General features: G+C 42.2%; 3 protein-coding genes across 5 annotated transcripts; 1 reads left to right on the plus strand and 2 right to left on the minus strand.

Moving 5' to 3' along the window:
* Positions 1–53,857: 53,857 nt before the first annotated feature.
* CDO1 (cysteine dioxygenase type 1) lies at positions 53,858–80,937 on the minus strand. 2 transcript variants are annotated; one of them, XM_048504054.1, is made up of 5 exons: positions 80,109–80,937; positions 74,382–74,459; positions 64,798–64,952; positions 55,820–55,989; positions 53,858–54,564 (listed from the first exon to the last, which is right to left on the minus strand). In XM_048504054.1, the coding sequence occupies exons 1-5, from the start codon at positions 80,285–80,287 to the stop codon at positions 54,535–54,537; spliced, it is 612 nt and encodes a 203-aa protein (XP_048360011.1). In that variant the 5' UTR covers positions 80,288–80,937; the 3' UTR covers positions 53,858–54,534. The 2 variants fall into 2 exon arrangements, with proteins under 2 accessions (XP_048360011.1, XP_048360010.1); XM_048504053.1 differs by having other exon boundaries at positions 64,798–64,955; positions 80,109–80,918.
* Positions 80,938–82,276: 1,339 nt separating this feature from the next.
* Positions 82,277–88,944, minus strand: ATG12 (autophagy related 12). Of its 2 annotated transcripts, XM_048504056.1 has the most exons (4): positions 88,694–88,939; positions 86,392–86,528; positions 85,770–85,832; positions 82,277–85,096 (listed from the first exon to the last, which is right to left on the minus strand). In XM_048504056.1, the coding sequence occupies exons 1-4, from the start codon at positions 88,848–88,850 to the stop codon at positions 85,037–85,039; spliced, it is 417 nt and encodes a 138-aa protein (XP_048360013.1). In that variant the 5' UTR covers positions 88,851–88,939; the 3' UTR covers positions 82,277–85,036. The 2 variants fall into 2 exon arrangements, with proteins under 2 accessions (XP_048360013.1, XP_048360014.1); XM_048504057.1 differs by lacking the exon at positions 85,770–85,832 and having other exon boundaries at positions 88,694–88,944.
* A 52-nt stretch (positions 88,945–88,996) lies between these two features.
* On the plus strand, positions 88,997–117,262 carry AP3S1 (adaptor related protein complex 3 subunit sigma 1). The gene is made up of 7 exons (XM_048504055.1): positions 88,997–89,236; positions 92,913–93,004; positions 94,467–94,578; positions 101,930–102,001; positions 104,328–104,435; positions 108,078–108,119; positions 117,127–117,262. Exons 1-6 carry the CDS (start codon positions 89,168–89,170, stop codon positions 108,111–108,113), a joined length of 489 nt encoding a protein of 162 aa, XP_048360012.1. The 5' UTR covers positions 88,997–89,167; the 3' UTR covers positions 108,114–108,119; positions 117,127–117,262.
* The last annotated feature ends 21,843 nt before the right edge of the window (positions 117,263–139,105 follow it).

Here is a 139,105-nt window from a genome sequence, read left to right on the forward strand (position 1 = left end):
TGGTAAAAAAAATGGTGGAAGGAAATGCTGTGTGCACATTGTGCACGCCTCACAGTGCCCTGATTGGTCCACGTCACCATGTGCAGCGGGAAATTCAAACCCGCAGTGACCCCAGCTTCCCCACTGCCTCGCTCTCCAATGTTTCTCGACCATCCAGGGGGAGAAATGACGCGCGCTGAGGAGGACAGAGAGCGGCAGAGCCAGGGTTGCTGTGTTGCTGCCGCTTAGGTAGTGGGGAATGCAGCAGGCCCCCGATTTATTAGCCGCAACTACCGCGCAACAAAAGGTGAGTGAGGAAACGACCAAGTGAAACTAACCAAGGAGTTAAAGAGTCGGGAGGGGAAAAGCCTCTTTGATGCCTGTGCTGTTTGGAAAATGTCATATTTTGGGTGTGCAGAGTAAAATTAAGCTCTGCAGAATAGACCAAGGTTTTGCTATTGGGAAAAGCTGTGGAAAAGCTGTACATGTAGAAAATACCTATTAATAAATTTCCTAAATAAATAGATGAATAAAGTTTTCAAAAGGAAGAACAGTCATTGCTTGCTTCTGTGTTCCAGGAGTTATTTGCACTTTGGAATATCTGCTTTGCGTCATTTAGTCTGTAGAACATCTTTTTTCACAAAGGGCAGGAAATCTTTCATATCATGAACTGAAACAGCTTCCCCCCCTTTTTTTGTTGTTGTGGTTTTTATTCTTGTCTCCATTTTATGACTTCTACCAGCATAAGCTACATATTGGGCTTTGGATCATGTCCTGAAACATTCCACTTGTCTCTTTTTAATACTAAAATGCCAACCCGATGAAGCATTTTGGAAACCTGAAAAGCTTTTGATATTTGGTTTGGTCCTAATAATCTATTATTTTGAACTGTTTCTAGCGAACCAACATGACTATTTCAACTGCTGCTTAGGGAAATTCTAAAGTTAAACCATAATTAAAAATGGAGTTTACAGAATAATCCCAAACAGTCACACCCCTTTAAGTCCATTGTAGTCCACTGTGTTTAGAATTGCAATAGTAACTAGCCACTCAAGAGAACAATTTATTCATTTAGATATTTATATCTTGCTTTTCTTCCTTAGCAGCTTACAACCTTGTTATCCTCTCCTCCATTTTATTCTCATAACAACCCTATGAGGCTGAAGGGGAGTAACTCAAGATCAGATAGCAAGTTTCTGTGGAAGAATGGGTATGTGAACCTGAGTCTTGCAAATCCTAGTTCAATACTAACCATTATGAAATGAGCTAACTGTGTAGGGATGCACTGCTGACCCAGCAGCACCGTAAGTAGAGCGCTGGCACACCGGCGCTCCTACGGCCTTCTGGTCGCACCGCTCCCCCACCCCTCATCCCCCGATGAGTCACGGGTCATGAACTACCTGGCTCACAACCACCGGGTGTCCCGGACAAAGGGACAATGGTCTTGCCCCCAGGTGAGGATTAGGCCCAGATGCTGATGCTCCTCTCCTCACGTAGCAGCCAGGTGAGATCATGCATCACATGATGATCTCTCAGTCTCCCGCTCTCCCGGAATTCCCCCCGTTCCGCCCTTCTACACGCCCCCGCTAGAATCATAATAAAAGGTGCCAGGAACCAGCACGCGGGAGAGTCGCTAGGAACACGGACACCCGCGCTCCCGCTGCTGGCACTCTCCACCAGATGTTATCACCGCATCTCGTCTCGTTCTTGCGCTGACCTCGCGGTCACGACTACAAGCTGGTTCCGAAACCCGGGAATCCTCGAACCTCCACCCTGCTTACCGTCAGCCTGGGAAAGGGCAGCGGTAATCGACGTCCGCTGGATGCGGGCGCATCCAGGGACTCCACCTTCGGTATCGCCCGTCCGGCTGGATCGGGCGATCCAGGGACTCGAGTCCTAGGACACTCTCTCGTCCGGCGGAACACCGGTAAGTTTGGGGAGCTTGCAAAAGCAGGGCTTATGACAAGCACGTTAACGAACTAAAAGCGTTAGCGAAACGCGGCAGGGTCCCCATAAAGAGAGGGGAGCTGCGCAAATTGGTTGAGGAGATTGAAGCTCAATGTCCATGGTACCCGGAGGGGGGGACATTGAATCTTAAGGATTGGGAAAACATCGGGCGCACTCTTCGCACAGAGCCTCGGGCGCCGATGTCACTGCTACTGACGTGGAGACAATGTTATGTCGCCATCAGCCTGCAGGTCTATGGCTCCCTTGCTGTAGATCGCCCTCCTTTCAACCTTTCAACTTCAGTTTCACCCCCGGAATTTTCTCTATCCTCTAAATTGGACGCCTGTCCTCCTTCTGCCCCCCTTGCTTCCCTGCCTCCTTCAAATTCTCCCGCGGCTCGGCCGCCCCCTCCCCTTGCTCCGCCTTCATTTTCTGAAGCCATAGCACCTCCGTCAGCGCCACGTAATGGCGCGGGTTTCAAAACCCTCGCAGAACATATTAGCCACGACCTGCGAAAAAAGGAAACCCTGACGGAAGACGATGCCGATATCCTCGCTCTATGCCCCGTTCACTTCACGGATACCGAGGGGGAGGATGGCATTGTTCGGCGGGTTGTCGAGTACCGCCCTTTAAGTTATAATATCCTCACCGAGCTCCGCAAAGCGATGCGGGATGTAGGAGTCACCAGCCCCTATGTGAGAGGCATGCTGGAAGCAGTTGCAAGGAATCACCTAATGGTTCCGGATGACTGGAAGACCACCTTTCGCATGCTTTTGAGCCCTGCACAATATGTGATCTGGGAAAGCGAGTTCCGCCAGCAATGTCTCGCTAGGGGAGCCACCTCGGGTGGCGCCTACACCGCTGCGCAACTTTACGGCTTCGATGCCTTCGCCAACCCCAACGATCAGATTGTCCTGCCAGAGGCCACCCTTACGGTCGCCTCTGAATGCGCCTACAAGGCGTTTATCAAGGTTCCCAATGCCGGCCAGCCAACCCAAAGTTTCTCCGCCATCCGGCAAAAACCCCAAGAGCCCTATGCTGAATTTGTGAACAGGCTCCAGGAGGCTCTCAAGAGGCAGGTAGATAGCGAGGAGGCCCAAAACGAGCTCCTCATGCGCCTCGCCAAGGAGAACGCCTCCACTGAGTGCCGCAGAGCAATCACGGGCCTAGGCAAAGATCCTGAACTGGCCGACATGCTTAAGGCTTGCCAGGACATCGGATCCTCCGCCCACCAAGCTAGCCTCCTCGCCGCAGCACTCTCCACCGCCAGGGGACAGCCCCAGGATGATTGCTTTAATTGCGGCAGGTCAGGACACTTCCGGAGGGAGTGTAGGCAGCCCGGCGGAGGGGCCTACACTCCCGATGGAGGAGGGTCCTCCCCCAAAAGACGAAGGCCCCCGAGGCCGCCAAAAACCCGATGCCCCCGGTGCCAGAAAGGCTTCCACTGGAGAAGCGACTGCCCGTCGGGAAACTCGCGCCCGGGCATCTCCCCAGCCCAGGACCAAGGAGGAGAGTACTAGAACAGGCCCAAACGCCAAGACCCACACCCAAACCACCCCCTCTCGTGGCATCTCGCTCACGTGCACCCAGCCCATCTCCTTCAAGTTCCCCCACGAGGTCCTCGTCGCCCCAACCCAGTATGGCGACCCCATCCCTACCGGGACCATTGGGCTGGTGCTGCCAAAGGCCTCCGCCGCTGAACAGGGATTGTTCATCGTGCCCGGAGTAATCGACTCCACGCACCAGGGACCCATCCATCTCCAGGTCTGGACGAACATCCCGCAGGAGTTGCCCAGCGGAACCAGCTGCGCACAGCTGATCCTCCTGCCCCATGCGCTGCCCGCCATCGATGCAATAAAGGCCACGAGCCCCGGCAGCCATCAGGGCGCAGCCAGTACCACCATCGCAGCGGTGGAAACACCCATCGGAAGCTCCCGCCCGTATCTGGAGCTCACCATGGAGGGGTATCTGTTCAGGGGGCTGGTGGACACCGGCGCTGATGTGACCGTCATCAGAGCAGCCGAGTGGCCTGACCAGTGGCCAACCGAGACCTGTCCGCACATCTGGGGGGTGGGGGGAAGACAAACCGCGAGACGGAGCGTCCGCCCGCTCACAGTCCACAGCCCAGGGCTCGAGCGGCAGCTCACAGTCCGCCCCATCATTCTGGACATCCATGTCAATCTCTGGGGAAGGGACCTCATGAGCCAGGTCAAAACGACCCTAGTCTGGGATGGATAAACCCATCATACAGATTATTGATCCTAATTGTGCCTTCTGAACTCATTCTCGAACTTCCGCAAGGAAACTATTCCCCCTTTTCTTTTCCTTTTCTCTTTCCTCTATTTTTCAACCAGCAAAGGCGGGAGGGCCAATTGGCTGACTGGCCCTCCCTGGATTAAAATCTGGGCCCGTCCTGGTACCGCAGCACTGCCAGGACAGGCCCCAGGTTAAAAAGGGGCTGCCACCATTATGCCCCTAATACCCAAACCTGTTTGGGTTATGGCTGCCTAGCGCCTGGCAACTTTACCAATACCACGTCCAAAGCCAGGCGCTTAGCCGAAACCGCCCCTTAAGGAGCGGTTTCAGCGGGCGGCAATTCCCCAAGATAATTCGATTACAAATTCAGCACCATTTCCAGCCTCTCGGCATTAACCACCAAAGTCACGGTAAGTACATTTTCCCTGCAAAGAAAGGCCCCCTCCCCCTTTTTGTGTGTGGGGTTTACCCCTAACCGCCTGATTGCTTTGTCTCCTGGATGCATCCACCACCCAAAAGCGCATCCAAGCCCTCTTTTGTGTTGCAAATTAGCATGCATACCCACAATTCCCCCAGGGTCCGCTTGCCCCCTCCTCCCCCGAGGCTCGGACCCTCGCTCTGACGCACCCTGATGACGCTCTGAAGCCAGCTTCCATCAGGATCGCCTACCCTCTGCCCTTCCTGTCAAACAATTTAAAGAAAGAGGAGTGGGCGGCCCCCAGTAGACTGCATTAGAAGCAACCCTTACGCAGGCTGCAAGATAAGCCTTCGTATATAGTCGTCTTTATATCAAACACTAAATCCAACAAAACTTGATTTTGACCTCCCGCCATCGGCTCTCCAAGCCTGGCAGGACCCGGCCCCCTCCTATAACCTGGGGAAGGGGGTGTGTTTCAGTCCTTCTTCCTACAGATCTCCGGTGGATCCCGACTCGCCATGACAGGCCAGCCCATGGAATGGCGCCAGGAGGAAACCAACCCCATCCCGGAGATGGAACGAATCTCTTTGGAGGATCCCGCCCAGCGGCCTCAACGGGAACGCCGCCACCGACGCCCAGACGGTCCAAAGACCCGGATGACCTGGGGGAATGTCAAAGCAACCGCCAGCCAAGCTCAAGAGCTGCTGCGCCAGCAAGGCCACCCCGAGACGCCCGAGAACCTCTGTGCCGCCCTCTTTGCAATCATCACTGCCAACTCGGCGACCACCATCCTTTGCCTGCTCTGCTGCCTCCTGCCAGTGGCAGTCGGCCACCCCCTGACGAGCTTTGACCAAACCAACATCTGGAAGCAATTTGCTGCCGCTGCCAACGTTTCGTCCTTCTGCCTGGGCCAGTACCTAGGAGTCGGGAGCCTGCTAAGCTCCTGCCTGCTCCCCGCTTGCAAAGCCCCTGGAGACTTCCTAGCTGAGTCTGGTTTAAGCCCCTTTATGAATGCTTCATCCATCAAGTAACTCTATGAGCGCTGACTGGGGACCTCGTCGCCCAAACCCTCCTGGCCAGCGCTCTCCCCTTGTCACCAAGACTGTCGCCAATCACAAGTCCAATACTTGCGCCTCGCATTGCCGGGCGCTGCAAGACGAGAGACCAATCCCGGCCCATTCACCGGCTCGGCCAATTGAACTGCACGCGCACGGAGGACATTCCCCCCGATGTATGGAAATATCTTGCTCCCCAAGGGTTGGTTCTGGACTTCATGGAGAGAACTTTCAACTCCCTCCCTGCTCGGCTTTCTGCTGGGCCTCTCTGTTGCCTTAGCCGCCTCACCACCGCCCTGCCTCAGCCTCCCCCCCGGGAGCCCGGACGCCGCCGCCGCCGCTCCACTCTGCCCCTCGACCCTCTCTTGCCGGAGCGACGCTGTTGCCCTCTCCGAAGCGGAGTTCGCCTCCTCGCGACTTCCCTAGTGGGAGTCCCCGGACTCGCTTCTTACAACGCTAAGACCATTGGCCGGGCTGGCCTGTGCCCTCATGGGGAAGTCCATCAACTCCACCTCCATTGCTCTGGATGCTCTGGCCTCCGAGCAGCAGGAACTTCTTGCCACGCTGAATTTTAGATAATCGTAAAGTCCGCTATTGATTATTTGTTGTTATTGCATCACCAAGGTTGTGAGAATGTACATGATATGTGTTGTTTTAATCTTTCTGATAATTCCCATTTGATTCATATGAAAGTGCGTGAACTGCAAGGTGTTGTATCTAATCTGAAGTATGACGTTTTACCCCACTGGTGGTCAGCCCTCTGGAGCTGGCTACCGGGGATGGTTAAATAACTGTTATTGTACAGCTCTGCATTGGCTGATTATTGTCCCTCATCGTCGGATCTTGTTTCATTCAATGTATATCTAATATTGCTTGCCAACATGTGTGTAGAAACCCCTACGACTTTTCCCTTACATCGCGACTGTCAAGTTCTAATGTTGCCGCGAGCAGCTCGGCCAGCTTGGCTAAATGGCCGGAGGAGACGGCGAAGGCCCCTTTAAATTGCCCTAACATTTGACCTCCCTTCTTTAAATGTAAAAAAGAGGAGGAGATGTAGGGATGCACTGCTGACCTAGCAGCACCGTAAGTAGAGCTGGCAAGTAATAACCGGGCGGCTCCTCACCGGGCCTTCTGGTGCTTACCGGCTCCGCCACCCCTCATCCCCCAATGAGTCGCGGGTCATGAACTACCTTGCTCACAACCACCGTGGGTGTCTTCCGGACAAAGGGACAATGGTCTTTGCCCCCAGGTGAGGATTAGGCCCAGACGCTGATGCTCCTTCTCCTAAGACGCATTAGCAGCCAGGTGAGATCACATGCATCACGCGGTGATCTCTCAGTCTCCTGCTCCAGAATTCCCCGTTCCGCCCTTCTACTGCGCCCCTTTAGAATCATAATAAAAGGTGCCAGGAACCCAGCATGCGGGAGAGTAAGCTAGGAACCGCAGACGCCCGCGCTCCCGCTGCTGGCACTCTCCACCAGATGTTATCACCGCGTCTCGTCTCATTCTTGCGCTGACCTCGCGGTCACGACTACAAACTGGAATAGGATCACTTACCACTAAGGTGGCATTCAACATAGATCAACAGTAATAAATCAATAAAATATCTATATTCCAGCACCATTAATTTCTAGTAAGCAATAACAATTACAACTCAAACTATACCCCTTAAAATCAGCATTCATGCATATGTTAAAGAAGGGGGGAAAGGAAGAGGGAAAAAGGAAGGAAAGGAAGGGGACAGGAAAGGAAGGCCAGTTAGTACGGATACCGTTGGTATTCTCCACCATAAGCCTGGCAAAACAGCTCTGTCTTACAGACCCTGCAGAATTGTACGAAGTCTCGCAGGGCTTACATCTCACCTGACAGAGCATTCCACCAGGCTGGGGCCAGAGCCGAAAAGGGAGAAACTTCGTGTTAGAAATAACTCAGAAAGTAGTTTACTATATGCCTGGCAGATTGTTCATGGTTTATGTATGGTTTATGATATTTGTTGAATGCACCTAGTGATTTCATCTAATAAGAGAAAGGGCTAGTTTAAATCAATCCATACTAATGACAAATAGTGGATATAATCTGTCTGGGTCCAATGACCCAGAAGCAGTCTAGCAGGTAGGGTTAGTGTTCTGCTGCCAGCACAGCTACTTACGTTTTTAACCTCCTATATTTAAGGTAAAATAGTTGCCACCTTAAGCCAAGAGTAAATGTGGGATATAAATGTTTTATTAAATAAAATACCTCTATACCAGGGGTAGGGAACCTGCGGCTCTCCAGATGTTCAGGAACTACAATTCCCATCAGCCTCTGTCAGCATGGCCAATTGGCCATGCTGGTAGGGGCTGATGGGAATTGTAGTTCCTGAACATCTGGAGAGCCGCAGGTTCCCTACCCCTGCTCTATACCCACATAGACATATATACACAACTTTTTTAAGCATTTAACCCCAGAATAGTTGCCATCTCCAGCCATACCTTTGGTAGCCAAATGCATTAGTTATGTGTTCAGGAAACATGAGCATGCAAAGTTGCCTGAAACAAAGTCACATCATTATCTGTCCAGCCTTGTATTGTTGAGTTTGATTGACAGCAGATTTCCAACAAAAACCTTTCATGTCATTCAAGTTCTTTTGCAGGTGATGTCAGGCACTGAACCTTCACCATGTGAAATGTTGTCCTCCAGACAATCAAGGAATAAAGTATAACATGTGAACAATAAACATATTGCGTAACAATCCATTAAATATCTTCTAAGAAAAAGTCCCAACTGCATATGATCTCAAAACTTGATCAGGAACAGTTCCTTATAGTCAGCAGAAGGATGCACATTTTCTTTTAAAAGTGTACATTTTAGATGTCCACATGTTGTCTGAGCAAAAAAGAAAGATGAAAAGCAGTAAAATTATTAGGGCCAAAGCAAATTGGGCCCTGTTTCAGGGAAGGTACACATGAATGTAGTCAAAGGTCAGTGTTCCAAATGAATGCACAAATTTGACCCTGGCTGAGCCTCCACAGTTAAGTCACACAATAATAGGCAGCATTTAACCTCAAGTGACTTGTGAGCTTCATATTAAGGCTAGATAGTAAGTTGTAGACAACACATTATTATTAGTACTGTGGCACTTGAAAATGACTTCAAAAAACAAGCATGAGAATGATACAAGAACTTTTGTCAACCTTTATGGGGAGAGTCCTTGGCTCAGTGGTAGACCATTTCAAGATAAAATTATCCTAAGCTCCTTCCCTGCAATAACAATACCCAACTTACTGTCATCTGCCCCTCTGTCTTCAAATTTTGCCTCCCTCATCTGGCAGCTCTCTTACCTAGAGAAGCCTGTGGCCCAGTTATGTGGTTCTTGGTCCACTTTCACAGTAAAAGGAACCCTGAAGGACTTGTTGGGTGGCACTTCACCTTTCCCCTGTATCCCTCTCCCCCGCTTTATTTCCTCTTTTCCTTCCCTCTTCTCCATATATCCCCTTGCATTTTCCTGAGTACCTCTCTCACCTCAGCTATTTCACCTGTCACCACCGGACCTTTTCTCTTTTATATCTTATTATTTATTTTGTGGGGACAGGAGAATAGGCTCTAAAATTGTATGTTGATGTTGTTAAGAATAAAGAGATTTATATAACCAGAGAGATTCAAGAGGTTTTCTCTAGAGCCAACTAGTCATTTGCAGGCAAAAGAAAAGATCATATATCACTAAGAAAGATCATGTCACTAAAGGCTAAGAATTTGACAAAAGGCTTATCTTATACAATAACCCCTGTAGGGTGGATTAGGCTGAAAGTATCACGACTGTTTATCTATAGGCTTCCGCGCATTACGCGGACACGTAATTTCAATCCACTTTCACAACTGTTTAACCACTCTCACAACCGATTGCGAAAGTGGATTTTGCTATATCCTCAAGACAGTGAGTTTCAGCTGCAAAGTGCACTGAAAGAGGATTGAAAGTGCATTATTCTGCCGCGTCGCGGAAGGGCCTAATAAAATAGCCTTTTACAGCAAGATGGAAATTCAAGCCTGGGCCTCCAGATCCTACTCTGGAGTTCTGCTGCTTCACCACACTGGCTTTCATCGGGTGGCTGCTGTTGAAGCAAGGCCAAATTGAGATCATGCACAGAATCCGGTGGTATCAAGTCACTCAGAGGTAATGGGCCTAAGTTTGCCAACCTTCTGGTGGGATCTGGAGATCTCCAAAAATTAGAACTGAACTCCAAATGATACAAATCTGCCCTTTGGATAAAATTACTGCGCCGGAGGGTGCATTCTATGGTATTATATCTGGCTGAGGTCTCACTCTCTCCAATCCTGCCCTTCTCAATCCTGCCCTGCCTCAAAATCTCCAGGAATTTTCCAATCTGGAACTGGCAACCCCAGCCAGCCTTGTCCTTCAGAGATTGAAAATAGGCTTCCAAAGAACTCTTCAACCTCTGTCTGTATCTTTACTCCAGGCCCTTCTGTACATGCAGAATAATGCACTTTCAGTCTACTTTCACAATTGTTTTGAAAGTGGATCTTGTTATTCCACACAGTAAAATCCAGCTGCAAAGTACACTGAAAGTGGATTGAAGTGCATTATTCGCATGTGCAAAAGGGGCCTCACTGCAAACCAGTCTGGAATTCTGCAGTTGCCTAGTAAGAGTCACTGAGAGAATAATTAAATTAAGCTGACAAGTGACCCTTTTATTATATATTTTGGGGAGGGGTTAGACTTCTCAATGTATATTTTTAGATTTCACATTTTTTTCTGTAAACCTGGGAGACCTTTTCAGGTTTGTTGAAAGATCTATCTTGCCCATCCACAGCTCTAGTCAGAGGATTTAAGTAGCCAGTTTTTTGGCTGACTTGGCTAATATGGAAAACTGGAGACCCTAAAAAATGTGTGTGGGTGGCTATTCCATTTTCCCACCTTTGCTTCAAATGTGTCTTCCCCTTCACCCAGTCTCTCACTCTTTCCTCCTGCCACCCCTAACCACTATACCACACCAGCTTTCATGGCGTGGCTGCTGTTAAAGAGTAGCAGACACCCAGGTCTAGTTGAATCAGCATACAGTTTGGTGGTATCTAGTCACCCAGTGGTCATTGTTATGAGTGTAGTGGCGAATTTCCAAGTGGAGCCTGGAGATCTTCGGCAAATGGTGGCAGGGAGAATCTCTTCAGTTGCACAAATGTTGGGTGCAAGTGAAGTGAAACTGAGCCTAAACACTCAGGTGGGAAAAAATAAGATGGCTCCTGAGCTCTGCACTTCACACAACCAGGCAGGATGTCCTGCAGATGGCTTAGAGGGTAAAGGTGCATGTTCAAAATGTTGGGAAGTGAAGGACTGTACACTGTTTCCTACCTCAAACGCAGAGTGGGTTTTACCAATAAGTCCAGATAGCAAAAGAGGTCAAGACACTGTACCTTTTCTCTTTGATGCTGACACTATCCCTTTGATGTGAGATTGCTACTCTCGGGACCTCCTGTAGCTTCCTTCTTCCTCCTCCTCATACTATTTTCCCTTACCTCTCCATCTTGCACCAAATGTGCAGAGGGATGCAAACTGCATCCATCACCATTTTAATAGCCAGATATATTAGAATAGAGAACCTATATCTCCACTTTTCTATCCTGAATGAGAGTTCATGAATAAATACTCCTTACTAGTTTGGAAATCAGAAATGACTCTGACTCTTCTTTGTGTCAACAAATACCATTATGCCTGGGGATGCTCTGCTTTGTGCTTTGCCTCAGCGCATGCTGCATGTAATACTAAGGTATCTCTTGCCAGAGATTACCAACACAAAAAAAAGATGCCTTGAGCAGCAATAAGGTGTCCTAAAGGGACATCTTGGGGAAAGCTGTGCAGCAGAGGCATAGCTGGGCCAAACGCTGCACCCACAATTAATTTTATCCCCGCGGCTTCCCCTTCCCCTTCCCACATACCTTGGTTCTAACTCGCTTTCTTGGGAGACTTTTTTAGGGCCTGCAAAGGCCTGTTCTCAGTAAAAACGGCCTGATGGGAACAATACTTCCCAGGAGACCTTGTGAGCCCCAAGGTCTCCTGGGAACTGTAGTTCCTCAGGGCATTTTTACTGTGAACACAGCCTGAAAAGTTCTCAAGAAAGGAACTAGAAAGAGAGAAGGAAAGGAGGGCACTGTGGAGGTGGGATGTGAAGAGGGGCGGGGAAGCAATTTTGCTTTTGTGCAATCTGGCACACCTCCCCCCATGGCTTGCCACTGCTGTGCAGAGTTCCTCCTCAGGATATCTTTTTTTGTGTCCTCAAGAAGTTTGTGCTGTGCAAAATGCACTCTTGTGTCTTGGAAACATTTTCTGTGAAATAATTCTGCACCCCGTGCACCCCCCCACCATCATTTTGGTTTTTTTTCTCCCTTGTCTCTTCAGTTGAATTTATTCCACATGGTACTACTGAAAGCACAGTATTCCGGATGATGGTGAGATGTCATTCATGATGCAAAAGAATAACCCTCCCACTTTTTTCTTTTGTGCAAGCACTCTAGAGCTACTGCACAGTTTCATTTTGAAGTGGGAATTCAAAATGCTTCAGCCTCCATTTTTGCTATTGAGAACAACTAACCCAAAATGGAATTCCAAAACAAGTCTTGGAGCAGGTGCCATTACCTAAAGAAGCAGAAACACATAGCTCCCCCTCCCACACACAAAGAATCACATTCTTCAGCCAAATAGGATCTGCAGTAACACACAATGGTTACTGCAGCTGCCTTAAATTACATGCAGCTATTACTCCTAGTACTGTTTTCAGTAGCCCCAGGGTCACAGCATTCTATCACTGATACAATTGCTCACAGCTTCAAAATCACTCTGTATCGTAATGTTACATCACAACTTCTGTGTGAAATTAACAAAGCTGCTCTAATCAACTCTGCTTCTTTGTATTTCTGCCTGAACATTCTTTGTATTTCTGCCTGAACATCCAATGTTCCCTCTAATTTTTCCCCACCACTGAGCGACACTTCCTAACCACATAGTTAATAGATCAGCATTACTGAGATGCTATCTCTCTCTAGTGCACATTTTAGTCCTATTTTAGTTAAAGATAATTTAACTGCATCATCAGTGTACATGTGTATAGGGAGTTTTTTATCCCGTGTTCATTGAGGCACATTTCCATCTTTGCTTTGGAGACATATTATAAGGGGATTAATGTAAATATTAAAAAAGAAAAGGGCCTAAAATACATCCTTGTTGTACTCCTTTCTTTGTTGGTATAGGGTTAGACAACCAAACATCACCATTATATCTTATATGTAAGCTTGTATTTTAATGGAGTTTAAAAATTAAATAGAGGAGGTGTTTCTCCATTATAGAGTGCATCGTTTTGGGACAGTATCAAAAGCAGCTTTAAAGTCAACAAGTGCTGCATAGAAGGATATATTTAGCAGAGTGGATATACTTTTCAATAAGGTAGTCTAACACTAGACAATGATCCATTGTTGACCTGTCACGTTTAAAACCCGCCTGTGCCTCCTCTAAATAACATTCCTAGCCTAACCATTTACAAAATTTTAAGCAAAGGTGATATACACTTTGCAAATATATGAGGAAAAAGAGGGGATTATTGCAAATACCTATAGTTTGTTATTAAAATGGGATACTGAAAGAGAGGTAATAAGAGTCAGTGATACCATTCAACTACATACCATTCAACTACAAGACTGGGAAACAGTATGGAAAAAGAGTTGAACTTTACATTAGGAGCAAATTTAAGAGAAAATTATTATAAAATATTATATAGATATTACATAACTCCAGTAGTTCTATCATAAATGCAAGCAGGTCAACCTACTGTTGGAAATGTAAAATGGTACAAGGCACCTTCTACGGTATGTGGTGGACATGTATGGAAGCAAAGAAATATTGATTATAAATTCATGAAAATATAAGAAAAATTGTAAAGATTGACTTTTAATTAACACCAGAATTGTACTTACTGTATATTCAAGACCCTTGAATTGTGAATCAATAAAGTGCATTAATTGTTGTTATTATGACAGTGGGAAGGATCCTATCTGGCCAATATTGGTAATATCTGAATACATAATGTATGAAAGAATGGCTAAATAAGGCTAAGGAATATGCAGAACTAGATAAATTAATAGTATTTATGAAAGACAAAATGTTGGATAGATTTACAGCAAACTGGGAGCTCTTTGTAGAATTTCTTGAACAATAGTACAAACAATGGTTCTGTGCTCTTGGGGAGTTTTGATGTATGAAATAGTTGAGATAGTAATTCTATCATTAGAAGAGAGTCATATTAACTGTATTGTTCTTTTCATATATATAAAATTCAGCAGAGGCTGTTAAAGCAATTCCAAGCCTCACAAAAGAATTACTTCAACCTTCCCTATTTATCAAGCAGAACTGCTAGAGCCCAATGAGGTGTGAAGAGATAATTTACCAAAGACATACTACCAGGCACAGTCTCCAGAGTTCAGGTTCAATACCATTAAACATCAAGCTGATAAGGAGCTCTACCTGCTGCTCTTTTACAGCCCTTGGTAGTAACAGCAAGATAAATCTACCGGGAGATGGGACGCTGCAAGAAACGTGGAGTGGGACAGGGGAGAGATAAGTAGTCCCAATCCATGCTCCAAACAGGTAAAATTAGCAGCTATTTTTTTGCTCACAAGCGATCAGAAGAAGCAAACCCAGGTCTCCCCAGGAGGAGTTCACAATTCCCACCAGGAAAATGGGTTCCAGCCCTTAGGATGTGGGAGAGGCTCCCAAGCTTGTATGCTAAAGAGCTCCAATCCTCGAATAGCAGTTCTTTGACTACTGGAGAGAGTCCTCAAAGCAGCAAAGTCGTGCAGAGTACCGCCCATTTGGTAACAGCCCACCCAGAGACTATGTTAATGATACTATGCTTTCCATGTCCTCCCTCATACCCAAATGACTTGTCTGGGTGTAATTCTGCACACCCTTGGTAATGTCACTGCTGACCCAGCAGCACCGTAGTAGAAGGCGTTGGGGCCTTCAGCTTGGACCCTCGGCTATTGCTAGTGCTTACCGCACTCCACCCATCCTCATCCCTATGAGTCACGGGTCATGAACTGTCTGGCTCAGTCCTTTGCAGGCTGCGAGGGACAATGGTCTTGCCCCCCAGGTGAGGATTAGGCTCAGGCAGCTTAAGCTCCTCTCATGCGTAGGCCAGGTGAGATGGCATGCATCCGCATGATGATCTCCAGGTCTCCCACGATCTCCGCTCATCTCCCTGCCCAACCTCGCTTGCACGCCCACAATGAAACACGTAATAAAGGTGCCAGAGACCAGCAACAGGGCAGAGTTGTCAGGATCACGAATCCCGCTGGGCCTCCTGTTGCTACAGCGCTCTCCACCAGATGAAACCTCCTCCAGCGTCGCCCTATTCCTTAGCAGACGTGACCCTCTGCGGGGAGTGACGCTAAGCTGGTGCGAGAAACCGAGAAGTCACCGAAGACCTCCCACCCTGCTCACCGTAAAGCCTGGGGAAGGGCCGGTACCGAAGTCCGCTGGATCAGGCATCCAGGGACCCACCGTTTCAGTGCTCGCCTGTCCTCTGGATCGAGCGCGATCCAGAAGGCTAAAGTCCTGGTGGACACTCCTCCGTCCCGGTGGAACGCACGCACCCGGTGAGTATAGGAGCTTGCAAAAGCAGGGCTTATGACAACGCAGTTGTGAGCTGAAAGCCGTTAGTGTGAAATCACGGCAGGAGTCCCTCAGTAAAGAAGGGAGCTGCGCCAAATTGGTTGAGGAAAGGGATTGAAGCCTGCAAGTGTCCATGGTACCCAGAGGGGGGGACATTGGAATCTTAAGGAACTGGGGAAAACATCGGTAGCACTATTGCTTCAGAGTCACCAGTAGTTCGCCGATGTCGCTGCTACTGGCGATTAGGACAATGTTTTGTAAGCCATCAGCCTGCAGACCCTATGGCTCCCTTGCTGTAGAGCGCCCTCGCTTTCGATCTTTCACCTTCAATTTCAGCCAGAATTTTCTCTATCCACTAAATTGGGCGCCCTGTCCTCCTTCTGCCCAGCTTTGCTCCTTCACCCATCTCAAACTCTCCAGCTGCAACCTGGCCCCCCCTCCCACTGCTCCGCTTCTTCATTTTTTCGAAGCCACTGCACACTCCCGATCAAGCGCCACGATAATGCCGTAGCGGGTTTCAAAAAACTCTGCGCCAGAGCATTATTAGCCCACGATCTGGTAGAGAAGAAAGAAACCCTGACGGAGAGCTGATGCCGAGATTCTTGCATTATGCTTGCCGGTCCACTTCACAGATACTGGCAGGGGAGGGTGGCCGTCGTCATTAAGTGAGGTTGTCGAAAGTGCAGCCCTTTAAAGCTACTTAACATCCTCACTTTGAGCTCGCGCCAAAGCAATGCGCGGGACGGTAAGTCACCAGCCCCTATGGTGAGAGGCATGCTACTAGAGGCGGGTCACATGGAATCACTTTAATGGTTCCGGGCGACTGGAAGACCACACTTCCGCATGCTCCTGAGCCCTGCACAATTTGTGATCTGGAGAGCGAAGTTCCGTAATAATGCTTTAGGCAAGGGCAAGCCGCCTCGGCCGAGCGCCTCACACCGCCGCACAGCTTGTGCTTAATGGCCTCGATGCCTTCAGTAACCCCAACGAATCAGATTGTTCCGTGCGGGTGGCCCTACCCTTACGATTAAGCCTTCTGAATGCGCCTTCAGAGGCGTTTTAGAAAGAATCCCCAATACCGGACAGCCAACCCAAAGTTTTTTCTAGCACCCGGCAGAAGCCTCCAAGAACCCTATGCTGGAAGGTTTGTGAACCCAGGCTCCAGGGAGGCCCACTCAAAGAGGCAGGTTGACAACTAGCGAGGAGGCCCAGGGCGAACCTCCTTAGCCAAGCCTTGGCCAAGGAGGAACGCCTCCACTGGAAGATACCCGCCATAAGCGTCCCGCAGAGCCTAGGAAGGGGAACCCGAAGCTGGCCGGCATATGCTCAAAGCTTGCCCGGGATATCCAGATAGCTGCTTCGCCCCATCAAGCCCAGCCTTCTAGCCGCCGCCCTCTCCGCTGCCATGAGAACAGCCCCGAGGTGACGGAGATGTCTCCAATTGGCGGGCAAGCCAGGACATCTGGGAGGAATTCGTAGGCTGCCTGCCAGCGGCGGGGAGCCTACAACCCTGGACGGAGGGAGGTCTCTCCCTCAGAGGGCGAAGACCCCCAGGAAGAGAATCTAAGATTGGTGGCTCCCAATGCTCGGCTGGGGAGGTTCGCAGCCCGAACATCTCCCCAGCCCGGAACCAAGCATCCAGCGACCTCAAACCCTTCCCGGAGCTCCCCATGAGATCTTAGCTGCCCCAGCTCAGTATAGTGATCCCATCCCCACAGCGGAGACCATTGGGCTGAGTGCTTGCCAAGCTTGCTCCCCCCATCCTACTGCCCATACTTCCTGCTCTGATAGCCCCTTCTGCGCCCCGAAGTCACCTCATTGCCTCCGCCCAGTGCCCCAGAATGGCACGCATTTCAAAATCTCTGCAGAGTCCACAGTCCCGCTGAATTGCAGCGAGAAAGGGAATGTGCTTGTGGAAGAGGGACTACCCCGTTTGGAAGCCCCTCCTCAGAATGCCCCATAGCCAATCTACAGGACAATGAGGCATGGTAAAAGGGAAGATGCTTTCGCACAATGGCCTTAAGCCAAAAGTCCTTCGTGAAGGAAGAAGCCCCCTTGGCCCTCTCCAGCTGTAAGGTTCAAACCAGATCTCTCACTTAGCCTCTGGAGCCTGTGCAAAGCCCCCTATAGCTCAAAAGCTCCCAGTGGCAGTTGCAAAATCGTCAGCACCTCCAGAGAGAGCAAAATCTCAAATCAGAGTTGCAATCCTCCCTCGTTACTTTCTCATGTGCTCTGTATGCCTATGTATCTTCTGTATCCATGTCTCTGCCCCTTTCAAAGAGACCCTAAAGTTTTTTTTCCCCCCTCATAGGGATTTTTTCCATTGCTTCTAGAAAGCTATGCTCTTGTGCTCTTCAATTAAAGTTTTCTCCCTTTCTGATATTATGTGTGCCAATGCCTTGAAAGGCTTGCGCCCATTACAGCACATCCGCCTTTAAGCCGGGACACAGCTCGTCGCGTGCTCCCCCAGGATACCCGGATGCTGGACCTGCTTCAAGCCAGCCTCCATCTTAGTTTAAACCTCTTCAAAAGCTTTTTCCTTCAAACCTTCTCTCGCCAGGGAACCTTTTCCCTTCGTCCATCTGAGCCTATGCTGCCACATTGGCGTGGCGCCAAGGTTACATATGAATTGCCAAAAATCATTTTCCATGCTCCACATTCTCTGCTGAGCTGTCCTTGGCTAGTCACGAGGGTGCCAGGGGTCTCTCTCAGCCACACCTATCTTGGCTACACAGCCTCCACTGTGGCAGAGGTAGGAGGCGAAAGCTCAAACCGGTAGAGTCCCCTTACGCGGAGGGAAGGTAGAGCTGACTTCCGGCCAGCACTTCCCCCCCTGCCTTCCCCTTCTCCTGCACACCCTCCCACCTCTCTTTCCTAATGGGCTGACGCACTCCCACCCTCTAGATCTAGGGATCTGATAAAGGGGTTTTTGCAAACCCCTCTCAATTTGCTCCTGTGATCACACCTCAAGCCCAGGAACTGTTTTCTTTGCATCTTCTCTATATCTTTCCTATAGATGCTATATTACGATATGACTATAAAATTTGTGAATTGTTCCAAGTTGAGCTGCAAAAAAACCCACACCTTTAGGCGGTGATTGGGATTGTTTTACAAAACAAACATCCGACCCTGGATATGACCTCTCTCCCTTCTCCCTAAGCCTTCGGGCAATTCTCCATACCTTGTATCTCTTAGCGCTTTGAATGTTGCGAAGTGATCGTTGTAGCCGAGGAATGGAGCCCAACCATGCCTAACCTAGCAGCTTGGCCAAAACAAAGCGAAGCAGGGGAGTAGTCCCCCTATTGACCCAATCAAGGGTCTCATCCAGCAGACCATATCCAAGTACTGCTTCTCTGATTCTCTATCAAAAGAATTGCCCGCTCCCCCCCACCTCAGGGGCTCGGAAGCCTTCCATTGTCATCTATAAGGGATTCTGCTCAGCCAGCACGCCAAAACCCTAGGGGAAAGCGTTGCTTGTCTTTTTTTTCTTCCATACAGGAGGTCCAGCTTCGCCATGCCAGACCAGCCCCATCCCTCGGGAGAGATGGAGCCGGGGCCTCCCCTGGAGGATCCCCAGACCCTCGCCGCCCTGTGGGAGAGGGGCCCGGTGCCCTCAGCCTGGGCTTCTCAGAGATGGGAGGGATCTCTCTGGAGCCAGCACACCCGATTCTTCCACAAAGGATCACAGCCCCATGTTCACCCCTGAGAGCAGCAGCCTGGGCCAGCTGTGGCTCAGAGGTTGATGCAGCGTGCAGGTTTGCTGCTCCTCATCTACAATACAATCGCTTATTCTCTCTCCCTCTCTGTCGCCCTGGCTGAAACTTGGAGTTGCAGCCGAGGACATTCCTGATAGATTAACCCTTGGAACTCTCCGGCTGTTCTCAGTCCCGGCTTGAATATTGTTGGAATGCAGCCTTCTCTCTGGCAACCTTGCTCTCGTGAGAATCCTGGCAGAACCTGCAATGCTAAAGACTATCAGTAGCTCTCCCTAAGCTCTTGAGAAAATCCATGGACTCCTAGCGCCCAGCCAGCTCCTGCTTAGCTTTGGTAGTCAAACCTTCAGCAAGAGCCATGCATTGTGAATGAATTATGCAACCACGGGTTGCCTTCCTTCCATACATCATCCAGCCTATGTATGCAGGTTTAGCCATGTTTTATTGTTTAAATTTTATTGCATGCCTAATTTTTTGAAGTTAAGTGTTATTTGTTATTGCTTGCATTTCCGCCTTCTCTGTCTGTCTGTCGGGACTCTCCTGCTACCCCAGAGCTCCACCCCAGGAGCGGACGCCCGCCGCCTTCGCCCGTAGCTCTTGCGCTCTGCCTTCGATCCCTCACCAGCCGAGCTTGATGCAGTGCACGGTCGCCCTCTCCAAGAAGCGTGGAGCCTGTCTCCCTCATAACCTTCCTTGTAGGAGCCCGGGACTTGTTCCTCGTAACACCAAGACTATTGGCCCGGGCTGGCCTGTGCCCTATCTGAAGCCCATCGAATTCCTACCTCCACCATTGCTCTGGGCCGCTCCTGGCCTCCCGGAAACCCAGGCAGAAGGCCTTCGTCGCAAAGCTGACCCTAGACAATCGTGTGTCAGCTATTGATTAATACTTATTGTTATTACACATCACCAAAGGTTGCGTGAGAATGCTACATAATGTGTTGCTTTAAATCTTTCTGATGAATTCCCAAGACAGTTCATATGAAAGTCACGTAGAGCTGCAAGAAGTTGTATCTAATCTGAAGTATGATGTTTTGCCCCATTGGTGGTCAGCCCTCTCTGGAGCTGGCTGCGGGAGAGATGGTGGGGAGTGCCTATTGTACAGCTCTGCATTGGTTTAATTATGTATTGCCTCGTTATCGGATCTTTGTTTACGCTTCAATGTGTGTCTAATATTGCCTGTATGGCGATGTGCAAGAAGCCCCTCGAATTTCCCTTACCCAAGCAACCAAGTTCTAATATTGTTACACAAGCAGCTTGGTCTAGCTTGATAGGCAATGAGGAGGGAGACAAAGCGTCCTTTAAATCGCCCCTTAGCATTTTGGTCCCTTTTTCTAAAATGTAAAAAGGAGTGGAGATGTAGTAATGCACTGCTGATTAGCAGCACCGTGAGTAGAAACGTTAGGGGCATGCCAGCAGGGGATTCCTCACGGCATTGCTGAGGTCGCATCTCAAGCACGCCCCACTCCCCTCATCCCCTATGAGTCCACGGGTCATGAACTGTCTGGCTCAGTCACCCGGGTAGCAGGGGACAATGGTCTCTTGCCCCCAGGTGAGGATTAGGCTCAGGCGCTTACGCTCCCTCTCCGCCTGCGTAGCCAGGTGAGATCATGCATCACATGATGATCTCCAGGATCTCAGGCCCCTCCAAAACTTCCATCTCCCTACCCACCCTCCTTTGCACTCCACAATGGAAACCCTAATGTAAAGGTGCCAGAGAGACCAGCACAGGGCAGAGTTGTCCAGGATCCAATGCGAAATCCCGCTGGGCTTCCTGTTGCTGGCGCTCTCCACCAGATGAAACCTCCCTCAGCGTCTCACACCTATTCCTTAGCGGCTGACCCTCGCGGGGGAGTGAGCCTACACCAATTCCACCAATGGAATTGGGGATTCTCTCCTGATTTTGTACCTTTATGGCAGACACAGTGGCAGCTATATTCAAAGGAGTTAAAAGGGCAATTAAGGCTGGGCTGAGCTGTACCAAAACATCTGGCAATGTAGGGGAAACCCAACCCGTTCCAGCAGCTTCTAATTCAAAATTGGAAATGTCTCACCCACATGGGAATAATATAATAGCTGACCAACGAAAGTTGAGTGCTGGAGACAAAGAAGGTTTGTCTGAGAGTGTTCGCTTACCAGGGGTCCCTTCCTAATTGGCACTCTAAAGAACTTGCCAGGCATCATCTAAGCGTCTTACTGAGGAAGAACCCAAAGTTTATTGACTTAGTGTCTGTATTTTAGAACTACATAGAACCTTTGGGCTTTCTAATGAGCCATTAAGAATTATTTTAACCTTCAATTCCAACTGAAATACCTAACAGGCTGTTCGCGACTACATCAGGGAGCTTGGCGGCCATAGGGGGGGTAATGCCAACCCGGTATTTTACAAAACACAAATATAGCCCCCTTAGCCTGGAGAAAACCCGACCAATTCTGCGCACATAAAACACAAGGGAGCTAAAGAACTTCGGAATTGACACAGGGCATCACCCAGATCACCCCCCTACGAGCAGTGGTGGTGCGCCTCACTTGGAAAGTAAGAGCTGGCTAGAATGCTACCACAGTGCAGCAGTGTGGAAGGACATGACAACACCAGATATCCTGCAAGAGCCAAGCGGCATATCAATCCTCCTCCTGATCGACTGGTTACTCACTCAAAGAGGAGTTCTGGCTAAATGTAAAGTTACATCTCAAAGGGAAGGGACCCAATGGAAGAAAGCAGATCGAGACGCCTTTACCAAGTAAAGGGAAAAAGTGATTCCTGCAAGTGCATGCGATGGAGACTATACATCAAACCCAGATCTGGAGAAGCATGGGAAGCTGGACAATGCAACGGAGACCAAAGGGCAAGTAGTTCCAGGAGAGGACTCTGCAGATAAGATCGGAGCAGCCCCTGATGCTACAAAGCCCCTCAAAGACAACTCCTTAGCCAGTTAGAACCACGCAATCTAATTGATCTGGACCTCGAGGAGCTTCAATGCAAGAAGCATAGTTGCAAAAGGGGTCCCTGGAAAAACATACATTGACAATTATTCAAGTATCCAAGTGTATTGCTGCACCAAAAGCGCAACCATTCCAAATAGAAGATTATGAGATCAACAAACACTCCACAAGAGTAATTGGCCAAATAATGACTAGACCTTCAGGAAGGTGCATATCCTGGGCACAAGAACTCATGGAGTCGCAGCATTGGAAGACCGTCATATTTAGAACCAGATTTTTGAGCTGGTACAACCAGAATCCACGACCCTCAGACGGCAGCAAGAACAACCAAGACTGAGGGGAGAGGGATTTACTAAAGCGAATGTGGTGCTGTATTTCTTGATAGTAATGGGGTGTTGGACCAACTCCAATAAGCATGAGGCAGATTTGACTGAGGATTGGCAAGACATCTGACTCCAATACATCTTTTAGCCTCCTTTCTTGGAATATAGCGGGTTGGAAGAACAAGGCCAATAATCCCGATTTCTTAACATTTCTTAAAGTTTTTAATATACTTCTGCTTCAAGAAACTTGGACCCCTCTCCCTATTGCAGTCCAAAGGATATCAAAGCGTGCATGTCTTCCAGCTCATAAACCTAACAAGATGGGGAAGACATCAAGGCGAGTTTGGCAATCTTGAGTAAGCGCTTGAGAACTGAACCTCCGGATCAACTTGGAGTTACCAGTATGCAACCATTTAGCACAGGCTGATTCTATGTGAGGGCTTGGTGATTTCCCCCCTCCTAGTGGTAAATATCACTACCTTCCCCTAGGGTGGATACAGCTGAAACGAGTCCATTCACAGTGGTTTGTGCATCATAGACTACTTAAGATAGCCCTGAAACAACTAAGCCATCCCTATGGCTGAGAATAAGTGGTGTGCGGAGTGACCTCAATGCCTTGAATTGAGAGGTAAAAAAAATGAGTCTGCACTGGTTACATCAGTGGGGTTTGAACTTAGAAACCCTTCCCTGGTTTTTTTTCACTTCCCAGGGTCTCTAAAGATAGATAACTCTCAAATATAGCTGGTGTGAAGAGTTCAGGAACATTCTGAAAGTGTCAGTTTGGAGGATGTGGCTCAGAACACAGGAAGGGGCAGTTAGTGGAGTGAGGGTTTAACTTGGAAGCTGAAGCCCAGTTCGTTTTTTTCCTGAAGTTTCTCTTTGTTAAAATTCGTTAAGAGCAACTTGTAAGCTTGCCTTGTTATATGTAATAAACTACAAAAAAAAGAAGAAGTTTCTATGAGTGTATTTGAATCAATAAGCAATTCAAGTAGAAGGGGACTGTGGAGTCTTCCCCTTGACATGAGTGGCAGCAGGTGGGATTTTTTGAAATACACTCAATTTGAGCATTTTGTTAGCAAGAAGCAAAGAGTGTAAATTTGCTCTAGTACAAAACCACAGCTTTCAGTTGAATGTGCAGATGGGATCGAACCAGTAGTGAAACCCCTCGATCTAAAAAAGGTGAATGAAGTGCAGGTCATTAACTGGAAGAGCCCAGAATATGCACACCATTTTTTCTCAAGCTGAGCCAGAATCAAGCAGCAGAGTGGAAGTAGCTCAAAGAGTTTTAAGGAGCCACAGGGACAGCTGTTGAATGGCTTAAGGAGGTTGAGAGACATGGATGAGAGCTAATGACCAAGAAAAGGTCATAGCAAAGTACCCACCCCAGAGGACTACCCAGAGTTAAAATGCAACCAGGACTGGGATAAGTACTAGATATTGAGATGATGATTCCTCCAGTACCAACCAGCACTATGAGGGGATGGACTGAAAGGAATGCTGCAAACGCTTTTATGCACTTTAAGAAACCACCATGAACATTTAAGCTGGATGCAGGATAGACAGAGTGGAGTCAGACTGCAGCTTCACAGAAGAGACACAGTTCCCCAGGTATCAGCAGGGTGAGTCAGTGGAAAGTTTTTTTAGCTTTGTTTGAAGCTGCCTCTGAGAGAAAATGAAGTTCCCAGAAGAGAGCAAAGTGAGGGCGTTATGGCCTTCATGCGTTGCTGGAGATTTAAGCTCAGTTATTAGGTGAACTTCACACGCACTTGGGGAAGAAGCCACCTATGAGAATTTTAAAAGGCAGGCCTTAGCCAGATTTGGAAAATCCACGAGATCCAGTTGAGAGAAAGAACTGAGGCTTGAGAGCTTTCCCTAAGAGGAAGGGGAGAGCTATGTTGCTTTCCCTATGAAAATGCTCGATTGAAACTTCATAGTTCAGCAATGGTATAGAGCTGCAAAGGTTCAGTCCATAGAAGACTTTTGCAACTTGATAGCAAGAGAGCAATTTTTTTCACACACTCCCCGAAGAAATCTCAGCTCTTGTTCAAGCTAAAGAGAACTTAGATTTATCTAACTTGGCTGCTTTTACCTAGAGACCAGATGGCAGCCATATAAGAAAGCAAAGGGGAAAGAAAACCGTTAGACGTTTTGTATCAGAGAAGAGAGTAGGAATTCGTTTCTAAAACCAACCCCGAGAAATATTGAGTTTACGGGTAAAAGATGGAGAAAAAAAAGTTTTCGCTTCAGAGAAAGGACTTCTTTCCAAAGGCCCAGTAAAACCCGGCTGAGATCTATACACCAAGGAATATAATCTCGCTTTTTTATTGTGCAGAGAAAGGGGGGTCACTTCGGAAATCTAGCGTAATGTGCAAAAGAAATAAAGAGAGAAACAAAGAGTGCAAACATGTTGGAAATAATCAGGTTTTGGTGCAAAATGAAGATTGGGAGGAGATTAATATGATTCACCATGGGTAGTTCTGCTTGTTCCAGTGAAGGAGAAGAGCCGGGTCACCGTGGTGATGAAGAACTCTGCTAAGTCCTGGAGAAACTCTTGGCGCTTCGACAACTAAGAGATATGCTGGTGATGAGAGACCTTGTTAAATCCACTGAACAAAGAACCAAAGAGTACGAGAATGGGAGGAGTTACAGCTGGTTGATGTAAAATAGTGCTGATATCTGAGGAACAGAGACAGTGGGTTGGAGATCTCAAGGGCTATGAAGGAGGGCAGTTACTTGGGGGGGGAAGTTGTGGAGTGGGAAAGGTTCTGTTGACACAGGGGCAGAGATATAAGTTCTATCAACAGAAAGTTGTTAAAGCAAATAAGTCATCAGTTGGTGGGAAGGATGCAGGATTACCCCCATATGAAGGACCCCCTATGTAACTTAGATTTGAGTAAACTGATTCATATCCAGACTCCCAGGAATTGAAAAAGGACATATATGCCATTGTAGCCATGATAGTGTTTCTGATATGCCTTTTATAAATTGGAGCAGATGTGTTGTACCAATCTAGACAAATGAACGCCATGGTAGATTACTAGGTCAAAGGCTAAAACAAGCACTGAGAAAAGAGAGAAACAGAAGGCTCAAAGGGGGAATTAGAAGATGTTACATGAAAGAGTTTCCAACTAGGGATTCCTAAAGCTGGAAAAAAAAACTTAAGTCAAATATAGGTGAGCAAAAGAAGAAAAGTGGGGTGGAAGTGGAGTTGACAGCAAAGCTGAGTTAACTAGAAGTCACAATTGGAGGGAAAAGAAAGATGAGTCATTAAGCACTCCTAGTCCAGCTATGGAAGTTGCTGAAACTTTCCATTTTGAGGGATAAAAGAAAAGAAATGTATATGTCATGAAAGGAGTCTGGAGCAGTTTTAAAACCTGAACAAAGATCATAAAAAATTACTACTTTAAAAGAGTTATGTGAAAAGGCAGAGGTTGCTTCTGGAGAAGTATTCTAAAGAAAATCCTGAGAGAGAGATTTATATATGGTATGGCAATCTGGCTTATTGTATCGCCAAAAATGGAGGCAGGGGCTTTTCTGAGAAGGGAAAAGTAACACTTACAGTTAGTAATTCCAAGAAAGTACAGGAAGAGAATTTTAGAACTGGCTCATAGTGTCCCATTGGCTGGACGTACCCTAGGAATAAGAAGGACTATGGAAGAAAAGCAATTCAAGAGGCACGTTTTTTTGGCCAGGGTTGGAAGCTAAGAGCAGTTACAGGATTTTTTTTGCAAGACATGTGATGTATGTCAACGGGTTGGTGCACACGCTACTGATAGAATCCTTAGGGTGTGAGCTACATTTTGACCCTACCCAGTAATTGGATTGCAGAACCCTTTGCAAAGGGTCATCGTTTGGACATTTTAGGTAACCTATTTACTACTAAAAGTAGTTCGGGAAAAACAAGTATATTGTAGTTATAGTTGACCATGCAACCTATGAATTTCCTTGTGCCTTTTGTGTGAGAAACATTACATCTGTGTCAGTAGCTAAAGGCCTTAATGGAATTTCAGTGTCCACATATGGTGTGATAAGAAAGGTACTAATGACTGATCAAGCCCCTAATAATTTGATGTCACTGGTGATGAAAATTTTCACCTGTGAGTTGGCTGAGGTTCAGCATGCCCTGTAGTGGCGTATAAACCCCTCAGTCAAATGGTTTAGTGGAGAGGGCCATTCAGAACTTCTGGGACAATTGGTGTTATGCAGAGTCTTATGTACTAAAAGCATTCAAATTCATGGGATCAAGCGGTTTTCACTACATATTTGACAGCGTTTGCTCTCCCGATGATTCAGTCCAAAAGAGAAAAAGCCTAGGGATTTAGTCCAAAATCAGTTATTGTTTGGTGCAGAGATATCAGAGGAGTCCCTTTGGGAAGCTTAGCTAGGAAGCAGAATTGGGAAGGCTTTACTGGACAACTCTTGTCCCAAGGGGATGTAAAATGCATATTTCTGTGAGCTGGTAAAAGAACTCTGCAGGGAAGTAAGGACAGCTGCAGCAGGAGGAATTTTGGAAGCAGGCTCAGCAAAAGCAAAAGACCTACTTTGATGTTAAAGGCTAGGACCACGCAGCTTTGCAGTGGGTAATAAAGTTTTATTACTTCAGTCAGTGCTGATAAGCCTGTTAAGTTGGATGTGTGGCTTGGAAGGGACCTTTATGTGATAATACAGGTTTTACCCAATGAAGCAATTATGTAATTCAAGAAGATGATGGGCGAAGAGAACTGTGTGCATGCTTGAGATAGGTTGAAACCAGTATTGTGAGAGAGATCTGTAGCTATGACTTTTCCAAGGTACAAGTTGACACTAACGCTTAGATGAGTTTGTGGAATGCGAATTTTGAGGAGTGTTCTGATGTGAGTAAAAGTTCGAATTTCAGATGGTTTATCAGAAGGGCAATGTAAAGCAAGTTAGACATTTGTTAAAGGACTCTTGAATTGTTGTTTACTGAACAGCCCGGTTTGACTCACCTGATTTCCCCACCACATTGACACTGGAAGTGTCGCGACCTATTAAAAAAACCACAATTCATACCCTATTAACAATGCAGTATGAAAGAAGTTGTGGAAGAAGGAGGTTAAACAAATGTTGAAGTGGGATATTATTGTAGCCTAGTAACAGTGCATGGGGAGCACCCATAAGTACTAGTGAAGAAAAAGCAAGTGTACTGAGGGTGACCCTCCTGAATTCAGACTGTGTGTAGACTTTTAGAAAGGTTAATCTAATGACAACTCTTGATCCTTATCCCACACCTTGCGCTTTGGAGGAATTGGTGGAAAGATTAGCTAGTTATGCTAAGTTTATACTAGCACCTTGGACTGTTCAAAGGGGTATTAGCCGCAGAAGATTCCCCTATACTAAAGAAGCCTCTGAAGAAAACAGCCTTTGTATCGCGGGCTTGGGCATTTTCAATTTAAGAGAATGCCTTTTATGGGTTAAGCAGAGCCGTCCAAAACCTTCCAGAGGTTGATTGATAAGGTTACTTACCTGGGTTAGGAATTATGCCTTTGGTTTCATCAGGGATGATAATAGCCATCACATGTCTGATTCCTGGGGAGACCCATTTGAAACATATCAATGGAATCGGTTTTGCAGAAGGTTCAGGAGGCTGGGTTAACTTTTGAGACCTGGATAAGGTGTCAATTTACAGATGGAAGGAGGTGATATAACCTTGGTCACTGATGTCGGCAACGGGTCAAATTAAGCCTCTTGGAAGCTAAGGTTGCCAGTATTAAGAATTGGCCTATTCCAACCACAAAAAAGGATATTCAGTCCTTTTTTTAGGATTAGTTAAGGCTTTTATAGAAAGTTCATAACCTCAACTAAGTGAACTAGCTTCTACACCATTATCAGACTTATGTAAAAAGCGAGCTCCATTTAAAGAAGTTGTTTGGAGGCGATAGATGTCAAACTATAGCTTTTGACGGGGTAAAAGGGCTGTTGTAAATGCTCCAGTATTAGTTGCTCCCTGATTTTTCAACGAAACCATTTGAAGTGTATACTGATGCTTCGGAACGAGGTTTAGGTGCTACATTAGTTCGGTAGAAAGGCGAAGACCAATTGATGCATCCAATAAGTTTTCCCTGTAGTAGAAAGCTGATATTTACCTAGAGAATGTGCATACTCAGCGATCGAGAAGGAATGCCCTGCATGCCATTTTGTGGGCAATCAAAAAAATTACATCCCTTACCTAATAGGGTCTAAGTTTATTGTAAGATCTGACCATAATCCTTTGGCCTTTTTGAGCAAGATGAAAAACAGCAATGCTCGTATTTTGAGATGGTCCTTAGCCCTACAAGATTATGAATTTGAGGTTCGACATATAAAGGGTAAGGACAATATTATTGCTGATGCACTAAGTCGTCAGGGTAATGGTTAATTATATATAATTGCCTGTATGATATGATTGGATCTAACTGAAATTTTGAGACATTTAGCCCCTAAATTTCAGCTGAAAAGGGGCATGTGAAGAGTTCAGGAACATTCTGAAAGTGTCAGTTGGAGGATGTGGCTCAGAACACAGGAAGGGCAGTTGACAGCTGGGAAAGAATTAATCTTCTTAGCTATACAGACAAATTTGTGCATATTAAATGGACTTTCCCAATTTGGTAGCGCTGGAGAGACAACCTTTGTTAGTAGGAAGGGGAGCAGTGTGATTGATTATATTTTAATATCTCCCAACCTTTTTGAATATGTAGGTGACTTCCAGGTATTGTTCCACCATTTAAGCGATCATCTGCCTCTTTCAGTTATACTTCAATTTAAAACTCTTCTTCATCCTCAGCCGGCAGTTGAAGGGAGTTCTCGGCTAAATCACTTACTTCCCAGAGCTAGATGGTCTCGAGGGCATTTGGAGTATAAAATTACACAGCTTCTCAGCTCCCCATGAGCTGGAAACAATTGAGAGCTGGATATGTTAAGTGTTTCCCTCCCAGAAGAGGCGGTCTCTTAAAAGCTTGATAATATCACAAAAAAAAATCAAAGGGAATTAATCCAACAGCCTCAACACAAAGATTATATCCTCGGTCCAATGAAATCTCCATGCAGGTTGGAGATTCTGCTGTAGGAGTATGGCTATAAAACACTCACTGCGACAGAATTTATAAAAACTACAAAAGAATCCAAAATGGGATAGCTTGCACGCTAATTTACTTTGACATTAAAATCCCAATTAGCATCGCAGTGCTTGAGGACCTAACCAACAGAGAGGCAATTGATCAAAGTTGGAGAAGCCCTGGATTCAAATCAATACAGGACAATGACTCCAGAAGATTTTTTTGGAAAATAGTCACTGCTGGTGGGCTTAGGAGAGAATAGTAGCCTTCCTTCCAGTATCTCAAGAGCGCAATGGTATGAGTATTTTTTAGAAACAATGGGGAGGAGGGCCAGAATCTTCCATTTCCTCTCCTGTGCCCCAAGTGTTACCTTATGATAACCCCTGGCCCCCAGTATCCCCCCCTTGAGATTGGGAAACTTATAGAGTCCAACAACTCTAAATGTGGTAAAGCTGCCGGCCCTGATGCTCTTTTACCCAGAGCTGTTTATAGTATTCCAGGGAATGAGGTGGTCACCTATATTGGCACAATTGTTTAACACGGTTAACCTAACAGGTATAATCCCCACTGTGGTGGAACTATTCAATTATCATCCCTATCTATAAGAAGGGGGACCCTGCCAGTCCCTCTTAATTATAGACCGATCAGGTCTACTCTCAGTTCTAGGTGAGCAAAGCCTCTACTGCCAAATACACTCCTTTGGGAAATTAACACTGATTGGATTGTTGATAGAAATGTCATAGGGAGGGAACAGATTGGATTCCAAAGGGGCAAGTCAACCCCTTGACCACTGCCTGGTGTTAAGCTGCTTGATAACCAAATACAAGAGGAAAAAAAAGGCCCTTGTATGCAGCTTCTCCTTTATCGATCTCCGGAGTGCATTTTGATTCTATTAATAGAGAGATTCTCTGGAGGAAACTCAGTAGCCAAGGTATATAGAGAGTCAAAGGTTGCTTTCGAATTAATCAAGATTCTGCACACAAATACTCTACTGCCATGTGAGATGCAAACATAAAGGGATTGTTAACCCCACAGAATTCCAGTTACCTAAAGAGAGTGAAACAAGGCTCGTGTATTGGCCCCTAAGCACTCTTTAAGCTCTTTTATTAACGATCTAGCTTCCTCACTAAGTGAGGCTCAAATTACATAGATCCAACTCTGGAGGCTCAACTTCTATATAACCCCTGCTTCTGTTTGCCGATGATGCAGTTGTACTCCCTCACGCATTACAAGAGTTGGATTAAGAGAGAGCCCCTAGAAGCGTTGCATTGTGAATAACTGCAATTAACACTCAACCGATTTGCAACTCAACCTAGATAAATCTAAAATTGTGGTATTTACCCATAAATGGAAAGCCACCATCTGGCGGGTAGGCCACAGTAGGTTTGAGCAAGGTGCAGTCGCATAAAATACCCTAGGGGCTCACCTACCATCATAGGGCCTCCTGGGACATCTCTTCATAGGAATCGGGCCATTTCCATCGCTAGATTAAGTAGCTTCAGCCATCATCACAGCTTCCTTTATGGGAAAGGCAGAGGATACATCCCTGGCATTGAGAGTATTTAAATGCCAAAGTGAGCCAACAAAATCCTTTTATGGGATTCCCATCTGGATAGGGGCATGGAGCAGAGAGGTTGAAAAGAATTCAGTCGCATGCTCTTCTGTACAAAAATCCTTTGGCACTTTGCCCCATTCTGTCCCATATCTTGGTCCCTGTGCTTAGAAACAGGTCAAGCATCGTACTGGAAAACTCTGGCCTGGTAGTCGAACATTTCAAGTTTCTTTGGGCCCAGGATCTGTTTCAATCGAGGAGGAACGGGGACTACACATCCCAGGGACGCATGCCATCCTCCACACACAACCCAATGGTGGGCTAAAATCGAAGCCAAACTCAATGAGCTGGGTATTTTCCTTAAGAGGACCTGGCTGATGCTAACAGAGCAGGAGGTCTATGGGGCTATCTGAAGAGACTTTTTTGATAGAGAGTTCCAACTTAGATGCTAGAGGAAGCCAATAAAACCTGTTCCCCGATCTCTCTGGGAATACCGGGTGGATAGAGTTTATTGCAGTCTGTACCTCTACCTCCTGGTTGAGGCCCGGTGAAGCAAAGCATCACCTTAGCTAGGTGTAATGCTTTGCCCTCTTCCTTTAGCCAGGGACGTCATCTTGGTATTCCACACAAAGAAAGGAAATGCCCCTGTGGCATGGGTTCTGTGGAAACAGTATCTCATATGCTGTTGAATTGTTCCCCTTTATAGAGAAAAGATAGGAAAAAGAAGCATATAATCCCTCCCTGTAAATGGAAGTGAAGGCATAACAGATGATCAGAAGGTTATATATCTTTTAAATAGCCACAACCTTGATCTGTTGGAAGCGGTGGCTAAATTTTTAAACGGTGTTATTTCAATGCGCTTGAAATTGTAAAACTTGTTTTAAATTTGTGATGTATATGCGGTTTATATGCCATTAAAGGTATTCGAAATCGGAAAAAAAAAATAACCTTAAAATGAGACTTAGCATGTTTTAATAATATTGGAAGGCAATTAACCAGGTATGTGAATAGTCAGAAGTCTTTTTATTTGTTTATTATGTTTTATGCATGTATCTTGCCTTTGTTGTTGTTCTGTATTTCCTTTTTTAGTTCTCTCTGAAATTACATTTTTTTTTAAAAAGGAAAACAATGGAGGAAAAATGAAGCGAAAACATTTCTAAAACTAGTCGGAGGGAAAAAATCCTTATACTGAGTCAGATCACTGGTCTATCAAGGTCACTATTGTCACTCCTCACTGGCAACAGCTCTCCCAGGTATGGACATGTTTCACTTAGCAGCTGGTCTTATCTAAACAAAATTCAGAGGGTAGGATCTGTAAAGCAGATGTTCTATCACTAAATCATGGCCTCTCACATATAATGTTAGTATGGGTGCTAGAAAAAGATCAAGTAAAACCTATCTTCCATTTGAAGTATTACTTAGAAGGTACATCCATACTTTCAATAACACACTAGAGGGAGCCTTTGAATCAGTAGTTTCCCAAAGGTTCCCTGTTACTGTGGAATTGAAACTAATTCACCGAAACCTTTGGCCATATGCTAGCAACACTGAATTCAATTGCAGTGGAATCATACACTATTAAGAGTATCCACTGCATAGTGCCTATATTATAAAGCAGATCAAATTCATTAAAGTCAACAGGCATTTGGCAGCTAACCAATATAATATGAACTGTACAGTCACCTGAGTTCGATCCTGACAGAAGTTGGTTTCAGGCAGCCAGCTCGACTCACTCTTCTATCCTTCTAAGAGTGGTAAAACAAAAACCTAGTTTTCTTGGGGTAAAGTATAGATGATGGGGGAAGGTAATGGTAAACCACCCTGCAGACACAATCCTCCTACTAAATGTCATGATGTGATGTTATCTCATAGATCAGTAATGACCTGGTGCTTGCACAGGGCACTACCTTACCTTTAAAGAACCCTGTTGGAACTGTTTCAGCTCCAGAAAACTGCGTTGGAGGGAGAACAGGAGCCCTCCCCTTCCCCTCCCCAGAGCTCTAAGCTAACTTTGATTTTTAAAATGTCATTCTCTGCAGCTGCTGTGTGACTACAGGGAAAGAATATTTGGTTTATGGTTTATTAGATTTGTATACCACCCTCCCTCGAATATTGGCGTGGAGGATCAGACAGATCCTTGAAAATAGACACATAATTATTCTGGTCACTGTCTCATGACTTCACTAACACAATCACATATTAAGAATTATTAGGATTGTGATCCAGGAGGCAGTATCTTTAGGTTTTACAGATAATTCTACTGTGAGATTTCTTGTTAAGGAACATGCCAGGAGCTCAGTATTTTATATCCTTCTAAGGTTCAAAAATTCAGTTTTCCACCACCAGGATGTCCTATCCTTTCAGAATCGAATTCACTTTTGTCTCAATTTTAGGTTATTTTTTTTAAAAAAAAACCCTTTGCCATTATCACACCATCCTTCATTAATGATACCAGAGATTTTTTCCAGAAAATTTAAGGGAATCTCATCCTAGTACATGCAGTACTTGTTACTATGGATGTATTGTTAACTCATTATATACTAATATTCCTCATAAAGAGGTTAGGCAGATTTTGGAGGATATTTGGGATTTGTGTTCTACCCTTAAACCTTTTACATATTTTGGATGGAACTTATAGATATAATCTTTGAAAAAAATATTTTCAATTTGATTTTTAAAAATTCTAACAGATAAAGGGGGTGGCTGTGGATTCATCCCAATATTGCGAATATTTTAATGTCCTTAGAGAAAATTATAATTTGCAGTAAGGAGGTTAATCAATTTTTGGGCTTGTTTATTATGTATAAACAGTACATGGGTGATATTTTTTAAACTTTTTGCTGATGGTGATAAGGTCAGTAATTTTTTTAAATGGATGAACAGTATTCATGAACACATTAAATTTTCCTGTTCTTATAGCGACAAGTTCATTTCTTTCGTGAGGTGTTATGCTAAACCAACAGATAAAAACTAGTTATTACACTATGGTTCATTCCATCCTAAACTTCCCAGAGACAATTTGGCCTACAGCCCAATATTAAGGATAAAACAAAATTCTTCTAAGGATGTAGATTATATGAAGGTGCTGACAAGTCAGAAAATCAGTTTGCTTCAAGTGGATATCCAAATAGAATAATGATCCTACAACAGCTGTCTCAAGAGACTTCTTATTTATCATTAGAAATGAATAGATGTCTACCAATATATCCTGTACCTTTCATTTTACCACACTAGCTGGCTCTATTAAAAGGATTATCTGCAGACATTGGCACATTGTATCTGACATATCCAGATGCAATGACTTTTATATAGGTTGGAGAAGAACAGCTAATTTGAGGATTTTTTAATTAGATCAGATTTTTATCAGTTTAAAAATCATGATAAGATTATTGGACATTATAAATGTGGACATTGGTCTATGCATGTGTTGTCCATCAATACTCAATTTATTTCACTTGGGAGTCATGACATTTTTCTAACTTCCAGAGAGGACAGTTTATGTTATAATACGCCCATGTGTTTTTTTGGTTTTTTTGGTGGACATGTCTATGAGATCTACTAGAGTCAGAACAATAGAACATTAGTCTAAAATTAAAAATAGAGTATTGGAGGCACCATTGGTTCAACATCATTTGAAATGTGCACCTACAGAGAATGGTATACATAGACTACATAGTCTATGTATAGACTATGTATAACGGCGTTGATATTTTAAAAAGTTATATTGCAACAAGAAGTTAGATAGATACATAATTTAAAATCATATGCACCTTTTGGACTAAACATATCAGTAGATTATTCTTTTTGATGATGGACTTCTTGTAAAACTATGCCTCAATTATCATTTTATAATAGAATGGAATGGTTTATTTTCAGTTATATAGCAATGTGCAGAAACTGTCACTTTAAACACAGCTGCAGACAATGAGTTTACCAAACTAATACTTTAAACTGTTTAAACCTGAGTTACATAATATTACAGCCTAAGAGCTTCAGTAGATGGGAAATCACATTAACATAGTTTAAGAGTTGTAGCAGACTGTAGGAGACATTTTAGACTTAACATTCAATTATGCAAGAAATAGAGAGATACGTTTTATTGTAAGGTTAAAATAATTTGTTTGCACCTGTGTTAATATTAACATTTGTAAAACTTCATGAATGTTTCTTTTAAGATTGTGCATGGATTATTCAAGAAAATACAATTGGAACAAAGATACAGATCTTCATTAATAGATATTTAAAAAGTGTCAACATTTTCACACCAGGAACTCATTAAGTGTACTTGTTTTGAAATGTATCAGAAGCATAGCAGCAATTGTTAAGGAATAACCTTGCTTTAGACCTTGGCATTTTGTTTTTGAGAAGCCAATTTAATTGCCACTGTATAATTGCAGAATACATATTGCAGAACTACTGCTCCAACTTGAGCATCAAGCTTAAAGGGATACAACTTCGTATTTCCGTCAAGGTGTCAGGGTGTTTTATACACACAGTTGTAATGATTTTGTGCAATTGTATCTGCTATTATTGAATACATTGAACACACAATATTTTTAGCCTGTTATAGTTTTTCTTCTTCTTTGTTGCATAATTCTATACTATAGATATTTATGTATTCTAGACCCTAGAATACTATACTATAACTATTTATGGCTGAATTCCCACTGAAAATTTAATCTACATACAACCAAGTTTCAAAAGAATTGGCACCTTTCCATCCAGGTTCCAACATCCTCGCTGCAGCATGTTTTTAGTCAAGACATCTAGGCCTGCCCCTGCTGTCAGGGATGCAATTGTTAAGCTAGCAGCACCAAAATTTCAGAGTATCTTTAGGAGACCCTCCTGATGATACCACCCAGGTTTGGTGAAGTTTGGTTCATGGGGGCCAAAGTTATGGACTCTCAAATGTGTAGCCCCCATCTCCTATTAGCTCCCATTGGAAACAATGGGGGATGGGGGCACCCTCTTTGGGAGTCCATAGCTTGGACCCCCTGGACCAAACTTCACAAAGCCTGGGTGATATTAGTAGGAGACTCTCCTAATGATACCACCCAGGTTTGGTGAAGTTTGGTTCATGGGGGCAAAGTTATGGATCCTCAAATGTGTAGACCCCATCTCCTACTAGTTCCCATTGGAGTGTTTTTTCAAAAAGGTGTATGTACAAGCAGGTTCAGGAAAATCCTGTGATAAGGCGGGGGGAGCACCAGAAACAGGACTGATCTGTGTTCCACGGTTTGGCTGTGAGGAGATCTCGAGAGAACCTGGATGTTTCGGATGACTATCCCAGGATTAATTGCCAGTGAGGATATCACCTGTGTATTCTAGACCATAGTTCAACCAAACAACTGCTCCTATATTTTCAGGTCATGGTATCTGAGAAGTCACTATTTATTATGAATTCGAAGATTCATTTGAAGATTTGTACAATCATAACAATCATAAGGTTCCTGATATTATGGTATTATGGTGGGAGGGTATGGCATGGGATATAGTGTTTATAAAAATATATAGTAATATCTTATGAAATTACTGGACTATTTCCTTTTTATTGTTTACTCCCTTCAACCTAAGAAGAAAACCTATGTTATGCTTCATATCTAATATAATACTATCTATTTTGTTTTATGTATTTTCTAAATTCTCAATAAAAAAAATTAAAAACATTTGTAAAAAGAAGATTTGTATAGATTATCCAGAATGTGAGTGATGTAGTTGTTAGTTGGTCTAAGATTTGGGGAGACTAGATTTCAAATCCCAACTTGGTCATGAAGCACACTTGTGACTTTAGGTCAGCAGGAGGAGCCTCAGCACATCCACTTGGAGCCGTCTGAACAAGCGCCTGAAAGTGGGGCTGGGGTAGGGTGAAGAAAGAGACAGTTGAGATAGATGAGCAGAAAAAGAAATGTTGTTGGTGGGCAGAAAGAGAGAGAAAGGGAGAGCTGAGGTAGGGTGGCAGAAAGAGAGAGAAGAGCAAGAGAAGGGGTGGGAGGATGGAGAAAGACTGAGAAGCAGAGAAATAGCAGGGAAAGGAGAAGAAACAAAAGTAGCTGTAATGCCACTCCCCACAAGTTTCTTGCACCTGCCTGTTTCCTCTTCTCTTACATAAGCTCCCACCACCACAGCCCTACTGTTATCAACTTGCTCCGAGCCATTCCAGGCAGGTACGGCAAGGTCTCTCCCCCACTCATGGACACACTGTGTCCTGCTGGCCGAAGGTCACAAGTGTGCTTCATGGCTAAGTGGGGATTTGAACTCTGATCTCTCCTAATCTTAGACCAACAGATGATTACAAATGGGAAAAAAAATTTTAAACCACACAATTAATTTTTAATAGCATACAGTTTTTGGAAATTGAGAAGTCTACGCTCTGGCAGCATCTATTTTTAAGCCTAAATTATTGGGAGAGGGCTGGCTCCCAGGTTCTGACATAACATGTAGTTTGATCCTAATCTGTCTGAATATTTAAAATAATTCAAATTTTCAGATAATTCAATTATTTTCAGCAGTTACAAATTAATATCTAGTCAAACTGGCCTTTGTATGGCTGTTAAAATTAGGTGCAGATTAGGAAAAGAACATTAATGCTTAGTTATAAAATTATCCCTGAAAAACAGTTGATTGTTTCATCACTGGTTGTTAGGGATAAGTAACCAGAAGCCTGTGAGTCAAATTTACAACTGTTTGTCAATCATTAGGAAAGGAGCAACAGCTGCTTCGGCTTAGGAAGTTGGGCCCTAGGCCTATAGTCCCCACTCTTTCTCCAATTTTCATTGGATTAACCCGGTATCTGTGCTGAAGAGTAATATTTCCAGGGTTCAAGTTAAGGGGGAACTGGTTAAACTGGCTAAACCAAGGCTTCTTACACACTTTTGATCTCTTCAGGACTAGCTTACATAACCTTCGAATTAAACTCAATTGTACACATTTTTTCCTACTCTTGAACGGATGGTGCTGCAGGTGAGCAAATCCCCATGATTTCCCAAAGTGGGGAAAATGCAACTTTTTCTTTGCCTTTGCAGGGAAAGCAAAGGAAATAACCATGCATTACCCTCTTTGAGTGTTCTCACTCCTCTCCACCTTCCCCTGCCCAAATCCCACCATTTCACATCACTTGAAATGTCTTTTTCAATTTTTTGAATGAAATCTGGGAGTCTATCGATAGAGCAAAGGATCATGCCAGTGAAGCAACACTGCAAAAAATCACAAAAAAGTAGTGGTGGTGGTGGTGGTGGCAGGAAACAGAGACAAGGAAGTTGGCAGGCAGTAGTTATTCCATTTTACCTTTATACTGCTCAGCGATCTAAAGGACTTTTTAAAAAAACAATGGTAGTGAAGATCTACCACTGGAACAATGGGCCCTTTGTAACCCAGCAAAATAATTGATCAAAGATGGGGAACCCAAAAAAGGCATCAAAATGGGGTTGGGAGGAAGCAAGCTGGCAAAATAGTGGATCGGATTGGCTGGGCTAGGGATGCTTCACAGAAGTGTAATTCAATCAAAGCAGAAAACCATGGATAAACCTCACTGTGCAGCACACTGTTGCTCTGCAAACCGTAAACTTACAGAAATCCCAACATTCCCTTATTTTTAAGAACTGGAATAACAGTTATGTTGTGCAACATACACGCCAACTGGTTGACAGCCATAATTGGTATTTTATTTCATTCGCCGCTTGGGATAATTCAGCATTTTAGTTGTCTGGAATTGATTAATAAAAGAATGGGTGAGAAACAAGCTATCAGTAAAGAGCTGTTAGTTATTCAGCTTCCCTCTTGCATGAGTTACTTTATAGAGGACTGATCTAACATGATGCCTGAACATGACCCTTGAAGATCTAGTCTGTTTTCTAACCTTCCAGCATGCATTTTCAGTTTGTCTTACTGTAATCCCAGTGATACCAGCGTTTCATTTCAGCCAACCTGTGTGCCAGTGTTAAGAATTTCAGCTTTGTTTTTTTTCTCTTGCCATCAACGACGTTTTGTTTCTCTCAAAAGATGTTTTGTTTCTGCTCTGTAGGCTTTCAATGGTGTGAACAAGAGAAGCCTTCCCACAAACTCCATTCATACCAGTACTGATTTAACTATTGTGCTCTTTTCCTTTCCACATAGCTTGCAGCAGTGTTAACAATGATTTTGAGGAGCCCTTATGAAATTGAAGCACATGTCTTATATCTAAACCAGTTTGATTTAAAATTAAATTAAAATGGAAATGGGGAAGCAATCTGGAACTGGAATTTGATGGTGGGGGACTCACTACATGAAATCCAAAGCAGTTCATTTGGTTTGTTCTGCTAATTTAGAAGCTATAAAATCTATATTTTAAGAAGATTAGTGAGGGAATAATTCTTACAGTCAATAATTATTTTAACAACATTTTATTGTTAACACTTTGTCTACAGCAGATGCAGTGTTGAAAAGCTGGAATTTGTCCAATGCACTTTTGGTCCAAAATTTACAAACTGGGAACAACCCTGATGACAAAACAATGTCAAGATTACTCATGAGAAGAAAAATGGGAAGAGATTGACATTTTCTACTCCAGTTAATCTTATGGCTGTAACTAGTTTAATTGGCAAGGGCAGGGGGCAAAAGATGCACTAAGTTATTTCTGATCTTCTGCTTTACATTTTATATCTATCTTAGTACCTTACCAGAGTCAAAAGCTATTAAAAAACTCTTTACTTACTGTTTCCATTTAGAAAAATATTATAAGCATCTTTTACAAGGAACCCCAAAATTATTTAGGAATCTAGTGAGGGCAGATGAGCACCGAACTGTAGATGAAGACTGAATTTACAACAAAAAGGAACAGAATGCATGTGGCATTTCAGTGCTTTGTCTTGCTTAAATGTCTTACAGGCCAATCCAGATTTCGAGATGGCTGGGTGCGGCACTGCTGGTGTGCCACCATGCTACTTCTAGAGGGCTTCCAGGTGGTGCAGGGGGGGGGGGGAAGGGGAAAAAATCTTGGCCACCTGGAAGTCCTCCATAGAGCAAAACTCCAGTGCCCTGTCTGTGGCACTCTGGTCTTAAAGCCTGGGTGGAAGTCAACTAAAGTTGACTCCACTGCCAGGAATGCCCCAGCATGCCCACCCCCCTTGCTGGCATCTGATCAGACACTAGCATTCCTCCATGGTGGTGACTACTTCTAAGTTTGCTGCTGTGAAGCTGAAAGGATCCAACTACTGGGGGTCTTGCCCTCTCCAGCAGGAGTGTCCCTTGTGCCAGCAGAGGGGGCAAATATGTCAGCAAAGCATGGCACAGCAACCGCAGCCCAATCGGCCCCCTCCATCTCGACTGGGCTGTTAACCTGGTTAAAAAGATGAAATTTCTTTAAAATACTTTTTAAAAAGCTGCATGACTCCACAACTTTAGTGATCAGTGATGTGCAAATTTTCAGTCTCAGCAAAAGACTTTGCTGAAATCATTTCCAAAATGGAGACCACAACAGTAATGAATCCTATCAGGTGTGGAAAACAGAGGGCATTTGTTGTTTCAAATATCCATGGAGACTGACAGGGAACATCAAAAATAAGTTTCACCTTATACATTTACAAAATGTGAAAGACAAAAAGGATTGATCACACTCATCAGTCTTGTGGATTCCTCTGAAGGCTCTGAGAATAATACAGGGGAAAGGGATATAAATGTTACACACAAAGATCACACAAAACTTTCCTGGGTCAATAATAATGAAAATTACTGTTAATATTTTATAATTTAAAAACCTATAAAACATTCATTACACTAAATGTCTGACCAACCTCCTCTCCCCCACCACAGTGGGAGTTGACATGTAATGGATACATTTATTTATGTAATGGATAAATAGGAGCACCACCTTCTTTTATCAGTAATAGGATGTGAACTGTTGCTTGTGGACACTAAAGCACTTAGCTGTGCTTTTGCTACCAAAGTGGTTGCTAGCTTTGTGTCAAACAGCTGACTTGGATAAAACAGTTGCTTAAGCACACATTGCTTCTCTGAGGCATTCACCTAGGAGAACTGGCAGCACAAACAATATGTTGAGGTAAACTGATGCAGAACTTGTAATTGTGTAATGGTCAAACAGGGTCACCAGTCCACAATGACAAATCCACCTTTCTCGACTAAAGTAGATGGTTAAAAAATGACATTAGGCATTCCTTTAAAATAAATTTCTTAACCATGCCATCCTAAGCAAAATTGGACTCTTCTAACTTCATTGAATTTAATAGACATAAAAGAGTGTAATTTTGCTTAAAATTGCACTGTAAATTATATTTGTACATGAGGGGACCTGCAAAGAGCTGTTGGGAGCATCTCATTTTCCCCTTACCCACTATTTCTCTTTTCCTTCCATGAAAGCTCCCACACAATCTCCTCTTTTCCTGATTCCTTCTCTCCTTTCCACCCAACTTCCTGCCCTCCCCCCCTCCCCAATCACTGGTACTCTCCTTGAGAAAATTCTGCACAGTTCTGGCCACTGAGGAATCCTGAAAGACTTGTGGGAGGCATCTCACTTTTTCCTCTATCCCCCTCTCCACACTACCTCCTCTTTCCCTCCTACTAGCAGCCCCCACTTGCTCACTTTGCCTGCTTCCTTTTCTCCTTCCCACCCACCTTTTATCTGCCACCCCTCTCTAGCTATATTTATTATTTGTTTGCTTCATTTATTCCCCACCTTTTTTCACAATGGGGACCCAAAACAGCTTAAATTATTATCCTGCCCTCCATTTTATCCCACAACAACTCTGGAAGGTAGGTTAGACTGAGAATGTATGATCGACCCAATGTCATGCAGTCATCTTCTGTGGCAGTCTGGGAATTCATACCCAGGTCTCCCAGATCCAAGTCTGAAACTCTAACTCTATTCTAATATTTTAAAAGATTATTTGTGCACTCATCTTGAGTCCAAGATGGGGTACATACATAATGTAAAAATAATATACTTAATGACAGTTCATTTTTGTCCTGCCTTTCCATTCCTTTCCTCCAAGGCGCTCCTGCTGACATAAATGGTTCTCCCCTTTCTAATTTTGTCCTCAAGAGTCTGGTTAGGCTGAGAAAGAGTAACTTGTTCAAGGTCATCCAGTGAGCTTAATGATTAAGTAAGCATTTGAACCAAGGCCTCTTCAGTCCTAATCCATTAGCCCACACTGGAATGGATTTCAATTGGCAGCCAATTTAACTGGTGGAGAAGAAAATTACAATTGTAATAAAGACGTAGTTCTCGCTGCCAGTTGCATAACTAGGGTGGAGCAGGCCAGGGCTCGTGCCCCAGTCACTAGTTGACTGGGGTTGCCCTGGCCACTCCTTCTCTGATGGAGGAGCACCGAGGAAGTGGCTTGCTGCTGGCCGCTGAAGCCTAAAGGTGCCGAGACAACCCACCTGCTGTTTTCATTAGGCATATTTCAGAACTGCTAGCTGAGGATGGGGGGTGGGGACAAAAGAAGGAGCTGCACTTTACTTCCTGGGGCAGTGAGGTAGAGAAGGCGCTTCCACTGGCTGTATGCCCTCACTGTCACCCACTAAAGTGAACTGCACTAACATGAAGAAAGAGAACATTGTTATTGAGATCTCAATCCTGTTTTAAAAGGAAGAATTTAATTGGACATAAAACTCAGGAGACTATCAAATATACCACCTTTGAAGAATCCATGTGAACAGCACTTACCAGTTGCCATTTAGTCTAGTGGAATCTTATGTCTCTACATCTATTTGTTGAAACTAGAGAATCTATTTGTTGAAACTGTTTTATTTGTTTCAAGCTGAGATAAGGCAAAGGCTTATGAACTTTCAGCATTGTTTTGTAAACATTGTGAGAGGCTTCACTCTATTTTGTACAAGGGCATTTTGTTTCTGATGGAAATTGTGTCTAAGTTCTAAAAATGCTTTTGGGAAACTTTATATGTACATGTGGAAGGTATCACTTTAGTTTATGTTAATGAAAGAAATATTATATTAAGCTGTTGTTAATTTGAGATTATACAGTAGTAGATTACTGCAAGCCTTTTGAGTACAACTAGAAAATTACTGATTCAAGTTGCACCTCCAAGTAATAATTAATATGGTGGACCCGCTAAAATGGAGCAGCAGCAATTGTAGCAGCGCAGCAAACCTGTCCACCTGGGCAATGGGGAATCCCAAGGCTTCATTGCATCCTCAAGTTGCACAAAGACTCATGGAGGTGAGGGAGAAGGGATCGTGGCTCCGCCCATCTGATAACTAGCTGCTGGCACACACCCACTTGGCCAGTGAGGAAGTGAGGGAATCAGTGTTTGAAGGCATCTAGCTCCATCCCACCTGCTCACACAGCTACTCTTAAAAGGAGCAAGGACAAGCTGAGCTGGTGCAGTTACTACTGGATTTCCCTCCATGGTGTGGAGGGTTCCAGTGTTTCTTTGGCACTCAATTATTAGGATGCGTGTAGGTAAAGTTTTCTAATAAGCTTTCTAATAAGTACATTATATCCTCCCCACTGCCATAAAAGAATGAAAGACAGTGACTAGCCCAAAGTCATCCAGTGAGTTTCTGACAGAGTGAGAATTTGAACTTGGGTCTCCCAGATCAAAATAACACTCTAACCACTACACCATGCTGCCTCTCTACCTAAAGTTCTTTGTGCAGTATGGGAAGCTGGTGGCTCACTATACAGTGTGGGGCAGTGTCAAATTAGGCTGGGGGAGACTCCAATTCCAATCTTCACTCAGCCACAAAGCTTCTCCTGGAAAACCTTGGACTAGCCACCTCCTCTCTTTCTTTGTCTGCCAGACCTACCTCACAGGGTTATTGTATGGTTAAAATGGAGAAGGGAAGGACTATGTATACTCCTCTGAGACAAGCTGAGATGAAGATGGGATGTTGAGACAAAGATGTGAGACATGAGATCCAGCAGATAAATAATGTACAAAAACTGCTTGTAAGCACTGTTATGCAAAAATGTCAGTCAAAATGGAGATCATGTTAGAGTTTGAAAAATCTTTGCAGATGTTTCCCTACCTCCCCCCACCCCACCAAAGTTCATTAATGTGCAGTTGCAAGACAAGGCTGACTCTATCACCGCAAGGCATTAAGATCACTTTTGTGGTGTGGAGAGAGTCAGAGTATTGGTCGGAGTGTTGGTGCAGCTGGGTGGAGGGATACAATATGGCTGGTTTTTTATGGCAAAATTGCACTGGTGTGAGCACGGGTAATATACCTGTGCATTAGAGGATTCCTCACAGCTCCTGGAGCAGCAGTGTGTCTGCCCTGGTGTGGCTCCTGGAGCTGCAGTGTGTCTGCCCTGGTATGGTGCTGTCCCGCAGTATTGCCTTTGTTCCATGAATTTCAGAAATCACTAGCAAGGTGGTACTTTTAAAATACCCTTGTGTGACACCGGTGCCGTGAAAAAACCATCGGAGCAGATCCGGGACAGAACTTTTGTATTTTCCCCGCCTTGCCACTCTGGCCTGCTCAACACTTTCTGGCTGAAAGTGTGAGCTGGAAATGCAAATGGAAAGAATTGGGGGTGGGTGGGGTGCTTTGATCACGTTAAGCAGAGGCTTGTGTGAAGCCCAAAAAGGAGGGAGGGGGACACCCTCTGCTGAGTGGCAAAAATCTATCTGCTGGAGGAGAGAGGGGGAGATTTACGGGCAGGGGGATGGAGAGGAGAGGAGAAGAGGCGAGCGTGAAAGGAATTGCAGCTTCCCAGCCATCATCTGCGTATAAGGGCTTCCTATTCCTCTCCTAAATGGAATCCCCCACATGGATCTTTCACTGCAGCCTTTGCACTCACACACTTTCCTCCCATTCTGCCTGGAAAAGATAGACTGCTCTTCATTCCCCCTTCTCTTTCTAAACCCTTCCTCTTTCTAAATCCATGGTTTCTCCCTCCATGAAAGTGAATGGGGGAATGGAGTTGAATGACACCATTTGAGTGACACAACCAGCGGCCAATCAGAATGTGGGAAACTGAGGTTGTCCAAGCATATGCGGAATAGATCGTGCGGCAATTGAAAAAAGCCCTATGTCCATTCAGAAACAGATGGAGCAGGGCAGGGGCAGAAGGTACAAAATTGACCTGGTACGTGAGATCCCGGGTCCACCCAGGTGTTATTTCACCATGAAAAAATGGCCTATGTGGGCCCATGTGGCTGAAGATGGTGCCCACATATTGTACAGTTATTTAAAAGGCAGATGTTGGATGTTTGGGGGAGGCGCAATTTCAGTACTTTACCAGGGCGCCATTTTCTGTAGATACATGCTTGCTCACTGCAACCCATCTGAGTGGAAATAAATTTATAAAAATATAGAAAATATTATCTGATTAGAGAATGACAGCACAAATAGGCATCAGATTGAAAGAACAAAGTCACACCTTTTCCTGGACTGATGATGCCTGGTATAAGAGAATGCAGACTTTCAGAGAGTGATTTGCAAAGGACTTTTTGCAGATTTCTGCCCTTCCAGTTCTGTCTCTCAAGATCCTAGCTACCTATTTTGTCAACTGACTCCCCCACATGGATCACATTGTCAGTACTACAGCAGGTGTGACCTACAGAGGCCCTTTGTTGCTAAAGTACCACTTAGACAACAGGCAAGTTGCACTTCACAGTGCAGATATAATATTGATATCAGGCAGTAGAGGATCTTCCTCCAGCTTATGGAGCCATTCTCCAACATGTGGCTCTTTCTCCAATTAAATAGCCACATAAGTGGAACATTGCTTAATGGAGTGGTATGATGTAGGTTATTAATGAAAGGTAGCTTACACTACAGCATCTTACATCATCACAAGGTGCTTCTAATAAACAAGGGCAGGTTGTTTGTCTTAGGAGGGAGTAGGGCTTGCTGGGATTTGGGGAGGCTGTTCACTTGGTGTGGGGTAGTGTGCATGGGGGATTAGGGAGGGTGTTATTTGGCAGGCTATGTGATTCATGATGGAGGGATTCTGGAGGGTTTGGGGAAGGTGCTCAGTAGTTCTGCAGTGTAGGAGAGCGCAGGGAGATTCTGGGCATTTAGGGTGGATTGGGGCATCCTGGGCTAGGCTCCAGGGCAGTGGCCCAAAGGCTGGCATGCTGTTAGTGGCAGGGTGGGAGGGAGATGGGGAGGCTTCGACCAGGTCAGGTAGGTTTGGGAGGGGTTGAGTTAAGAGCAGGTGCTATGCACAGTGCTTGAGCAGGTATGTGTTGTGCTTGGTGATTGCTTAAGGATTCATCAGATATTTGAACCCTTAGCCAATTATATATGGTAAGATGGTGCTACTTTGTGTATAGTGCCTGAGTGAAATGTTGTTAGCTTGTTCCCAGTCATAAGTTGTAAGGATAACTTCAAAGGAATTCCAGAAGTGCTGAATATGCACCAAAAGCACGCTGGATCCCCTCACATTTCTACTTCTTCCTCAGCTTTGTCTCAAGAAGCATGCAAGTATACTTGGCTAACATCAGAATTACATCTTGTATGACAAAGGTAGACAATTCTCAGCTCATGTATCAAATAGTGGCATGCAGACCATTTTGCTTAGCTGGCAGGGCCAAGTTTTCATCCATAGGACTGGGATCAACTCCAAGGTGCCAAGTAGGATTTCAGGGTGCCCCCTGGCCAATGGGGGAGGGTGGTGGAGGTAAAATAGTATTACCAGATCCAGGTTGGCAAACTTCTGAGATTTTGGGGGATCCTGGAGGGAAAGGGGCCTCAGTGGAGTACAATGTCATGCAGTCCACCCTTTCTACAGGAGAACTGATCTCTGTAGTGTGAAGTTGAACTGTAATTCTGGGGAATTCCCTGGAGGCTGGCATCCCTAGTATCTAGCCAAGAGCAGCTTTTTCCTCCTTATCTGCCAGCACACCACACCTTCACAGCAGATGTTGGCGCTGGGGCCAAAAAAGGTTGCCTATCCCTTTTTCTAAATGGATCAAAGAATTCCCTCCGTCCCAAAAACAAGCCAAATCTTGCAGAGGTATCCCTGCTTGGATTCAGTTTCAGGATGTGAATCCTGCACATCATAACTTTTCAACTGAATGCCAAAACTGACATGCCAATAAGTGAAATCTGGAGCCAATGAACAGGCTCAGAACCCAGGTACAAAGCCTATATTGGCAGTAGAACTTTGAACTCTAACATGTATTTCTGCAGTTAGGTACATTGTTCTGCTCTTAATCAAATTACAGAACAGTTTTGTAAACACCTATAATCAAGTTCATAAACCCTGGCAGAGAAATGCAATCTGAAATCCTAGCCCTGCTTCTATAAAGAATCTGGATTGGAGGGGAGATGGGTGCTGGGGGCAAATAAAATGCTATGTTTTTTCATGAGTTGACTTTGGGTTCTTCTAACTTGACTTTCCTACTATCACTGTCAGACTGCATCTGCTGGGAACTAAGGTTTTTAACACTGTAGTCTCAAAACTGCAGTGGGGGGCATTCTCTTCCATGCCATTTCCTGAAAACTTAGGCCATTTCTGCATGGCCAAAATATCTCAGGACGAGCAAGAAAAATATCCCTGTGCAGTCGGGAATTCCGCACAATTCCCAGTGCTAATGTGGACTTGCCCAGTGTTGCCCCACAATATTTACCTTAGCCTGGGATTTTTGCCAGTTTGAAGATTCTTTTTAAAATTCCGGTGTGACCCTGCTATCGTGCAAAAACCAATCGGGAGCAGGACCAGTTTATTTTTCCCACCCTGCTGGTTTATCTCCCCACCTGACGTCCATCCAAGTTGCCACTCAAAAACAGCAGCCAATCAGAATGCAGGACACCGGGCATGCTCAGACACGCTTCTGAAGTAAATACAGAAGTTCAGCTCATGCGGAGCAAACCGGAGCATTTCCTCCTGGTCCAAACTCTGCTTCTGGGAAGAAGTGGGGAGCCGTGCGGAAGAAGAAACGGTTAAATTTGATGCCGTATGAGAGACCTCGGCTCAAACCCGGTATAATTATGCCATGCAGAAATGGCCTTAGTATCTACCAGATGTTGTCTGAGAGTGTTTCCCCACTTACCTGCTGCTGCGCGCTACTCTCCCCAAGTAGCGCAGGGTCCCCCGGCACTCCCCATTACAGGGGCGGCGACAACGCAGCTGCCCCAACGCTGCCGCTGTTGCGCCCCCTCAGCGCTCGACATTCCTGGCGCCTTTTGAAACGCCGCCTTTTGATGACCCCGTGCAGAGCGCAGGGTCGTGGGGAAGCCCAGTCGCGTATCAGAAATGATGCACGCTGGGAGTAGCGCACAGCAACCACTCACCCAGGTAAGTGAGGAAACGACCTGAGATAGCTTGGAAGATGGGTTAGGGAAAGATGCCATGTCATGTTTGGCCTTAGGCACAAGTGTGGATCAAAATAAACATGGGATATTGTAGCTTGACTTACATCTTTCACCTACCTATTCTCAAAGGCTGTATAAAAAGACAGATGAACAAACTATTTAAATGAGATAAATTAATATTAAAAATTCCCCAAATGCTCCACTAGTTACATCTTTTTTGTAAAAAACAGAAAACTCAACCCAAGTTTTTTTTTAAAAAATATAATCCCAAAAGTTAAAAATCTGCTTTTGCATTGTGCAACTGTATTCTTCCTGTTTCCTGAAAAAAATCCAATGTTTTGTTGTGCAGGCACTTGCCACAGAAGTCCCTGGGCACACAAGGTACATGTTGTATTATAAGAATTGGCCCAAATTAATGGGATTCTGTCCCCTCCAAACAATGTCACATCAAACCAAAATGTGCATAAGTGCAAACTCTGTTAACATTAAGTACCTAGATTTAAGTCTGGTCCTATCAATCAAATGATTAGTTTTTAAGAGCATACCTGTAGAACACCTTGATTAATATGGGTTACAATGACAGTACTGTAGGAACTTTGGTTTTTAAGAAGCAGTATGCATTCTAGTTGCCAGCTTTTAATTACAAAAAAACCCTTGAATATTTTTACTATAAAACATATGCCAAGAAAGCCACACAGCAGAGAAGCAAGCATTAAGCTGAATAATACTAAAGTAATCCCAAACATATTGCATGTTTTAACCTTGGAAATGCTGAAGTCTGGCAAATAACTTTCTCCAAAGCTTGGGAGAGGAACAAAAGCAACCTGGAAGAATGAGGATATGAACAGTATGTACATTGTGTATCTTTGTTTTTTTGGAAGAGGCTTTCTGACTGATAATATGTGGAGTATTTTTTAAATCCTTGGCACTACAATCCTATTTCTGCCACCCAACACCAAGGACAGAGGAGATAAGAAGGGGTGGGAAATAAGTGGTTTGCTGTTAAACGTGTATCGCCTTATCTGATTTGTAACTAGGCACATAAAATCATTCTCTACCTGGACCCAAGCTAATATTTAGAAAATGGATATTGTTAAGGAAAAAGCAAACAAGCACCAGTCAAACAGTAAAGATATTGAAGAAACAGATGCAGAGATAGATAGTATCAAGTTAGCATTAATAGTGTAGTAAGTACCTTATATACTCACGTATAAGTCTACTTTTTCAGCACATTTTTTGTGCTAAAAAAAGCCCCCCTCAACTTATATGCGAGTGAACAGGTGGCGAGTGGGTGGATGGGGGGAACGGGTGGCGAGCGAAAAAAGGTTGGGAGCTGAGGGTGTTTTTCTGCACCTGCTCCCTGCTATGTGGACACAAAGGCAGCTCCCAGGTAAGCCTTGGGCTGTTGCTTCGCTGTACTACAGGTGGCCAGTAGCTTCATTCACAATGAATAGTCAGTGAATAGGTGTGAATGTTAAATTTATATGTTATAGAATTTTTGTTCAGGCCAGGAAGCTCCATGAATGCTAGGGAGCCATACTCATTGGGAAATCCGCACCATTGGAGCCCATGGTGGCAGGAATTCCCCCCCCACACACACACACACACACACAGGGTGCCCTGGGGTGCAGCCACTGCTAGCACCTTTCTCGGCCCCCACCCAGTGTTTTTGGAAAGCAGGTGGGACTTCTGTCCAGCTAAGCTTGCAGACTTCTGTCCAGCTAAGCTGCAAAAAAAGACTTGCTTTGGGGCAGCAGCTGCCATCATGATGCAAGCATATTCACTGTGTAATGATAAGCTATCCATGTTGAAGGAGAACCTGTAGGGACTTTTTAAAAGGGGGATCTTGTTGAGCATCTTCCCTATGAAACTCTGAAGAGATACTGTCTGTGAGAGTTATATATACTCTGAAGAGATACTGTCTATGAGAGTTATATATTCCACTTCAGAACTTTGAAAGTTATTGTTGATACCATACTGTTTTTCTTTGAAATAAATATTCAAAAACATTTTATTGGTATCTATTTTTATTTTTGAAATTTACCAGTAGCTGCTGCATTTCCCACCCTAGTCTTATACTCAAGCCAATAAGTTTTCCCAGTTTTTTGTGGTAAAATTAGGTGCCTCAACTTATACTTATACTCAAGTACATACGGTAATAGATGTTTTTCTTCCACACTCAAATTTTAAACCGCTGTGATTGCAATATTCACCTGTTTAAAGGGCATGGTTGGTTTCTCCCAGTCCGATGGATGTAAATCATTGTGAAGTGGTTCAGGAATTGATTTTTTTTCATGCAATGATTTGATATCCATGTTCATCAAAAACAAATATGGCATGCCTCATCCTTTCAGAACAAAACTTGTAACAAAAAGTGACACAGCATTTCTGAGAATGTTTTGGTTCAGAACTGCTCACAGCTGGGAAAGAATATCTCCCGTGTAGCACATGACCTATTCTCTTCCTGTAGCAATGAAATCTTTACAAAAAATCAAGCTGATCAAATTTGTATTTATTAAACAACAGAAACCTGGACACTGTTCTGATGTAATGTGATGCACAGCTTAGATTTTAGCTAGAACATGGACATTACATTTGCATTTACTTTGAAAAAAGAAGTTGGTGAGCAGAGTCATTTTGGAACAAAAGCTTGGGAGGGGTCTTCTCCACCTGTAAGGAATTAGCAACAAGGCAATTCAAAAGACCTCAGCAAAAACAGAAAATGAAAGCAAAGGGGAATCAGCCATACATAAGATGACTTAACTACTCCTAGCCTGGTTCACCGTGCATTAGGCGGATTCCACATGAGCCAAAAACAGCAGAGTGAAAATGGTTTAAAACTGTGTAAAAGGTTTTACACTGTTTTCACACCATTTTCACACCGCTGTGTTTTGCCCTTGTGTAGTCTGCCTTAGCTAGGACAAAAGTTTAAGGAGAACATAACTATTCCATATTTTTAAAAACACTGTGGAAACACTCTTTACCTCCCACCTATTTGTGCACTGTAGTATGCAAGGGTACATCACCTTTGGATCAGATTCTCAATTACACAAACTTTTTCTCCACTCTCAAATGCCGATGCCACAGATGAGAGAATCCCCACAGTTTCCAAAGCAGGAAAAGTGTAACTTTCCCCCCTACCTTCACAAGGAAGGTAAAGGAGGTGGCACACATTTTCTTATCTTAGGGTTTTCTTACTCCTTCCCACTTTCTCCTGTACTAGTTCCATTTGAGTTCATTCAGAAGGACCTCCTTTTTCTTTTCTTTTTTACAAGTCTAAAAATCTATCAATGCAGCAAAGGACCATGCCAACAAAGCAACGCAGAAGTCATTTTTTAAAAAGCAAAAAAAAGTCAGCAAACAAAAAAGGTGGCAGGCAATGAAAACAAAGAAGTGGTGGGTGGGGAGTAGTTCACCAGTTTCACCCTTACATTAAGCACAATCTGAGGTACTTTTTAAAAACATTAGGAGTGAAGATCTATCTTTAATCCAGCAAAATAATGCTAGACCAAAGATAGGAAACTGAATTTTTTAAAAGTGCCCAAAGGGGGTTGCAGGAAGCAAGGAAGACAGCAGCTGGCGGGCAAAATGGCAGAGCAGATCTACTCATCTTGTCTCAACTGAGGACACTTTGCAGCAAGAGATTTCTCTTTTGAAGAGAAAGCCATGGGAAACCCCACTGTGAAGCACACAGTCACACCACAAAGAGTAAGTGCACAAAGGGCCATTTTCTGTGCCAGGGATTATGCAAACTTTTCTTCTTTCACAGAGACTATTACATGGGGAGGGAGATTCTGTCTCTCTATTAACTATTTTCAGTCTTGATGGCATTGCACTGAAAACAATTGTCTAGTGTATTAATTGAGGGATCGTATTTTGCCAGGATTAAGTGCTGCCTGGGAAGTTTTATGATGGAGATCAGTGTCTCTGATTGCATTTAGCTGATTTGCTGTGTAATGTCTTGATTCTTTTGCACAAATAGTAACAATTTTGCTACTATAACAGTCTAAGATCTGCTTAAGTCAAAGGCACAAGAAGAATTTCGCTGTACATTTTTAGCTACTAGTTGCAAAGCTAAGTGGGGAGATTGCCTCTTGCCGCTTGAACTGCTACTTAAAGCACACATTACCCAACTCAACAATGCCTCTACCTGAGAATATCATTTTGAATGTTACAGATCCTTCCACTTCCTGCCTGTCTTCACTGAACCTTTGATGTAATTTGCTCCAAAAACATGTCATCTTAATCTTGCCATCTTTAATCAAATAAAAGAGCATCTGTGGTGAACTGGGGGTAACGACCAGCTCACAACAGGTGAAGACAAGTTCACTGTGCAATAGACCTGTTTTCCTTCCAGGACAGCTAAACTTACCTAGTCCACCTTTGATGCCTTTAATACAGATGCTGCTACCAGTAAGACCATATTATTTTCCAAGAAGGGGACCTGCATGCTTCTGGATAGACATGAGGGAGTGGCTAACCCCTCCCCCTTTTTACATCCATGTGGCCAAGATTGTGAATGGCTTCAGAAAGTTAAAGGACTACTCTCCACACCAATGTTAAACAGAAGGGAAACAACCAAAACAGCATGTTATTCACTAACTCTGCTATACCAAACACTCAGATTTTTCCCAGTCTGCCAGAGTCCCCTCAGTCAGAGCAACTGCCAACAGTCTTAACTAATTGATGCTAGCCCTCTCCTGATTGGTGGAGAGCTCTCAGTAGAAGAATTCTAAGTGTCACCTACTTCCATTACCAGAGTGGTCGCTGTCTATAGATTCATATGAGCAGCTGACTCATCAAAGTCAATAAAGGAAAAGGATTTTGAGTGTTGTAAATCCACCACAGCATCATGAAAGACTGAATTGGATATGTTCCTTTAGACTCAAACATAAAGCAGTACAGGGACAGGAAGACACTCCTTTCTTGGCCTCTTTGAAAGAATTTGGCATATGCTCCATATATAAAATGCTATTTTAATGTGATTATAAATTGTCAAGATGCTCTCACTTTTATTGCTGAGAACTCCAACCCCCCGCCAATGGTTCCTGTTTAATGTCATGTCCACAGCATCACTGCAGACCATTGAGGATGAAAAGCAATATCCAGAGATGTGTGAAGCCTACTGTGTGCGTTCTGAAGAACTGTGCAATTCACCGAGGAACTGCTTCATTATTTTAATTTCTTTCAAATTCTTTGAATTTCATGCTACATCTTTTTTTGACCTTCAATACACTTGTATTAATGCAACAACCAAACATGACTCCTTCTGTGGTATAAATCCTTTGAGCTGGTTTAGAAAAATCAAAGATGGAAGTGACAATAGCCTTTAAAGGAAGCATGCAGTTTCCTTAGAGAATGAATGTAGGTCAATATATTTACCTTTATCTAATTAAGTTTCCACCCTACACCAAACACAATGAATAACCATAGGTACTTGAGGAGCCTTCTGCTAGTATTCTATGCATTCATCATTGATGTGAGTGAAATATGGCAACTCTTGAACTTTTTTCTTTTTGAATTGCAGCCCCCCAACAACCCCATCAAAAGATACACTGCAGAACCAGTGGCCCCTTCTCAGTAGTATGTGGTGTGGCACAGAAGATCCCATAGCAGCCACTGTTCTGTCCCTAACCTCCACATTGGCCAGGACAGCAGGAGACATGGATTAGATATCCAGTCAACAGCATTCACTGGTTATGCTAAACTGTACTGACTTTTATGAAAAGAAAAAGCACATTTGGAACTGTTTCTAAATTCAGCTTTATTTGAGTTTGATAGTTAACAGATCCTAACTATCCCAAGGTCCTTGAAAACTGAAAGCTTATTCAACACAATTAGGAACTGTTAAAAACAGATACAACCTCCAGAATAACAGCAACATTGTGCAAGACATTTGTTATTGCTCCCTTCTTTAAAAAAATTGAAATTTTACAATGAACTTTGAAAACGCACAAACCATTTAATAGTTCTAATAGGTCATTAAACTCAAGATCAAACAAGACTGTTAACAGTATGAAGTACACACTATGAATACAGATGACGGTTGACTGAAGGTTAAAAAGTTCCACGGCAACTTGAACTGCCATACATTCATACATATGAGGATGCTAAAAGACTCAGTCTATATTAAAAGTCTAAGCTCTGAATTTCTGTGTTGACAGTCTCAATGGAATTAATTAGTAAAAATCCAAAAGGGGGCTCTGATTTTATAGCTGATTACAAGGGGCATTTCAACTCTCCAGTAATCCTTGGAAATAATTCCTTAAGTATGCGGAAATAAGAAATCAATCTAGACACCTATGACAGCTGTCCTACTGCAACTGTGGGTACAGAATGTTCAGCTCAGCTTACTACTGGCATCAATCATGCAATCCTGCTTCAGCTTAAAAATCCTTCCCAAAGTCAGCAGGCACTGTGTCTTTCAGTTGTTCTCTTGTGAAACCAAAGCACCCTATAAAACAAAAGGACAGTTCTTATAATCAAGATTCTTCAGATATTGAAACTGGAATATCGTGGAATCTCTGCAGATTGAAGGAATGAGACAAACAAGCAAGTTCCACCAAGCCTCCTCCTTAACTATTTTCCAGTACCTGGCCAAAAACCTTTTCATATCCACACCACGTTTAATGTCAGTGGAGAAGGAGGTGTGTGGAGGACTCAGTGGGATATCCCATCCCTTCCCAGGTTCTCTCCTAAAAGGGGGGGGGGGGCGGCGGCAGGAAAGTTTGCCACATGCTGGGGTTTAGCCATGAAGTTGTAGACCTCATGACAGCAGTCTGAAATTTCAGGTTAATTGGTTTACTCATGTAACATTATAGTTTCTTTCAAAACTTATATGGATGCTTCCTTGTGGTAAATTCTGCACAGCTAATTAGAGTTGCGAGGTACAGTTACTCCCAAATTAGCAATTAGTATGATACTCACCATGAAGGCAGTTTTACCAGCAATGCACTGCACTGCCAGCACTGCAATGCACTTGCCAGCACTGCAATGCACTTGCCAGCACTGCAATGCACTTGCCAGCACTGCAATGCACTTGCCAGCAATGCACTGATACCAGAAGTGATATCATGTTGCTGGTAATGCTCTAGCATTGTGTCAAAGCTCTGTGGTTTCACTACAGAATTTTGAGTGAATGCTAAAGTGTTACAAATGATGTGCTAGTGCTACTTCCAGTCATGCCAGAAATGATGTCAACAGGATGCTGACAATCACCACCCCAGTTCCCTTCATTTTTCTCCCACCACCCAACTCAGCAGTGGCAGGAAGGGACTGCTGGGAATGGAAGATCCCCACTCCCAGCAAGAACATGACAACCCTGTTAATTTAAAGACCAACCAGAAAATATTTTGCACCAAAAGGACATGGGAAAAGTAACTGATTACACAAGTTATGTGTCTTCTGTGGCCCTATAAGATAGATGGAGGCTCTCACACATTGGAATAGAGAGGCTTACAAGAACAGGAAAGCTGGTTATCTATATAATATCCTGCCATTGATAAAGAAATGGCTTATGAAGCTAGAGCCAAAACAGTAACACTTTAAAAGAGTAATATAGAGCTCTAAATGTGGAACCCATGGGACACCTTAGCACCCACCAACACTTCTGACAGAACCTGAAATATTCACATGATCTCTATCTAGTTGTTCATCCTGGGTGTGAACTGAGAGCAAAGAGAAGCAGAATGCATTTTTCAAGTACTTACATATGGAGTCCTCTCTCCAAACTGGCTGTAGAATGTCATTTTAACTTTTTGCTTGTGTCCAGTTCTTTGATCAAAGGCATGGCAGGTTTCAAAGGGTGGACTATACAAATGAAGACTAACAGCAGTTTCTGTGTGGCTTGGGTTCTCTACACGATGCAAGCCAATGCAGTCTAAACAGGACAGGGTACATACGCACTGATTAGGGAGCAAATATGAAAAAATGAGCTAATTATTCTATCTGTTGCAGCAGCAAATTTACTATTTATTGCAACATAGGGTATCAAGTAAAACAGGCTAGCCACCATTACCAGTGTCAAAGATATGGTAGATACTGAATATAAATTAAAATGACAAGCAGGTATTAAAGCCTGGTGTTAGCTATTTGCAATCTGTCAAGGAAGCATGCAGCTGAAGGCAAGAATATTAAACATTTCTATCCTGTTTTAGAGTGTTCACAGCACTTCACATGGATTAACATTTTGCTGTTCTTAAATAACTCCACAAAGTAGGTAAATTCTTTCAAAGTGTTGTTTTTTACCATTAAGGCGCTTCGTGGCCTGGCGACCTCATACCTTAGGGACTGTCTCTCCCCTCATGTCCCTATTCAGCCTCTGTGTTCTGCAGAGGCAAACTTGCTGGTGGTTCCTGGCCCCTCAATGATGCGCCTGGTCTCCACCCGGGCCAGAGCTTTTACTGCCTTGGCCCCTGCCTAACGGAATACTCTTCCTCCAGCTATCAGGGCCCTGCGGGACCTCGAGCAGTTCGGCAGGGCCTGTAAAACGGAATTGTTCCACCAGCCTTTTGGGGAGGCCAGTTGCTGATGTGCCATTCCCTGCAATTCCTTATATACCATCATAACTGGCTGCTATTATTATTGTGCCCAGTTTCCTCCCAAGGGGAGTAGGAGGTCTTTTTCCTGAGTCACCGTTGTTAGGGTTTCTACTATGATGTTGTGTTTTAATTATCATTGGGTTTTTAATTATTTGATTGTAATTCTGATATTTTAATGGTATTCTACTTTTTGTACACAGCCCAGAGCCCTTCGGGGGTGGGTGGTATAATAAATTAAACAAACAAATATAATCATCCAGATGAACAGCTGAGGCTGAGAGGGTGGCTTGCTGAAGGCTACCAATTGATTTTTTTTAATTTTTTACAATTATTTTCATTATAAATAACAGAAAAAAGAATCAAAGCAAACATTACAATTGTATTGGGAGACCAAGAAAAAAAAGAAATAATGCATATGATATTATACACAATAATCTGATAAACAATACACAATGATAATAGCTATTATTGCCAATAGCAAATGACATAAAAAACATGAAATAATTGCTTTGCTTATCATAACAATCTAGCAAAAATAATAAAATACATGCAATATATGATAAACCTGAGATTATTAGACAATGTTGTAATATATTCAAACAGATGAAGTAGATAAAATTAACTTTCTAAATTTCTAAAAATAATTCCCATACTAAACATCAAATATACATCTATTCATAATTAAATGTTTTATATGTCTTCCCTTTAGACCGCTTTTCAATATTTAGCATATGAGGATTATTCATAATTTATGTACAACATTTCAATAATCTCTTTTTCAATTTGTCATTTTTTAAAGAATAATATAGATAATATGATTTCTATCTTGAAATTCTTTGATTGTTTTCTTATTCACAGAATTCAGTTGTTACTGCTTATTCAGTTTGCTTTCTCCATCTTCTTGGCTTGGACATTCTGCTTTCTATTTTGCTGCGAGTATAACTCCATCGTTATCATATATCAAAACAGTTCTTAGATTTTTGGAATGTTTCTTGGCAAAATGTCTAATAACACTCTTGACATCCATAGCAAATTTGATTTTTTAAATTTTCTGAATTTCTGTCTGTATCTCTTTTCAATTTTTTTAACATGTCCATTACATAAGGTAAAAGGCACCATCCATTTTACATTTCCAGCATCTCCCTTTGCAGTTCTTGTCCATCTTCTCTATATCCTTTGAGCGATTTACCACCCATGAAACATCTTGTACTAATTTTCTCTTAATATCTGCTTGGCTCTAAATTTTATTACTGTTGTCCACAGAGTTCCTCATTGTTGAAAAGATTTCTCTTCATTGAAATTTTGCTACCATCTAACCAAACATGTTTTCACTTGTTCTGTTTCTGTATTATATTGAAATAATTGCTTATAAATTAGGCCTAATTACAAGAGTGTTCTGGTCATTAGTTGCTGGAGCCATGCGCACGTCAACCTTTTTAATGTCTAATATTAACCCCCAGAACTGGTTTATATATTTTCAAAGTCTATTTAAAGGAGACAATGAATCAGCCTTGCAGAACGACCTGACACCTCTCAGTCAGGTGGCTCCCTGGCCCGCAGTCTCAGAAATTAGACTATTAATTGCTCAGTTGAAACTGTATAAATCACCTGGCCCGGATCTAATGTCCCCAGATTTTTACAAAGCATTTCCGGACTGGTGGGGCCCCCTTCTGGCCGCGCCGTTTACTTTGGTTGATAGGTCAGGTACTATCCCGGGGTCTTGGGTAAATGCAATAATAACACCAATATTAAAAAAGGGTGACCATATGTCACCAGCTAATTACAGACCCATCAGCCTTTTATCTGTCTCAGGTAAACTTTATGCCAAACATCTGTTAAATAGGCTATGTACCTTGATCAATGATGGAAAAATTCTTTACCCCGAGCAAATAGGATTTTAAAAAGGTTGCTCTACACTTGATCATTGTCTGATCCTCAACCTCCTGTAATTAAAATACAAAACAAGGGAGTGATCTAAGATCTTTGCTGCCTTTCTGGACCTGAAAAGTGCCTTTGATTCAGTTGTAAGAGACTTGCTGTGGCTTAAGTTAACAGAGATGGGGATCGATGTTAGATTATTACTACTTATTAAATCTCTCTATTCAAACACAACCTGTCAGATAAAATGTACAAACTCTGGAGACCTAACTCCTAAGATTCCTGTCGTGACAGGTGTTAAGCAAGGCTGTGTATTGGCCCCAGTCTTGTTTAACTTATTCATTAATGATTTGGTACAAGTGTTGTCAGATGTTAATGCACACAGTCCAGTTTTTTCAAACAAACCCATACCACTCCTACTTTATGCTGATGACGTGATACTGATCTCTAGATCTCAAGTGGGCCTTAAAAGGCTCCTTAGAAAAACTATGGAGTACTGTACATCTAACTTCCTGTCCTTAAACCCAGAAAAAATCCAAAGGTATTGTCATCTTTTCTAATGTATTTTAAGCCTTCTAGATGTGAAAGCTTTACTAATGGGATTAAGGATTTCGAGACTTACTTTAAGTCCTTGCCCCTAAATATCTAAGGCCTAACCTTCCATCCATAAAGCCATAGAGCTAGACATAGAGATATTGCTGTAAAAGGGAAGTTATCACACTGCTTCAGCAGTGGTAAAGGATTTCACACCAGAGGAAGAATATGTCCCAGCAGCTCTAAAGGGTTTTTTCAACTCCCAAAGTGAGTTCAGCAACTTCTCTATGGAGTGCCCTTATGGATAACTGCATGTGGAACAATTCTGTTGAAAGAGAATACAATCTGGCTTCACTCTATATAAAATACTTCAGGATTACCACACACTCTGTACCATATGCTGTACTTTAATAGCTTAGAAACTGGTCCAGAACCTACTTGGGAAACAAGAGCATGGCTGAATACATTCCAAGTATTGGATCAAATTATGTTTTAACTCTGATGTGCACAATTTAATATACACTCTGGCGCTTGGAACCTGTTGCCTCCGAATGGTATCAACTTCTCAAAATCAAAAATTTACTCGATAGGTTTATTACTGGAAGATCTCTGTATGCTGACACCCAGAGAGATTTTCCAAACCTTAAAAAGTAGACCTCTAGAACAGGAATATCATATCTTGTTGGGGCAAGCAAATAAATCATGCTCACCCCTCTCTGGCCGGAATAATACCGGAGACAGGGGCACATAGCCAAATATCATTGAATTATTAGCACTGAACCCCCCCAACAAGAGATGGATCATCACAAGGGCCAAGATCAATACCTTTCCATTGCGGCCATTACAAGAGAGATTTGTCGTTACTTATCCATACCTCTCCAGGATCTGGTTTGTCCACACTGTAAAAACCAAGTGGAGACTCTTGCTCACATTATTCTTGACTGTCCGAGATATTAGGAATTTCTCTCCCAGGCTGGCCCTAGACAAATCTGAAAGTGACTCTGACTGTTCTGTTGTGGAGCTTCTGTTAAACAACAGAGATGTCATGCTCTTGGAAAAAGTAGCAAAATTTCTTTTACAAGTGACAGAACTTTCCAAGGCTGTTTCCGCACAAAGGCGGAAACGGCCGGGTCGGTGTTTCCGACGCCCGACTTCCGACGGCAGCTGGGACTTCTGTCCGCCGCGGAGAGAATGGTCCTGGGAGAACAACGGGCAACGAACGGCGTATGCCGCGAACAACCGGCGAACTACCGGTGACGTGACGACCGGCGGTCCCCAGGCCTCGGCGCAGCGTCGGCGAGGCCAGGGGACCACGCTTTACAGCCCTCGTAGCGCCTGCTCCAGCGGCATGGCAGAAGCGTGTCCCCAGGCCTCGGTGATCGCAGCTGAGCCGGAGATCAAATATGTCTGCGGGTGGGGAGAGCGCCCGATGAAGCTGCTGCCCGTTAAACGGCAGCGGCTTCACTTGGCGGCATTTCCCCAAAAAAAAGCTGGAAAGCACTCTGGGAAGCGCCCGGCTTCAGGCTGAACGGGCGAAGCGGTAGCGGCGGCAGCGGCTATAGCGTTGCAGCTGTATGCCCCGTCGCGAATGGCGTGACCCTGGAGGGCGGTGTTTTTACCTCTCCAGGCTGCCATTTAATGCCCGTGCGGAAACGTAATGTATACTGCTATATACAGTCTTCCTGTCTGCGCTTTGAATGTACTCTTGATTTGTATTTCAAAAATGTCTGGCAATGCTCTAGAACCTATTTTTAAATGCCAAATAAAGGTTGTTGTAAAAAAAAATTAGTCCTAATCAATATTCTGTTTGGTGTTTTATCACCTTGCCAAATTCTGTCAGTTTCTTTATTATACCTCTTGCTGTTCTAATGTCCTTTCTTAATCTTGAGACTAATTGAAAATATAATAGCAATTGTACTTTTTTATTTTTACATTTTATTTTTGTCAAGGTTTAATTTCTCCTTGGGCATTTAATACTTATTATCCCTCACATTTTTGTCATAATAAGCCTCGACAAAAGATATTAATGGGGTTATTGGGGGACTCATTCTTTAAATGTATAATTCTTTAAATGATTATGCAAACCTTCTTCAAGATCTGCCATTTCTAATTTTATTACTCTTTGGTATGGGTTTTTGATCCAGTCCACAATCTAGACCAGACCAGACCAGACCAGAATGCCTTCTCAGTCTCACTCACGTCTGAAGTCCTTGCAGCAGCTCAGAACTCCCACCCTCCCTGGGATACAAATGGTTGTATTTTTGTGGACAAATATAGTGAGTTAAATAAATTGGAATGAATTGATTGATTATTTAATCTGATCCAAAACCAAACCGATAAATTACACCTGATATCATGGAACATTGCTGAATGGAAAAACAAAATTTGTGACTGTGACCTACAGAAATTCTTGGGAACTTTCAACTATGTATTACAACAAGAGACCTGGCCTCCTGATGAGATGGTTGTGGACGATTTTACTGTCTACCACCTCCCAGTTTATAAAATTAATTCCAAAGGCCAATACAGAGCTGACTGTGACTGTTACGTGACTGTGACCTACAGAAATTCTTGGGAACTTTCAACTATGTATTACAACAAGAGACCTGGCCTCCTGATGAGATGGTTGTAGACGATTTTACTGTCTACCACCTCCCAGTTTATAAAATTAATTCCAAAGGCCAATACAGAGCTGACTGCTTGACTGTTGGGATGACTGTGACCTACAGAAATTCTTGGGAACCAACTATGTATTACGGCAGGGCACTAGCCTCCTGATGAGATGGTTGTAGACGATTTTACTGTCTACCACCTCCCAGTTTATAAAATTAATTCCAAAGGCCAATACAGAGCTGGACTGGCCTTCTTACTGAGCAAGAATATGTCAAACCATGCCATCCACTAGCGCAAGCCCTTAAAATTATTTATGAAACATTACTTCAAGTGAATGTATATCATCTGCCTAATGAAAACACTGATGCTCTTCAATTCAAGTGGAATAAATTTATTATTTACCTTGCTAAATTGGAAGCTATAACCCCATCTGGCGATTTCTTAATAATGGGTGCTCTTAATGCAAGAATCGGAATGAATCATTCAGAAGCAACCAAAATAATGGACCTTAGTAAGCAAACATTTTTATACCAACTTTTCAGCTCAAGACTTTCCAAAGATCCTAAAATAAATAATGCTGGATTAATTTTATCAAAATATTGCTCCTCTACAAATAAGATTATTCTCAATAGTCTTCCTCAATTCCTTATACCTAATTTTACTTATATTTCATGAAGAGGTTAGCAGTTGATTATAGACCTGGGAATATGTTCTCCCTTATTATTAAATATAGTCAAAACTTTTCACATCGACATTGATCACCTTCTTCATCTCTCATTGAACAGCCATACTTCCTAAAGAACCACCATTTCAAATGTTTCCTCAGAGGATGGAACACTGTCATTGAGAAGAATTAGATGGCCACAAATATGGCCAAATCATCATCAGTGCTCTTTTCAGACATCCTTTTAGAACTTTTAAAACCAGTTCTGCTTTCTCTGTTACGTCCTTTTACGATAGCATTGTTGCTACACTCAACTCTCTTTCTAGCCTTGCATCAGTTATGACTAATAATTCAGAAACCCAGTTTGACAAGGAATATTTAAAATGCCAAAAAAACCACAACAACTTTGCGATGTATATAAGGATTTTTGTCTAAAGAATGACCTTCTCCTTTTGGATTTCTTTCTGCAGAAGAAAAAGGAGTACCACTTTTTCAGTTGATAACAAGAAACAACCTACTATTCTAATGACTTTATTTCAAGATTCATTAAAATCTCACAATACTAACCAGTTTTGATCAATAGTACCTGGTTATTCAAAGAACTTTTCCAGTCCACCAATTTCTCCAGAGGTTTGGGTTGAATATTATTCTTCAGTATACAAGCCAGAAACAGTATAAATATTACAAAAAGAAAACCTCTGTCTGGCTCAAAAAACAGTATTAAAAACTAAACCTATAATAGAATTAATTTAAAAGTCTGCATCAAAAAACCAAAAGATCAACAATAAAGAAAAAATATAAAACATGGATAACACATAACAAACAGAAAGGGGATCCCAAATATACACTTAGAACTCAAAGTAAGCAATTCAAAATCTTCTTCAGCCACAACAATACAGTTCTGCAGAGACCACATTATAATGACAATAGAAAAACATAATGCTTAAAGCAACCTAAATAATCAATTAAATAATCAATAATCAAATAATCAACACAGGGTTCATACTTACAAATACAGAAAATGACAAGGCATCTAGCCCAAAAGTGAGATTTTAATAGAGTAACAGGCCATATGCATCCAAGCAAAATGGATGAAGCATTGCCAATAACTAGCAAAGAAAGCCAGAAATAACTGTCTCACATTGTCTGCAGCTGTACAGACATAACAATATTTGAGAATTAAAGAAACATAACTACAAAGTGGAAATAATCACAAATAACACTTCAGATCCAAATCCTGATTCAAACCCCAACTAGTTTGAAAAGTTCTAAGGCCTCTTCTCTAAGCAGAATTTGGGGCACATTCTCCAAAATGTGTTTGGAATGATGTTTATGCAAAACCAAAAACTTCAGGTCTCTGACTGTGTGATTTTTTTGCATATAATGTTGAACTATATGTAACCCATGCCATTTTAGTATTTTTTGTTTTGTTTGGATCTTAGGGCACAGGGGATAAAAGCTCACTGAACATGTGCAGTTGGTAAGCTTGCTTACTTATTACCAACTGCAAGTGACCCACCCTTCTCAGTTGATCTGGCCTGCAGAAGGAAAAGGAAGGTCTACAGATCAATTGAGGGAATTACTTTTTTTTACAGGTATGTGTTGGGCCCAATAAGAAAGAAAAATATATTAGAATTGTAATGTAAATATTAGGTTGTTAACTATGTAACTCTCCTGAGTTGATCTGGCCTGCAGTAGGAGAAGGAAGGCCTACAGCTCAATTGAGTGAATTACTTATTGTGTTTACAGGCCCAAATTGAGGAAAGACCTGCAGCAGCTACATCAGATGCAGAAGGCCAGATGAGAGAAAGAAGCCCTGCTTGATTAATAGTTTGGACTTTCTTGCTATTCTTTAATTATTGGGCACTGTTAGTGGTGGTAACTGTTCTGAGTGCTTTTGTATAATTGAGTTGTGCTGTATATTTATGCTCGCTACATGTTCACTATTATTTATCCTTAAATGATAGAAAGTTGTTAAGATTAAAGGTTTGTTAATTTGTTCAAGCAATTTCATATTTGTTTGTTAAGCCACAAGGTGCTGTCATATATTATTTCCTAGGTCTCCAAGGGAGATTGATGTGGCCAAGGATAAGTAGGTTACATATAGGTTCCTCAGCCTTTTAAAATCTGATATTGGAGGAGTTCAAAAATACTTTGTTTAATCAGACGCTTAATCCAGAATTATATTTATTTATTTATTTAGTCATCTCTGTTCAAGAATTTGTCCATCCATTCATTAAATTCAGATTCACTCTTAATCATTTTTCCAACTGTAACACCAAGGATTGTGTATATTTGATTTCATGTGCCTGTCAAGAATTTTCCTTAGGTTGTACTCGCCGTCAGGTAAAACTAGCAAATCTTAACTTTTTTTGGCCCACTGCAACAAAATATCGACAGCGAAAATTCTAGTCGAAGGTAATTTTACATCTATGAGATACCATAATAAAAGGCTTACCAGATATATAGGCACACTGATTTTCCTTCAAAACTCTCTCTGATTTCTTCACCATTTCTCCTCCTCCCTTTTTGTCAGGCCATTCAAATAGTGTCTCCTTCAGATTTCCTTGAAGGATCTTCATAAAGCAGTGTGAATCCATATGATCATGGATGCTGCTACAGATACACATACAAAAAAAATAAATTAACATGAGATGTGAACATGCAGAAAAACCAGAAAAGATGGACAATTGAGGAAGTGCTGAAAAAAACTCCTATGAAATGTTTTCTCCTTTGGAACATGAGTTTTTAAGACAAAGGCTAAGATCCCATGGAAATTTTCCACAGAGCATAGGTATGTCAAACAATGGAATGGGACTTGTTCTTCTCATTCCTTCTTGCTACAGCCTGAAATGCTCCCCAAAATGCTGCTCATGGGGCAACAGGGAAGTCCCATAAGTAGTTCAGGGAAGAGAGAGGGAATGGCAAAATCTGCTCCCTCTTTCCTTAATGGAAATTTATTGCAGGAATTACTTGTGAAGGGGACATGGATTTGAGATAGCGCAGCTGCTTTACAAGGAGTATTACTATGGAGCAACAGCTTTGACCCTGCAGCCATGATCAAGTTGACGACATTAAGCAATATTTTTTATATCGCCCTTTTTGTGGAAATATAAGAAATAAACTGCTGCGTCAGGTCATTATCACGTTTTCAGGTTATGATGAGGAATGCATTACATTTTTACTGGCAAATGCACTCCCTTATTTTATTTTTCAAATGGCTACTTTTAAGGTTTCATATATTAAAAACAGGAAGAAGTTCATATCCTCTACTTAATAAATATTTTTATGTAAACTGTACCCTTAAGTTTTAACTGTCTTGAGTATTGGGCATATTTTATGTGACTGGATGGAATCTATAGTTTATACTTGTATTTTTATATGTTCTAATGTTACATGGCATGTTCTTGCATGTGTTTATGTCTGAGGCTTATGTTATGACCTATGACTACGACATTAAATTCAATTCACTGGTATGCAGTGGGTTCTAAGTTCAATTCCTGGCATCTCCATTTGAGAGGCCACAGGTTATGTAAACAGATGTCTAACTGAGCTCCTGAAGAGCTGTCTGAATCGATATAAGGCAGTTTCATATGTTCAAACCCCAACCAAGGATTTACTTACTTAAAATGTATATTAAGATTTTTAAGTGAAGCAAACTTCATCATTACAGAATAGTAATTGATGTGGATATTGTACATATTCGCAGTATTTGAAAGGATACATCTGAATGCAGCTAATTTTGTGTACATTTAGTATACTGTATATACTTTCATATAAGTCAAATTTTTCAGCACATTTTTGTGCTAAAAAAGCCCCCCTCGACTTATACGCAAGTGAGGTGTATTTAAAAATATATTTTAGGGTTTTTACTTTGTCGGCTGCCAGGGGGCGCAGTTTTTAGGTTAGCAGCACCAAAATTTCAGTCTATCATCAGGTGACACTCCTGATGATACCAGCCAGGTTTGGTAAAGTTTGGTTCAGGGAGTCCAAAGTTATGGACCTCCAAAGGGGGTGCCCCATCCCCCATTGTTTCCAATGGGAGCTAATAGTAGATGGGGCTACATTTTGAGGGTCCATAACATTGGACTCCTTGAACCAAACTTCACTAAACCTGGGTGGTATCATCATGATAATCTCTTGCTGATACCAGCCAGGTTTGGTGATGTTTGCTTCAGGGGGTCCAACGTTATGGACCCCCAAAGTGGGTGCTCCCAACCCCCATTGTTTCTAATGGAAGCTAATAGTAGATGGGGCTACCCTTTTGAAGGTCCATAACTTTGGACTCCCTGAACCAAACTTCACCAAACCTGGCTTGTATCATCAGGAGTGTCTCCTAAAGATACTCTGAAATGTTGGCACTGCTAACAAACATTACTCCCCTGACCAAAAATCCAGTTTTGAAGGATTTAACTGTTGTGTTTTAGCTTGGCTGCTGATTGAGCTAAAGTTTTTGTACTTTTAAAGTTATTGTTGAGACCATATTGTTTTGGTGACCCTCTTTTCCACTTACAGAGCTAGTTTACTGTTTTTCTTTGAAATAAATATTCAAAAACATTTAACCTACTGATGCCTCAATTCATGTACAGTAGTTGTATTGGTATCTATTTTTATTTTTGAAATTTACCAATAGCTGCTGCATTTCCCACCCTCGACTTACACATGAGTCAATAAGTTTTCCCAGTTTTTGTGGTAAAATTAGGTGCCTCGACTTTATGCGGGTCGACTTATACACGAGTATGTAAGTTTGATGATGATGCATTGTTGAAGACCTCATTGTCCCTAAAGTTATAAAGCTTAACTAGATATCCAAATATGTTGCTAGTCTTATTGTGACTAGGGTTCCCCCCCCCCCCATTAATGCACTCGTTTTACTACCAAATTTCTGTTTTCTAGTTTCAAACTTTCAAATGGCAAAAATGTGGGGTCACCATAGGGTGCAGCAGTTTGCAGTTCTCCCTTTCCCTCTCATATATTGGGCATATTTGTAATTTTGCTTTATACTTTAAAATTACATAAATATGTCAAAATGTTTGACTTTACATGCTAAGTAACAAATCTTGCATTTTATGTTGTTAAAGCAGCAAAATAACTTTGAGAACAAATTACATATACTGGAAAAAGCCCTCTATTTGGCTTCAGCATTTCTGGAAATTTTCATCCTAGTCTGCAAGAAGAATGCCTCTATGTTACATCTTCTACAAACATGATATTCCATAAAATGATTAGTTCTAGACAATATATTATTGCAAGTACCACCTACAAATATGCAAGGATACACCAGCTCTCATTGATTTTTTAAATTATTAATTATATGTAGAGATCATTTTTCTTCTGCCAGAGAACTCAAGGAGATATATTTGGGTTCCCAGGAGATCTCCCAACCAAGCACTGGCTAGACGCAGGCATGCTTAGTTTCAGCAAGGCTATAGTATCATGTACTTTCATAACTATACTTCTAAGATGGTGAAATCCATAACCTAATGTCTCATCTCCATCAATCACCGGTTCACATAAGCAGCCTTAATGATAGTATAATTACTAGTGGCCTATAAAACATGGATGAAACTTAATTTAAATATTTTTACAGTAAATATGTAAAAAAAAGAAGAATGTGAATTGGCAAAATTTGAAGGAAGCCGCTAACAATGTCACCCAATTAGACTCTTTGTTGTTGTTGGTAGTAGATGGTCTGGCTAAGAAACACTTGAAACATTAGTTCTGTGTCTTAATTGACATGAAATTCAGACCTGACCTCCTGTCAGGAATCAGTTTTCTCCAACAAATGTTACACGGAATTAGAAGTGATGTAAAATAGTGCCTCAAACAAAAGGCATATCTAGCACTGTCCACATTGACCATCAGTCCACATTGACCATCAGTGGAAATCATAGTTTCTTTGTTGCCTTCAACTCTCAGGTAGCCCCATCCAAAATCCTGGACAGAGGCATGAAGCATCACTGCAGCAATGCCCTGCGACCTCCAAAGGACTTTCTGGCAGCGCAGGGAGGAAAAAATGCAAACAACCCCCACTGCTGCCAGAAAGCCCTTCATACAGCTTACAGGTCTTATGGCCCCCCCAAAGTGACATAAACCTGAGGGCCAGGGCACCATACTCCAGACCCTAAACTCTTGGTGAGAGCTGATTAATGTCTACACCACCTGATTAATGTCTGATTAATCACCACCTGATTAATGTCTACACATACATACACTATTTTTCTTGCTACACAAACCTCTAATGCAAAAGTAATGCAATCAATGCATAGGGCAAAAATTTCATTTCAGGTGCACATAAATTGTAATTATTATTATTATTAATCAGAGAGATCCAGTCATTAGTGAAGACAGCCCAAATATTCATCAGACATTTCGATGGAGTTTGGGCTGGAAGAGTGCACCATTATGGTGATAAAGAGGGACAAGATCACTGAAAGTGATGGCACAGAAATGCCTGATGGCCAACTAATTGTGCAATCCAGTGGCGTAGCTGCCACGGGGACATGTGCCCCGAGCACACACCAATTAGTCACATGGGGGGTGCAAAATGGCCCCTCAAACGAGCAGTCTGGGAGCAGGGAGCAGTGTGGCCATGGCTGAAGCACTCCAGCTGTGGCTGCGCCACTTCCCACTCTGAGTAGGATGCTTGGTCTCTCAGCTTAAAAAAAAAGTACCGAGGCTGGAACGTCCCTCCTTCTCAGAGAGAGAAGGGCGATCCAGCCTCCAGCCTCCTCCTGGCGCTTTTTTTAAGCCAAGAGAGGATCCCTCTCGGCTTAAAAAACAGTGTCTAGGTTGGAAGCTGGAGAGTCCTTCCCTCTCCGAGAAAGAGGGGCACTCCAGCCTCCTCCTTATGCTTTTTTTAAGCCGAGAGAGGGTCCCTCTCTCAGCTTAAAAATAAAAATGCCCAGGGTGGAGGCTAAAGCGTCCCTCCCTCTCAGAGAGAGGGTGCTCCAGCCACCATCCCTGTCCTGGGTGCTTTTTTTAAGCTGAGAAAGTGTCACTCTCTTGGCTTAAAAAGAAGCACCGAGGCTGGAGTGTCCCTCTCAGAGTTGAGGAGCACCCAGATGGGCCGCAGCAGGCTGCTGCTGGACCGTCCCACCCAACTTCCATCGGAGCATGATGGGTGCCCCTCGAGCTGCTGGCTCAGGTAAGTGGGGTCAGGGTGGTTGTGGGATGCCATTTTGCCCTGCTTTGCCTCTGGTGCAACCAACAGGAAGCCTATAAGTACCTGGGCATTTTGGAACTGGATAACATCACCATGGGCAAGTGAAGACTATGGTCAGCAGAGAATACACGCAGAGGATCAGGAAAATATTGAAATCCAAATTAAATGCGGTGGGGGGGGGAATACCATCAAAGCCATCAACACCTGGGCCATACCGGTCATCAGGTACACCACAGGAATCATAAACTGGACACAGGCTGGTCTGGATGCATTGAATAGAAAAACTTGGAAGCTTCTGACAATGTACTATGTCTTACACCCAAATAGTGATACTAATAAGACTATACCTTCCCCAGAGAGTTGGTGGCAGAAGGTTAATGCAAATAAAGCAAACAGTGGAGGAGAAGAAATGTGCTGGCTCATTATGTGGATTAGTCAAGAACAGGCATTGATTGAAGTGAAGAACAGGAATTTACTGAAAGCCCAGAGAACCAAGCAGGAGTACAGAAAAAAATGTGATTAAAATGAGGACTGAAAGCTGGCACAACAAAGCATTGCATGGCCAATTTTTGGAGACGATCAAGGATAAGTGGACATTGAAAAGACCTGGCTGTGGTTACAACTGGAACTCTGAAAAAGGAAACAGAATCCCTGATTTTAGCACCTCAAGAGCAGGTGATTGGGACAAATATGATCGAGGTCAGAATTTTAAAAATCTTCAGGTGATGCAAAGTGCAGATTGTGCAAGGGAACTGATGAAGCTGTAGATCATGTACTCAGCTGCTGCTGCTGCTGCAAAAAAAAAGCCCAGACAGATTACAGAGGCATAACTCAGTAGCCAAGATGATCTAATGGAATTTATGCAAGAATTACAACATAAGAACAGCTACAAACTTGTGGGAACATTTTCCAAAGACAGTCATGGAAAGGCCAAGATCCTATGGGACTTACAAATGGAACAAGTATTGGCCCATGATACACTGGACATCATAGTGATTGAGGACAAGAAAGTAACCATCGTCGACATAGTAGTACCTGGTGACAGCAGGGTCATTGAAAAAGAACACGAGGAGGTCACTAAATACCACGATTTGAAAAATTGGCTTCAGCGACTATGGTACAAACCAGCTGAAATTGTCCCAGTGGTAATCGGCACCCTGGGCACCATTCCAAAAACACTGGAGCAGCACTTGAAACATCTTCAAATTGACAAAATGAACATCTGTCAGATTCAGAAGGCAGCCCTGCTGGGATCCGCATGAATACTATGCAGAAACATTACAGCTTCCTAGGCCTCTAGGTGAGGTTCGAATTGTAATGAAAAGCCAACAACCAGCTAAAGAACTGGCAGCTGTGATATCAAACAAAATAATAATATTTAGGATTAAACATTGATGTGTGCTTGTACATATTCTTCAGTCCACATAGATATACAGCGCTCCTTCTTTATGATAAGGTTAAGATTAACCAGTATATTGAATTAGGAAAGAAACACCACATTGTCACTCTCCGCTTTCCTGCTTGTGTGACAAATTAAAACAAACTGTGCTCTTTTCTTTTTAAGAAATTGCCAGCATTAGTCATAGATCAGAATCCACATGAAGGTTGTTCAGAAAAGAAGAGCAGACAGTTGCTTACATTATGAAACTATATAGTGATTTTCTAAGCTTGCATACCATGTTTCCCCGAAAATAAGACAGTGTCGTATATTAATTTTTGCTCCCAAAGATGCGCTATGTCTTATTTTCAGGGGATGTCTTATTTTTGTGTGTTCTGTTCATCGGGTATGCTTCCAAACAAAAACTTTGCTACGTCTTACTTTCAGGGGGATGCCTTATATTTCGCATGTCAGCAAAACCTCTACTACGTCTTATTTTCAGGGGATGTCTTATATTCAGGGAAACAGGGTAGTTTGAGATTCATAAAATCATACAGTTGGAAGGGGCCATACAGGCCATCTAGTCCAACCTCCTGCTTAACGCAGGATCAACCTAAAGTATCCCTGACAAGTATTCATCCAGCCACGGCTTGAAGGCTGCCAGTCTAATGCATTCAACAGTTATGCAAGGTGCATGACAGTCCCAAATTGAGCTGCCTTAGGAAAAGGTGTGAACCAACAACCTAACATTGCGGCTCAGCTCATCTCTCAGTAAGGAGTTAGATCCTTTGGCATTTTTCACTGCAACAATATTTACATTGTAATTCTTGCCAGAGGAAGATATCTTAGATGTGATAGCTGGAAACCGCTTCTTCCCTTATCTCCATGTCACATACAAAATATTTGTAAAATGTATACATTCCAACTGGATTCAGGTATCACAAACAATTATACCAATTGTAAAACTGAGACAGGAGCCCAAAGCAAATAAGAGAACCATTATAAAAACATGCCTAGTCTCCCATCCCCTCTTATAATCTGTGTCAGAGACTTGACTGAAAAATGGATCTAAGGATTAGATCACAGCCATGAACACATTCCCACTGAGCTCTCTGACCCTAAAGTCAATGCCAACTTTTGATAAAGAGAGGTCCTAGGCTATTCCACTTGTGAGGGCTCTCCAAACCCCCAACTTCACAACTAGAGGAAGCTGGGTTCCACAAAATGGAGTCGCAAAATTGGGTCCACTTCAGTGAAGTCCTGGAAGGACAAAACCAGTATAGAATCAATGCGAGTGTCGAGTTATCTGATTTCAACGGTATTATTCTGAAATGGAGTGTAAGAAAAATTACTGAAGGGTTGTTTAGAGACTACAGTGTGTTATGACAGTGTGTATAAAAAAAGGCCTATGACAGTAGGCCTTTGGCTGAGGTCCCCTAGATTTTGAGACCATAGGCTTCAGCCTGCCATGCCTACTGTAAATCCAGAGCTACCCGAAGTGTATATTTTCCCCCCACCAACACATCCTGTTAGACAACTTATTGAAGCACAGTCCTCCCTGTCCATCATTCCAATAGAATAAAGGTGAAGACCAAACTCTGTCTCCCCCTTAGTTCCTCCCAGTTCCTCCCGAGCCAGACATGGGATGGGCGATTAATAAATCTTTTTTTTAAAAAAAAATCTTTTAAAAATTTGTTGCAAAATCCAGGTTTTTAGTTCACTATAAAGCAGCAGCAAGTGTGCATAATCCACAGAGGCAAAGTTGCAAATGGGTGTATTTAAACCTTCCTCATTTGCTGCCTCACCACACTCTGAACATGTTTTAGGTAGCTAGGAGGAGAAAAAACATAATGGGGCAAAGTGAATGCTAGGAATAAGTGGTGGGTAAGGAAAAGTTAAGTATTCCCCTTGCTGCTTTTCCTCAGCTTCGCAGCATGGAAACAGTTTCCCAGCTCCATGTCTCAAAGCATCTAGTATTTGCCTATGAAAGAAATGAGCAGGACAGCTCCTCATCAACTGAGGGAATGGACAGAAAAAGAAGCAACTTCCCTTTCATACTATCATCACAGCACTTAAGCAGTAAGCCACTGTGAACCTGTGTAGTTGGAGAGGTTAGTGTGTCAGTGTAGGATCGAGGAGATCCAAGTTCAAATGCCTTTTCAGCCAAACTCATCTCACAGAGTTGTGAGGATTAAAAAACACCAAGAAGGGAAACCTCTGCACACTATCCTAAGTTTATAAGGTTGATCTAATCACCCATGCTTCTTTGTTTCTGTGCCTGGAAATGAACATCACAAGCTCTATGTGAAATTGACAAAGCTGATCTAATCACTCCTGCTTCATATTTCTGCCTCATCATTACACTGCTAAATCAAAATGACCAAGAAAAAAAAATCAAATCCTTTTGAAAATGCAGGAGGAAAGGGAGGAGAAAATGGCTGATGGGGAGGTTGGACAATTACATAAGGGCATGGATAAGGATAAGGGCCAGGCATTTGGCGGGGAGGAGAAATGAAGATTGTTTCAATGTGCTCTCATGCTCAAGGGAAGCTGGTTCAGAAATGAACAGAAAGAAACCCTGCAGTAAAAGTGCTTAGGAAAACAACGGAGGAAATTTGAAGGTAAAATGTTTCTGCAACCAAACAAGAAAAAAACATGCAGGATTCAAAGGGAGAAACATAGCATTTGGTGGCAGGATTTGTTGTAAACTACTCATGTTGTAAATTACTAACGTGTGTTGTAAACTACTACTGTGTGTTGTAAACTACTCTATCTCGGCCTCTCCAAAATACACATCTTAGGTCCACTCTTAGAGTGTACACTTGTCTTTTCTACCATTCACCTTCTAGTCACAAGCATTCCTCGGCTAATCATTGCTGACTATTAGCAAGCAATCAAGAATATAAAAGGTGGTCACTAAATAACCACCCACGTATGTTTATAACAGATTTAGGATTGTTGTTTTTTAAAGACTGGACTAAAAACTTTCAAATGATAGAGCCTACCTAAACATTTGCAAATGTGAGAGATCACTGTGTAGCAAATACCTCCTGTTTTATTTCATTTGCATAAATTGAGACGACATTCCAAATGTATTGTCGAAGGCTTTCACGGCCGGAATCACTTGGGTGCTGTGTGGTTTCCGGGCTGTATGGCCGTGTTCTAGCAGCATTCTCTCCTGACGTTTCGCCTGCATCTGTGGCTGGCATCTTCAGAAGAGAATCCTCTGCCAGAGATGCCAGCCATACGGCCAAACGTCAGGAATACTTCTTGAACTACAGCACCTTACAGCCCGGAAAGCTCTACAACCTAAATTCCAAATGTACATGTTGACCTTCAAAGCAATCTTCATCTATACTAGGTCATAAAACAAAGGATGCAAAATATATGAAGCAGATATTTGGGCTCTTTGAATCTGTGCCGTTTAAAACTGGCATGGATGCACCATATTTTGCCACGTTACCTAGCTTGTTAAAAATGTATACATTTTGTTACAAACCTGCCATGTCCTTCTCCCCAGCACAAGATCATCAAATTGAACTTTTCATTTCCTTTATCCACAAGATTTCTTGTATATCTGAAACAATTAAAATATGGGGGGTTTAACGTCAATAAAAGAGACTATTGTAAAGGGTGGAGCATAAATCAAAATAACAATAACAATAGAAGGCAGAACAAATATCAAAAGCATGCTGTGTTTTCCCGAAAATAAGACAGGGTCTTATATTAATTTTTGCACCAAAATATGCATTAGGGCTTATATTCAGGGAAATACAGTACCTTCACAATTAATTAAGGCGGGCCCTTGGCAACATCACATGTGACACAAGCTGCATCCTCATTGGCAGGGAGCACAGGGCTGTCTGTGATTGTGATCTGTAACTACTGGTAGGGCTTATTTTTGGAGGAGGGCTTATATTTTAAGCATCCTCCAAAAATCCTGAAAATCATGATAGGGCTTATTTTCGGGAAAACAATGTACATTTTGACCTGTATCTTCAAGCATAAAAAACTGGGCCATAGAAACAATTACTTAGTATACTTCAATCTGCCCAATTCTCCACTCTTATAAACCAATTATTTCTTTATAGAGTTGTAGGAGAATTTTACTTATTAGAGCTGGATTATTTTGAGCTGCGGACACTCACTGTGCACTTGCATCTGGTTATCAATACAATTCGCTTTGCAGAGTAATAGACAAGCAACTAAGATCCTTATGCATACACTGCTATCCCATGCAAAACCCAATAAAATAATAAAATAACTCTTCATATTATTAGTGTGCTATGAACATGCTAAATTCCTATTATGCATATTTAAAACCAAGACAGCAATCCAAATGATGAACTGTAAAGCCACTGTCCCACCTCTCATAGCATAGCAGTCACTAAGGCAGTTTAAAATACATACATACATACATACATACATACATACATACATACATACATACATATGTACATACATACGTACATACATACATACGTACATACATACATACACACACATATATATATTCTCCTTTAAATAATTTGTATCCTGCTTTTCTTCAAAGCAGCTGACATCATTCTCCTGTTCTCCATTTTACCCTCACAACAACCCTGTGAGGTAGGTTAAACCAAGACAGTATGATTGGCCCAAGGTCACCCACTTCCATGGCACAAGTCTGTATTCAAACTCAGGTACTAGTCCAATACTCTTAACCACAACATGACACTGGCTCTTATTTCTGGTTTTTAGTCATTATTATTCAACCATGTCAATAAAAGTCTAAAAGGACAGAGCCTGCATTGAAGGTAGACATTCAGAAGTCATCATACCAGCAGCAAAATAATAAAAGCAGCAGCACTGAAAATGCATCACAAAGACCAACAGCTATTAAAGTCAACTGTTAAACTTAGATAACGAAGGGGGGATACTAACCATTGTTATAACTGCTTATTGTCTTTTAAGAAGCAACCTAAAGCAGGTCTACTCAGATATAAGTCCCAATGTATCCAGCAGTGTTTAGTCCCAGCTAGCTGATTTTAGGACTGCCACCCTATTCAGCCCCACAAGTGCATGTGTCCCTTTAGCCCATGTTTTCAATTTTATACTTCTGCATCTGAGCAAAAGTCCAAAAGGACAGACTGGAATTTGTGGACGTTTCCCACTAAAATCTTTATTAAAGTCAGACACTCAGAAGTCAAAGACATACTTGGAAAAGCTGCTTTTAAAACAAAATTCAGCAACACTGTTTAGAAAAATATTAAGGAGAAATCTGTACAGAATCAAAGTAACCGATTCATGGAATTGCTGCACAGACAGTGCAGCATGTGACAGTCAGTGACAAGGATGTGAGCAAATATATTCTTAGATTATTTGCTTTTCTTATCATACTTTCCCCCATTTAAACAGTTTTTTAAAAAACAATCACTTATTTTAACGTGTGCAAACTTCCTGGAGAAACGCCAAGGTATGGGGCATTCTGCCAACCAAGGTAAGAATCAACTAGTTTAACTGCACCCACTCCAAGGGTTGCACAATAATTCAAGTTAAAGTAAGTTCTTTTTTAAAAAAAAATGTACACGAGACCGTATAGAGGGAATGAGAGAAATCTGAAGAAACCTAAATTAAAAAATCTGAAGAAACCTCAATAAAATTAACCCAGGCCATGTTTTTCCGATTGATGAGGGCAGACAACATACAACTAAAGCATTTTCATTAGGCATCAGTTTGTCTCTTTTAAATATTGCCACCTGCGTGGATGCGTACACACATTTCTAACATAAACGCGAGTTTGCAGATACAGAGAAAGCCTTCCAAAGAAGCCATCCAGAAGGTCCGAAGAAACCAGAAAATGACATTAATTTGCTGACGGCGTGTTTATCGAACACATTGTCGGGATGATGCAGGGTTGTTACGGAAAACAATAAAAGCAGAATTTGAGACTTCGTTCGTTATGGCTTTTATCTAATCGGATCTGTCTGATTTGGGGAAGAGAGAGGCGATAACACCGCGCTTGGCACTTCTTGGTTGCAGCGTTTTACAGCCTAAATTACACTTTGCAGCGGCGATCGCAAGGGCGCGCCTCCTGCGCCCGGCCAGCTGCCGGCGGCTTCTACCCGCCCCGAGGACTCGCCGGAGGCGGAGCCGCTTCCAGCCGCCTCTAATCTGGCTCCAGCAGCCATTGGCCCGCCAGCTCGGGGGTGTAGCTGAAGGACGACCCCCATTGGCCAGCGGGGCCTCTCCCCCTGCCTGCGGTCTTCTCGGCGTGGCGTGTGGAGGAGGCTCTACATCGAGAGGGTGGGAAGAGAAAGGGAAAGCCTGCGCGGGACGTGCGCTTCGCCGCTCCCTCCCTCCCGGCTCCCGCTGCCGCCAGCCTGGCTCTCCACACGGCTCCACGGACCACTCAGTTCACACGAGCCTCTTCGAGAGCATTGCAGCCCCGCCGCCCGCTCCCGCTGTGTGCGGAAACCAGAAGGACAGTTTCAAAGGGGCCGGTTGCAGGGTTCTGGATTAACTGATGGCCTTGGCGAAAGGTTGATTGGCAAGCGCGTCGCAACTCTTTCGAGCTTTAGAGCACACCTGTGATAAAAGGCGTCCCCCCCCCCACCTTACATGGGTAGGCGAATCGTAGGCGAAGGGCACAGGTGAGCAGAGACTGAAAGTGCTAAATGTCCCTTGAGCAGGCACCTTTCGTCTTCAATGCAGTCTGGGTCACTGTCAGTGTTTCTTCTAGTTACCATTAAGAAAGAGTGGCGCTTCTAGTTTTTGTTTAATGCCACATTTGACATGAAGCAGCATGGCGGCTTCCACACAGGAATTTTCCCTTGCATGGAATGCACAAATCACCCAAATTAAACCTGGAACCTTATGTGATCTTGTCTAAAGGTGTCCACATGGATGATTCCCATGCAGCTGCCCCAGAGTGCCTCCTTTGGACCAGAGGAGAGGGAATGGAGCTAAACTCCCCTTTTGATTCTTTAAATCAGGGGTGTTGAACTCGTTTAGATGTCAGATGTGTCATAGTTGTGACTTGGCCATGCCAGGCCCGAGGGGGATGGGTGTCTTGACTGGCCCCAGTATGGCACTGGGAGCGGGTCTGGACTGGCAAGCCCAAAATGGGGTGGAATGGCTGCCTTGAGAGGGCATATCAGACCTGAAAGCCGAGGCAAACCCCCACATCTCAAGAGCAAGGGAGTGGGGTGCCTCAACTGGTTCAGGGCTGATAAGCCTTCTCAAGATCTGGCTCCCAGGCGGCATGTTTGACATCCCTGCTTTAAGGGTTCCCCATCTCAACTGAGCTTTACAGGGCAGTGGAGCACAGTTCAGGTACAAAAGGGATAGGAAGGCTTCCAGGTCCCAGCCTCTGTTAAGATTTTGTGATGAAAACTGGGGGGGGGGGGGAGATTACCACTGAATTCACTTGTAAAGTGAAAAATGGATCATCTCATTGGGTTTTTTGGACCACAAATTAGTGGGATTCTGAGAAGTCAGCAGGACTGCCTATCAGAATTAGAGCTGTGCTACAAAGTACTGTATCCGTTTCTGCCACTGGTTTGATCAGCCAAGCTACTAGTCTGCTTAGTATGGAACAGAAGAAAGAAAAGAGTTAGTAGTTTCTATGTTGATAAAATGCACTGGAGGGCACCAATAAATGCAGGGAAGGGCAAATTCAAAATATGGATATAACCCTTGATCTTTGGGTTATGCCTTGAAAGGCAAAGGACTCAGTCCTCTAAAGTCCTGAAAGATATTTTGATTATGTAATGTATACCTCACCTCTCCAAAGCAGGTTATATCATTCTCCTCTCCTCCATTTTATCCTTACAACTTTGTGAGGTAGGATAGGCTAAGAGTGTGTGACAAGCCCAAAGTCATCCTCAAGGTGGGAGTTTGAACCAGGGTCTCCCAGATTGTTGTCTGATGCCCTAACCACTGTACATCACTTGTATTCTGCCTGTGGATGCCTGTGAGGTTGCTGCCATCTGGAGAACTGGGGCCAGTTTCTCCCTTGTGTCCATAACACCACCATCTCCTCCTCAAGTGCAGTACTGGCACAGGTACTTCCCAAACAATTCAGGAACTCCAAGTGGAAAAGGGATTCTTGCTGCAGCCTGTGTGCTCACCTGTGCAACAGCAACTGTTTTCAGGCAGCAAAGCCACATGGCTAACTGACTATTTGAATCAGGCCTCACTCCAGATCACAGATAACAGAACAGTTGGGAGGAGGAACTCAGTGATAATTAAGAAGTGGCCAATAGAAAATACAAGTTTCACAACTGCACATAGCAACCACCAAGGTTCTCTTTTTTGAGGCAACAACCTGGATGTATGAATGTAGGATAAGGAAAAAGAGGGTGACATCCCACCAACTCCATGCTGGGGGAAGGGGGAGACTGCTGCCACCAGGCAAACACTGAGCCCTGAGACAGAAAGATCCTCCTGGACCCATAAGGACAGGCCATGCCTTCCCTCCCAACTACTCTTTTAGGCTGTTTTTCAGATTTGCCTAACATACATGGCTGTTTGGCACTGCGTGTTCATTTCCAGTGAATCCTTCAAGAGCCAGCCACTTCTTAAAAAACAGCCTTGACTGACTCCCAGAAAGTGATACACAAACAGGTCAGGGAGATAAAAACTAGAGCTACGCAACCTGCCAGTATCGAGATTCCTGGGCAGAAAAGCCGGACACAGGAACGCGGCCCGCAAGACATCCCATGGGCAGCAAAAGGCCCGTGCCTGCGTGGAAGATCCCTCCCACTGGTCAGCCTCGGAGTGCCAAAAACGCCGGCTTCTGAGTCCTGGGCATTGAGCTCCCCTGCTGTTGCCAAGGGACTCAGTACTTTCTAAAGTCCGCTACAGGACTTGTGCCCCCCCCCCCCCATTCCTTCCAAGCTTTGTTTGTAACTACTCAACCCAATTTTGAGGCAGGATCTAGCAAGGGAGCGGGACAGAGCATCTGTTAGTTAGCAGATACAGCATCCACTGTAGCTGCATCTTTATGAAAATGGCAGATGCATTTAAAGTGACCGGAGTACTGAAACTCAATTGGCAACGCGTCGAAAACATCCACGTGTGGTGTAAAAAGAGCCCCGAAAAGTTTTAAACTGAGCTTTATGGTTAAACAAGGACCGCAGCCCGTCTCCCGTAGGTTAACCGATTCGCTTAAACCCGGAGCACGCACACCGGGAAACCAACCAGGCGGTCCCTTCTGCACCGAGCAGATCTGGAGAGCCGATGTTACCTGAACTGGTCAAACTGGGCAAACTGGGTCCACTCTTCGGGGTGACTCTCGTAAGATTCCATGACGCCTTGCACTTCTGCCACATTGACTTTGTCGACGGAAAACAATTGATGCAGGATCTCGATCAGTTCATCCAAAGTCTGTGCTTTCCACACTTCCGTCTGCGTGGGCTGATCCATAACTACCGCTTTTCCCTTCAGACGGAGGTCGCTTCCAGGCGGAGAAGAAAAGCCGACCCCGCTCGCTTGCAGCAAAAAGACGCTTTCGCCCGCAGCCGGTGGCGGCGGCTTCTCCTCCCTCTATTTATCTTCTCCTGGCGTTACAGTGGGAATGTACCAAGTGGCCCTAGGTTGGTCGAGGGAGGCTCTACCAAGCCTCTTAGCTGGCTATAGGCTCCCGCGGAACGCTGGAAAAATAGGACACCCCCCCGCCCTCCCAGCCGAACAGCTCGCTTCTTCGAGGTGGGGCGTCGGTCTGCGCGGTTTTTTCTTGCTTCCCAGCGCGGTTTCTTAAACGGGCCCGGATTGCATCTCCGCTCGGCTTCAAGTTGGAAGCCCCCAAACATGCCAAGAAAATAAAGCCCCGTGAAGGATACTTGGTCAATTAAAAACACTGACTTTCCCCCACATCTTTCAAATTGCACCGCGAGGCCACTGTGGCTTTCCAAGGATGGGCGGGCCTCTTATACTTAACCTCTCGCACTGCAATAAGCAATCGGAGGGAAATCAAATCTTTTTAACAGGGCAATCTCAAGGAGCTACACACTTCTAAAAAAAAAAAGCACTGCCTTCAACGGTTTAGAAGAGTGTATCTCTGTTTAGGATTGGCATTTAAACCATTTTTCAAAGCCACAATGCAACCAATGTGCTTAAACAGAGACTAGCTACCCCTCAGCCTTCTTTAACGGGCCTGGTAACGGTTCAGTGGTTAGAGACTAGTGAATGATAAGAGAATGATTTCACACACACCTCCCTTCTTCTAGGCAGGTTTTTCGACAAAGTAGAAATGAACTTTAATCCCTATTATTTACACATCACTTTTCTCCCCAATAGGGATCCGAACCAACTTACGATAGTGCACCTCCCCTTCATTTTCATGCTCACAACCACACTCTGAAGTAGATTAGGCTAAGAGTAACAGACCCAAGTTCACCCAGCGAGCTTCCAGGGCAGATTGGGAGATTCAAAAGCAGATTCTTCACTCCCCCGCCCCCCCCCCCCCGACTTCTAATCAGCACCATGCATTAGCCACTTTGAATATGGAAGAGGGAGCATTATCTCAGATGTGAATTAAAAGAGAAGAGGCACTTTTTAAACAGGCAGGATTCATATGAGAACCACACTATACATTAGTCACATGTATACGCAACACTTGCATGTGTGTCTATGCAACATCTTGTCTCAGGGCTGGGGGGGGGGGGGAGACTTTGCCAGTTACAATCTCTCTCAGAAAGCAAGCAACCAAAGGCAAGCCATTGTGACACTACTTTTTTCGAAGCAAGCACAACACAGCTGAGATTTTTGCTCATTTCCTTTGGTAGTTTACTTCCTCAGAAAGATTACAAAGCAGTTGTCCAGAAACAGTTTTGAAATAAGCATTGTTACATTTTAGTTTCTCTCCCCCCGCTTTTTTTTTGCTGTCAAGGTGACTCATGGCAGCCCCTGGTGGGGTTTTCAAGCCAAGACATTCAGAGGTTGTTTGCCACTACCTGCCTCTGCTTCACAATCATGGTATTCCTTGGAGGCCACCTATCCAAATACTTGCCAGTGTCAACCCTTAGTTTCTGAGATCTGACAGGATCAGGCTAGCCTGGATTATCCAGGTCACACATGCATGAAACTGCGTTAAATTTAACTTGCAAATCAAGTTTGAGCCATTCTTACTTCCAATTTACATATTACACTCTTGTTAATACCTAACCAAAAGACAAACTATGTTAATTATAAGCTTGAATGTGTTACAGAGATTTGAACATAAGGTTGTTTAAATCACAGTTTTTGAGGGGGGAAACTATGTTTTTTTAGTATAATCCCCACCTAACTTGTGGATTTTAACATCTCAATCCCAAGAGAAGGGTATATATGTAAAAACTTCACACATACAATAAACTCTTTAGGTGCAGCACTGGAAAGAATACAGATCTTGGTGTAGGCTGTTATTTTTTCCCCCCAAACTTATATGCCACACTCCTCTATAAAGCTCAGAGAGGCTTAAATTCCACAGCAAATAGAAGCACTCATGTGAAGCAATTTGCACAGTACTTACCTGTGCTTACCTCAGCCACCAAGAGCCCGCAAGGGGAAGAGTGGCCTAAAACTGTTAACAACAACAACAACATGTTCTACAGCACATTTAAGTCCCAATTATTATTTCCCAATTATACTATTGATTTTGCAAAACTATGGAAACTACAAACATTTCACCATTATAATATGAAGGTGTTATTTAATACATTACTATGCTTCAAAACATTTAAGTTTAATAAATCCCTAAAATCCACAGAGTTTGCAGCAGTGTTTGAGCTGAGTGCCGAAAGCTGTTTCTTGACAACCACCACATACAGCCATTAGGAACCCAAAGCACAATCAGCAATAATGTGCCTTATTTGCGGAATGATGATGGTGCAGAGTTGAGGAGATGCAATTTCCACAGTAGAAGCATTCATATGAAGCAACTTGCACAGTACTTAGTTGTGCTTACCTCAGCCGCCAAGAGCCCACAAGGGGAAGAGTGGCCTAAAAATGTTAACAACAACATGTTCTATAGCAGACTAAGTCTCATATCCAAACTCTGCTTCAAACCACATGTTTGTATGTCAAACATGAATCACATGGAACATGTTTAGTGGCCCCATTAAACAGACAACTGCTATTTGCATTATCCTGTGACTTTGGCTGCATGGCTTGATCTATGTAGTCCAGATTTCTTGGGAAAGTTCTGGTATGTTGATCCTCCCCTGTATTTCAGATTTTTGCACTGTTTGTTTGTTTTTGACTCTGTATTTTTTAATGCCGACTAAAGGTTTATTCTTATTATGTAGCCCAGCTGAAAGTGGTACTAATGTGGGATTTACCAATGACATGTTGGCCCCTAATGTTATGACACCATTATTCTATCCAGCCAGTGTCTGGTGAAAATATGATGGCTGTTTTAAGGTTCAAGGATAAATCTGGAAGGTCATAAAAGAGAAACCATGATACAACTAATTAAGTCTGGCTCTGGTCAGCATCTGGGGGGAACATCTCCTCAGAGTTCTATGTAGGTGACCCTGAGTTCCACATCAGGAGAAAGGTAGATAAAATTTAATAAATAACAAAATGCCAGATTCGTAATAGTGTTTCTATAAAAGCAGCTATAGAAAGATTTTGTTTTCCATAATGTATTGGGCCTTAATCAATCCAAAAATGGTTTCTAGGAAATAATTTTAACAATACAATTGCAATGTTGTCAGTCTTGCAAAAAAAAAATTACATCAGCTTAAAATAATTCGGGACACCACTCTCCTATTTAGAGATGAGAAATATCAAAAATTGAGATTGAGAGCAAATAAAAGTAGGCCCTGCTTGAAAACCAGCACACCATTGTTGATCAGAAGTAAAAGCTGAGTTACTACCAGCAACTTCCTTCCTAAATTGTTATTTCTGTTACTGATGATACGATGAGCAGAACTAATGTGTGATCTTTCCCTTCCTCCAATGTCATTTTAGATGTTCATAGTTATTCATTTACCATAATGGGCTCAAGAGGAACTTTCTGTTGCTTACAGGTCATAAGGACTGGAATAAAATTTGTAACTGCCAGTCAAACTTTAGGATCCTTCTTATTCAATAAAAGGATATTACCTCAGACATAGATAATCCAGGCCAGAGGATAACATAACACAATCTAAGAATCTTATAGAAGAGACATCTCAACAGCATTAGTGCTAGAGAATCCATTGAACCAGAAGAACATAAACAGATCCTTTCTAAATAAGGTAAATTAATATCTCTACCTTTCATAACTGTAGAAGGGCTGGCATTTAATCTGGCAAGGAAAAACATTCTTAAACAGCATGGGATTGTCAAAAAAAAGTATATATTGGCAGACATCTTGGGGGAGGAATACCAAAAAAGCATGATGAGCTCGAGTCACTGGCTGTATGATGGTATAATAGTAGTATACGGACTCTGACCATAGTTTTCAGAATAGCAAATATTTTCACTGTGATACAAGTAATCAAATAACAATAATGTTGAGCATATTGTATTAGAAAGCAAGTACAAGTTGCCCAAGATGTAAAAACCTTTAAATGTTGGCCCAGGGCCTTTCCCCTTTGAACAGCAGAAGACTCCCACCCCCTTACATGCCACATCACAAATTATATTTGAAAGTCCTTACAATTCCAGATAAAGTTTGCAATTTGAGGGGAGAGGGGTGCTAACTGAAATACAAGTCCAAAGTCCTATGAGCACATGGAAGCAGAAACTGGAATCTAGTCAAACAAGGAGTCAAGGACAACAGAAAATAGAAATTTTAACCCTTTCTTCATAGGAACAGAAACTCCATATCCAATAAGTATTTTTCTGCAAAGTGAAGGTATAAACTTCCCTACAACCTGGTAAATGATGAACCATGGACTCTTAAATCAGAACAGTCATATCACTTTTCAAAAAAGAAACCTCAGAGTTTTGGTGCATAGAAAGACAGCTTAATTGTTCAGGAGCACAAGCACAAATATTTTCACAAAATGAAGAATATTATCAGGCTGAGACCCATACATAGATCTTCTAATTGCCTGCATTGATCTGTAGAGAAAACGTGAGGAAGAATAAAGTTAATTCCATGGGCAACAGTGCTGACATCTCTTCAATTTGTAGACAGGGAATGTCTCTGAAGATCAAAGCCCATTTGCCATCTGACAGTCCTAAGAAATGGCAGGTCATAATTCATCCCCAGGCTTGAGTTTTACAATAATGCAGTACCAGTTTGCCATCGCTTCCAAAGCACTATCAAGGAATCAGAACAGACAAAAATAAGAGAAAAAAGGTTAGCAACAAAGTAAGCAATTTAGTGTTGACATTAATTTAATCCTGATAGGAGCAGGATGTTTTTACTCTATTATGTGGTGACAGCATCCCATTATGGAGCTGTATAATAGGGCCCAATATATGAAGACTTGATTTTCTACTGAGGAATAAAACAGGAGTCCAATGCACCTTAAGACTAGCCTAAGCTTTTGTGAGTCAGAGGTCACTTTATCAGGTGCATTAGAGTATATATCCATTACACTGGTAGTTCATACACACAATGACTGTGGGTGATAAAGAGAGAGGCCAGTTTAAAACAAGATCCAATAAATCGGACAATTAGTTCACTCAGACTGGAGGAGGTTTACTCCAACTATTGTTAGATAAACAATATAGAATTAACATAAAATATAGAGAGTATAAGCAGATTCAGTAGGAAATTACAAGAAACATGCAAGATAGTAGAACCCATACTATTGGCCCTGTGGTGAATGAGGAGTGTTCTGAAGTTTCCTTATGAAACACTGCCACCTATGGACTAGTTCTTGCATGTTAAAATGTTTATTCTAAACAGGAAGCCATATGGAGTAATCAAACTAGCACCAGTTTTCTCTTACTAACAAAATAAAAACATTTCACAGTTAAGAATCACCTCATAGAGTGTTCCAACCTCCTGGTCCGGTGAAGGCGCAAAAGACTGATTTACATAAATAAACTGAATGGCAAAAAAAAGATATACAGCATCAAATTAAGCACGCTTAGGATCACAGCTGAAATCTAAATCCAGCAACTCTACAATTTACTTACACGACAAACAAAACAGGCACCATTTAAACCACCAACAAAATATTCTGCTACTTCAGAAATAAACTCTGGAAAACCTGGTCACATGCTTAGCAGTAACTCCAACTAATGCTGGATACCATTTAAAACACCCTATTTACCCAAAAAGAAACACACACACACCCCACTATTTTTAAGGTGTGCTGTCAAGAAAAAGAGATCATCTTACACTCACAAGTATAAATAATATTTATGTATTTGTATGACATTGGAGGTGTCTTACTTTTGGGTAAATATAGTATATACATTCTTGTATTTTTAAGAGTGGTGGGGGGTCTTAATGCTCTGCTTGTGGCCTTCCCAGCTGCATCTGCCTGATGAGGAACAGCTTGAGAAAGAATGCTGGCCTAAACTGACCTCTGGCCTTAGTAAGCAGGCTCTCTTTATGTTCCCTTCAATTTCCCATTTAGGAATGAAAAACCATCACGTACCAGTTGTTCTGAGGCCATTAGTTTGAGAAACTTTTTGATAAAGTCAATAAGCCCCTGGATTGTGCGAGTTCTCTCTACAGTCCATTTCTTGGTCCTCATTATAGGGGTATCTCCAACAGCCTTAAGCAAAACATCAACTAGAACATAAAGCATATTTTAAATGAAAAACCTGGAAACAGACACCAAGGAACAGAGCAAAAAAAGTGAGCTGAAGTATTTGGAAAATTGTTTTCTTGTACTTCATTTATTCCCTGCTTCATCACCAATGGCAATCCAAATCAGCCTACATCGTTCTCTATTCCAAAAAATTAATTTTAAACACAAGGTACAAAGAGAGTACTTCTGGTCCCATGTGGAGTTAAGAAATGTTATTTACTTACATCACTTATTGAAGTCTTATAGTTCAATTGTTAGCAGAGATACAAGGAACAGTTGGGCACTTTCCATACAAGAAAAGGCTTGTGTGGTTTCTCCCATTTCTAAATGGCAGATTTCTTGCAGTTTCCCTGCCCCAGTCCCCAGCAGTAGCCACCTCCCCTTCTCTAAGTCACCAGGGCTCTAGTCATTTTTAAAGAAAAATTGGTAATATATCGATATAACATTATGCTAGTATATGTATATTAGTATGTGTACTAGGTTCTCTTCATTCCCAGCTTTTATTAAAAAAAAGTAATATGGAGATGTGCCTTTTTGCTTAAATGTCTGCAACAGAAGGGGCTAGAAACTTACTTTTTAATTTAAATGATAGTTGGAAATTCAGAAAACCTGAAAATCATATTGGTATAATGTTATATACGTATGCCTTTTAAAAAAGAGACACCCTCCCGTGCCTGAGGCCTGCACTGATCTGTAGAGAAAACTTGAGGAAGAATAGGACAGGGTTAGGGAAACTGGCCATCATGTAGGCAAAAAATCCCTAATTTTCCCACCCACTCATTAACCATCTAGGCTGTACTGTGATTTTTCCTAAAACACTGGAACAATCAAGTTTGAGAAAGGTTAGAGAAAAGCCAGCAGGGACATGAATGTACCACAATGGTGTAGGGAAGCAAGAAAAACAAAAACCCTTCTTCAAACCACTGAATTCTGGGCAGATAACTGGGGCAGAAGTGGCCTAAGATAATAAATAAATTAGTAGTAGGAAAAGTATTCTCAAGGATTTAGAGTTCAACATAAAATCACAAGAAAACATTTGATCTTACTATGACCTGGATTCCCTGCCTCTAACTGTGACTGCCCCCGCCCCCACCTGCCAGTGTGGGGACTCACCTGTGGAAAGGGAGGCCAAACTCTGGAATTTGGACAAAACCTATACAGTAAAAAGGAGTCAACCATGGAGTTTCTGCCCAAATAGAGTGCAAACCTGAAGCAGCATCACCACCTAGACCTCTCCCCACTGCTCCTCTGCCCCTGCTGGTTGCAAGCCAGACCTGGCAACCCTAATTTGATCTCACTTATTGAAGCCTGGAGATCACTTATGAGGCTGCTTAGTTGACTCATATCACTGATTCATCCAATTCCATTATTACTTGGATGCCAGAGTCTCAGGCAGCAGTCATAATGCCAAGTTAGATAAACTGATTTGCATGAACAGCTGCAAACCCACCATTTCTAGCTAAAATGATGGAAAAAGTGAAAGAGCTCTCTAAGGCCCCAGGGATCCCTTGCCTACCAGTAGACAATACTACAGTTGATAGGCCACCGGTCCCATTTCTAAATGGCAGATTTCTTGCAGTTTCCCTGCCCCAGTCCCCAGCAGTAGCCACCTCCCCTTCTCTAAGTCACCAGGGCTCTAGTCATTTTTAAAGATAGGCCACCGTTGATAGGCTACCGGTCTGAACTCAGGAAAGGCCGCTTCAGTTGTTAAAGTGCAAATGCTTGCCACGTAGAGTCTGACGCTGGCACCTTCTGCATTCAGGCTGTATACCCCTTCCACAGTGTCATGACAGAGGGGACAATGATGGGCACTAAAGAGTTCTGTGAATAATTCAACTGGCAAATTGACAGCGGTTGGTGAAATCTGTGTAAGGACTCGCCAATTTTGGAATCATAGCAACTCCACTATCTACGTGCCTGGTGTAACATTTCATCATAGTTGCTCCCTGGTCCGAAGAAAAAACATCTGGCGCCTTTAACAGAGGCTTAATGTATGGAAATGAGCAGAAGCAGCTTTTCACGACACGGAGGTAAACCATATCCCATTAAGCCTATTTAAACCAGGGTATTTTCCCCCAAACTAGGGCTGTCAGCCACCCTCAGCCCTTCCAACCCCAAAGGTTGCTCCCCCCATTGGCGGCTTTACTTTTCTTTTTCGTATCTCCAGCAGGTTCCTCAGCCACCGGGGGCACGGCTAAGGCGGGAACCGGCTCCAGTACCCCCACCGTGGTTCCTCCACCTTCCGGGATCTCGCCCCCATCCTGAGGCGACAGGGACTCCTGCTCTTCAGTTATTTCCGACATGATGTGCACAGAACGGAAGTGGCGTTAGTGTCGGCCATTCCAGGTTTAATAAACTCGGGCCACGAATACGTCACCCCGGCGGCAGCGAGAGAAAATTGTCCCTTGCGCGCCGCCGTCTGGCAAATCAGCATAAGTCAGATGACAGCGGCGGATTGCTTTTTCCTGGTAGCGATCCGCTGTGCGAGGAGCGCGTCTTCAGCTTTGGCTTACAAGGGGGAGGGAGTCCTTCCGAGTCCCCAGTCCCAGGGGGGAGCCCGCCGCTTTTCGCCCTTCCGCCGCCCCTTCCCCTCTCTCCTTTTCTCCCTCCCTCCCCAGCCATGATTAAGGCGATTCTCATCTTCAACAACCATGGGAAACCGCGGCTCTCCAAGTTCTACCAGCGCTACGTAAGAGTGGGGGGCTGGGATCTCACAGGGTGTGGGGAGGGGTCGACCGACTACTGGAGTCACTAGGTGGCCAGTTCCGCTTGTCCGAAGGTGTACGTGGCGAGAGGGCCATGCAAGTTATACAGCCCCACTCCTGCACGTGAGGTGGTGTAACAAGTAGGCTGTTTGGGGGCTGTAGCCTGAGGGGGCCTCGTTGCCTGGCCGGCTCTCTAAGGTGTTCCTGTTGTTCTTCCCCACCCACCAGCATTAGTTCAGGCGCTGGGTAGAATGAACTGTTCCACTGCAGATAGTGCATGCCTCTCTTGGATGCTCCTCCACATTAAAAAGGAACTTTTTAAAATGAAAATCTAGGTTGTACCGGCTTTCTGTTTGCAGAACACTGGTGGAGGTTGTGAACTGGGGCGCATTATTTTTTTTTTAAGGAGCTTCCCTACTTGTAGTTTAAAGTGTTTGAGTCCATGCTGTCAGATTTCTCCTGTCTCCGTTTGGGTAATGTTTAGATCTGAGTAATAATACTAAAGAAAAATATGGTAAAAGACATACTGTTCTATACCCAGGCATCTCTGCCAGGTAAGAGAGAGTGGCAGATAGAAACCTATCTCGACAGACAGGATGAGTAACAGGAGAGCTTAACTAGGCAGTGATGAGATCTCATGTTGCTGGTTAGTAGAGGTTCTCTTCTGGTTGATAACGTGCATTGCTTAGCAAGTCTTTGGTATGAGAGCTTGTGTTGATACATAATTAATTCATAAGCCTGGATGTTGGTTGGTTCTACTATGGATAAGAAAAGGTACGTTATTGCAACTGGATGCTTGTCCATTTTCTCTAGGTTTTTCTTATATTAGAGATATTCTATATATTAGTATTTCCAAGTAAAAACTGTGAGCACCTACATGTATAACCATATTCAGTGAATATCTGTATCTGTTATGCCACATATGCTCAAGTCCATTTTGTTCTGTTCTGCATAAATGTGTTTTGGCATAATTATGTGAACTTTAAAAATTAATTAAATTATCTTCAACTAAAAAAATATAAACTTGAACTTGGTTTCAAAATCTCACTTGACAGTATGGTGCTGTGCAGTTATAGTTTGCACCTGTGTGCCAAAAGACTTATTGGGTTTTGGTATGTTTACATTGGTGTGCAAGCTAGACTTGGATTTATTTATTTTTTATTTTTAGATTTATACCCCGCCCTTCCCCAAAGGGGCACAGAGCCGCAATAACATTTAAAACAAACACAATAAAATCATAAAAATATTTTAAAACAGCATTACTAAAACCTAATTTCAGATGACGGCTTACAATATCTAATAAATCTCTTTCCCACCCCCACTCCAGGAGGCAAGAAAAAGATGTTAACTCGGCTGGCCATCAGGGAAAGCCTGGCAGAATAGCTCCGTTTTACAGGCCCTGCGGAAACTACTCAGGTTCCGCAGGGCCCTGATCTCAATCGGGAGCATATTCCACCAGGTAGGGACCAGAACCAAAAAGGCCCTGACCCTTGTCGAAGCCAGCCAGATGGTTTTTGGACGAGGGATTACCAGGAGGTTCCCCTCCAAAGAGTGGAGGGACCTACTAGGGCAGTATGGGGAGAGGCAGTCTCCAAGGTTTGTGGGTCCAAGACTGCTCAAGGCCTTAAAGGTCAAAACCAATACCTTGAAAATAACCTGGTACTCTATAGGCAGCCAGTAGAGATGGAAAAGGACATTGTTATGTGGTCCCTACTCGAGGCCCCTGCCAGGAGCCTCATAGCTGCATGCTGGATAAATTTCAGCTTCCGGATTAGATTCAAGGGCAGGCCAGCGTAGAGTGAGATACAGTAATCTAATCTGGAGGTGACCGTTGCATGGATACAGCTAAATCAGTTTTCTCCTTTGAACATTTGAACATATGTGATTTTGCATACTATTTTTCCTATATGCATACTTACAGTAGATGGCAATAGCTATTTGATGGCATCTGTGGCTACTCATGTTTTTCTTAAACAGGTGAAGTTCTTCAGCAGCAAAAACTAAAGAGAGCAGCTGAATCTTATTCATTAACAGCCCCCTCCAAGGGGGGAGAAGAGCTTAGGGGAGTGGCATAGCCTTGTGCCAGCTTGTTGCCATCCCTGGGGCACATGCCCTGTTGGAGGAGGCAGATATGCCGGTTGCCGTCCACTCCTTAGCTCTGCTGTGGCAAAACCCAGATGTCTGGGCTGCGGTGAGGCTACACTGGCATCCCAATCAGATGCCAGCATGGGGGAAGCAGGCTAGGGGATTTCCAGGGGCAGAGTCAGTTCCCACCTGGGGTTAAGGGTTGGGAGCATGGTACCCCAGCCCTCAGACTTTCGTACTCTTTGGGCAGTATAAATCCTCTAATCCCTAGGAGGACTTTTCAGCAGGGTAGGGGTGATAATTTGCGTTTTTTGCTACCTATGTCACCAGAAGGCAGTGGGGTCGCACCCCATCCTGCCATTGAGGGCTTTGGATGGGGCTTCCCAGATGCTTCTGTACATATAGCTGAACAATAACAAATGCAAAATATAGTCATTTTCCTTATGTTTTAACATCTGACAAAAGAAAAGTGCTTCATGGCTATCGAGATGTCATATTTCCGGGGGGGGGGGGGGGGGCCTTTCTTCAGCTTTTGGGGAGAAAACTTGAATATGTATGTATTGGATTATTAGACACCCCTTCCTCTATTTGCATGTATTTGCTTGTACTCAGAGCAGTTTACATGATTTTTCCTTCATACATTGACTCAATTAAAATATACAACAACATCCAGCAGCAACAACAATAGTCAGTCATTGCACCATTAAATAATGTGGAATTAAATATTTAATTGCACCATTAAATAACGTGGAACCTTTCCTCCAGAAAGGTTAGGAGGAAACTTTCACTTTTATGTGATTCAGCTGATCTTAACATCACTAAAAAAAAGGGAGATGGAAGGAAAAAAGGGATGGACAGATACAGTTGCTGTCCTCAATCATAGGCTTGGTGGAACACCTGCAGGGTCCTGATCTCATTGGACAGAGCTTTCCGCCAGGGCCAAGAAGGCTTTGGCTCTGCTTGAGGACACCTGTATAGCCTCTGGGGCAGAGATCACCAGCAAGTTAGTTGTCAGACGTAATTCCCTTTGGGGAGGGGGTATATTGGAGGAGAGGGCCTCGCAGGTACAAGTGGAACTGAAATATGTGCAAAACATTATTTTCTATCAATACTAAGATGCTATTACTGATATAACATAATACATAATGTAAAGTTTAACATATAAAATAGTGTTATTTTGCATATTTGTGGACTGTTAAAGTATACATTTATTTTCTATTTAAAAAATTGTGAGTATGCCTAGTACTTGAGAGAGTTGCAGACTGAGACACCCTATGGTACTATAGCACATGCATCTTCCATGTTTGTCATCTGAGAGGTGGGAAAAAAAGAAAAGCTGAAAAATCAGTTTTAAAAAATCTATTTAAAAAACCCAAAGCAAACCTCATGGTATATCTCACCTCATGGTATATTTTCTTGCTTTAACTTTTTAAGTAGTAGCTGAAAATGTGCACTTTTAACCTGTCCTGCAACTGTAGAATTGGTCCTGAATAGACTCTTCTGAACTGTATTCAACAGGTTAAACAAATGGAATCTGCTACCTTGCCATCTTAATTTTTTCTCGTTTTTCTCTAGAGTGAAGATACACAGCAACAAATTATCAGAGAAACATTTCATTTAGTGTCAAAACGTGATGAAAATGTCTGTAATTTCCTAGAAGGAGGCTTGTAAGTATAGTATAAATCTTTTTGATCAGTCTGAAGATAGGTGCTTCAGTAAATAATGCCCAGTTCAGAGATTTACCATATGAACAAATAAATGCTTAAAGTGTTACACCAATACTGTATGAGAAAATATGGCATTCCCTGCCAAAATATCAGTTTGCAGGTAGCTAGAGTTGCCACTGCCATCATAATACGCTATTCATTTTCAATCTCTTTGTTGTGAGGATCTCTAAAGGTCTTTGTGTTAGGTAACACACTGTTTATAACAAATAAGTGGAGAACTTGCAAGGTCTTGCAAGTCAAGAACCCTGCATTTGAATTGCAGTGCTGGATGAGGCTTGGATTGGGAGAAGGAAGATTACATCCTCTCTAGTGAGAGCACTATGGCATGTCAGGTGTTATGTTAGCATTTTTCCTGGCCATTTTGCAGTTCTAGTGGTTCTGTAGCACTGGTTGATTCCACATGGACGATTGAGCGACGAACAGGGATTCATCCCGTTTCTGGCGCTTGTTCTTCCCCTTATCCGATGTCCTGGCAGAACCTGCTTGCAAGTACAACTTTTTCCCTTAACACGCTTTCAATCCAGTTTCGTGGGGAGGAACAGGGGTCCAATCTGTGTTTGAAATTCCCGCCATGGAGCATGTCGCAAGTCTAGCTAACTAATCAGCTCTCTTCTGGGTTTCAATTTCACCGTTGGTCTCGGCGTTAGCATAACTAAAAACTGCTTAAACGATTAACCGTTCACCCTTCCAAACAAGTGAAACCCCGCTTAGTGCCTAAATGCTTAAACATTCATCCTTGCAAACGAGTGAACCTCAGGTTAGCAAGTTGCAGGGAAAAAATTTCCGCCCTAAAAAGGTCCTGCCCCAACACGGCATGCCAGCCAATCAGGAGAGACCCGCAAAGGAGATTGTGTGGTAGTGGGGATTGCTACATTTCTGGGATCCAAGATAGGCCTACATGTCTTCACTGCGGAGGAGAGGTTGAAACCTCAATTAAAAGGTGCGATTTCTTTACAAACTTAGTTTGATCTAGATAGAATTTCCCCGTGGGGAGTCGACCACTAAATGGAGTGATGTTCAGTTTATCAGTCACTTAGCAATCAAGTAATATCAGTGCAAGCATCACACATTAAATATCATTAATTGAATACCTGGCTTCAGTATAATTGAGAATTATTAGCTTACTACCCCTTTCATCATCAGTGGGGATAGGTTTCTGTTCAGCTTCTGTATCTGTAGTACGGTCAGTGTTTGGTCTGCCCTTTTTAGGGGAACAGCAGCTTTAGATGTAAATGACATTGTTGTCATTTTAATGTGCTACTTTTGACCTTAGCATGCTTAACTACTTTGTTTCAGAATTACACTTTGTTTTGTTTCTTGCTGTTTAAAAAGATGCTGAAGCCAGGGCAACTTGAAATGTGGCAGTTATATGTTGTCTGATACTTAACCAGTTCTATTTTAGATTAATAGGTGGATCTGACAACAAACTGATATACCGACATTATGCTACACTGTACTTTGTCTTCTGTGTTGACTCTTCAGAAAGTGAGCTGGGCATTTTAGATCTAATACAAGTAAGTCATTTAGGAGGTAGATGATCCATTTTTAAAAGTGCTGTTCATGAATATATTCATATTTACTTGACAATTAACATTATTCTTTGTAATAATGTAAACAAACGACTCTGAATCAACCATTTCTATTGCTAAGAAATGTTTTTAAAGGACTAATATATAACGGTCTTGTTCTTCAAGGCCCTGTGTATTTGTTTGACTATAAGGCTTGAAACTTCTGAGTATTTTTTCAAAACTTACTTATATTGACAAGTGGGGACCTGCAAAGAATTTGTGCAATGGGGCATCCACCCTCTGCATTGTATTCCTTTTTAAAAAAAAATTTATTGTACCATTTTAATTTTACAGTTTATAGTAATTTTACAGTTTATAGTAATTTCCTTCTTCATACATTTTCAAACAATACTTTCCTCCCCTTTTCTCCCTCCCCCCATTACTTCTTCTTCATAGTTTTGTCACACAAACAGCAGTAGCCTCTTCTCTGTAGCCTCTTCTCTGTAGCCTCTTCTCCCATATTTCTTCATTGACTCGAGCTTCTTTCATCCAGTCCACGTATATTATCCATATCGTCAAAATTTCATTCTGTTTATCTTGCCACTTTTTTTTGGTTAGTATATCGAAAATATCAAGTGTCACTTGTTCCCAGATATATTCTAACCATTTCTGAAATGTCCATTTTTTCTTTTCTTTCCAGCCCAAGGCTATTGTTGCATGGGCTGCTTTAATCATTATTTTATACATATAACTATATTGTTTATCCACCCTTCTGTCTTCCATTACACCCATGAACATTAAGTCATTATTTAAATCAATATTTATCTTCACCAGTTTCTCGTTATATATTAATACAGTTGTCCAAAATTTTTTCACTTCTGCACATTCTATCCACATATGGCTATAATATGCCTCTTGGTCTCCACTTAGTGCCAGCATTTAGAAATATCGTCCTTTTAATCATATATGCTGGATTGTTTTGGTAAGTTCTTATACCATTTTAATATCCCTTTTCTTTCCAACTCCATATATTTCTCGATCTTTATATTTTTTCCAACTGTCTATTAATTTTTCAGTATTACCAATGTCTAGAAATCCTTCCTTTCTCCCATTTTTTGTTTCAATGTTCTTAAATCATGAAGATTCCTTTATCATCTACCATATGTTTGTATATATGTCTCTAAAATTTTCCCTTTGTGTTTTCTCCTATATAGTTCCAGACATTTCGACATTATACATTCTCCTTTTATCCGTGAAACCTTTTTTATCCTTTCCCAAATGCACTCCTCAAAGGAAACCAACCAGTTCTCGTTTCCTCCCTATCTCTATAAGAATTTTGGTAATGTCATAATTTCTCCTTTCCTTCCCTAATCAAATTTGCCACAATTTGAATTCCTCTTTCTTTTTCAATATTTTTATCACTTTTTTTCCTTCTTTGCCAGCCACACTTCCCAAAGGTGCCACATCTAGGGTGCCAGGCATCCATTTACCTCTCCATTTTCCCCATATATCTAGCAAGACCTTTCTTGGTCCTATTGCTTTTTGATTTCCTTTCTTCAACTCTTTATTGAAGATACCATGTATGCTAACTCCTTCATTTATTTCATTTTCAAACTTAACCCATTTTTCGACATTATCCTTGTTTATACTCATCAGACTTTTAATCTGGAATGCTTCATAATATTCTTGCATTTTTGGGATCCCCCAACCTAAATAATTTTTTGTCATGTATATAATCTTATTCATGATTCTTGGTTTTTTATTATTAAACACCCAGGCTTTCAGCTTTCTATCCCATTCCTCAAATTGTTTCTTCTTAATTTCCAACGGAAGAGTTTGAAATAAATAAAACATTTTTGGCATTATACACATTTTTAATGCTTTGATTTTTCCTGTGATCGATAAGGTCTTCATATCCCATTCTTTTATTTATTTTATATTTTATTTGTTTAATATTTTTTCCACCTTGCTTCATAATTATATTTAAACATCTTCTCTTTTCTATGTGTTATTATAATACCCAAATATTTAATCTTCTTTTTTACTAATCCTCTCTCTAATTGTCTTTTTTCCACATTAACCCCTATTATTTCTGTTTTCTACATGTTGACTTTTAATCCTGAGTATTTCTGAAAGTCTTCTAGAATTATTTTTAATTATTTCATTGTATCAGTGCATTTTATTCCTCTCCCTTCCCTTCTTGGGCACTCCTCTGGCACCAGCTCCCATGACCCTCAGACTTTTGGTCCTCCCTCCTTCCCACCTGTCTCTAGCACTGCTGCCTTTTGGCCTGGGAAGGCAGCAACAATTCTCATGCCCTTTCTGGTATCACTTCTGTGGCGAAACAGGCTTACCTATGGCTTGCAGGCCCTATTTCGCCCTCTGATCTCTCCCAGAGTTGCCAACCTTTCCCTGGAGAGGGCTGTCTTATTTCCAGGATTCACTGCCACCACCTGGTCAGTTTTTTGGATTGTCCACTGGGAAGGACCAGGACTTCCTAGTTTCCTCTCCCACTAGCTTGTCCAAAACGGGGGGGAGCACACGCGGTACAGAGAACGGTTCACTCCTGGTAAAGATTTAACAAAGTAAATTCTTTAATAACAGAAGAATAATTTAGAGAGCTTTTCTGGCACAGCACCCCAAAGACAACAAGGAACACAAACTAAAGCAAAGCAAACCGCAAGTCCTCTGGCCCTGTCATTACCACATACCTGCCTACTAGTTGTTGCCCAGCAGGGTAGGTCCTCGGCTTAAATAGGTACTGCTTATGAGGAAGCTCCCATCACTGGGCCTAGCACACGGCCTGCAGGGAAATGGCCGCTGCCTTCTCTCCCAGGCAGAGCCTTCCTCCTTCAAGAGACTGCCAGCCAAGAGGAACCCACCCACAGGGTCCTGGCTGGTTTTATCTCCCTTTTCTTCCCTCCCTTTTTTTGCTCCCCCTGATGTTGTTACCAGGCTCACTGCAACTTCTGCCCACCCGTTCTATGGTGTCTGGTCTCCAGTGCTTGCCTCATTATTTACATATATCAACAAATCTTTAATGATTCCCAAGGACTGGTTAAAGGCGATCATTGTACCCCTCTATAAAAAAGGAGACCCCCAGTGTCCCTCTAATTATAGGCCGATCAGCCTTTTATCTATCGTAGGCAAATTGTATGCTAACTATCTACTGAAAAAATTAAAGAGCTGGACAGACAAACATCAGCTACTCGGCCCAGAACAAATCGGGTTTCGGGCAGGTAACTCTATTCTAGATCACTGTCTAATTCTCCAACATCTTGCAAGCAAATACGTGGGTACAAAGAAAAAAGCAAGTTTTATGCTGCTTTTCTGGATTTGAAGGGTGCCTTTGATTCGGTAGATAGGGGAACTTTTATGGCATAAATTAAAAACCCTAAATATGGAACAGAGACTTTTAGCTCTAATTAAAAGCCGCTCCAATACCTAATAAATACAATCCTACAAATAAGAACTTCAAGAGATGGCACGCTAACAGAACTTCAATTATGGTTAACAAAGGGGTTAAACAAGGTTGCCCACTGGTACCCAGTCTATTTTGCCTATTTCTCAATGACTTCCCTGCAACCTTAACTAAAAATTGATGGCCATCCGCCATCGCTTAGGTTCGCTGGTATATATCCACCCTGCTTTATGCAGACGACGCTTCGTTCTCTTGTCATATTCCCGTATAGGCTTAAAACGCCTACTAAACTGCAGTGCAGAATACTGTTCATGTAAATAAGCTGACGCTTAACTATGACAAGTCCAAAGTCATGATCTTTGCAAAATCTAGGTGTAAATGTAGCTGGAAAGTGAACAACCATGTCCTAGAGCAAGTAAGTCAGTTTAGATATCTAGGGCTCCTATTCAGTTACAACCTATCTTGGGTCCCTCACAGCAAACAAGCAGAGAACAAAGCTAGGGTGAATGCTGCAGCGATTCTCCGATTTTTCTACTCTAAAGGACACCAATTTGTCCCCGCTGCACTGAAAATCTTCAATGCAAAGATAATCCCTCAACTATTATATGGAGCCCCAATATGGTTCCCCGAAATTAAATCACCTTATGAGTCAGTACAGGGATACTTTTTGCGAAGAATTTTAGGGTCACCAAGGTGTGTCCCATATGACACCCTATGCAGAGAAACTGGACAAAATAGTATGGAACTGATGGCATGGACAAGAGTACTTAAGTACTGGACCCAAATTCATTTTGAGCCCAGACCCAATAGTTTTATACATCAACTCTTATCAGAATCTACATCTGTGAAATGGTTGGCTGACATAGATAAGAAACTTAACAACATGGGCTTAACAGCTGACCAGTTCCAAACTATGTCTGCCATCAGAATTCATAATGAAATTAAATCTGTTTTAGTTGAACGAGAGAAACTGAGAATGTTGCAGGAGGGGGGAAAAAGCTGCTCCCCACAGGCCTTGGGAATTGTCCGATCAGATTACTGTGCCAACTATCTGTACATTCTGTGCAACCCCAAACAACGCAGAGTGTACACTTTGGCTCGTTTTAATGCTCTACCTAACGCTATGACTCTTGGCAGGTATAATAACACTCCATATGAGAACAGGTTATGTCAATGTAACATGGCCGTTGTTGAGACGGTTCAACATGTACTATTGGAGTGTCCAATATACGAGTCTATACGCTCCATGTACATCTGTCCATTGGTAGAGAGCTCAAACGCTGTCAGGTTACCATCTGTGATGAACTTTCTACTCAATGGGTCCTGTGATCTTGTATGTGAGAATGTTGCAAGTTTTTTGAGGCACTATTTGGTCAGGCGCAATCATTGTCTACATAGTAGTAATGGTTAATTAATTTATATGTGTGCGGTTTACAAGGCGTGGTTGTGAACGTTTAACATTGTTTTAATGTATTTAATGTATTTAATGTTTTAATGCATTTTAATGTTTTAATGTCTCAGTTAGTAGATAAATGCCTCTTTTCTACTTTTCTACTAACTCTGTAGTTTATAATGCCAATAAAGGCTTTGGAATTGGAATTGGTGTCTGGTTGGGGACAAAAGGAAGGGCGGGGGAAAAAACATTTCTCCACAACTTCCTTAGCAGGACATATCAGGAAGGAACATCACCACCTCAGCAGCAGTGATGGCTGAGGATTCCCAAGCATCCTCCCCTGCCTGGCCCTAGTATTGCTTTCTCAGCAGGCAGGGCCATTAGATCCCAGTACTCCTCCCTCCCCTGCCTCTTTCTGGGGGTCTTGGCAGGGGTAGGAGTGTTGCCACCTCAGCAGAAGGGATGATTGATAAGTCCCACACTTCCTCCTGCAGACCTTTCCAGTTTTGCTGCCTCAGCAGCTGAGTGGGGCATAGGACAACAGCTTCTTCTCATTTCCTTAGCCCTCCTCCTTCCATAGCCTGTGCCTCTGAAGAACAGTTGTGTGTCTATACAGACCATTGTTCTCTAGTTTTTCTGTTACAAATCCCCTTTTTGGGTTATTCTGCAAACCTGGGTCTTTCCTGAAGTTTTCTGGAAATGTATTTTGTGTCAACATAGCCCCAGTCCATGGATTTAAGTGTCTGCAGGTAGGGCCATGTTGACTAATAGATAAATTGACGGTAAACAGGCCAGTATACAAAGAACCACTTCTTAACCTCGGTAACATTGTAGACTAACTTTGTGTAATTATGAAGTTAAGGCACTAGGGGGAGTTCGAAATCCACTAATATTTAGATCAGATTTTAACTGTCAGAACTTTGACATTATAATTTAACTGTCTGTGGAAGTGATGAGTGGAATTAAACCAGCATATTGTTAACATTCGTATTTTTTTCAAGTTGCTATTATGGGACCAGTATGAATAAATAATATACCATGGTGTTGCACTGGCATTGTATAGATTTTTTTGTTTTGTGATGTCCTTCAACATCTTAGCATTCCCAACCGATGCTATCTCCATCTTGTCAGGATTCAATTTCAGGTGGTTCACCCTTAACCACTTCGCCTCAGCAGTCAGGTACCACTTCAGGACCTCTGCAGCAGCAGCAGACAATTTGGTGATTAGCTGAGGTTAGGGTACAAAATGCATGAGCTCTGCATTCTGTCCCATTCCCAAGATCAGATAATATTTACTGGTGTGTGTGAATATGTCTAGCAGGAAGTATGCAGGATACTTCTCTCTTGGCCTTACTTTTACTCCACCACTACCAACCAGCTGATGGGGCAGAACTACAGTAAAAATTGCATCTTGTGTGCTGTCTGCTTCAAGCCTTTTCCACATTGTGAGGTGGAGATATCCAGTTTCTCCCTTTTTCTGGTTCTCCCTGTTGCTTAGCCCTTTCTGCTTTTCTCCCCCTCCCTCCCTGTGCCAGACCCTGTCCCATTAATACTGGTTTTTTTCCTGAAGTTGTGATCTGTGTACTTTCTCTCATCACTTTTCTGGTTTGGGGCATTTTTTACCCTCTCCTTTTAAAACTTCTGGAATCTTTTTGCAAACCCTGGTTTTTAGAAACATCCCCTTGTGTTTGTACTTGACTGCATCGTGCAGATTTTTTGATTCACATTTGGGGGGCCTGCAAGGCTTGAAATTAGATACAGAATTGTTTTTTCTACTTGAAGCAACAAGCTAAATTTTTGCAAATTAAAATAGACATGTTCCTGATCTTTGAAAAATTGAACTAGGGCAAACATATAGTTTCAATTAATTTTAATGTTGTTTCCCAGAATATTGTATATGTTTTAGTAGCAATCTTGTGCTTTTAAAAGCTGCTTTTAGTATTTTTTATTAGAAGTCAAAGAATTAGATTTTAGAATTAGATTTTATTAGAAGTCAAAGAATAAAGTTAATTTTGCTCTCTTTACAAAGGAATAATGTGTGTGCATTAGAACATGCTTTTGGCAGTGGGACACTGCTCCTATCTAATAGCAATATGAGGTGGCTGTTTGTGCCATATTGTCCACATGCTGGTGATAATATCGATTGACAAAATAGTAAACCGACCTCTACAACTGCTGCTTTTGGGGATTAAACATTTCAGTATGTTTTTGTATATAAACAAAGCTTCAGTAATGCATTAGAATATATACAGAAACAAAATACTTCAGCAGTTTAAGTACTTTAAACGTATGAATTTTGTTCAGATATGTGGCTTATGAGCCAGAACTCAAAACCATTATGCCAGTAAAGGCTGACCTTCAGTAATACACTTGGCATCTGCCAAGAGAATCCAGTACATTATTCACACATGTTGTGCAGATACATTAAAGTCCCACAATTTCGTATGGTCTTCTGTGTTCTGTTTGCCACATTTACACTTACCCATAATGGAATGATTCTGTTACAATTAACTTTGACCTGTTACCTTTTCTTTCTGCCACAGGTATTTGTAGAGACACTAGACAAGTGTTTTGAGAATGTCTGCGAATTGGATTTAATTTTCCATGTTGATAAGGTACTGTGGTGAGCTGAGCTGCATTCGCATCAACAAAGATCCTGCTGACAAGAAACATTTGTCTGTTCAATTGGCACACAGTTTTTACCTCATTCAGTTGTCACTACTGTATATCTACAGTTTTTTGCAGTGGAGTGTAACTCACTACTTTTAAGTATTATGTAAGGAATTGCAAAACCAAAATTCTACAACTTTACTGATTAAAGGATCTAAGAACTTTCTGGTTACTATTTTATATTGCCTGTTCAGAATTTGTAGATGAATTTGGGATTGCCATGTCTGGTAGTTACATAAAATTATGACTCAAACTATTGTCCTTAATTTATAGCTGAAGTTCATGTTTAAAAGAAAAAGAAAAACCAAAGTGTTATCCTCTTTAAAAATTCAGTTTTTGAAATGGTCCCCTACTCCTTCCTCTGTTCTAGAGCTAGGTCAATCAAGGCTGATAAATCAGTTCTAGTTAGGCAGTAGAGAGATTATAAGAAATTTATAGGCAAGTGATGTGGATAAAAGACTGAGAAACAAGGCAGTGACTCATTCCTTCAGACTCTGAACAACATGTTTAACTTATTGAACTTTCAGAAAATGCTGCAGGAGCATAAGGAGCTGTGTAAAAAAAAGTCTCCAGTTGTCAATTCTTTTTCCAAGTTTGTGGCGGGAATAGACAATTGGTTAAAGATTTTAGGAAAGTACTTCATTGTTCTTAGTTCTGTAACTGATTATGTTGTGCACCGCCCAGAGCCCCTTGGGGATTGGGTGGTCTATAAATTTAAATAATAAATAAATAAATAAACCTTTATGTAGGCAATATGTTTTCTCTCCCCCACCCCTTTTTTTTGATACTTCTGATAGTTCCTGGGGGGAAAGAGTAAATTCTTTCAAGAATGTTGTCTTGGACAGGACAGTGAATTGGTCTGTTTTTGAAGACCAACAAGTATTTTCCCAGATTGTCCTAAGGGAGGAGGTTTGGAGGAGGAAGATGAAGAGGCAGGAAAGACCTTTGCCCTTGCAATTTTTAAGATAATATTTTGGAATGTGAACTGCTGTGAAACTAAGGGGGATCTGAGGAATAGCTTCTAGTAATGAATGAGTGAGGTTCCTGTATACATAAGCTCCTTCATGCCTCTTAGATCCTGTCCACTTCCCCCTACATCCCCCACTCATTATGCCTTTGTATATTCTTTGATTTCTATTGACCAGTTTCTTGCCAACATGTGAAATATATAAAAATATTGCAAGTGAGATCAAGTACATTTGGCCTGCCTTGTGGAACAACTGAATATCAGTGCCTACTCAGAAATCACCATTGCTTATATATTGCACTTGAAATGCCATGGCAGTTGCATACATTGTACAATAATCCTCAAAACCGATATGTTAGCTTAGGTATTGGGTGTGTGGCATATTCATTATGCAGTGTATAATCTCATCCTAATGCCTCATCAAGAACTGTACAATTGAAAACATTAAATTTAATTTTCAAAAGCTTTAGTATGCAGTTTGAAATCCATTGCTTTACAGTGATATTTATTGAACAGTTATATATTAGTGTTAATTTTTAATTTATTTTAGAGGCATTATTCACATTTTAATGAACAGACATCACATTTGCCATTCCCTTTACACAAGTAGATTAACTCAAGGACATCTTGGTGTATTGATAAAAAGGCATTCAGACCATATGGTAGCCATCTCTCAATCAATGCAGTTAATTTGCAATACTGAGAGCAGACATTTTCATGATAACATGAACTATGCACCTTACACCCACAACCTTCAGTCAACCACAGTCAACACTTTTACGTTCAGTCTTTTTCATTCATTTTAACCACTGTTACAGGTTGACTTTTTTTATTAAGACTTTAAAGGCATATGTAGAGGAAAAATAAGAACTTTACAAACCAAAACCAGACAGAAAAAACTGCACAAAAAGTACATAAAACGCACACATTACAAAGAGAAAGGGAAGTCTCCTGATTTTGTCTGCACCAAATATAAACACATTAGACAATTTGCTACTTGCTCTCTAAATACTAGTATAAATTCATTATTAATTATTCTTACTAATAAGGTTCTTATCAATGTTGTAAGCTGCTTATTAATATTAATAGGTGCAGAAGGTTCAGATGTCTACATGTCTGTCACATCAAGTGACTACATTTTTCATTCAGAAATTGTGTGAGTTATCAGTATTATACCTTAAAATGCAAATAGCTGATTTTATTACTTATGTTGAATTTTTTGGTGGCAAACATATGTTAGATAAACTTAGCAGCAAGTCCTAAAATACTTGTGATATATGTGCCTTTGGCTTTGATCTTTTTAGGTCCATAATATCCTGGCTGAAATGGTGATGGGTGGGATGGTTCTGGAGACCAACATGAATGAAATTGTCACGCAGATTGATGCTCAAAATAAATTGGAAAAATCGGAGGTAAGAACTAAAAGCACTGAAGTTGATTTGAGCATGACCATACTACTTGCATGATGTGACACCGTCACTTATCTTTTAGTATCGTCCTATATTCAGCTACTTATATTGTTACAAATGAGTATTCAGTCTGTGGCATGATAAAGCCTTTGTTGGTTGCATAAATAGCTGAGTATTCCTTTTTCCTTCTATCAAAGCCAGATCTGTCATCAGCATCTGTGTACAAAAACATTTCTGAGCTTCTTTCAGTCAAGTTGTCTGACTCTTATAGCCTCTCTTCCCTTCTAGGAGCTCCTACTGATCGTTTTTTATGGCATCCCATTGAAGGGTGTGTGCTTTCAACAGAAGTTATGTGTGATAATAGTATGGTGTAGCAGCCAGAAAGATTGAGCAAAAAATGGAATAGGATAGCTCATCCCATATTATGAAAAGTTAAATTGTGACCTAGATCCCTATGATTTTTTTCTTATTGACCGTGTAGGTCAGAATATCTGGAGTTAGATTAAATATATTTAAAACACTGAGTACCTGCAAATCTATAGTTTCCTTTTGTTTCTCACAAACTAGAATAGATAAGGAATATCAAAAGTCCTTCAGATTCAGAAAAATTAGGGCTGCAATCAGAGGTCTCTTTAGCTGGGAGGTGCATGAATTTAGCTTGTTGCTCTGCTTGCCTGTCGATCATCCTCCTTCCCCATCATTCTTGCACAGGGAATCCTGGTTGAGAAACTCACATGAGATTCAGTTGCTCTTGATGGCCCAGGCTCGCCTGATCTTATCAGATCTTGGAAGCTGGCCCTGGTTAGTACTTGAATGGGAGACCACCAAGGAAGTCCAGGTTTGCTGAACAGAGGCAGGCAGTGGCAAACCACTTCTGTGCATCTGTTGCCTTGAAAGTCTGATGTCAAGGCTGATAAATCCACTTTCCACTATAACAATTACACTTGTGTGAATTAACAGGAATTAACTATCCCACCTACCAAAAGCTGGCATTCTAAAACAGGGTGTAATTCAGATTTAGAAAACTAGTTTGTGGAGCATAATTAATTCCAGTTAGTCCACATACCTGGGTTGGTATGTCATGGGTAACTGGTGTTCAGTTTCAAACTAGAGTACTCTGCATGAGAGAGAGAAGGGGAGGCTTAAAGCCTGAGCACAGCATGTTAAGTCTGTGCCCATCCTAGCTTAACGATGTCTTAAAGTCACATCTGAATGCAGCTAAATATGCAAACATTACACAAATCATCTATTTACTATGTACAAAAAGAACTGATTTTTCTATCCATAACATCAAGTTGTTACTTTCTAAGCAAGTTGTCTTGACCCTTCACAATATCACTTCTAATTTTCAATGTGATGGAATGTTCTCCTTACCTTTAGTAATACAACATGGTACATTCTAATGAAAGTGTAGCAGAATACAGAGAAGTCCTGAAAATGGGGAGGAAGTTATTGGCGGTATTGTACTGAAAGAACATTACTGAATAAATCCAAAGGTGATTTTATGAATCAGATAAGCTTTGTACAAGACTTGAATTGTGTGTGTTTTTTAAAATTACGTGAGTGGTTGAAAGAGAACTTGCTTTTAAAAGGTATGCTTTAAAAAAACACGCACACTGTGTTTTAAGTTATTAACCTGTTAAGTTAGGCTGTCAAATAATTCAGTAGGTAGAAGTCACTTCACTGAAGTGGACTAAGTTAACTTCCTATTCTTATTACTTCATCTGCTCAGTTTAACTAGGTTCTGAGTGCATAACAGAAACCTTGACAGGTGAACGGTGAAGAAGGAAATGAATTCGAGGGGCATTAGCTGCATCTAGTAGCATTGTCTTAGGCGGTTTCCGCACGGCCCCCCAGGCGCCCCCACGCCGGCAAGAATTCTGCCGGCGTGGGGGGAGGCGGGAGGCCTCAAGCCAGCGTGCAAGCCGGCCTGGCAGGAGAGGCTCTTCGTGCGATCTACGACAGGCATGCCCGCATGGAGCACGCCTCTACTACCTTCCATTTCCGTCACCTTGTCCCCGTCGTCGGCCTGCTGGCCTCTGAAGCCCCGGGCCCGTATGCTGCCCTCCGACCTCCAGGGTGGGATGTGACAGTGAGGGAGGGGCTTCTGAGGCCAGCAGGCCAATGCATCGGCAACAGGCTAAATGGGCATGGAAGCTGCTTGCGTGTTCCCTGCGGTGCCCGCTTCTGCATCAGCTCCGCTGGGGAACACGCTGTTAGGAAAACAACCCTTTAAAGGGTTGTTTTTTAGGGTGGCCTGATGCTGCCCTGGGGGAGGGGGAGCGAAGCCAGGTCGGCGCTGCTGCGTTGCAGCAGCGCCGCCTGTGCGAATGGCTCCCTGGGAACGGCGTTTTTGCCGTCCCCAGGGCGCCATAAAAGGGCCGTGCGGAAACGGCCTTAGAAAGCAAAAGAAAACAGTGAACTAAAGACGGCAAAGTGACCTTTGAAAATCGTAATTGGTCCTTTCTAAACCTCTGTCTATTCTTTTGATTTTTTGCATATTGGTGAACTACTTCAGTTTTCCTGAGTATTTGGCTTGGATCCAAAGTATTCCTTCTGTTAGCAGACAGCACTTCTGTCTGTGCACATATGCAGTTGGGAAGGTTTCCATTTTGCTCTGCCATGCACACTGCAACATACCATATTGTACTCCATTCTAAAGGGCTGCACAACCCTCAGGTCTTTGTGGGTATGGGAGGATCTAGTAGGAAGGAGAGGTGGGAAAACTCTGGAATACACACAGGACATATTGCACAGTCCCTTGGTTCATAATTTTGGATAAAAGACAAATGGGTATGTTTTTCTTTTGTCTTTTATCTTAAATTGTTACAATTTCAGCTTTCCAAAACACTGGAATGGACTCAGTGAAAGGCTTCTGTTTATAGAAAATATTTCCTACCTCTCTTGACTTCCCTTTCTCCCTTTACAATGCAAAATGCCCCTTGTAGTGGTTATGGGGTTTGGGAACCCCCCTCCCCAGAACAGCATTAGTTGGCAGTTTGCTGTGGGAGGGAGGGAGGAATCGCCACAAACCACCCTTCCCTTGCATGTGCAGAAATTATCTGGTGGATCCAAGCCATACATTGCAACATATTAACTAGAATTGGTTTCTTTTAACCTGATTTCTTTCCCCACATAAAAATTTAAGAAACCACTGGATCATCATTTGCTCTTTTTCTCCCTGAGTGACTGTTTAAAGTAAATTGGGCTTGCTCCAGAATAAGGGTGTTGTAGATATCTATTTTAAGATTAAAACAAAGGTTTTCTACACGTAGATAGCATTTGGCAACTGAACTTACAGGACTGGAATATTGGCGAATATCTTTTTCTATTCCACTCCTTGTATAAGCCATGAGCAATACTGGATGTGCATTTCTATTATTCAGGAGTAGTTTAAATGATATTTTGAGTAAGTTTTCCAGTCACTCTGAAATCAAACAAATGTAGTTTCAGGCCTCTGGTTAGAATTTGGGCTGAGGGTTTGTTGGGCATTATCATTGACATGGAAGGTGTCCTCTGGATAAGCTGTGATCCTTGTTTTGTACTTTTAGTGTTCAGCAGAACTTGAATTTGGTCTTTTAAGTTAGTCCACATTTTTCCAAACCATCTGATCTTTTCTAGTTCTTTCCATTCTTCTCTTTACAGACCTTTATCTTTCAGTCTCCCAGACAGGACAGGTAGACACAGGTATTGCCAATTTTCAGAAAAAAATGTGCTTCTATTAATAAAGGGAAAGCAAAATGATGTCAAAGGCAATAATAAATAAATTAGGCCAGACTCAAAAATTATGTGTTGATAAACCCATATTAGTCTTTGTAGCCTACTTTTTGTGCTAGTTTCCCTCATTTTTTATTGCCTGTAGTGTATTTACTAGATTGTCATTGACTTCATATATTTTTATTTTTACTTTTTCCTTTCATTAGTGTTCAATTTTTGAATGAATATATTTCCAAAATTCAATTCTGTGATATTGATGCTTGCCATGTAAACAGATCTGGGACATCTGTTCTCAGTTGTTTTACAGTTCAGCAAATCTGAAACTGATGGCAAGGTCTTGTCTTCCTTTTCCCACCTATACAGTTCCCTTCTGGAGTATGAATTTTCATGACCTCCATTAATCCAAGTTATTATGTCAGAAAACATTGGTAACATTGCAGTTAGAACTGACCAGAGTTTCTGCTTAAGGATCTGAAGCTAGAGCGGCAGGCTGATTTCAGATCTTTGCTTAACTTTAACTGTAGATTACTCTACTGCTGGCTTAACACTTTGCCATTAAAGAAGCTAAGGGAATTTATGCTTCAGAAGGGAGTCTGGAAGGGAGCAGGTGACACCATGGCCTGCTTTCAGTTAATATCTTCACAGTGCCAACAACACTTGCGACTCCCAACTAATGCATATTGTTCATGTGTTAACTTGCATGGATTGTTCTCCAAGCATAAATTAATTTGAGTTCTGAGTTTTTATACGGATGCCACATGGCTGAAATCGGTTAACCTTGAAAATATGAAGCAATGTTATCAGGAAGTCCTTACCTAATGAGAGCTAAGAAATTATCTGCATATTTCTGTGCATCAGTATTACCTATTGTAAAGGCAATACTAATAAACTGATTGTTTAGATTTCCTATAAAGGGATACTGAGAATTAAAATTTGAGGAGAAATTGGAGAGAAAATATTGTAATAGAATTTTAAAAAGGTCTAGTAGTATACAAATAAGATAAACCTTTTGAGGCTTAGTAAATTGGAATAGTCTAATGTGAATTGGAAAGAAAATTGGCATATAGGTTTTTGAATTAGTATTTTTGTACATACCACCAGCTGTTCAGTATGGGAAAGCATCATAGTAATCATCAGTGATCCAAGAAAGCCATGGACAAAATTAAGAAAGTTGTATTCCAAGTTTACATACCAAATGTCAGACAAAACCTTGACTGTTGGTAAAAAGTAAAATCTCAGTCCATTAGTCTTAAAAAGGAAAGTTGTTTATAGAAGTGGGTCTTAAGCAGTTTTAAAACTGCATAAGTAGCTGTCAGTGTTCTCATTCAACAAAATCAGAAAATGCATAGCAGTAGATATATGTGACAGAGCATGGTTTTAGACCCATGCTGTAAAGAGTAACTTATAAAATGAGCAATCCAGCCATCTTGATTTCTTTGTTTACTTTCCCCAAGTATAAAAATGTTCTGTGATATAAGAAGGGACTTTTTTCTTTTTATGTAATACTGCTTTATTTTACTTTCTGCTTGTACATGTTCTGTTTTTATTTTTGGGTCTGGCAAGTTAAAGTAGATAAACCAAAAAAATAAAAATAAAAATCATGCCCATCCATTCCTATTGCTGTGATCCAAGTGCTTGAAATTTCCAAGAGTATGTCTAAGTCTTCTATCTGTTTGGCGTTTTGATATACCTGCAGACTTCATTTTGTTTTTTCTCTAATTCTGTTCATTTATTTAACCTCATGAGAAGAATACATGACCATTCTTTTATATTTTGTGCTGCATCCTTCCATCCTATTCATGACCCTGCTGCTTTGAATCGTACTGGGGAAAAAGGTTGGTGTGAAATGCGAGCAGCAGTGACAACTTAAGTGTCAAAGACCCTGGGGAGTGTGTGTGGACAGCTCCTCTAGCAGCCTACATTAATTTCCAAGAAATGTGCACGTTCTGAACTTGTATTTAAATGCACAAACTCTTGAGAATCTCTCCTGGCTATTTCCCTTGTATTCAAGCTTCTGGAAGAGTGCTGATAGAATGCAGTCATTTTGGGGAATAATTAACACATGTTTTCTGTTAATTACAACAATTTAATATACTATGTTGTAGAACTTCCACATTGGTAAATGGTGGCCTGAAATCATATCTAGAGTTTATCTACTATCGATAAAATTCCATTATTGTTGCTGACTGGAAAATAGATTTCCCATAAATTAATTGGCTGAGTGTGTTAACTTAGATCTAATCACTTGAGTCTTTTTTTAACAATTTAGGATGATCAGGTAGATGACTGCAAGTGAGTCATGGAAGAAAGACATGAGTGATCTTTCTTTTGGTGACTGATTGAAATGTCAAAGTGTTATGTGCTCATTTAAATTCAAATTACAAAGCAGCTGGGCAGATCATTGTTTGGTTGTAATTCCAGGTGAATGAAAGTTCATATTGTGCTTCTAAAACTCCATGGACATGCATAAATAGTTTTATTTGTTGAATAAATATTTGTGTTTAGAATATGATTTAGATTTAATGGTGCAAAAAGACCATTTTTTCTCTACGTGATAGAGAATCCCAGTAACATGCCCTTTATAATCCTTCTGCTTTGGATTATACATTTTTTTGGGGGGGGAGGGGGGAGTTGGTTTAAAATGTTAGCAGCGATGATAAAAGCAGACAACTTGACTTGAGGAATGTAGTATATGTTACATTTCTGTTCTTATATGATAGCAAGTAATTCTTTGTTTTATTTATGCAAGGCAAACTTTGTTTTGGAAAACTATTCAAGAATGTCTCAATATAGATGGCTAGCTGTTGTCCAGGCATTTGTGTTTTCTTTCCAAAACTGTTCAACCTGTCTTAGAAGTAACGTGTGACTTTTATCCCATGCATAAAGTTTTGATGTTTGATAAATCAGACATCCTGATTTGAAGTGGCAGGTGGCAAATTCGAATACTATTTAAAAACAATGTCTTGACACTCTTTAATAAGTAGATAAAGATATTGTCTGCTGTTCTGGCAGTTGTCTGCTTAATTGTTCTGGCAATTGCCTGCTTAATTGACAGGGTAATTGCAAAATGTTAGTCTTTCTATGAAAATCTCATCATGGTCTGTCTGAGGTCATATAAACCAAAAGTCTAAGTGACTTTAATAGCTGGCAACCAAGCATCTTAATTTTCTTGACTTTTTTCTAGATAAAATTGTAATTAGTACCAATGGGCTTTTCCATGTTTGAATGTCATGCACTAGTAAACTATTTCTGAGAGTAGTAAAAAAAATGTTGTTAAAACCAGATATCGCACTCCATAGTCAGTGTGTAGCTAATCAATACATGACTTGGGCGAAGAAAGAGAATACAACATGGAAATCCCTGTTAACTTTGACATTGGAATTCTTGGGAGGATAGTTGCCCTTCCTTCTTTGCCAAGGTACAGCATGTATTGAGTGCTGCTCCTGACTGATGAACAACGGTTATTACTCCATCATTCCAGCTTCCATGTGCGCTCGACAATTCTTCCCTCCAGCTGATCAAAGCACCTTATAAAGCCATGCTTGTTAACATAGCTAAAATAAGTTACATTCTCCTCTTTAATCAGATTTACCACTAACCTTTTTGGCTAGTCAGATGTTTCACTTGATGAAGTATTTCATTCTAGCCCTTTAGCAGCTGGAGTTGTTCTGCTACAAGTTTCTCTGTCCCTTCAGTCTTAAGAATTTTTCTGTAGTATGGTAGGTTTGTGCCTTCTGGCCCTTTCCAGCCATATTGGGGTTGCTGAGTTAAATTCATATTACCAGAGTTGCCTAATGTAGACTGGAACATCCTGTAGGAAAGCAACACATGCAGTGAGAACAACAATTGCAAAGCAGATGCGCCAGAAAAATTTGGGCAAGTGAGATAAGATGAGCATTAAGGCAAACAAATATCAAAATTAGATTATTTAGGAGTTATAAGAACAACATTTGTAGATATATTTTGTTGTTTTGGATACAGAAAAAATCATTTTAAGTTTTACGTATGTCATATGATTATATATGGAACTTAGGTTCTGGTCGGTTTCATGGGTACATGTCAGCTATTCCAAGACAGTAGGTCACTAAACCTTGTTCAACATTTTACTCCTATAGGTTAGCCCACCTGGGATACCTTTGTTCTAATTCTGCTTAATGGATATAGACGAGAAGCTGCTGCTAATGAGTTTACAATGTAGCCATTAGTCCAGACAGCTTGGTCTGTGTGGATATAAAACTGTCTGTGGTATATTGTTCCCTATTTTTGTAATAGCTCACTTTAATGGTATTTTCAGCCATTGTATGACAATATTTATATTTCTCCTATTTCAAGTTCTGTGTGAATTTTTATAATAACTTGTAAAACGTTAACTGGACTGACAACATTTGCTCTGGTTTGCTTGATATTTCCTAGTAAAACCCACACAACTGGAAACCTGAAGGCACTTGCAGAAACCATGTCATTTCCTCTTCCCCAACTACTACTCCTTTCCTTTCCTGAAAGCCCCTATAGCCTGTTCCCTTTTCCTGCTTCCTCCTTTTCATTTAGGAATTCCAACATCCAGATAGGGCCAGGATCAAGCCTTGGGAGGTTTGGGAAGGGAAGCAACCTCTGCAGGGTATAATGCCATAGAATCCACCCTCCAGATCAGCCATGTTCTCTAGGGGAACTAATCTCTGTTATCTGGAGATCAGTTGTAATTCCAAGAGATCTTCAGCCCCCTCCTGGAGGAAATGGCTGCTTTGGAGGGTGGAGACTGTGACATTACACTGTTAGGTCCCTTCCCTCTCCAGTCTCCACCCCCCAAATCTCTAGGACCGTGGTGGCGAACCTTTGGCACTCCTGATGTTATGGACTACAATTCCCATGGGAATTCCCATGGGCTGATGGGAATTGTAGTCCATAACATCTGGAGTGCCAAAGGTTCGCCACCACTGCTCTAGGAATTTCTTTACCTGGAATTGGCAACCCTCTTTTTCCCACACAACAGCCAAGCTACTCTTTTCTCTTAAGCTTTCCCTCCCTCCAACCAACAGCCTCTTCTGAGGAAATATGTAGCCCAGTTGTGTGGTGTTTGCCACTGGGCCAGACTGACTTGCATGGTAGGAAAATCTCAAGGACTTGATGGATGACACCTTACTTTCTCCTCTATCCACTTCCCTACACGATTTCCTCTTTCCCTTTTCCTGCCAAACTCCATATCCACTCTCTTTTCTTGCCTCATTCTGCCTTCTTAGCCATTCACCAGTGTGCCTGTTACCTGCCTCCCATCTTCAGCTGCATTTCTTATATGGCATTTATACCTCACCTTTCTCCCCTTCCACCTTCAGCTGTATTTATTATTTACTTCGTTTATATCCCACCTTTCTCAACAGTGGGGACCAAAGCAGCTTACATTATTCTCCTCTTCTTTTTATCTGTATAGCAGCCCTATGAGGTAGGTTAGGATGGAAGTATGTGACTGATCCAAAATTACTGTGCGCCTCCACGGTAAGATGGAAATTGAAACCTGGGTCTCCCAGACCCAGCCCTGAAGCTCATACCACTATATACCCTACTGGTTTTCATCGCATGGCTGCTGTTGACAGTAGCAAGCAGCCAGGCCTAGTTGAGTCATGCAAGTTAGGCAGTATCAAGTCACCCAGAGGTTGTTGCCAGCATAGGATTTTTAATCTCCAGGTGAGACCTGGAGATCTCCCAGAATTACAGCTGAACTCCAGACAACCCTACAGAAATGGCTTCTATGGAGGGTGGACTCTATGTCATTATATCCAGTTGGGGTCCTTCCCTTCCCCATACCCCACTCTCCTCAGACTTTACCCCCAAATCGTTAGGAATTTCCCAACCTGGAGCTAGCAATTGTAGCCTGGCCTGGTCCCAATGAGTTCTCCCTCAAAGGCCAAAATAGGCCTGGAAATGGCCCTGCCTCCTCCCCATTCCTATGGTTGCCTACCAATAGCCACTGAGAGAATTCATTGCTTAAAGCTACAGAGTCTCCTTTGATCATGTTTAGGATTCTTTAAAAAAACCCAATGTTTTTTTATTTAGGTTTCATTTTTTTCTGAAAGATTTGGCCTGCTTTGCTATTAGAATATAAAATATAAAGATTCTAATTTTTTTTTAATATTGTGGAAGCCAGGGTTCCTTCCATGTGTCCTGGAATATAGACTTTAGTAGAATGTGCAGTCAAGAAAATAGCATAGTAGTTGTTCAGACCTTTAGCTAGGTTTTGTGGAGGGTACCAGTTCAGAGCAAATGGTTACAAGTGTTTTTTCTCTATTCTCATACTCATTTAAACTTGTGCAGTGCAGTATCCATGCCTTTGTGCAAGCTGGTACTTGTAATGACCACTTTCTAAAAACAGTTGCTGGGTGCCAGGAAATGTCAGCAGGTATCATGTTGGGAACCCTTGTAATAGAGGAATGTGCATATTAAAGTTACATGTTAATAATCTAATAGCAGAAGATGAAATGGGTAAAACATGCTTAAAGTTCGATCCTAAATAGGTTTATTCATAAGTGAGTCCCAATGAACTCAGTAAGCTTTAATTCAAACAGACTTAACTTGGGTAGAATTTCAAAGTCTATCAAAACTTAGTAGCAGGAGAAATACTGGCTTTTATAATAGTTTGTGGTGCACAAATAATAAGTGTCATTAGAGACACAGAAATACTGCAGATCAGGAGAAATAGAGGGACAATGAAAGTTGCAGTGGGCAGAATCCCATTCTCCCATTGCCAAGCCTGGCATGAGTCTAGGCCCCACCACTCACAGGGGAACCTGACTGCAGCAGTGGCTGGGTCCAGCTGCAGAGGAGGCCAGGAACCACTACTGGGCATAGAGCAACTCCCACTGTCCATCATGGCAGAATTACAATAAGTGCATAGTCTGTGTATGCATAGACAAGGCTTTTTTAAGTGGGGGGATTTAAACCCCCCAATGTATTTTTTAAACATTGCATATTTTTATACAAACCTAGGGAAGTCCCTCAGTTTTTTAGAAAAATCTGTTTAGAATTGGTAGCCTTGATTGTGGATTTACCTATCTGCATATGTGAGCCAGATCTTGCTAAAATATATAGAGATTGGTTTGGCGATTATGTCAGTGAGGAAATTTATTTATTTTATTTAAAGATTAAATCTTGTAGGTGTAGCAGTTAACACTAACATTATGTTGTTGTAGGTTGTCATGACTAATACTACTACTTTTTATCTGAAGAATGAGAATTACGTACAGTGGACTGTCATGTGAAGAAAATATTAAGCCAAGTATAACTACTGGGCTTGCTTGCTTGCGTAACTGTGTGTTGCAGTTGTTTCAATAGTTGGTCTGGCTGGTATATGACTAAAAGTTGCTACTCATCCCAGGCCAATAGATAACTTCAAGGTAGTATGGCACTTAAATAGAAAATTTAATTTTCTTTCTGATGCAATATTAAACATTTGAAGAATAGATTGTTGACTCCCTTTATGGGGCACACTCAGTAATTTTCTTTGAACCAGCTAGCAGCCCTGCATAAACTCTGACTTGCTCTTTCCTGGATTACAAATTTTAAATATCAAGGTGCAGTTATACACAGCATGGCCAATTAGCTATATTATATCTAGCTTTCTGACATGCTATAAAGAATTTTTTTCTCAGAAACAAGCTGTGCCATTTTACAGTGGTTATAATGACAACATTTCTATTAAAAAGTTCATCGCTTAACCAGAACATTTAATTTGTTTAGCACTCGAATGTCATTAAAGAACTGAAGCTGATTTTTTTTAGAAACTTGTAACTTAATTTAATCTGTGTGTTTTCCAAATCTCAAGAACAAGCTACAACTGGTAAACTGATAGAACTTATTTTACATTCTTTATCTTTGGAAATTATTCAAGGTCTTCTGCTTTGTCATCTGAAAATAGGTAAATGTTTTTTTCTAAACATAAAGGCTAGTAATTTGTTTTAATGAATGCTGAAATTATCCAAGCCTTTGTACCAAATAGGTACTTTGCACCCATTGGGTCAAGAGGATTTGGATTGCCCATATTGTTGTCTGCTTGGTCCTGAAGATTTGTTTAAAAGAGGTTGCATTGGAATGAATTGTATTCTGTAAGGAAAAAATATTTTGAAAATACAATGTTTTATATAAACATAAGTAAATGAACAGTTGTTCTATGAAGTTTTGGCACAGAAGCCTTTCTGTAAATCAAAAGGATGGAAAGAGGTTTCAGAGGAAGGGAAGTAACTAAAGGTCATGTTTATTTAACATCTGAATTGTCAAAATTAACATCTAGTATATTTCATTTGTCCTTTTGCATGCCTTGATGCAGTCTATTCTACACAGCTATTAAGTTTACAAGCTTAGGGTGTTTTTAATATGTTGAGTTTCAGTTTTGAAACATGAGCCTTTGAAGCGGGGTGGCATGAGATAAAGATCTAGAGGTCATACCTCCTTCCCTACTACTCAGCATCTAACATAACAGGCTACTCAGTGTTTAAGATTCTTTGTATTTTTATATGGGGATACTAGTTAAACACAGAAAATTAAGGCCAAGACCTACGAAAAATAAACCTTTTATCTTGTGTTGTTACAAATCAAAACCAAGTGATTTCTGGCGTGTTTACCAGGTGTTAGATGACTGGCTCAGGTTAGGCACCATATATGCTGCACTATTTGGAAACAGTAAAAGTCAAAGGCAGCATGAAACCTTAAGTGTAACCCCAGTCTGGCTGTTTTACAGACTATATGTTAACTTTTCTGTATATTTTTCATTGTTGCCATTGCATGCTTTAACTATATCTTAGAATGTGTGTAAACTGTTTTTCTGTCTGTTTAAATACTTTGGAGTAATCCATTCCATTTCAACTCAAATGCCATCTGTTTTTTCTAACCCTTAGTGTTTGTGTAAATGACATTTTGGAATACATATCACCGTAGAGTATGTAATTGTAATGGATGTCATCTTAGCAATATCTTTTTCTTCTGTATACAGGCTGGTTTAGCAGGAGCCCCAGCTCGGGCTGTGTCAGCTGTAAAGAATATGAATCTTCCAGAGATCCCAAGAAATATTAATATTGGTGACATCAGTATAAAAGTGCCAAACCTTCCCTCTTTTAAATAAATTGTGCATTCCATGTAAAAATGATAAGTAATTAGAAGTTAATTACAGAAATGTTTACCAGTCCATTTGTGTGTGTGTGTTGAATACGTTGCTTTAAGTTACTCCACATAAATCCTTCATAAACTATGTGAAGTTTATTGTGTGCTGCGTAGTGAATTTAATGAGAATGGATTTCTTAGGATTTCCAAGTAACATTCATGTGCTCCTCTAAAGCAAGCATGCAATGTGTGAAAAAGTGATCAAAAATAGTTCTTTACATTGAAAATGTATTTTCTAAAGTCCCTAATCCTTGTAATTATTGTAGCAGTACTGATCACATTGCTACTGGTTATGATTATTTGAAAACCTCAATATATGTGTTACATGAAATCACTGCACTGTAATTTCTCTCCCTCTTTAAATAAAGTTGTAACAAACTGGACCACAGCATTTACTCAATATGTATATTTCTAATTCCTCTGAAAAGCTAATAGTCATGTCCTTACTCTAACTAGGGATGAGTAGATTATATGCTTTAAAATTAAGGAAATTTTGATGACAAGTTATTTCACCTTCTTAATTAAGACCAACTGAATCTGCAAATTTTATCTGCATCCATCTGCTCATCTCCAGAGGTGAAGCTACCAGAGGGCGAGGGGTTGTGCATTGCAAGGGGCGCAAGTCTGGGGGGTGGAAAATCGCCCCCGACACCCCCACAGCGCCCCCCAGTGACAATGGACTGCAAAATGTGTGTTGTGGGGGTACGTGTTTCTGTTTCTTCAGGTAATGGTGCCTGTTCCAATAGATTTTTGGCTTCCATTTTGTGTGGGTGGTTCTCTGTTGTAGAAGTGGAGGCTGAGACATTTTTTTGAATTGCCACTTCAACTGTACAGTGATGCTACAACACCTGTGCAAAAGAAAGAAAAAGGAGAGAGAGTTGTTCTTCTGCATCCCGAATGCCATCCCCACCATCATCAGGAATAATATCTTTTCAGAAGTAGTGTGTTAAATAAATGCAACTTAAGAGACAAGACAGGAAATGACAGGGGAATTGAGTTATGTGGAATGATTTCATAGAAAATGCAGTAGTTGCATTGTGCTCCTTTTGCAGGGTACTTACTTGCAATATGTTATAGAAAGCCACAACAAAAACACGCTTTTGTCAATGTTCTGCTTCGCTGGCTCCCTGACTGTCCAGTATATAATTTCAGTATATACTTTCACCCTTTGTGGTGTCTTGAGTTAATTTTGGTGCTTTCTGTAACAGTTCCACTTTCTCTGTTCATCCTCCAGTGCCCAGGTGCATCATATCAACTTCACTCAAGATTGCGTCAATCTGGTGTGCTATCATTATAGCTTTCCCCAAGGATAGTTCTGATTCCAAAAGCAGTCTTTCCCTAACACAGGGTATGTTCGTTTTTTTCTACAAGTTGGTCTCTTATCTTGTCAGACAGCATTCCAAATTTGCATGGGCCAACTAAGTCTCTTAAAGCTGCAATATATTGTAAGATTGACTCCCCTGGTTGTTGTGCCCGCTGCCGGAACTTGTAGCACATAACAATCACATTAACATTGGGCACAAAAAACCCCCTTCAGTGCAGCCAAAGCTGTTTCATATTTATCATCATTAAGAGAAAGTATGTAGAAAGACATTGTCTTTCTGCTCCCAGGGAGTGGACAAGCAGTTCAAACTTCCTTTCTTTAGACACCTCTGTGTCACTAATTGCAAGCAGATAATTATCGAAAAGATGAATCCATGAGGTAAAAGAGGTTGGAGGCTCACCTGGACTTTGCAGAAAAGGTACCAATGAGTTCAAAGGCAAACAAGCCATCCTTCGTTGCCAATGTTATCTCTTTGCAATAAATCCTCCAAGCCTTGTAATCAAACTTTATTCCAGTTCAGCCAAACACTCTGTAAAATACTCTAACAGCTGTATGCATTCTCCTCCCTTACATGTCCTTAAATACTAGTTTCTTAAAGAGACATAACACACTATACCACAAACTTGTACTTTCAGATTCTTCAGCTTCCTTCCCAGAGCCTCAAAATCCCTTCTGATGTCCCTCACACACAAAATTGATTTACCCTCCTGCCAAGAGAATTGCTCTCTCCCTGACACACTCTCTTTACCTGTCAGCTCCTTCAGTTTTACCCACTCTGACCGAAGACTGATTATATCTGTTGCAAGAACCTGGGCTAGGAATTCTGTACCTAGAAGTAAACTCTCTTTCTGGCTTGAGTTTGGGTCTTTCTCTCCCAGTACTCCCTCTTTCTGCCAAAACCACAGGTCTCTATCAGACACTGAAACATGTCTGTTCTGTCTGGCATTCAGAGTGAAACTCCTTAGATTATTGTATGAAGCTCAAATTCCTAAAACTCCACCTATTCACAACCTGTCACTCACATTCTCAGGCTCTATGAGGGTTTAATGCTTTACATTCTGGCTTTCTGCCTCTACCTCTGCCTGCGGCTAGATCAATCACAGGCACTTTTGTGAAGGATAGGTCCATCAATGGCTGCTAGTCATGGTAACTAAAGAGAATGAGTGGCCCATTCAGTTCAGCATTTATAAACTGTCATGTTTACAGGCCTTTTAAATTGCCACATCCATTTTAACAGTTGCTCAATTTTTACTAGGTGTGTGCTAGCCAACTTCTCCCAAAGCATACTTTATGAATGTTCCATAACATACTTTAACAATAGCTAGTATCAGACACTTTGCATACTCTTTTGTGGGTAGCCAACTATTTTGCTAGTAAATATGGGTCACTCAGGGACAAATATTTCCATTCATCATAAAATAGAGAAGGTTAAGAACTGAGCAAAGTAATTATTGAAAGAAGGTACTCTCTCTACTTTGCATATCTTAAATTTCTTAAATCTTAATTTCATTTGTCTTTTCTTTCACATACTTTCATGGGTAAAACACAATAATATGACAAGACATCTTAGCCTAAAAACTATGCAATTAAAGTGGGGAGGCTTCCAAACTTCACAAATGTTTTTAATCCATGAATCATGATTAAATATTTTCCATAAAACAAATTTGGCTACAAAGACCTAGAGGGCAAAACAAACAATTAATAGAGGCCAAGGCCTTCTCCTGATGTTGCCTCATAGCATTAGTATGCAGAGGTTCATTACATTTGGATATGGTACGTTTTCAGTGATGAGGATAGTTTTAGGGGGTAGCCATATTGGGCTGCAGTAGAATGGTTAGACTCAAGTTCAGTAGCACCTTAGAGGTCTGTAGTCGTGACCGCGAGGTCAGCGCAAGAACGAGACGAGACGCGGTGATAACATCTGGTGGAGAGTGCCAGCAGCGGGAGCGCGGGTGTCCGTGTTCCTAGCGACTCTGCCGCGTGCTGGTTCCTGGCACCTTTTATTATGATTCTAACGGGGGCGTGTAGAAGGGCGGAGCGGGGAATTCGGAGGCGGGGAGACTGAGAGATCATCATGTGATGCATGATCTCATCTGGCAACTGCTACGATCACGCGGATGAAGGAGCATCAGCGTCTGGGCCCCTGAAAATCCTCACACCTGGGGGCAAGACCATTGTCCCTTTGTCCGGGACACCCAGTGGTTGTGAGCCAGGTAGTTCATGACCCGTGACTCATCGGGGGATGAGGGGTGGGGGAGCGGTGCGACCAGAAGGCCGTAGGAGCGCCGGTGTGCCAGCGCTCTACTTACGGTGCTGCTGGGTCAGTAGTGCATCCCTACAGAGGTCAACAAGATTTTCAGGGTATATGCTTTTGAGAGTAAAAGCTCCCTTTGTCAGACACAATTAGTGTCAGAACTCCCTTTCATAGACAAAGAAACCATTGAAAGTTCAAAGAGTTTATTGCAATGTCAGGTGCAAGTGATTGCCTGTTCTGAGTAGCTTCCCTCAGAACAGTAGATAATATAGAACAGCGTCTTCCTCCCCCCCCCCCCACACACACACGTGAAACTAAACAGAACAGCATTCACTAGACTCCTCCAAGGTTACAGATAGGGAGGAAACAGATCAACATAGCAGACAGAGCATTGCATCGAGTAGCATCCCGCTCTCACCCCACCCCTGCAGCAGACATCCTGACAAGTAGCTTACATCATGATTCAAACTGTCATCTTTGCAAAGGCAAATAATATTACCATATATACTTGAGTATAAGCCAACTTTTTCAGCACATTTTTAATGTTGAAAAAGCCCCCCTTGGCTTATACTTGAGTCCCACTTACCTGTTCTCCGGTGCCTCATCAGGGAGAGCAGCTCCTTATCTAGGTTCTGCTACGTTGCTCTTAATTTACCTTTTTCCTTACCTTACCTAATCTGAATTAACTCTTTCCCTCGCTCCCCCCCCCATCATCCTCTCCTCCTCTTCACCTCCCTCCCCTCCCAGCGGAGGCCCCAGGACCTAAGCAGCCTCAAATGGCCACCAAATCCTTCTCACCAGACAAGGAAGCATTTGTCTGCTGGTTGGCGGAACGCACACGGGTGGCTTCTAAGGGCGCGGACTGGGATAAACCGGTCCCCACCTCCAGAGCCGCATTTTTAAAAGCCGCGGCTGCAGCAACAGGGCGGGAGAGCGAAAAGCAAACGGGCGGCCGCAGCAGGGACGCATCTGACGTGGCCCGTCAGGAACGCTGAGCTGAGAAGGGAGGAACAAGAACCACGCCGGCGAATGCCAACAGCCCCAAAATTGGCTGCTGCATTTCCCACCCTAGGCTTATACTCGAGCCAATAAGTTCTCCCAGCTTTTTGTGGTAAAGTTAGGTGCCTCGGCTTATATTCAGGTCGGCTTATACTCGAGTGTATACGGGTATTCTGCCCGTGTGGCCTTAGTCCCCTCTCCACCCTGCTATATAAGCTAGGTTTTTATTTTAAATGACAACTAGGAAGGTAGACCAGGTGAGCTGGACACTTACAAAAAGGAGATGGCTCCACTTAAAGCAATAGATATGAATGCGTATATATGGCAGCCAGTCTCTCAGTGCTGGTTGATTAATTGTGTCCAGAAGGGTGTACATTAAGCAAAGCCCCTCCAAATGGATGTGATTTAAAGGCATCTGAAAATGGTCCCAAGGTTTGACTCAAGGTATTAATCTGACTGAATGTGACTTTGATTCTAAGTTTATTTGTTGTATCAAGTCTAAGGCCATGAACAAGCCACTCCTGAAGCAGAATAACAGAGGAATGAAGAAGTGACTGGATGTGATCTACAGTGACATCTACAATCCACTATCAGTGCCAACCATTGACAGCTTTCAGTATTTTCTAACCTTTCTCAATGATTTTTCTAGATATAATGCTTTATTGCTGGTCAGTCACATATATTTGAGAAGCTGTATATAGAGTATGTAGCCTTCATCTCCAATACATTTGGGAGAAAACAAAAGATTATTTGTACAGACAACAGAGGAAAATCCATGTTCAATGCTACACAGCAGTTCCTGAGAGAACAAAGTACTGAGCATCAGACTACAGCTCCTTACAGTCCCTCGCAGAACAGCTGAGAGGAAAAACCACGCTCTGCTGGACATGGTAAAACACATGCTCAACAATGTATCAATCCCAAACAAAATTTTGGGAGAATGAAATCATGACAGCCACATACATACAAAACAAGACTACTCACAGAAGCCATATTCGGCAACATTACACCTTTTGAGCTATGGCATGACGGTAAACCTAGTGTGCTCCATTTACATGTATTGGGAGCATGGCACATGCATGTATTCTAACTACATTCTAAAATGGGAAAGGTCTAAGATAGATGGTAGAGCCCACAAAGGATAGCGATAGGATAGCTGTTAGCAAAGGTTATAGGATTTTAGATCCAAGCACCAACAAGATAAGTGTCACCTGAACAGTTTACTTTGATGGAAGCCAAAAACCTCCGAAGGGGGCATGTGCTGAAGTAAACAGCCAGATTGCATATCATGGTGCTATCTGCACTAAAGAAGAAGTGAGGTGATCAGTGTGCTCAACCAAAAGTATTCCAGACAAGCGACTGTCCTACCTCACAAGAATGGCAGATGTACCTGAGCCAGCCTCATGGGATGAAGTATCCCAATTGCCTCCATAAGAAGTACAGAAATGGAAGCAAGCTTCAAGAGAGGAGCTTAAAGCTCTAAACAAGAATAAAACATGGAGTTTAACAGAACTGCCTCCAAACTGGAAAGCTTTAAATTGTAAATTAATCTTCAAAATAAAACATAGCACAGAAGAATAAGATCCAGTGCTACAAAGCCAACTAGTAGCTAAGGGATACTCACAGAAATATGGAGAGGACTTTGATGAAACTATTGCACCAATAGTTAAACATACAACAGCAAGAACACTCCTAAGTGTTGCTGCTAGTAGAGGAATGCTAAATTATCACATTTTATATTAACAAAAATCTTAGACACAGCTTTGACATCTAGCAGGGTGTCATTTTTCTAATTTAACTGAGGGATGGTAGTATTGGTCCAATATGTCCTTATTTCATCTTAAGAATCATGATGCAAGCTGACTGATTACTCAATAAAAGAATTGTTGATCTGCTAAATGAAGGCATGCCAAATTTGCTTTTCTGTACAACACACTGCTTCAAAGGATGGCAAACACTAACAAGAGGGGAAGTCAGAGTTCTAAACAAGCTGGACAGTCTCCTTGTAGATGGTAGCAACAACAAACCCAGCTTCTTATGAAACCACAGTTCCCACTCAGCATTTCTAAATGGTTTAAAAGTTCCAAGCTCTGGGCTTGACAGACATTAGTGTCATTGCGCCATTTGCACAGACCATAGAGACTTCGTTTTCTTCTGTAATATGGTGAACTGTAGCTATATTCACATTTTTTTTTAAACGGGAAGCTGCTGCCCTGGTTGGCTTGGACTCATACTTGTTTTTCAGTGACTTTTTCTGAAGTAGCTTTATAGCCAAAATATGATAACCTGTGTTTTGGTTTAATATATTTGTACATTTGGAGGAACCAAATAATAGTACCTTAGAACTAGACATGTCTGGTAATGTTTCTCAAGATTGAAAACACTTGAGATTAATGAACCTCTAGGTCCTGGCTTCTTGAAATACACCCACAAGCATGTAACAACTAATGTTTTTCTTTTGTGTTTAAATTAATGTTTTTTTTATTTTGTGTTTTAAAAAAGCCCCACAGTTAGAAAAAGCCAAATAGGGGCATGAACGCACTTCAGAGGACTTCAATGGGTTTTTGTTTGCTTTGATTCTATGTGCTTCGCCTGTTAGCCAAATATGCTGCACAGAGCTACGTGACATTCTTGGATTTCCTGCGTAGGGAATCAGTGAACAACTGGAGCACAGAAAATGGATCTTTCCAGAGCCTGACTGTCGTCACATTATTTTCAGACAGCAGATTTTCAAGTCTGATCCTGATCTTATGAAACTGGGCAGTTTTACAAACATATTTATTACATCCATTTTACAGCTAAGGAAAACACATCACAACATCACAGTTGTAACCACCAATAAGAATCTAGCCAGTGCTGAGTTTTGTTATGACTAGCACAACAGAATTCTGTTCAAAACAGGAAAATTAGACACCTGGAAGGCTCATCAGGAAACACTCCCCATTACCATCTGCTAGGAGCCCCCTGGAGATGTTACAATGTGAATTTCAGTTTATCAAGCCAAAACAAACTTTTCCAGTCTATTAACTCTGTTTGCTGGTTTTGCATCATTATTGCTGATTATAAAAAGGATGAGAAAAGAATAAAGAAAAGAACAAGATGACGGATTACAGATAAATTACAGTTCTCTTCCTGAAGAACATCTAGATATTCTTATTACACAGCATGTTTGTTTTTATTGTTTGATTTTCTATAACAAAAATTATCACATTTTAGCTGGCTATATTAAAAAATCATAACAGTTGTTATAGTGTAAGTGTAAACAGAGGTTATAATGTAACCCTCCCCCTTGTACTTAAGAAAACACAAACACACACAACTAAAATGTGACAATTTTGTAGCTCTCCAAGAGAGAAGATTGTGTGAGGGGATAGCTGTGAAAAACTGAGAGAAAGACATTGCTAATAACCAATGGGCTGGTTGGTCCATTTGGACAAAAGGGGCAGTGACCCAGGAAGCTCAGCTCTTTACCTCTTTTACAGTAAAAGTGAAGTAACAGCCTTAATGAATTTCCTACAAATCCAGTGCTTGCAGGATCTCAGCTCCCTTCTTAAGGTTGCCAGGAATGGACTGGCAATTGGTAGGAGTCAAGAGGGTGTGGATGATTTAGGGGCGCCATCTGGTGACAGCATGACTTCACTTTCAGGTTAATTCTGGTAGTGACACCAGTGTTCTCTATGAATCACCACATGTTTTCTAGAGTGGACTGGCATCCCAGGAGTTCCTGACAAGTAACACCTTGCTGTTGACCCACTATTCCTCCCTCCCTCTGGCTACTGGAGTGGCAGTAAATGACACTCAGTTAATGACACTCACTATACTTCCAGTCTAAAGATATAAATCTGCAGGCATGAAACAAAAATTTCAAAGCAGAGTTTTTAAACAGGATTATTTAGACAGTTATTTTTGAACCAGCAGCTTTGATTTTTCTACCCTGCTTTTCTGTACCTATAAGGAGTCTCAAAGCAGTTTACAGTCACTTGCCCTTTCTCTCATCCAACAAACAACTTGTGAGGTTGGTGGGTTTGAAAGAGTTCTGAGATAACTATGTCTAGCCCAAGGTCACCCAGAAGGCTTCATGTGTAGGAATGCACAATTGAACCCCGCTTTCCAGATTAGAATCTGTCGCTCTTAATCACTACCACCACACTGGCTCTCATGCTGACATGGTGGTAGCTACTGTTAGCCCACCTGGTGCGGGGAGGTGAAGTGGGACATAAAATAAATAATAAAATAAATAAAATAATTTAAAATAGTCGAAGGCTTTCAAGGCCGGATTCAACTGGTTGTGGTGGGTTTTCCGGGCTGTGTGTAACAGACTTCCCTCTGTGATACACCTCTGAAGATGCCAGCCACAAATGCAGGCAAAATGTTAGGAACAAGATCCACCAGACCACAGCCACACAGCCCGGAAAAATCCACCACAACCAATTTAAAATAGACTTGGTTTTCCCAGAAATTGGGATCTGTGAAAAAAGGCTTTTGTCTGCAACAGCTGCCTACCACATGGACTTCTGGGGGCACAACTGAAAGCCTGGCAGGCCAAAAGTGACCCATTACTCTTACCACTTGCCCAGCTAAACCCACTAATTTGTGCTTCTGTTGCAGTACCCCCTTGCCCTTGCCCTGGATTTTCTTGTTTCCCTCATGGCTACAGAAGACATACAAAGCTTATTTCTGAGCACATGGCTTTGGTTAAGGCTCAGATTGGACCAGTGCAGAGCTTGTGTTACATCTTTGGATTTGTTCCCTAAAAATTTCAGAACCCCACCCTGTAGCCATGAACATCTTGCAAAATATGAACAATATGTTTGAAAAACTAGCTGTTCATAAACAGTTGTGGCTGCAAAATAAAACAAGACTATAGTGGCACCTCAAAGACTAACAGAACATATATATCTGTGAGGCAGAGCTCACTTCATCAGAGGAGGCAGCAGAACCCCACATGAATCCCAACATTGGGGGGAAAATAGGCTCACACTTGTGGAATTGAAGCAAGCCCATATATTTAAATGTGGGACTGTTCAATCCGTAAGCAAAATATGGGGTGGAGTGCTCTTTAAAAAGCAGCAACAAAAGGATTCATGGGTAGCTAAGGGTACTTTACAGCAACATACACTTGAATAGGCTGATCTGCTTCTGAGACCTCAGTGCCTATTTTGCTACTGGAAGGTGATAAATAAATAAATTGTTATGATGATTCTTGAAATGCCTGGAGACCAACATTGTTCACAATCCAGAGCTAACTTCCAGGAATGTGCATTTGCCAGTCATTCCATATGATGCTGCTTAGATCAAGTTGAGTGCATTCTCCTATTACAGTTTATTTCTGACCATTATTTGTTAGTCTTCTATGTGTATAAGGTACTCATAATTTATTTTATTGGTAAGTTGTATGTCATTTTCAGGCTTGATTATTGTAACTTGCTTTCTGCCGGCCTGACTTTAACTGTGATCCAGAAACTTAAAATCATTCAAAATGCAGCAGCCAGGCTCCTTACTGGGGCATCCAGCCAGGACTGGATTACACCAGCCCTGTACCACATTCACTGGCTGCCCATTGAGTTCTTGATCATGTTCAAAGTGTTAATTCTAACCTTTATGGCTGTGAGCGGCCTTGGGCCTGCATATCTGAGAGACCGCATCTCCCCATATTGCCCCGCGAGGTCCCTCCGCTCCTCGGAGAACCTATTGGAGGTCCCTGGCCCAAAAAACATCTACAAGGGCCAGGGCTTTTATGGCTCTAGCCCCTACCTGGTGGAACAGGCTCCTCAGAGAGACCAGGGCCCTGCAAGACTTACAAAATTTCTGCAGGACCTGCAAAACAGACCTGTTTCACCAGGCATTCGGCCAGCCGGGTTGATTGTATAGCCCCATTCCACCTAGGCCTCTTGGGGACACGATGTGTGTGTGTGTGTGAGTTTTGTCATCATCTGCTATTATACTGTTCCTATTTTATAATATATATACTAACTTACTGATTTATTGTGATATATTTTCATTATGATTATTATGACTAATTTATTGTTTTATCTATTGTTGTTTACCTCCCTGAGCACTTCAGGGATGTGGTTTATAAATCCAATTATAAATAAATAAACATGTACTAATCACAATGATTTGTGAATCCTGTGATAGTTCAAAGTCAATTTAATTTAAAAAACAGACCATGATACTGTATGTCTAAAAATATTAGATTATGTTAATCAAAGCATGATATTATCTTTTTAAATAATATCCTGTTTTCTTTTAACTAGATTGGAAAATATAGAAACATAAAAACCCTAGTATTATTTTCAAAACTGATATTTAACTGCAGTGGCGGAGCTACAAGGGGACAGGTGTGTGTGCTATGCACTGGGCGCACGCCTGGGGGTGCAGAAAATCACCCCAGACCCCTCTCCCTTCCCCCAAGGTGCCCCCTTGCGGCACCCCCCACCCCTCCCCATACTTACCTTAGTTCCTTTCCTTTTCCTAGAACTATTTCAGGCTGAAAAAAAGGCCTGTTCACAGTACAGGATAAAAACAGCCTGAAGAACTACAGTTCCCAGGAGACCTTGGGGCTCACAAGGTCTCCTGGGAAGTATAGTTCCCATCAGGCTGTTTTTAAGCCTGAACTGCAAATAGGCCTTTTGTTTAGGAAAAGGAAAGGAACTAATGTAAGTGTGGGAAGGGGGGAAGGGGGGCACTGCGGAGGGGCCATGGGGGGACACGGAAAATATAGATTGTGCACTGGGCGCAGTTTGGCCCAGCTACACCTCTGTTTAACTGTGCCTTTTAAAAAACACTGCTGCATGTATGGATGGAATTACTCTTTGGTCTATTTTATTACCCTATGACAGAGTTTATTAGGACTAATTAATGTTCACATTGAACTGAAATTTTGCTAAACACAACAGGATAAATTATAATTTTGATATTTATAGTTCCTCAGAAAGCTTGATGTCTGCCATCAAAATTAAAAACATGTGGCTTGAGGAAAATCACACCACCACCTTGTATTTTTGTTTGCTTTTTAAAAAAATACTGCTGTTCTTCATCAACATCAAAAAGCTGTGTTTGAAAGTTGTGTAGGAGGACTGATCTCCAACTAGTTTTTGATTTGAGACGGGACAATTTACATGTGCAGAAACATGCCAAAGAATTGCTTTCAAATCTTCACTAGGGCAACACATGTGTTGTAAATCCTAGATGTGACAGAGAAACACTATCATATACACTGCACATAATAATTAACAGATGAATCATTGCTTGTCTGGCTTAGAGCAGCATTTCTCCAGAAAATCTGGCTAAAACTCCTTCTGGGAACAAAAGTCTAATCTATTATGAGAAATATTGTTTTACAAATAGTAGAGAGAATCAAATATATTATAATGGGTTACTGGAGTGTTAGTAGATCTCTGGTAAAACATTTTGGGAATAAAATACAAATGTGATCCTTTGTGCATTTCCGGTGTTGTCCTTGATTCAGTACCAAAGTCAAAGTGAAGATAATCATGCAACTGTGAAGGACCTGCTATCTTGAGAGTTTGTCATATAATACTGTTGGTGCCTTCCCCAGTGCTATTACTGTCCACTCACATTTGAACTAGCAATATGTAGCCACTGTTTCAGTATGGCTTGTGGATACTGGGTGCACAAATTCAACATGACCAACACTTGCAAAACAAACAAAACTCCATTGTGAAGTACCATGCTGCTCATGGGTGGTATGTAAAGGCTCCAGTGCTAGCACAGAAGAACAATTGGCCTACTACCACTGGAGGATCAGCTTCCTATCAGATATAAATGTATATGGATAGAATGGTTTCAATGAGAATTGCATCTGTACTTAAATCCCATATCCTGTCCAATTTTACATCTCACAGACTCGCATTCTAAATCGGTTTTCAGAAAAGAAATGGGATTTAGAATTGCATGCTCTTGGTGTAACCTCATCCAATTCCTTGTGGCTTTTACCAGAGGCATTAAAGTACAGTACAGTACAGTAAACCTTTATTAGGCATAAATAATTCTGCAGCACAGGTCTGGCCACTGGATTAGATTATTGTATGCTGTGCATCCTTTTATTAAACTTATTTTGTAATGGAAGCTGCTTTGAGCCCCTAAGGGGAAGAATGGCTTACAAATGAAAAAAGAAATCACCTATTGGGCAGGTCCCATTGGAAGCAGGTCCCACTGAAATAAGTAAATAAATAACCTATTGGGCAGGTCCCACTAGCCAGGTCCCACTTGAGCCGCATGCTCAAAAGTATTTAGGAAAGCCTTCAAGTAATCTTCTGGGCTCATCTTCCCAATCTTAGGATAGGGATATGCTCTCCCCTCATGGTGCCACCCCCCACTCCACCACTGGCCAGGACTGCCTCTCATACTTGTTGGCCCAGCTTTCCCTACTAGCATTGTGCCTCTTGCTGGACAGTGAGAACCAGCTTCTCCAACAACTGCACTCCCACACACACCAGCTGGATGACCTAGGGCGAGTCACAGCTTTTTGGAGCTCTCTCAGCCCCACCCACCTCACAGGGTATTTGTTGTGAGGGGGGAAGGGCAAGGAGACTGTAAGCCCTTTTGAGTCTCCTACAGGAGAGAAAGGGGGGATATAAATCCAAACTCCTCCTCCTCTTCTTCTTTTTCTCCTCCTCTCCCATTTGTTTGATGAGTCTCTCTGTGAGATCTGCTGTACGTGGGTGTTCCTGGCATCTCCACCACTATAAGGATGGGTTTAGGTGGGAACAAGCTGGGGAAGTGGTTTTCCTTCAATGCTGCATATCTTCCCCCTATGACAAATGAGGTGTTCACTCCAAATCAGAACTGTCTTTATTCTGTTGCAGCAGTGCTCTAGATGCACGCTTTCCCACATAGTTACTTCACTCCCTGCGCTCAGCAGCTTTCATTGTTTTCCATTCCACTGGCAACCACTACCCTACTTTACTCGGCCACAGCCTTCAGAGCCCCCTCAAGTAGTGGGACCTGCCCAATGGTGGGATTCAAATAATTTAACAACTGGTTCCAGTGGTGGGATTCAAACTGGTTGTTTACAGGCATTAAAGTCTATTCAGCGGATCTCAGGGGTTGTTAAGAAATGTGACCAATCTTTTTGAACACAAGAAGCTGTCTTACTGAGAGACCACTGAACTATCAAGGGCAGTTTTGTCTATTCAGAATGGCAGCAGCTTTCTTAGATCTCAGATACAAGTCCATGCTGTTAGCTAGAGATGCCAGGGGTTGAATTGGGGACCTTCCGTATACAACACATTTGCTGTACCACTGAGCCATAGTCCTCCAATCACATAGCATAGACTGATCTACTGTGATCAGCATCCAAGCTGTCTGTTATTCCTGATTTTCACCACTGTACTTCTACAAAAGCTAGCAAAATCTGTGACATCTGGATATGAAGCAAAAACCTGTTACTTGTCTCTCATTACTGTAAACAAGCACAGCTGCAGTATTCAAACCTGGTGGTCTTACAGCATTTGTGATCTGATGGGGATCTTAAGGTTGAGTTATGGCAGAAAGAATAAACTTTCTCTTTACAAATATTCTTTCCATTAAATTATCCAGGACTATCCAACAGTGTATTTAAATTTACTAAAGTGGAAGCTAAGTAAATGCTGTTGCTTTGAACTTTTAAATTCAGATGCAGCTTTATGAAAATTCAACACTGAGTTGGAACAACAGGTTCCCCCCTGATGGGGAAAAACCTCTGGAATGATCACAAACATCTGTCTGTCTTCATCATATGTTTTCAATTCAGGCTGAACAAAGTATGACTTTGGATTCAAAATGAAGAACTTCTCAAGACATATCCCTACTCTATGAATGGTATGACACATTTAACTTGGCAGAAACGGAATCTATGACATTGTTTCTATCAATTCAACTAGAGTTTATCAAGTTAAAAAGGGAAATGGAGCAAAAATGCATGGTAATTTGGTTATCAGCACATTCATGTGCAAACACATTTCCACTATGTTGAGGAATACATATTCATTAGACATGCTGATGGCAAATTTGTTGATAGCAGATCCTGAAAGTGAACAGGAAGCACTTAGAAACAAGCATGGGAGGAATGGAATGTGATGTATGAGTGAGGAAATGTGACAAATAAGGCCCCTTCTGCACATGCAGAATAATGCACTTTCAAACCACTTTCGCAATTGTTTGCAAGTGGATTTTGCTATCCTGCACAGTAAAATCCAGCTGCAAAGTGCATTGAAAGTGCATTATTCTACATGTGCAGAAGGGACCTAAGACCCTCTACCTTATTGCAGGATTATGATCCAACTATCTGAGCAGGTAAACATCAGCTCTTGAATTTTTCATGCTATGGTGATGCCATTTCTGCAGAATCTGGCTTGACTCCAGAGGTGATTTAATGGGTATATGTCTTTCCAAGGCATGTGACTTCCTCACCTTCCCTCTCTTGCAGTAGGTCAAAATGCCCCTAAAATACTCATAAGAACATAAGAACATAACATAAGAACATAAGAACAAGCCTGTGGATCAGACCAGAGTCCATCTAGTCCAGCTCTCTGCTACTTGCAGTGGCCCACCAGGTGCCATTGGGAGCTCACATGCAGGATGTGAAAGCAATGGCCTTCTGCGGTCTTCTTGTCTCCTAGGAATACTCCTTGTCCCCTAGGAACAGGACTTCAGGGGGTACCTTGGATTGCCGCAGCAAGGTAGTGATGAGAAAATTGTGTCATCTGCATTGAAATCCTCTGGATCCAAGCTGGAAATTTTCCTTTCATTTCTCTAGTTGTAAAACATTTGTAAGAAGCCCTTTAGTCCAATACAATCTTTACCTGCTGTTCCTTTCACATAGTAGTTATTTCAGCCTCCCATCCACACCTTCAATACATCTTAACACAAATATTTGGTTTTCTTTTTTTTAAGCCATTGGTATCAAACTGGTTGTTGAGGTTGGAACAGCTGACCTTCACAGCCCCACAGCCAATCTCAATCTAGCAATCTGCTTACCACCCGTTTACTGATGGTTCCCCCACCATCTTCTCCAGCCATCTCTTTGTGATATTTCCAGCTGGTTCTTTCACAATTTATTAACCGACCTTTCGAATCCTTGGCAATATGTGATCACTTGCTCTTGATTTTGCTTTTCCAAGGTGATTGCTAGGTTCCACCTGACTTGGGAGATTTCCTTGCCTGCTCTCAAAACCTTTCATACAATCATGAACAAGCACTAAATTTGTTAGATTTCTACAGGATGCTAGCTTTCTGTGTTGATAAGGCTGCTTGTTTGTATGTAGTGATGGATCATGCAAGGGTTATTGTATTTTTTTTTAGCTACTGCAAATGCAAGAATGATTAAACAATTCTATGAACTGACACACCAGCCACTGTAATCAACAATTACAACATATTCAACCCATCAGTCGCTGAATACACAGCTTTTTGTAATGTCATCTTTGAAGACTAAAAAAAACTTTATTCTGTCTAAGCTTCATGGGCTATAGCCCACTTTATTAGACGCTCAAAGTGGGTCTTCTGTTGGCAGGCATAATATATGGTTATGGAGAAAAAAAACTGTAAACAGCAAGGTCAAAAGGGCTTGGAATGCTAGAATTCCAGCTGAGGTAAAGTTCACAAAGATATATGTTTAGAAGCCACATCTGGGTGATATGAATCAACTTCTGTTTGTTCACTGTTTGTGACAGTTTGGAATCTGGATCTGTATGGAAGAATAAAACATTCAGACATTACAGCAGCTGTAGAAGTAAACAAGCTATTTGGTTCAGTACATGAACAAACAGAATCAGCTTTATTTTTTATTTAATTCGGTTTAGCTGGCTTTTTAAAAACTAAATTGAGAAATAATCTCACAAGCAGCCAAACAATTTTCATCCACATAGTAGCCCTGCAAGTCACATGCATGAACTACAGAATCTGAAGAGATATTTCTGATTTTGAAACACTTTTCACTTTTTGCCACTCCTCTATAAACTTGGTGCCAGTGAATTGTTTGTAGTCTTTAGGGACAAGAAGAACAATTGCTCAATTCTGCAGTGGACAACTGCTTGTAAGAATAGATTACATGACAAAAAAGTATGTGTGAGATATGCTCAGTTACAACTTAACTGTTTTTTAGTTAGCATATATTATTTGACCAAAACTGGAAGACATTTCTAGTTTAGGAAGTACATGGAAAGATTTGTGTATTTCGACTCAATTATGTTTTTTAAAAAAATGATGAGAATTATCAGAAATGGAAGCATGAGGCTCAGAGCTAAAAGGCAATGAAGGAATTATGAAAAGGAACACATAGTAATACCGTGAACTTTGAGGTGATTTACTGCATAATTTTTCTGGTTTTACAAGTGTAAGGGTTGAGTTTAGGGCCAAACTACACAAGATGTTTGGCCACAATTTGGGTTTCCCTGATCTGACTTGAATTGCTAGCAATCAGAGGGCAACTGGGGGAAGGAGACATTTTCACCAAGTGCTTCAAGACACCAAGTGCTTCAAGACTTGCACTGTGACACAGAGCCTGCTATCAACCCACTGTACAACTTTTTTGAGCCAAAACGGCTGGGGGAGGGCATTATTTCCTTAGTAAATGGTCTGCACAAACAATATTCAATGCACAGACATTCCCAAAAGGCGAAGTGCCCCAGGACTATTTGGATTGAGAAGATGGTGTAAGGCAGGGGTCTGAAAGACAATATAGGAGCCAACGTGTCACTGTCGTCTGCCAGTGGAAGTCTTTTTTGTTTTCCCAATCATCGTTTCTTCCAGACCTGTTGTTTTAATATGTATTTAAGTTTTAATACAATTATATGTATTTGTTTTTATGAATTGTCTTGTACTACTTAACATATACATGAAACTGCTGGAAGATGTTGTCTGGATGTTTGTGTACAATGTCATGAGTATGAAAATGTAGCATAAAGTTCTACCTTTCTTTTTCAGCAGTTCCTAAGGAGGTTGTGGATTTAGAAAAGGAGCTCCTGAAATCAGTGTAGGTTGCCAGGGCCTGGGGAGGCCAAAAGCCAGCCTACATAGGGGGGCAGGGCCACCCACTGCCAAGCCCTGCCCCCAGCCTCCATGCGGGCAGGCAGGATTTGGGTGGGGCACACATACGGCATAAGCTGGCCTGCACAGAGGTTGGGGGCAAAGCTTGGCTGCTGCAGCAGGTGGCCCAGGCCCTATGACATTCTCTAGATGTGCAGGAAAAATTACCTTGCAAATTAACTGCAAGATTTATATATACACACAAGGCCTTTATTAGCATTAAGCGATAAAAATTAATATACAGTTAATCTATATATATAAAAATCTAACCTACATAAATCTAACCTACATAAACTGGAAAAATGCATGTTCAGGTCATAGTAAGGAGAGAACATTCCTGGATATGCTAAATGACTGTGGCTTAGAGCAGATGGTTGTAGAACCAACCAGGGGAGATGTGATCCTAGATCTAATTCTATGTGGGACCCAGGACCTGGTGCGGGAAGTCAGTGTTGTTGAGCAGATAGGGAACAGCGACCACAATACTGTCAGATTCAGTATCTCTGCATGCGAACAAGTGACAACTACTAATGTAGTTACATTCGCCTTCAGAAAGGGAAATTTCTCAAAGATGAGGGGGATAGTGCGCAGGAAGCTGAAAGGGAAAATCAAGAGAGTCAAAAATGTCCAAGGTGCTTGGAGGTTATTTAAAAACACAGTCTTAAAACACAGTTTTCAGTCAGTTCTGGGAGGGCAGAGTGAGGTGTGTGAGGATGAGCTGGATGTTTATGAGTGCATGTGTATTGTGTGGTAGCAGTGGGTGAGGCACAGAGAATGAAAGTTACCAGCGTGCGAGGGGGGGGGGGACCCCACCTGACGTCTCACATGGCAAAGTGTGTTTTGTTTCACTTCCACTCGTATTACCTAACAGTATTACCTATTTACTGTTTTCACTGCTCATCTCTGCCCATCTGCACGAACATTCTAAGCCCTCAGGCCACAGACAGACAGGCTGCATGAACATTCTAAGGGTGACAGTTAAACAGAGGCAGCTTCATGGCCTGGTGCGCCAGGAAAAAGCCGTTTTACCTGGCTCAGGTAAGGACTTTCAGCGGTTTGAAGGTCCGAGTACCTGCCAGCAATAGGGAGGGACGTCCTGTGAAAATTTGGGGGTGATCCGTCCAGCAGCTTCTGAGGGACACCATCAAGGACAAACACACTGTTAAGAACATAAGAACATAAGAACTAGACTGCTGGATCAGACCAGAGTCCATCTAGTCCAGCATTCTGCTACTCGCAGTGGCCCACCAGGTGCCTTTGGGAGCTCACATGCAGGATGTGAAAGCAATGGCTTTCTGCTGCTGCTCCTGAGCACCTGGTCTGTTAAGGCATTTGCAATCTGAGATCAAGGAGGATCAAGATTGGTAGCCATAGATTGACTTCTCCTCCATAAATCTGTCCAAGCCCTTTTTAAAGCTATCCAGGTTAGTGGCCATCACCACCTCCTGTGGCAGCATATTCCAAACACCAATCACACGTTGCGTGGCTGGGCCCGCTAGTTCAAATATAATACAGTGAATAAAAGATTTCAAAATACATTCCATTCACAGAATCTGATTACTTTCTGTAAAAATCTTGCAACTAATACGATTATTTTTTGGGCTTCAGTTAGTCATAAGAAAGGATGGAAAGAAGAAAGATCCCCACATTAATAAGGCTGGTAACAATTTTGTGTTCACATTAACATGTTGATCCTGAAAGGCCATCCTTCTTGTGACTACACTTTGTCTCTAGAAGAGGAAGATTATCTTTTTATTTCCTCAGGTTGCAGTGACTATAAGGCATTTGTTGTAGGAGATCATGCAGTCACCGACCACCTCCCTCAGACACTGACCATTAAAGAAGGTGAGCCTTCATGGTTCCTACACACTGAACATGTTTTTCACCCCGTCCTTGGACCTTAACCAATATTTTCAAACCAAATCCATTTTCATGCCCTAAAAATTATACAGTCACTCTTGAAATTGTACAGTATTTGTATGAAATTTACTTGCAATTCTGATGAAATACAGATGTGGTTTGGGGCAGTGACGGTGGTGCAAAGAGACAATTCCACACTACAGATGTGAAGACTCACACAAGATGTGTTATACACAATAGCTATTCAATGTACATTCTGCAGATGCTGCTGTTACCTGATATAGTGGGAGTCTGTCCCTTTTAGAGGGGAAATTAGTGAGAGCAGATTCTTGGTTTAGCAAAAGGTCGAGTAAGCTCAGTATCTTTGTTGCCTATGATTATGGAAGTTAGCTTTTGCAAGAAAATCCATAGGTCAGCAAATAAAATTTAACAAATTTTAATAAAGGATAATAGGTATACACAAGCACAAAATGATCAAAGCAGCAGAACACACAGTCCTAGGCTATAAGCAGTGTTGAGTTACTAGGTTTGGAATAGATAAAGGGAATTGGGGAGTAAGGGTTATAGTCACCTGATCTTGGAGTGGAATGAACAGAGCTGAGCGACCCAACCTTGGCTCTGGTAGAAGAAATAACAACGCTGTGTGGGACAATCTCAATAGAGAGGTGTCCAGAGATACTGAACCCTAACTACCGGCAGAGGGGACTCCTTATAGGGAAAAGGGGACCCTCAAGGTTATGCGGAGTGACCCTCAATCTCCCAGGGCAAAGAAGAGTCCTGCCCTGCGCATCCCTGCCTGCCCTGAGTCTTCGTTCTGCGCATGCCCAGGAGACTTAGCTGTTATTGGCTGCCAGAATGAATGGAGACTCAGGGCAGGAAAAACAATACCCCACATTACTGGGCTCATCCAGTGTTCACTAGAAAAGATGTACCTTCCTGGCGGTTTCTGAAAAACCCTGGATAAGATGGGTACTGAAAGGCTGACACGGGACTGAGCCGAATTTGACACAGGAGCCGTGGGGAGTTCTCCCATTGTCCTGGGACACCTACCAGTGCTATGACATGTTATTTCCCCCATGGGGAATCAACCCATGATTTTTTTTAAAAAAACAACCTCCAGTATGTACTTCTGCAAGTTTTCTCCAGTCATCAAGACCCTATTATTAAGCAATTGGTCATTATTTTGAAAGGGGCAATATTATAGATATTTTAAAAAACAGAATAAAGGGTTATTTCTCATTCTCTAAAAGACTTTGTATTTTGCCTTTAATAGGAATTCAGACAATTTTTAGCAGGAAGAGATTTAATCAGCACTTTGGTATAAAATTCATTATCCTGCTATGCTAAAATATATCCTATTGTGCGTAGAACAGGGCTGGCTGACCACACAAGCAACTGCTTGAGCTGTCAGAATCTGAACAGGTTGACAGTGTGGGATGGCACAACATCTGTGGCTTGAGCCCACTGCCAAATCCTAGGTCAACTCTAAGGAGGCGTGTCATTCTCCTGGCTACAGGTGGTGCAGCTCAGAAGCAATGCACATCCCTTATGCCATCAATGGCTGCTTGGGCAACAAAATGCCTTGAATCAACTCAGCTGTTCGGAGTCTTGAAAATGGTTACTAGAATAAGAATGAAGTCCAAATAAACCGGTGTTCCTTGTTCTTTACCTGGCAATTGAAACCTTGAGGTTTACTGGGAGTCAGAGGGGGGAAATGGCGCCTGGAAGCATCTGTTCTCCAGGTGCCTCCCGCTATGCCTGGAGAGGGCCTCCGCCCCCATCCCCTCCTGGCTGCTGGCTCCGAGTCAGCAGCCAGCAGTCCCTTCTGCCCTCCCCTCTGGGCAACTGGAAGGTTCTGTGCTGGGCCTTTGCATTTATAAGTTTGGGGGTGGGACATTATTTTATGGATGTGATCAGGGACGTAGGTATAGATTTTTAATGGGGGGTTCGGGGGCAGGGCCACGCCCCCACCTGCTCCTGGGGCATGGTCACGCCTCCCCAAGCCCCGCCCCCAGTGCTTATAAAAGCAGCTCTCCGAGGCCGGGGACAGCAGACGCCCCTGCCCTGCCCCACCCCCCCACCAGCTGGGCTCCCAGCCGGCAGCCCCTTCTGCCCTCCCCTCTGGGAACAAGAGTAGCTAGGGAAAATGGAACCCGGTGCAAAATCTGAGTTTTGCCCCCCCGCCATGGGCGGCCGCTCTGATGCTGAAATCCACCCCCAAACAGCATAACTTTCAATGGTGTTTAAACAAGAGAGCCCAAATTCTCCTTTTAAATCCACCTTAAAGGGAGAATCTGGGATGCCCAGTTAAAACAACATTGAAAGTGTTGCTGTTTGGGGTGG

This window comes from Sphaerodactylus townsendi, linkage group LG07 (genome assembly GCF_021028975.2).
Source record: "Sphaerodactylus townsendi isolate TG3544 linkage group LG07, MPM_Stown_v2.3, whole genome shotgun sequence".
NCBI classification, from domain to species: domain Eukaryota; kingdom Metazoa; phylum Chordata; class Lepidosauria; order Squamata; family Sphaerodactylidae; genus Sphaerodactylus; species Sphaerodactylus townsendi.

What these genes read in the sequence shown, in the direction of transcription:
- CDO1 (XM_048504053.1), bottom strand. Translation starts at nt 80,287, where the DNA reads ATGGATCAGCCCACGCAGACGGAAGTGTGGAAAGCACAGACTTTGGAT. An exon ending in TGGGGAGAAGGACATGGCAG is followed by an intron (nt 64,956 to 74,381) that starts GTTTGTAACAAA and finishes GTGTATCTGTAG; the next exon opens with CAGCATCCATGATCATATGG. An exon ending in TCAGTGTGCCTATATATCTG is followed by an intron (nt 55,990 to 64,797) that starts GTAAGCCTTTTA and finishes TGTCCTGTTTAG; the next exon opens with ACTGCATTGGCTTGCATCGT.
- ATG12 (XM_048504056.1), bottom strand. Translation starts at nt 88,850, where the DNA reads ATGTCGGAAATAACTGAAGAGCAGGAGTCCCTGTCGCCTCAGGATGGG. An exon ending in TGGAGATACGAAAAAGAAAA is followed by an intron (nt 86,529 to 88,693) that starts GTAAAGCCGCCA and finishes TTTATGTTCTAG; the next exon opens with TTGATGTTTTGCTTAAGGCT. An exon ending in AGGTTGGAACACTCTATGAG is followed by an intron (nt 85,097 to 85,769) that starts GTGATTCTTAAC and finishes ATTCCTTGATAG; the next exon opens with TGCTTTGGAAGCGATGGCAA.
- AP3S1 (XM_048504055.1), top strand. Translation starts at nt 89,168, where the DNA reads ATGATTAAGGCGATTCTCATCTTCAACAACCATGGGAAACCGCGGCTC. An exon ending in GCATTTTAGATCTAATACAA is followed by an intron (nt 94,579 to 101,929) that starts GTAAGTCATTTA and finishes TTTCTGCCACAG; the next exon opens with GTATTTGTAGAGACACTAGA. An exon ending in ATAAATTGGAAAAATCGGAG is followed by an intron (nt 104,436 to 108,077) that starts GTAAGAACTAAA and finishes TTCTCTTTACAG; the next exon opens with ACCTTTATCTTTCAGTCTCC.